The 121,896-nt window shown below is 42.2% G+C and overlaps 2 protein-coding genes across 2 annotated transcripts; both read left to right on the top strand.

Annotated features, from left to right (window-relative positions):
* Positions 1-303: 303 nt before the first annotated feature.
* LOC132818551 (calcium-activated chloride channel regulator 1-like) lies at positions 304-28,100 on the top strand. Its single transcript, XM_060829608.1, has 14 exons — positions 304-465; positions 4,296-4,436; positions 4,999-5,149; positions 6,025-6,130; positions 12,598-12,757; positions 14,768-14,989; positions 17,168-17,392; positions 17,478-17,655; positions 21,917-22,023; positions 22,121-22,342; positions 22,436-22,706; positions 22,836-23,003; positions 25,447-25,683; positions 27,670-28,100. The coding sequence occupies exons 1-14, from the start codon at positions 304-306 to the stop codon at positions 28,098-28,100; spliced, it is 2,781 nt and encodes a 926-aa protein (XP_060685591.1).
* A 23,531-nt stretch (positions 28,101-51,631) lies between these two features.
* Positions 51,632-83,263, top strand: LOC132818550 (calcium-activated chloride channel regulator 1-like). The gene is made up of 14 exons (XM_060829607.1): positions 51,632-51,793; positions 54,184-54,324; positions 54,888-55,038; positions 56,455-56,560; positions 63,232-63,391; positions 65,346-65,567; positions 68,633-68,857; positions 68,943-69,120; positions 71,866-71,972; positions 72,070-72,291; positions 72,385-72,655; positions 72,784-72,951; positions 80,364-80,600; positions 82,836-83,263. The coding sequence occupies exons 1-14, from the start codon at positions 51,632-51,634 to the stop codon at positions 83,261-83,263; spliced, it is 2,778 nt and encodes a 925-aa protein (XP_060685590.1).
* Positions 83,264-121,896: the final 38,633 nt, after the last annotated feature.

Below are 121,896 nucleotides of genomic sequence, written 5' to 3'. Positions count from 1 at the left end.
CCTTCTGTAATCTGTTTGGTCACCATCTGAGATTTGACCGACTATGGTGGTGTCATCAGTGAACTTGTAAATGGCATTAGTCTGGTATTTAGCAACGCAGTCATGGGTATACAGTGAGTCACGAGTATACAATATTATGCTATTAAAAAAACTGCTGAAGGTGATTTCCTTATTATACAGCATCAGATATCACTAATAGGTGCACAGCTGACCTCAAATGCTTTGATGCAGATCACTATAAATTGCAGTAACTTCATAGACGTGTCACTTGGGACTAAAGGGTGCTCTGGTTGGATTTCAAAAATGAAATCTGTGAAGATATTTCTCCTGTCCCTTGTGAGCTTGGTTTGTATCTGTGCTGTAAGATGTTCTGATGTGAAACTGGTGAATAATGGTTACGAAAATGTCGTCATTGCTATTAACCCTGGAATACCAGAGGATCTAATGCTCATTACAAAAATTCAGGTAGGACCAGTAGCTGAATACCTATTGCAATCACTGACTGTGTTTAGTAGTTTCATTTATCATTGATACTGGAGGTTGAGCAATTGCAAGAGAATTCTTTAACAGTCTGGCATTTGATGAGCGTTCTTTTGTGGCCATCCATGGGCTTGTGTGTTACAGAAATGTCCAACATTCAGCTGTTTCAATCCTGTCATCACACCCAGTTACTCTCTGGCTGGGTGTGTGGTTTAGTTTGATCTACTCACCTTGGAACTACTAATCTCCTCACTAAACAATAATCTATCAGTCTCTATTTTAACAGTTTCAATTGACCCTCTCCATCAATAGCTTTTTGAAGAGGTAGAGTTCCTCTGTGTAAAGAGGTGTTTCATGCTTCAAACATGAATATCTTTGCTCCAATCTTCTGGAAGGTTCTGACCTCTGGTTCTGGATTCTCCCACCAGAGAAGGTGATTTATCTGGATTTGCCCAGTCAAAACCATTAATCGTGTGTGACTTGGGAAAACCATAGTCTCCTGATGTTTTTCCAAGTAGCACAGGTGGACCTTCAGTGCAGCCCCTTTGGATTACACACTCCTCCCCCGGGTGTGAGAGAGCTTTTAAACTCACACAGTGTAGTCACGTTTTGGCAAAAATTTCTGAAATGCGCAGGGTTGTTCCTGCAAGTTCAGTTCCCATATTGGTTCAGGTTACATGAAGGTCCAACTTTCTCAATCTCTCCCCTCACCTCTGGCATGGTGACCCTCAGGTTAAACTCACCAGCAGTCATCTCTCTCTAACATGAGAGTAACCTTACGGTACCATGGGGCTAAGTTGATATTTCCTTTTCCATACCTGAATTTACTTTAATCATCTAAACCCCCAATCAGTCAGAAGAGCACTGCTGTGTTGCCATTGTTTGGTCAGACATGATCATCCCAGTGATTGAGAGAGCAGCTCACCATGAGCCAAGTAGAAAGAATCTCTCATTTCCCAGTGACAACCCTGTCCCTGTAACTAGCCACAATTAGATATGCTGCCTTGTTAATTAATTTGCTTTTACCAACGATAGTAATGCATTAATAAACAGGGTCTCTTCAATTAATGAAGGAAACATTCAAATCAGTAAGGTATTAAATGAAGATATTGGTGAAGCAGGTTTGAAGGAGTGCACTATCTCACAAGGCAGTGTAAGCTTATTAGCAAAGTCATCATCAATGATTCATCAATTAGATTGTGGTAGAAGGTAGTGTGTTAGAGAGAGAGAATGGTGCTTCACTTGTATTAATCTCACCATTGCCATTGAGCCATAGAGCTGTACGAGATGGAAACAGACCCTTTGGTCCAACTCATCCGTGCTGACCAGATATCCTAAATTAATCTAGTTTTTAATCCATTTACCAGTATTTGGCTCATATCCCTCTAAACCATTCACATTCATATGCCTACCCAAAATGCTTTTTATAAATTGGAATTGGACCAGCCTCCACCACCTCCTCTGGCAGCTCATTCCATACACACATCACTCTCTGCATGGAAAGTTGCCCCTTAGATCCCTTTTCAAACATTGCTCTCTCACCTTAATTCTTTGCCCTCAAGTCTTGGTCTCCCCCACCCCAAAGAAATTACCTTGTCTATTTACCCTAACTATGCCCCTCATGATTTTTTAATCCTCTATAAGGTTACCCCTCAACCTCAGACACTCCAGGGAAATTAGCCCCAGACTATTCAGCGTCTCTCTATAGCTCAAACCCTTAATTCTGCAACATTCTTGTGAATCTTTTTTGAATCCTTTCAATTTTCACAACAGCCTTCTGGGAGCAATGAGACCAGAATTGCATGCAGTATTCCAAAAGTGGCCTTACCAATGTTCTGCATGGCCGAAACATGACCTCCCAATTCTGATACTCAATGCACTGACCAATTAAGGAAAACATACCAAATGCCTTCTTATGTTGTTAAAAATCAAACAACACTAGGTTACAGTCCCACAGGTTTATTTCGAAGCACTAGCTTTCTGAGCGCTGCTCCTTCATCAGGTGGTTGTGGATCTTAGGTCATCAGACATAGAATTTATAGCAAAAGATTGCAGTGTGATGTAACTGAAATGATATATTGAGCAAACCTGGATTGTTTGTTAAGTCTTTCATCTTTTGGAATGGATTGCAGGTTTCAGTTCATTTATATTTAAGTCCCAGGACATCTTTTAAGTCACCTTCTCAAGATAGCTTAAGGTTTTATAACAAAATGTGACCTCTCAGCTCAGGCAATGCATGAAAGGTATGAGGTCAGAGTCTGTCTGTATCCCAATTGAGTTAGACTGGCTCTTTTTCCAAAGTGGAATTTACAAAATATTACATGAATTAACTGCCTGCAGATTGTCAATTTTTTGAGCAAATTACAATATATCTGCAAATATAATTCTGCAAGTACAAATTCACCCCATAGTCTTATAGGGTGTGTGCATGCATGAGAGAGAGAGTGGGTGTGTGCATGTGTGAGTGTGGGTTCACGTGAGAGAGCATGTGTTTGCGTGCGTGAAAGCTTGGTAAAGTATGCATGTGGGTGTGGTGGGGTATAGGCCCGTGAGACAGTATGTGTGCGGATATGACTATGAGGTTTGTAATTGTGTGTGGATATGAGAGACAGCGTGTGTATGACAGAGGATGTGTGTGTGTGCGTGCGTGTATATGAGAGAGAGAGAGCATGTCTATGAGAGAGGATCTGTGAATGTGTAAGAGTGTGTGTGTGAGAGAGTGTATAGTGCAGTGGGGTCAGCTGTAGTGTAACATGAACCCAAGGTCCCAGTTGAGGCCATCCCAGTGGTTATTGAACTTGGCTCTCAGCCTCTGCTTGGCCACTTTGCATTGTTGCATTATGAACAATCCAGGTTTGCTCAATATATCATTTCAGTTCCATCACACTGAAATGTTTTGCTATAAACTCTGTTTCTTATGATTTTATACTCCACAAACACCTGATGAAGGAGCAATGCTCCAAAAGCTAGTGCTTCCAAGCAACCTGTTGGACTATAACCTGGTGTTGGGTGCTTTTTAACTTTGTCCACCCCAGTCCAACACCAGCTCCTCCACATCATTCTTACATTGTGATTTACCACAATTTCCACACCGGGAAAAAGGTCAGTTGGGCAATCTTTACTGATGATAGTGGGTAGCAATGAGCTGGTCCCCCTTTACAATGGTGAAAGAAGACTGTTTTGTTCCCCTTCTAATTTCACCCAGAGCTGACGTATCAGATCTGAACTGTGAGTGTGAGTGCAGAACAAAAACAATTTTCATTTATATGTGATATGGAGGTGCCGGTGCTGGACTGAGGCAGACAAAGTCAGAAGTCACACAACACCAGGTTATAGTCCAACAGGTTTAGTTAAAATCACAAGCTTTTGAAGTACTGCTCCTTCATCAGATGAAGAGAATTCAACTAACGAAGGAACAGCGTCCTGAAAGCTTGTACTTCCAAAATAAACGAATTGGACTCTCACCTGGAGTTGTGTGATTGTTAACTTTCTCCACCCCAGTCCAACACTGGCTCCTCTGCATCTTAAATACACCTGCTGGACTATAACCTGAGATTATCTCTTAACATTCCATTATGTGGCCAAATTTTGTTTTACAATTCCTTGTTGAGTGTAAAGAGGCATTTTGCCATGTCAGATTGTACAGAAAAGTTGCAGTATAAGTTTATTAATGCCGACCATTCTTCCCCTACACAAAGTCAATTTTAAAGTCTATGAAATATATTGATAATGTTTTATATGCTGAAGAAGTTGTTGCCAATTTTGCGTGAGAGTACAATGATTAAAAATTTTCACAACACCTGTCTTTTGTTTAGGAAATGGTGAGGTCAGCTTCAAACTTCTTGTACAAAGCCACCAAACATCGAGCTTATTTCCGAGATGTGAAAATCCTATTGCCCATCACCTGGAGTTCACAGCCCCACTATCAGAGACCAAGCACCCAGTCTTATGAAAAGGTAAAAGCTGAAATAATGGTATTGTTGCATTACTTTTTTCCTATTTCATGGGGCAGTCTATCAGCCATGCTAACCTACTCTTAAATATATTTTAATACTTGACTTTGTGAAAAATTGGCAATTGCATCTCTAATGATCTATCCTTTATTTTATTTAACCAAATGATCCAAGACAGTGTTTAGAAAATACTTTCTGCTTTACCTTGGATGTTGCTGACTGGCCCAATACACATTGATTTATAGAACATAGAACATAGAACATTACAGCTCAGTACAGGCCCTTTGGCCCTCGATGTTGCGTTGACCTGTGAAATTAATCTGATGCACATCTAACCTACACCATTCTAATATGATCCATATGTATGTCCAATGTTTAGAAGGACAATTTAATAAAAATGTATTTTGTTTCCTTAGAATTTCAAACAAATATAGGCCTATTACTATTACTCATTTTTCTTTTCCGCTTTGCTGCCTCTGTACCATGTTTTTGCAGTTTATATTTAACAGTAGTTTGTTGATGATCTTATTCCGTAATGTTATTTCCTCAATTCATCTTTTTCTAGGCTAATGTGATCATTGCTAACCCACATACTCCGTATGGAGATGACCCATACACTCTGCAGTATGGCCAATGTGGTGACAAGGGCCGGTACATTCACTTTACCCAAAACTTCATGTTAGATGACGCCCTGATCCAAGTTTATGGTGAAAGAGGTAACAACTTTACAGGATATTCCTTCCATCTGTGTAGTTGACTATAATCCCTTCCTCTTTCACTGGAAACACACTCGCATTTGTTCTTAGCTTGGTGAAATTGATCAAAGCCATACTTTGTAGAATCATACTTGGAGTCACAGAGATGTGCAGATATTCTAAATTAATCTAGTTCCATTTGCCAGCATTTGGCTCATATCTCTCTAAATCCTTCCTATTCATACACATGTCCAGATGCAATTTCAATGTTAGAATTGAACCAACCTCTACCATTTCCTCTGGCAGCTCATTCCATACGCACATCACACTCTGTGTGAAAAAGTTGTCCCTTACGTTACATTTAAGCCTTTTCCCTCTCACCTTAAACCCATGCCCTCTAGTTTTGGACACCCCCTACCTAGGGGAAAAGACCTTGACTATTTACCCAACCTGCCCCTCATGATTGGAGGTGCCAGTGTTGGACTGAGGTGTACAAAGTTAAAAATCACACACCACATTATAGCTAAACAGGTTTATTTGGAAGCACTTGATCAGTGCTCCAAAAGCTAATGCTTCCAAATAAACCTGATGAACTGTAACCTGGTGTTGTGTGATTTTTAACTTTGTAAATGTGCCTAATGATTTAATAAACCTCTCTGAGTCCATCCCTCAGCCTCAAATGCTCCAGGAAAAACAGTCCCAACCTACTCAGCCTCTCCCGATAGCACAAACCCTCCAATGCTGGCAACATTCTTGTAAATCTTTGTTGAACCCTTTTAAGTTTCACAACACCTTTCATAGAGCAGGGAGGCAAGAATTGAACACAGTATTCCAAACGTACCATTTAGCTTTGAGTGAAATAGGTGTCGTTGTCATGAATGTTTGTATTTTTACAGGTAGCGTATTAGTCCATGAATGGGCTCACCTTCGGTGGGGAGTGTTTGATGAATACAATGACCTGGCGCCCTTTTATGCTGTTGGTGATACATATGAGGCAACCAGGTTGGCTATTCTTCAATTCTGATGGCAGAACTGTTTTGCAGTTGAAAAGTCCCACTGTTGTGCAATCTATAGTGGAGAACATTCTTACAAAAAATAACATTAACACATTAGTAGGCAAAGTTTTTGACTCCCTTACAGGGCACAGAGAGGCTATTTAGCCTGTCAACCTGGCATTGACCCTTTGAAGAGCACCCCCGCATCTCATCCCCTTAACCTTTTCATTCTCCATGGCTAATCCACTTAACTGACACATCCCTGAACACGATGGGCAATTTAGCATCACCAATCCGCCTAACCTGCACATCTTTGGACTGAGGGAGAAAGCCATGCCACCCACAGGAAGTCCACGGAGACAGGGGGGGCGAATGTGCAGACTTCATACAGACAGTCACCGAAGGCTGGAATTGAATCTGGGTCTCTGGTGTGCTGTGAGGAAACAGTGTAAATCACTCAGCCACCTCCAAATGTTCTTCCCTTTTGATTCATGTGGGCAAGAGCGAAAAGTTTGGAGAAATACATTTTGCACTTTCTCTTTAGGGTTTAAGTGGTGAGTTCTGAACCCCCCTAATGATGTACAACTGGCCTATTTCCATGCTTTTGCCCCTCAATATTAGCTAAACTGACCTAATTTTGATTCAAAATGAAAAGCGAAAGAATTGTAAATCAGAAACAAAAACAGAAGTTTCTGAAAAAGCTCAACAGGTCTGGCATCTTCTGTGAAGAGAAATCAAAGTTAACCTCTTGTGTCCGGTGACCCTTGCTCAGAACTGATGGGAGTTATGAAAATGTCAGTTAATATGCAGAAAATAGGGCGGAGGGAGAGGGTAAGGAATAAACGATAGGTGGGGATAGAGCCCAAAGAGCGAGAAAAACAGTAGAACAGACAAAGGAGTGGATAACAATCTGGCTGGGAGGGTGAATAACTGTTAATGGGGACAGTTAGTGACTATGGAGCTGCTTACACTCTGTCTCCTTCCACTTCTTCATCCTCACAAGGTGACATTGTCAAATCACCACTCTCACCGCAACATTCAGACTGATATTCTGAACTTCTAACTTCTTTATATTTCTAATTTATTTCTCTGACCTATAATGCTGGGCTATTTATATCTTCACTTTCCTATTTGTTTTGTTTGCAATGTATTTGATCTTAAGTATCTGTACTTAGGTACTTTTATGCCTGAGATGGCGCTGTTAATCCCTTTGAAATAGAATCATAGAGTCATAGAGATTACAGCATGGAAACAGATCCTTCCATCCAACTTATCCATGCTGACCAGATATCCTAAACTAATCTAGTCCCATTTGCCAACACTTGTCCCATATCCCTCTCAACCCTTCCTATTCATATATGCATCCAGATGCCTTTTAAATGTTGTGATTGTACCAGCCTCCACCACTTTCTCTGGTATCTCATTCCATACATGCATCATCCTCTGTGAAAATGTTGACCCTTAGGTCCCTTTCATATCTTTCCCCTCTCACCCTAAGTCTATGTCCTCTAGTTCTGGGGAAAAGACCTCTTTTATTTACACTGTCCATGCCCCTCATAATTTTATAAACCTCTGTAAGGTCATCCCGTCAGCCTCTGGTGCTCCAGGGTAAAGAGCCCCAGCCTATTCAGCCCTTCCCTATAGCTCAAACCCTCCTACCCTGGCAATATTTTTGTAAATCTTTTCTGAACTCTTTGAAGATCAAAACATCCTTCCAATATCAGGGAGACCAGAATTACATGCAATGTTCCAACAGTTGCCTAACCAATGTTCCATACAGCTGCAACATGACCTCCCAAATGTAATCTTTGATAACCCTCTTCACTGTCCTCCATATAACCAATTTTGCTGCCATCCATTAACCATGCCTCCTAAATTCTCAGACAAATTGATTATAAAAATGAGAAACAACACTGGACCCAGCACCAATCCTGGAGGAACACTGCGTATCACAGGCCTCCAGTCTGAACAGCAATCCTCCACCACCACCCTCTCTCTCCTCCCATTGAGCCAATTTTGTATCCAATTGGCAGGCTCTCCCTGAATCCCACGTGATCAAACTTTACTAACCAGTCTACAATACGGAACCTTTTCAAAGGTTTACTGAAAACCCTGAGACAATGTTCAACACTTTGCCCTCATCTATCTTTTTGGTCACATCCTCAAAAATCTCAATCAAGTTTGTGAGACACAGTTTCTCAGACACAAAGCCACACTGACTGTCCCTAATCAGTCCTTGGCTCTCCGAATATATGTAAATCATATCTCTTTGAAACCATTCCAGCAACTTAAACTCAGCATTCTTTTAGTGCCCAGGCTTCTCCTTACAGTCTTTCTTAAATAAAGGCACAAAATTAGCCACCCTCCAGTCCTCCGGCACCTCACCCATAGCTGTAGATGATAGGTGCCCCTCAAGTTTTTCCCCTTGCCTCCCACAATGTCTTGGGACACCCTTGATCGGGTCTTAGAGATTTATCCTTCTTTATGTTTATTTTAAGAATTGCAGCAGCCCTTCCTCTGTAATATGGACTGTTTTAAAGATATCGATATTTATTTCCACAAATTTTCTTGCCTCCATGTCTTTTTCCACAATAGTTACTGACGTGAAATATGCATTTAAGTACTCTCATATTTCCTGTGGTTCCACATGTAGATGATCTTGTTGACCTTTTAGGAATCTTATTCTCTCTCTAGTTGCTGTTTTCCTCTTCATGCATTTGTAGAATCTCTTTGAATTATCCTTCATATTATCTGCCAAGGCTATCTCATACCTCATTTTTGCCCTCTTAAGACTTACCTCTTAAGAATGCCCCATATACCCCTTATGCCCTTCAAGAGATTCACTTCATTCCAGTTGTCTATACCTAACATCTGCTTGCTTCTTATTCTTGACCAAAGCTTCAATATCTTTATTCATCCATTGTTCTCTGCTCCTACCAACCTTACCCTTCACTCAAGGGTACATACTGACTCTCAACTCTCATAAAAAAGAACAATGAACAAAGAAAATTTACAGTGCAGGAACAGGCCCTTCGTCCCTCCAAGCCTGAGCCAATCCTAATCTACTGTCTAAACCTGTCGGTCAATTCCTAAGCATTTGTATCCCTCTGCTCCCCACCTACTCATGCATCTGTCCAGACGCATCTTAAATGAATCGACCGTGCTTGCCATTACTACCTCTACTGGCAACACGTTCCAAAAGCCCACCACTCTCTGTGTGAAGTACTTGCCGCTTGTATCCCCCTTAATGTTTCCACCTGTCACCTTGAGAGCATGATCTCACATTATTGAATCCTTCACCCTGGGAAAAGCTTGACTCTATCTACCTTGTCTATACCCTTCATGATTTTGTAAACCCCAATCAGGTCTCCCCTCAATCTCCTTTTTTCTAATGAAAATAATCCTAACCTACCCAACTCTCTTCATAGCTAGCACCTTCCATACCAGGCAACATCCTCGTAAACCTTCTGTGCACCCTCTCCAAAACGTCCACATCCTTTTGGTAATGTGGTGACCAGAACTGTACACAGTATTCCAAATGCAGCCAAACCAATGTCCTGTACAATGTTAACATGACTTGCCAGCTCCTATACTCAATACCCCGTCCAATGAAGGCAAGCATACCATATGCCTTCTTGACCACTCTATCCACCTGTGCAACCTTCAGGATACAATGGACCTGCACTCCCAGATCTCTCTGCCCATCAACTTTTCCCAAGTCTCTTACATTCATTGTATAATTCGCTATATAATTAGACTTGCCTAAATGCATCACCTCACTTTTGTTTAAATTGAAAACCATCTGCCACTTTTTTGCAGTCTATCTATATCTACATCCTCCTGTATTCTCTGACCTTCCCCTATGCTTTCTGCTCCTCCACCAATCTTTGTGTCATCTGCAAACTTGCTGATCATACCAACAGTGCTCTCTTCTAGATCATTTATCTAGATCTCATAGTCTGACTTTAGAAAGCCTCCCACTTGCCAGTTATCCCTTTATCCATGAACAGTATATTCCAATCAACTTTTGAAGGTTCCTATCTCATTCTGTCAAAATTGGCCTGGTTCCAATTAAGTACTTTACATTTTATCCAGGCACTATCCTTTTCCATAATATTTTTAAAGTAACAGACTTATGATCACTGGTCCCAAAGTGCTCTCCCACTAACACGTCACTCACTTGCCCTGCCTTATTTCCCAAAAGAAGGTCAAGTTTTGCTCCTTCTCTAATAGGCACATCTGCATATTGATGAAGGAAACATCCTTGAACACATTCACCAAACTCCTCCCCATCCAAGCCTTTAACACTATGGCAGTCCCATCTATGTTTGAAAAGGTAAAACCCCCCGCTGTCCCAACCCTACAATTCTTGCACATAGCTGGGATCTCTCTACACAATTGCTCTTCAGTTTCCTGATGACTGCTGGGGTGGCTTTAGCACAATCCCATCAAGGTGATTATTCCCTTTTTAATCTCTAAGTTCTATGCGTATAGCTTCTTTGGACGATCCCCTCTAAGTTCTGTCATGATGTTTTCCCTCATGAAAAATGTCAGTCCTCTTCCTCTCTTGCCTCCATTTCTATTCTTCCAGCTGCCAGTACCGTCCATCCCTGAATCATGTTTCTCAAAATGCAGTGATGTCCCAGTTCCATGTTCCCATGCATGCCCTGAGTTCATACACCTTTCTGTCAGATCCTTTGCATTGAAAGAAATGCAGTTTAATTCTTCAGAATTACCTCATTCTCTGATTTTTTTTTTTGATTAGATTACTTACAGTGTGGAAACAGGTCCTTCGGCCCAACAAGTCCACACCGAGCCGCCGAAGCACAACCCACCCATACCCCTACATATACCCCTTACCTAACACTACGGGCAATTTAGTATGGCCAATTCACCTGATCCGCACATCTTTGGACTGTGGGAGGAAACCGGAGCACCCACGCAGACACGGGGAGAACGTGCAAACTCCACACAGTCAGTCGCCTGAGGCGGGAATTGAACCCAGGTCCCTGGCGCTGTGAGGCAGCAGTGCTAACCACTGTGCCACTGTGCCGCCCATGTCTTGCTTGCCTTGTCTAAATAACTTGCTCTCTCTAATTTCCGAACCATCCTCATTTCATTATTATTTAGGATCTACACAATTGCCCCAATACTAGTTAAAATTCTGACAAATCATGCAAGTAAATCTCCCCCCCCACCATGACATTGGTCCTCTTCCAGTTCAGGTGAAACCTGTCCCTTTTGAACAGGTCTCTTCTGGCTCTGATGTGATCCCAATGATCCGACACTCTGAATCCCTGCCCAGGGCACCACCTCCATATCCACTGATTTATCTGCCCTTTCTTCTTATCCTACTATCACTAGCACTTGGCACTGGGAGTAATCCAATGTTACTACCTTTAAAGTTCTTTTCTTTAGCCTCTTACCTAACTTCCTATATTTACTCTGCAAATGTTTCTCTCACTATGTTGTTCTTATCAATGTATACTGAAAAATGTGTTGCTGGAAAAGCGCAGCAGGTCAGGCAGCATCAAAGGAGCAGGAGAATCGACGTTTCGGGCATAAGCCTTTCTTCAGGATTCATGAAGAAGGGCTTATGCCCGAAACATTGATTCTCCTGCTCCTTTGATGCTGCCTGACCTGCTGCGCTTTTCCAGAAACACATTTTTCAGCTCTGATCTCCAGCATCTGCAGTCCTCACTTTCTCCTCCTTATCAATGTATAGTACAACCTCTGGCCTCTCACTCTCTCTTCCCTGCCAATATGCTGCAGCTACTTTGAGATGTCCATGATCTTGGCACCAGGAAATCAATGTCAATACTGGTACACAGCTACAGAGTTGCCTGTCTGTGTCCCTGACTGGAGAGTCCCCTCTGACAATTACTCGTTTGAACCTGGAAGCATCTGGAAGTTCTAAACGTAAATTGTCAAATTGTCAGTAATCTCACAAATCACATGATACTGCTCATGTATGAGTATCAGAAGAACGTGGAGGTTTGGATTTGTTTATTTAATGAGCAAAGTCACCACTGTCTCATTAGAGTGAAAGACACCCCTGGTGGGTGAGTTTAATCTGAAGGTCACCACTGCTCAGGCCAGAGGTGAGGTTCAGAAGGCAGGACCTAACATTTTGAGCTCAGCTACCGTGGGAATTGAACCCAGGCAACTGAGCTAACCAAGCCCTACCCTGTCTCCACCTTGGTGAATAAATCCTCGGGCAAAGGAATGTCAGCTGCTTGGGTTCCATTCCCTCACCAGCTGCAGTTATAATCAAGAATTCTCCTTCTCAACCTCTCCCCCCGCCCCACATTGAGATGTGGTGACTCTCAGGATAAATCAACACTAATCATCTCTCTCTCTCTTTCTCTCTCTCTCTCTCTATTGAGAGAGATAATGTATAAACTAGTATGGTTATGGCAACTTTATAAAATTTAGAATGATTAACTACACATTGTGCTTTATTTCCATATCTAGGTGCTCCAAGGAAATGAAAGGATTAAAAGTCTCTTGTACTGGGGGTACCTGTGGTGCCTGTGATCCCAGCACAGGGCTCCCAGACGCTGACTGTAACTTCTTTCCAGACCAGAACCAAGTGACATCATCTTCAATAATGTACACAACAGGATTACCAGGGGTAAGTGGGATTATTAAGAGGCATGTCCCTTGCAAATTATTAATACCTACTTCTGCAAATGTTTCATGTACAAAGTCTGTTGTTTGCAGAGGTAACGTTCATTGAAAATGTTGCAAATGCTGCCATCACAGAGAGTAATGAGAGTCAGTTGGATAGTTTCCAAATATCCAAAAGTACTGATATTTACAGTATCTAGTAGACAATAAAATACCATAAAACAATTGTATTATTGATGTTTTACAGGAGATACAATGTAGTAAAATGAGGGACATAAATTTCTCAAATAGGCCCCTTGTTGTAAGGCCTTTTGTAAATGTTGTAAATGTTACAATAGAGTGGATGTGTATTGTGGGAGCTGATACACATTCAGTGCAAACTTTACAGTCTTGGCAATCCTGTTTTCTATCATCATGCTGTCGGTCTGCAGACCATTTTAAGTTTTGAGCTTTGTTTCACCATATCTACTTCACTTCACTTCTATTGTTTTGCACCTATAAACTGCAGCTAAATGAAATGTGACCCGCACTGGGTGACATGGCGTACAAAATTGTATACAGTAATCTGACCTGCAGAGTGCAGTGGTTGCTCAGAATACTTTATGAGAGTCAGTGAATTTGCAAAGGCAAAGATGTGAATGGCAGGACTTCACTGTGTCCAATATTCACGATTCAAGTACAGCATGAAACAGATTTCGAGCTTGCTTCACTTGATCCCACAGTTTGAGCTGCCCATTTCTCATATTGCTATTTCTGGTAGGTTTGACATTAAGCATCGAAAAATAGGCTATAGTTTAATTAGAACTTTTTAACTGCATAAAACAAACTTTATTGGTGCATAGAACTGGGGAGGGGGTGGGGTGGGGGGGAGGGGGGGTTTACTCAAGTTGTATGAAACACTGGGTAGACTGCAGCTAGAGTCTTCATAGAATAGAATCCCTACGGTGTGGAAGCAGGCATTTGGCCCATTGAGTCCACACCAATCCTCAGAAGAGCATCCTACCCAGATCCAACCCTATCTCCTTATTCCCACATTTCCCCATGGCGAATCCACCTAACCTGGACATTTCCGGACACTATGGGCAATTTAGCATAGACAACCCACCCTAACTTGCACATATCTGGACTGTGGGAGGACACTGGAGCACCCAGAGGAAACTCAGGCAGACAGGGAGGAGAATGAGCAAACTCTGAACAGACAGTCGCCCAAGGGTGGAATCAAACCTAGGTCCCAGACACTGTGAGGTCACAGTGCTCACCACAGTGCTGTCTGAAATTATGAGGTGTCCAAATAGAGTGGTTAGGAAAGAGTTATTTATATTAGCAGATTAAAGAAAAAACAGGGAATACAGATTTTAAAGTAAATCCTAGAAGGAATAAGAGAGTTGTGGATAATTCTTTTCACAGTTAGGGTGGTGTGATCTTTAACTTACAGCATGAAAAAATACTCACAGGATTTCAAAGAACATGTGGGTGTGCACTTGAGGGTCATAACCTGGAGGACCACAGGCTAAGAGGTGAAAGGTAGGATTAGATGGGATTGCTCTTTCTTTTAGCCAGCATAGACATGATCAACTGAATGATCTCATTCTGTACCACAACAAATGCCTGCATTTCTCAAAGATTCACTGTGTAGAGTTGTGATTATGAATAAAAAGTAACACTTTATGTATTCATGGCCATAGTCTCCTCACAAATTGTGACTGTGTTTTTTTAAATTGATTTCTCAATCTTTAACAAACGCAGCATCAATCATCACCTCAGAGGGAAGCAAGGCTTTAAAAGGATTGGAGATTACAGAGTCAGGGTGAGGCAAGCCAAGCTCATAACTACCTCATACTGAAGGGAGCAAATACTGTCAACTGAGCTAAACTGACAGACAGAAATTGAAATTAGGATTTTCTGATAAAGACAAACCTTTCATTTTGACCCAGAAAGCATCTATGTCACACAGCTGGCTGTTGTTTTTAAAACTCTGACACTTGTTGCACCTGACCTTGTGCTCCCTTTGCAGGTGGTTGACTTCTGTGACAATAAGACACACAACCGTGAAGCTCCGAACATGCAAAACAAAATGTGCAGTGAGAGGAGCACTTGGGATGTGATCAGCAAATCGGACGATTTCAAGAACAACCATCCAACTAACATCGCTTCACTCGAGCCAAAGTTTACTTTCCTGCATGCCAAAGACCGAGTGTTATGTTTAGTTCTTGATACTTCGGGAAGCATGGCATCGGTATGACAATATGATGTTCGTTCACGCTGACCTTATTGAAAGGACCATCACTTGTATAGTCCTTTGCTGACCATTGTTCATCACATAGGAGACAAGAAGTCTTTATATTCATGCAAGACCTGCACTTTATATTATTCTTATAATGGTAGTATCCTTTAGGTTGGGGGGGCCTGGTCAAGTCCCACCTGTTTCAGAGGTGTATCATGACATCTCTAACAGGTCGCTTCAGAAGGTCATCATGGGCTTTCTCATTTCCTGCACCAAATATAACAAACTACAATTCTGAAATAAAAATGAAACAAAAATGCTGAAATAGCTGGTTTGGCAGAATCTGAGCAGAGAACTGAGCTAATCTTTCAGGTTAAGATGACCAAGAAACAGAGCATTTCTGAAACTTTACCCCATATGCTCAAGCCATCATTTCAATATGTACATGACCCTCTTTCTATGCAATGGAGGTGTGACAAATGGTGAAAGGGCTGTTCCACCAGGATTACTACTAGGACCATGATAGTTTATCAGTTAAAACCATTAATGACCCAGCCTCAGGAATCAAAAACACAATTTCAAAATGTACAGATAATATCTTACTTGGGATATGTGGCTAATACAGAGAAGGACTGAGATGAAACACAGGATGACATTAATTAATGTACAGAATGAACATGCAATTGGCAAATGGAATATATCTTCTTGATCTAAAACAAAAATTGCTGGAAAATCTCAGCAGGTCTGGCAGTGTCTATAGAGAGAAATTGTTTAACTTTCTGGGTTCAGTTTTGGAAACATCGTCTCTGATTTCTCTCGACATGCTGCTAGACCTGCTGAGCTCTTCCACCAAGTTCTGTTTTTATTTCTGATTTCGAGCAACCACAGTTCTTTTGTTTTTTTGTTTATCTTTTTGATGTCTATTACTATCCTCCCCACAGTTCACTATACTTCCAAGTTTTATGTCATTGAAAATTTTGAAATTGTATACACTAAGTATGTCAGTAGTATAGATCAACATACAGTATTCTTAGTAGTTAGGATACACGCTATATATAGCTTTCCCCAGAGCAAGAGGAACTGTTTGCAACTACTGTCCTCTTTTCCGTCACTCAGTCAATGTTGTATCCATGCTAATATTTACTTAATTAGTTACAACATTTGATGCAAACCGAATGATGAGACAGTTTGTTAAACACCTTTTGATTTTTACCATCGAGTATACTTTCCTGATCAGACCTCTACTGCCTTAAAAAAAACCTCTGCTCGTTTTGTTTAGCGCAATTTGCCTTGAACAAGTCCCAATAAAAATTAATGCCACACGGGAATATGACAGATGTTGGAACTCTAAAACAAAAGGAAATCCTGTGAATAGTCACCAGGCCAGGCAGTGCGAGAAGACAAATAGAGGTTAAGATCTCAACCTGAATGTTAACCTTCTTTTCACAAATGCTGCTTGACTTACCTTCAAAGTTACAGCACTTTTATTTTATCTAAGGTAATTTCATGGGCCGAAGGGTCTGCACTGCGCTGTAATGCTCTATTTATTTAATAAATCCTGCCGCTATTCCATAATTAATCCGCACGTGTCCAAGACACAATTTGAATGTCACATAGAAATCCAAACAATTTGAATGTCACATGTCTGTCATTGATGAAAACTGTTCCAGCTCATTTCCAAAAGCACTAGGATTAAACTGTCTAACCTGCAGTTGCTTAATATAATTTTTTTATCCGGAAATCCTCCAGTATTCCCTCAGTATTGCACTGGCATGTCAGCCGAGATAAGGTACTGAAGTCTGTTTGGGCTACAATTCATAAAACAAGCAATTGAGATTTCTAAATTTAATTTGAAAGGTTTATTCTCCTTATAAGCTTTTATACAGAGCTTACAAGATATGAAATGAAAACAGAAAACACAGGACAAACTCAGCAGATCTGGCAGCATGTGTATAGAGAAAAGCAATATTAACATTTTGAATTTGAATGACCCCTCTCAGAAAGATTAACCCTGTTTCTTTCCCCATAGATGCTGCCAATCCTGCTGAGTTTCTTTTGCATTTTCTGGTTCTATTTCAAAACCCCAGCATCCACAGTACTTTGGTTTTATCATCTTTTACAAAATATGAGAATGACAAATGGTTTGGGAGACTGAGTTTTGAATCTGAGTTGTGTTCTTTGTGTTTGCAGGGAAATCGAATTCAAAGGCTTCAACAAGCGGCTGGGATATTTTTACTCCAGATCATTGAAGATCAATCATATGTTGGCATTGTTGGTTTTCACAGTTATGCCACTGTGATTCACGAATTGACAGTAATTGAGAGTGAGGATGCACGAAAAAAGCTGAAAAATCTTCTACCCAAAATAGCTAGTGGTGGAACAAACATTTGTGCAGGGGTTCGAGCTGGTTTTCAGGTAAGTCAGAGACATTTGAGAATTCATTACAGTCCACATCATTATTATATTTTTCCCACATTGACAATGAACAATGGCTTTACAGGTACTTGGTGGTGATGACGGTGCTACAAATGGTGATGAAATTGTTTTGCTGACTGATGGGGAGGACAGTGGGATAAGCAGTTGTTTCTCGGAGGTGAAACAAAGTGGTGCAGTTATCCACACGATAGCATTGGGACCGAATGCAGCCGCAGGGCTGGAACAGTTGTCATCAATGACAGGCATGTGACATTTACATTGTTTTGCTGATCAAGAATTAAACTTCAGTAGCAAATAGAGTTATAGAGTCATAGAGATGTACAGCATAAAAACAGAACCTTCGGGCCAACCCATCCCATGCTGACCAGATATCCCAACCCAATCTAGTTCCACCTGCCAGCACCCAGCCCGTACCCCTCTTAACTCTTCCTATTCATATACCCATTCAGGTGCCTCTTAAATGTTGCAATTGTAATATACTGCACAACTTCATCTTGCAGCTTATGCCATTCACGTATCACCCTCTGTGTGAAAAAGTTGCATCTTAGGCCTCTTTTATATCTTTCCCCTCTCACTCCAAACCTATGCCCTCTAGTTCTGGATTCCCTGACCCCAGGGAAAGATTTTGTATATTTACTCTATCCATGCCCCTCATGATTTTATAAACCTCTTTAAGGTCACCCCTCAGCCTCTGGCGCTCCAGGGAAAACATTCCTAGCCTATTCAACCTCTCCCTATAGATCAAATCCTCCAACCCTGGAAACATCCTTGTAAATCTTTTCCGAACCATTTCAAGTTTCACAACAGCCTTCCAATAGGAAGGAGACCAGAATTGCACACAATATTCCAAAAGTGGCCAAACCAATGACCTGCACAGCCTCAACATGATCTCCCAACTTCTGTACTCAATGAAATACAGGGATTAGTTTAACAGGCAATATTAAGTATCTTTGAGTGCCTAGTTACTAAGATAAAAATATATTTCTGTGAGCTTCCTTGAAGATTCAGGGAAAAGCCCCTGACCTTACAAACCAGCAATGTCCCTGAAACAAACACAGAGAATACTGGAGAAACTCAACAAATCTGCTAAAATCTGTGGAGAGAGAAACAGTTAGTGTTTCAAGTCCAGTGTGAATTTTGTTCAGAATGTCTAAAGCTGGGCCTCAATAGGAAGATAATAAGTAACCCCATTTCTACAGAACTTTTCATAAATTCAAGGTGGACCAACATGCAGCCAAATAGATTTTATTTTCTTTAACTGAAGTCACTGTGCAATGTAGAAAATTGATTAATGCTAAGATAACATCAATTTTGGGAAATATTTGCTCCTCTGAACTAGTGGTTAATACAGTGGAGAATTTCCCCTATTAGTCCCTGTGCTTGTGACATCAGTACCTTTGTAATGAAGGATCCCAGACAGAAGGGTCAAGATGTGAAATCAGTTTGATAGATGCTGAAAAAACAATAAATTGCAGCAAACATTGGGAGGATTTATTTCCAGGTCACCAAACTGGAGTGGTAAAATTGGGCCTGATGCAAATCTGGAACTTAGAGATGTATGTAAAGAGGGAAGTGTAATAATAATGGGCTATTTCAGCTTACTCACAGACTGGCTTAATGAGGGAGAGATTGAATACACTGGGGCTATTTTCACTGGAGTGTCGGAGCTTGAGAGGCAACTTGACAGCAGTTTATAAAATAATAAAATTTGAGATAGAGTTAGTGGTAGTTGTCTTTTTCCGAGGATGGGGAATTTCAAGACTAGGGAGCATACTTTTAAGGTGAGAGGGGAAAGATTTTAAAAAAGACATGAGAGACAGATTTTTCACACAGAGGGTGGTTTGTGTGTGGAATGAACTTCCTTGGCAAGTGTTGGATGCAGGTGGAATTAGAAACATTTCAAAGACATTTGGATAGATACATGATTAGAAAATGTAGGTTTGGATTATGTTCAGTTAGGATTGGTGGGACCGAAGGGTCTGTTTCCGTGCCAAATGACTTTACAATTCAATTTCTATTAATGATTTGTATGTGAACATTGGTTGTACAGTTAGTAAGTTTGCAGATGACACCAACATTGGAGGTGCAGTGGAAAGGGAAGAAGGTTACCTCAAAAATGTACCAATGGACCAAGGAGTGGCAGGTGAAGTTTAATTTAGAAATATGTGAGTTACTGCATTTTGGAAAGAACTTACAGTTAATAGTAAGCTCCTGAGGAGTGTTGCACAACAAAAAGACCTTGGATGGCAGGTTCATAGTTCCTTGAAAGTGGAGTTGCAGGTAGAGAGGATGGTAAAGAAAACAGTTGGTATGTTTGCCTTTATTGGTCAGTGCATTGAGTACAAGAGTTGTGAGGTCATTGTTGCAGCTGTACAGAACATTGGTTAGGATATCTTTGGAATAATATATACAATTCTGGTCTCCCTGCTTGAGGAAAAACTGTTGTGAAAGATGAAGGGATGCAGAAAAGATTTACAAGGATGTTGCCAGGGTTGGAGGATATGAGCTATAGGGAGAAGTTGAACAGGCTGGGGCTGTTTTCCCTGGAGTGTTAGAGGCTGAGGGGTGACCTTATAGAACATAGATCATAGAAAAATACTGTGCAGTACAGGCCCTTCGGCCCTCGATGTTGAACCGATCCAAGCCCACCTAACCTACACTAGCCCACTTTCCTCCATATGCCTATCCAATGCCCGTTTAAATGCCCTTAAAGAGGGAGAGTCCACCACTGCTACTGGCAGGGCATTCCATGAACTCACGACTCGCTGAGTAAAGAATCTACCCCTAACATCAGTCCTATACCTACCTCCCCTTAATTTAAAGCTCTGCCCCCTCATAATAGCTGACTCCATACGTGGAAAAAGGTTCTCATGGTCAACCCTATCTAAACACCTAATCATCTTGTACACCTCTATCAAGTCACCCCTAAACCTTCTTTTCTCCAATGAAAACAGCTCCAAGTGCCTCAGCCTTTCCTCATACGATCTTCCTACCATACCAGGCAACATCCTGGTAAACCTCCTCTGCACTCGTTCCAGTGTCTCCACATCCTTCCTATAGTATGGCGACCAAACCTGCACACAATACACCAGATGCGGCCGCACCAGAGTGTTATACAACAGCAACATGACCTCAGGACTCCGGAACTCAATTCCTCTACCAATAAAAGCCAGTGCACCATATGCCTTCTTCACAGCACTATTTACCTGGGTGGCAACTTTCAGAGATTTGTGTACATGGACACCAAGATTCCTCTGCTCATCCACATTACCAAGTATCCGACCATTAGCCCAGTATCCCATCTTCTTGTTATAGTGGTTTATAAAGTCATGAGGGGCATGGATAGGGTGACTATCCAAGGTCTTTTCTCCAAGGTAGGGAGGTCCAAAACTGGAGAGCATAGGTTTAAGATGAGAGGGGAAAGATTTAAAAAAGACCTAAGGGGCAACATTTTCATGCAGAGGGTTGTGCATGTATAGAATGAGCTGCCAGAGGAAGTGGTTGTGGCTGTTACAATTATCAATTCAAAAGACACCTGGATGGGTTTATGAGTAAGAAGTGTTTACACATATGGGCTAAATGCTGGCTAAGGGGCCTAGATTAATTTAGGATATCTAGTCATCATGGAGGAGTTGGTCCGAAAGATCTGTTTCCATGATGTATGTCTCTATGACTCTATGACTCCAACACAAAGAGGCTACAAGAGGGTTTGTACAGGCTATTAATCAAAGCAGCTGATATGATATATCAATAAATATGTAGCTACTCACTTCAGTAGAAAAAGCAGGAAGACAGAATATTTCTGAAACAGTGAGAAGCTGGGAAGTGTAGGTGTCAAAGGGATCTGTGTGTCCCTTTTCATGAATCATTTAAAGTTAGCACACAGGTGCAGCAAGTAATTCGGAGGGCAATGGTGTGTTGGCCTTCATGAGACGGGGATTTGAATACAGAAGTAAAGATGTTTTATTGAAGCTGTATAGAGTCTTGGCAAAGTTACTTATCTCCAAAGAGGGATATATTTGCTATCATGACAGTATAATTAATGGATGTTCACCAGATTAATCCTTGGGATGATGGCGTTGTATTACAAGGAGAAATGGAGGATACTAGCTATGATCTCAGTGAATGGTCAACTGAACCCATATCTTCTGAGTTATAGAATCACAGAGCTGTACAGCACGGAAGCAGACCTTTCAGCCCAACTCATCCATGCCGACCAGATATCTGATATTAATCTCATCCCATTTGCCAGCATTTAGCCAACATTCCTCTAAACCTTTCCTATTCATTTACCCATCAAGCTACCTTGCCCATTCACATCGCCCAATAACCTGCAATTTAATATCACCCCAAATAATTTCGTCAGCAGATGCTTTTACTTTTAATTCTGATTATCATCAGTTTCATGATTAGGTTGTGTGGTTTAAATTTGCGCAAAGCTTTTTTTCCCAATTAGTTGTGAGCACAACATTGATCTTATTATTTCTCATGTTCAATCTTTAGGAGGCCTGCAGTATGCAGCTACTGATAAATTGGATGAAAATGGATTAGTTGATGCTTTCACTGGATTAGTATCAGGAAATGGGAACATGAGTCAACAGTCAATCCAGGTTTGACTATCCTTCAGAGAATGACTTTGATTTTTGTTGCTGCTTTCTGATAGTGGGTATGTTGGTGTTTTAAGGTGGCTGTTTTGATTTCTTGCAGCTGGAGAGTTCTGGAAAGAGCATTGCAAGTAATGACTGGTTCAATGGTACAGTTTTCATCGATAAATCAGTTGGGAAAAACACGTTCTTTGTAATAACATGGGAGGCTGGCACACCACAAATGTTTATCCGTGATCCCAATGGAAAGCTTTACAGAAATGGAAACTTTGAGATCGACACAATCCTGTTGACAGCTCGCCTTCCAATTCCTGGCCTGGCACATGTACGGTTCTGATTGGTCTGTGTGTTTAAATTTTCTTTTTGCTTTAACTTTGATCTCCTTCTTTTCAATTACAACGGGGTGTTTTTACATCAGTCAGGAGCCTGGATGTACAGCATACAAAATGGAGCTGGAATATCTCAGGTTGTAACGATAACAGTAACATCACGGGCAGCAGATGAGAACGTTCCGCCTGTCACAGTCAACGCGCACCTCAATCAAGACACAACATCTTTTCCAAACCCACTGATCATTTTTGCAGAGGTCAGCCAAGGGTTCCTGCCTGTTGTTGGAGCCAAAGTGACAGCCACAGTAGAGAGGGCTGGAGGTCAGCCTGTGAATCTTGAGCTGTTGGACAATGGGGGAGGTAAATACATCCGTCGCTGTAGAAGCCAATTAGCAAGTGGTTAATTTTCATTGTGACCAAAGTAAAATATTATCATTAGTTAACACTGGATTCTGCACTTCACAACTGATTTTGTCTTCTTATCTTTAGGTGCTGATGCTGTTAGAAATGATGGAGTGTATTCTCGGTATTTTACTAAATTTCTTGGTAATGGGAGATACACCATTAAAGTATCTGTACAAGGAAAAGATGGAATAGTAAGGTTAACAACCAGGAAGCAAAGCCATGCCATGTACATCCCAGGATATGTACAAAATGGTAAGGTATTGATGGACACATGTATCTACTTTTTACTGAATTATGTTATTACCTGAGTCAGCCTCGAAACCATTTGTACTTGGAAATGTCATCAGTCCCAAACCCAATGACAATTCCAGTACTACCTCAGACAACCTCCCATACACCCCATAACTCCAAAGGGTGGTGTGAGTGTGGAATGCACTGCTTAGGGGGATAGTTCAGGCAGGAAACCTCACAACCTTTAATAAATTACTCAGTTGAACATTCAAGGTTATGGGCCAAGTGGTGGAAAATGGACACGTGCAGATTTCAAGTAGTTTTTGTTGGTTCAGACTTGATGGGAAGAAGAGCAATGTCTGATTGTGTGAAATCAGTACTACCTTCTCAAGAGCATGTAGGGATGGGCAAAAAATACTGACCCAGGCAATGAAACCCACATCCTGTGAATGAATGAATAAAAGAAGTCTTGAACCTCAATTTACCCAAAAGCTGCATTCGTGTATGAATTAGAAATAGAATTAGGTTTTATTGTCATGTGTGCTCAAGGACAGGGGTACAGTAATACAGTAAAAAGTGTACATTGCCACCATTTTCCTAATTTCTGTGCAGAACTATAATGTAGAATGTTTAGCTTTTTTCCTTATTTCTCTATTTTTATACCAAACCTATTTTAGTTTCTAAGATTTGTCCCCAGGTAATTTGTATACCTAATTCTAAAGGTATGTGAGTATAAGAACTTAGGTAGAGTAGAAAAATAAAGACATAAAGTTATAAAGTTAAAAATGACAGCCCTGCTTAAGTACAAAGCCATGAAGTCATATTCACTCATTATCCCCAACCCTGCTAATTTTTATCAGCTTGGAGTCCCCCAGTGCATCAAATCCAACTCCATAATGCTGAGGAAATCTGGAGGCAGAAAAAACACCTTCAAATAGGCACATTGTTACTGATCCAACATCTCAACAGCCAGGCATCAGTCTCCTCTGCACCATGTGTGGAGTTTGGATTGGACAAATCCAGTGTGGGTACCTGGGGTACATATGGAAAGATGACTAATCTGTGCTGTCGAGGCAACATTTTCAAACATTTGATTCTTCCATTGCTAACCTCTTATTTATTCCTCTCTTCCATCACCCCCACTACTTCTCTTTGCTCTGCCATTGGTGAATGTACATTTAAACAGGAATGTATGAAGAGGAGAAGCCATTCGGCCTTTTGAACCTACCCCAATCAGTATGATCATGGCCAACTGAACATCTCAATGCCTTTTATTCACCCCATAGTCAAAACTCCTGTATATGAAATACCTACAGTTCAAATCCTGGAGTTCTCTCTTTAACAGTTTCCCTTCCGTAAGACCTTTGTTAACGCCCACCTATTGAGCAAACCTTTTGTCATCACATCCAACACCTTCTTCTTCATCTTGACACAAATGTATTGGCTATGTCTCTGTGAAGGTGTTTTTCTCTACTTTTATTGTTTAAACACATGACCTTGCACTAGTGATGGCTACGGCATTAGACAATAATCCAAAAGTAGAGGAAATACAGCTCGAATCATACAGTCCAACAGAGGCTCTTTGGCCCATCAGGTCTGGACTGCCAAACACATACTTCTACCTATATTTACCCACACAAGATCCAGAGCCTGAGTGCTATCATATTTCATGTCCTCATCCAAGTACTTTTACAAAATCCTGTCTGGATAAAAAGATAAACCATCTAATTAGTTTGTCATTTTTGAGTAATATGGCAGAAATAGCCACGACTGAACTTATTTTAAACAAACACAACTGCTTCATGAATGCCATCATGCAAATAACTGGTCAGGTCCACGCCCCCCTACAACCCATCCTCCCGTCCTGGCACCTTCCCCTGCCACCACAGGAATTGCAAAACCTGCACCCACACCTCCTCCCTCACCTCCATCCAAGGCCCTAAAGGAGCCTTCCACATCCATCAAATTTTTACCAGCACACCAGTGTCAATGTGCAATAGGTGTATTATTTAATCACATCCTGCAACCATATATAAGCAGTTGAATTCTTTGCATCTAAAACAATTATTTCCACAAGATAAGTTGAGCTGGGGATGATCCTTGGATTCATTTGATCTGACTCTTCAAGGATAAGAATCTGCTGCACCAGATTATTCTAAACTTGCAGACAGGCTGATTGGCTGAGAATTTGCTCTGGTACTGACACTGAAATTGTCAGTGTTCACATTAAAGGCTCATTGACATTGATACCAACCCCCTCCTTAACAGTTCTGTGGGTGTAACTACATTACATGGACTGGGCAGTTCTAAAAGGCAGCTGGCCATCCCTTTCTCTGGGGCAATTAGGAATGGGCAACAAGTAGTGGCTTTGCACCGACAATCACATCTGAAGGATAAATGTTAAAAATCAACTTCCAAATATTTTGCCCCTTTCTGAATATGTCTTTCTTCACTTTTCTCGCAGGTCAAATTCATCCCAACCCACCAAAGCCCCCAGTGGACCGTAACAATTCTCAGATACAATTGGAAAACTTCAATAGAGTGAAAACAGCAGGAGCATGTATTGTTACTCAGGTTCCTGCCGGAACTCCACCTGATGTGTTTCCCCCAAGTAAAATTAAGGATCTTCGGGCAGCAATTGTTGGAGACGCAATACAACTGAAATGGACAGCTCCAGGCGATGACTTAGATCAAGGAACTGGTAATTTAAATTATACTTCAATGCATACATTGGGAGAGATCCCATTGCTGAGTTTTCAGCCCATTTTAAGTCTCATTGCCTCCATCACATCATCAATCAGTTGGTCAGTCAGTTTCATTGTTTAACTGGGAATAGGGTGTGACTTTTACCATTTGTGTACTGTTGTTCTTAAAAAAATTGTACTCGTTTAGCATGACTAAACGTTATATCACAAGTGAATGAGTGTACTTTAACTGGAAATCTTTACCTTTCCTGACCTTTGTTTCAAAAAGAGTTAGCACAGAATCCTTGCAGTGCAGATCGAGGCCATTCAGATTGAGGATCAGTTTGCACTTACCCTCTGAACAACATCCTACCCCGTTACCTGACTAGTTATTTATTCTGGCTAATCCATGTACCCTGCACAGCCCCGGACACTACAGGATAATCCAGAATGGTCTCGTTCCCCTAACTTGTGGGAAGAAACCGCAGCACCCAGAAGATCCCACGCAGACACGGGGAAAATGTACAAACTCCAGACAGACAGATGCCCAAGACTGGAATGAACCCAAGTCCCTGCTACTGTGAGGGAGCAGCACTAACCACTAAACCACCGGGTTCCTCTCCCCACAAAGTTGTATTGACTTCAAGCAGCTCGAATGAAAGTCACTTCAATCTTCCCTTTTCAACTCATTCCTCCCTCGTTGTACTTTTGCAGAAGATATTGAATCATTGTTAAAGATACACTGAACAAATAGACAAGGTCTTTTCCCTGGGTTGAGGGTGTCCAGAACTAGAGGACAGATGTTTAGGGTGAGAGGGAAAAGATTTAAAGGGACCTAAGGGGCAACGCTTTCACGGAACTGATTGTGCATGTATGGAATGAGCTCTCAGAGGACAAGATGGAGGCTGGTACAATTACAACATTTAAAAGGCATCTGAATGAGTACATGAATAGGAAGGGTTTAGATGGGTATGGGCTAAGTGCTGGCAAACGAGTACATTAATTTGGGAAATCTGGTCAGCATGGATGTGTTGGAAGAAAGGGTCTTTTTCTGTGCTGTACATCTCTATGAGAGGGGTGCCCTCGCATCCTTACCCTTGTGACTGTCAAAGATGGGCAAGTCTTGACAATGAGTGTTGCCATGTGTGTGGTGGTCAGACATCCCAGCCAAGCTCCTTCCAATGACCACAGTTTCAGGGAACATTCTGGTGACCAGTATAAGCTTGTGGCTCAGCCTATAATCCATTCTTATCCAATGAACCAGTTCGCCACTGAGTGAAATTTTCTGAGTATGACATTGACTTGCAATTTCATGGGTGAATTTGTGTTACTCTCCTACGCCACCTGAGTGTACAATTAGATATTGGTCAGGGCATTTTCCTGAGCACGAAACACTCAGACCACTCACAGGAGTAACCGATACCATTGTATTTTCAGGAACAGGCAAGGCAGTTGAATTGTAATGGGGATGGGTGTAATTCAAATATTGAATGTACATTTCAATGGAGGACCATAATAAGACAAGAAGAAATAGGAACAGCAGCAGGCCATTCAGCTGCTGAAACCTGCTACACCATTAAATAAAATTATAGCTGATCCCGTGAGGGGAAACATTCAACCAGCGCTTGCCCTGCCAGGTTGTTTAAGTATCCAGAATGTTTCAATGACATTATAACACATTCTTCTAAGCACCCATGAGAAGAATTCCAAAGTACTCAACCTTCGCTCATAAGACAGTTCCCCTACATCAGGGATCATCTTGATGAACCTTCTCTGAGCTGCCTTAATGAAATAAAATCTTCCCTTCAATAAGAGAGAGTCTGAATGAGATATCAAGAATTGTTCGGCTGAATGGCCTTCTCTTGTTCCTGTATTTTTAAACTTCTCAGTTTAGCTCCTTATTACCATTTGCCTCACTTAACTATCTAACAAACCTGGCAGTGTGTTAGAGGATAACATCAAGAGCCTGAATAATACATTCACTTGCTTTTCTTTTCTTGCAGCTTCCTTTTATGAAATAAAGCTCAGCAAAAGCTTTGCACAGCTGAGGGATGACTTTCCAAATGCTCAAAGTGTAAACACCACAGACCTGAAGCCAAAGGTGGCGAGCTCAGAGGAATCGTTCACAGTATCTGAGAACATCGAATTGAAAAATGGGACAGTAATCTACTTTGCAATTCGGGCATTTGATAAAGGAAACCAGTCTTCGGCCTTATCGAATATAGCACAAGCTGCTTTAATTTTGGCGAGTTCACCTCCCACATCACAGCCAGTCCAAACCATCGAACCAACACAACCTCATAATACTGTAGTCATTAACATTTCAGAAATTCTTGTTATTGTTGGTATTGTTGTCATCGTTGTCTCCTTGATAATTTCAATCACTGTATGTGTTGTGACTAAAAAACGTCAGGGCAGAGTATCACCCAGTTAGGGAATGTACAGCTGAAGCCAGCGATAATCAGCAACGTCATCAAACTTCAATAACATTCAATTTATCATGGTGCAACTTAATTCATGTTCAAAATTTGTGGCCAAAAAATTGAATGTTCTGTGAATATTGAGCATTCCTCCTGATGTTGAGCTGAGATTGTGTCACACCAAACAGTAGTGGTGTTTAAATCCAACCTGTACAAATTAAATTTAAAAGTAAAGTGTCTTCCTGTAAAAGGACTGACAGAATCTAATAAAGTTTTGCTGTGCAATCTGAGATTTGAGCAGATTCTTTATCTTTTACTGATGTTTCATTTTCTTGCTTGTGGTTGGAACCTCATATTGTTTCCATTTGACCAAAGAAAATTTGCCACCAACTTCAATATGAATCCATTTTGGGGCCAGCAGGGACATCAGCCGATGGAAGGCCACAATTTAAAACTGGAAGCTCCTCATTCTGAGTCCCAACCTAAATCTTGATCCTTCAGGAACACTTTCATCAGGAAGGCATCCATTTCTGTCATTGAGAGATGGAGTCATACAGCATGGAGACAGACCCTACGGTCCAACCAGTCCAGGCCGAACAGAATCCCAAACTGAACTAGTCCCACCTGCCTACTCCGGACCCATATCTCTCTAAGCTTTTCCTATTCATGTAGTTATCCAAATGTCTTTTAAATGTCGGAATTGTCCGCAGAAAGTGTCTTTTAAATGTCACCAAGTCTGCAGAAAGTTACTTCCACATGCGAGCCACTCTCTGTGTAAAATAGTTGCCTCATGTCTTTTTAAATGTCTCCCCTCTAACTTTAAAAATGTGCCAATCATCTTGAAATCCATCATCCTAGGCAAAAGACAATTACAATCAACTCTATCTATACCCCTCATTATTTTATGAACTTCTATCAGATCACCTCTTAGCCTCCTCTGCTCTAGTCAAAAAAAGACCCAGCCTCTCCAGCCTCTGTTTATAATTCAAAGCTTCATACCTGAAAACATCCTGGTGAATCCCCCCTGAACCCTTTCCAGCTTGCTAGTTTCATTCCTCTACCTGGGTGATTAGAACTGGACACAATATGCCAGTAGAGGCCTTACCAATGTCATGTACAACCTCAACAGGACTTCCCAACTCCGATTTTCGAAGGACTGAGCAATGAAGGCAAGCAGAGTTTATATCTTGCTAATGGATTTTGTTTTTTGGAGGACTGTGACAAGGCCTTTTCAAGCCTCTTATTAGATGCAATTCAACAGAAGAAATAATTTGGATTCTCATTCTGTATTAGCCCCTTCTCCAAACTATTCCTAATTGCTTCTGATGCAAATGATCATTGAGAGGTGTAGTGTCTGCGAGGTGACAAGGCAGATCTCATCCAAAAACACAACAAAAACAGTGAGGACTTGTACTTAAATAATTATTGGCATGATCACAGGATGACCCAAAGGACTTTGTAGCAGTAGAATTCATTTTGAAGTATCATCGCTATTTGTAATGTGGTGAGCAAAACAGCCAATTTACACAGAGCAACATCCCATAGGTAACAGTGAGATAAATGACCAGGTAAGCTGGGTCACTATGTAGAGGGCAGATTATATCCTGCAATCTTGTGCACCTGTTGATGTACTTTCATTGCTGTAAAACAAGTCAGCAATGAGTACTTTAAATCTTGCTTTTCAATATTTTGCAGAATTATTTCTTTCACATATCCCATTGATGTTATTTATTTGTAATGAAGGTGTAGCTGCAATTTACTTATCATTGCTTTTCACAGAATCATACAGGACAAAAAAGGCCCTTCAGCCCATCACGTTTGTGGCACCGAAGTGACACTAAATCTATAGAATCCCGACACCTTGGCCAATCATCCCACTGAAACCACACGGACCCCCAAAGAGCCTTCTACCCAGACCCATCCTATCCCTGCATTTTTCCCATGGCAAATAGACTGCACACCCCTGGACACTATGGGCAATTGAGCATCGTCAATCCACCTAATCTGCACATCTTTGGACTGTGGGAGGAAACCAGAACACCCAGAGGAAACCCATGTGGACATGGGGAGTATGTGCAGACTCCACACAGACAAGTTGCCTAAGGCTGGAATCAAACCTAGTTCCCTGGTGTTGTGAGGCAGCAGCGCTGCCTATTGAGCTACCATGCCACCCTAAACTAGTCCCACTTTCTCGCACTCGGCTCATAACCTTGAATGTTATGATGGTGGATTGCACCCTTTAGGCACTCTAAAACAATAACCTTTGGTATGCTTTCCTTTATTGGTCAGAACATTGAGGATAGTAGTTTGGAGGTTGTGTTGCGGCTGTACAGGATGTGGGTTAAGCCTCTTTTGGAATATTGTGTGCAATTTGGGTCTCCTTCCTATGGGAAGGATGTTGTGAAACATGAAAGGGCTCCAAAAAGATTTACAAGGATGTTGCCAGGATTGGAGGAAACAGCTAAAGGGAAAGGCTGAATAGGCTATTTTGCCTGGAGTCTCGAAGGCTGAGGGGTGATCTCATAAAGGTTTACAAACTCATGAGGAGCATGGATAGGGTAAGTAGACAAAGTCTTTTCCCTGCAGTGGGGGAGTCCTAAACATAACCCAAATCCTATCCTGCCCAGAACTCTCTTAAAAGCTGTTTTAAAAGTCTCACTAATGTGAGAGGGCTGGGCAGCCAGATAACTAAATGGTTGCGTGCATTTCATGTTTTCCTCTTAGAGGAAAATGATGACTATTGGAGCTGATTATACTCCACTCCACGCACGTGCACACATACAATTTCAGATGTTTATTGATTTCAAATTCCACCAACTGTCATAACAGGATTTGAACCTTGTTTAAACCCCAGAATGTTACCTTGGCATTTGGATTAACAGTCCAGCAATAATACCACAGACCATCGCCTCTGCTGCCATATAATGAGTAATTAGAGACCCAGCTAATGTTCTTTGCGATAGCAACTGGTGTAATTTAAATTGTGTTAATAAATCTGGAAATAAAAGTAGTCTCAGAAATAGCCAGCAAGTCAATTATCATCGATCATTGTTAAATCAGTCTGGTTCACAGATGTCCTTTTAACAAAGGGTCTCTGGCATTCATACCCAGTCTGCTCTATATGTGACCCCAGCCCCACAGCAATGTGCTTGATTCTTAACCATCCTTTGAAATGGTGGGCAGTTAGGGATGGGGATGGCAACAAATGCAGAGCACACCATGAGCACACGATCATGTGATATTTAGAATTGCCACATGTAGTGACCCTTAAACATTATTTGTAATCTCTTGACTTTGATGCCTGAAGAAATTGAATTTAGAAACTTGCACTACTGGCATGCTCTCTCAGAATAATACGAGGAAGTAAAAGACAATTTCTATCCTATTCCATAGAAAGATTTGCATTTAATTTGTATTTTCGCGGATTACTTTATAACTAATGAAGAACAATGGATGTTTTGTTACTGTTGGAGTTAGACAAACAAGTAAGGTAAAAGTCAATTTAACTTAAGGGGAGGTGATAGCTTTGCGGTATTATCTGGGTCAGATATGTAGACGATACCTTTGTAATCATTAAAAACACAGAAATAGAGAACACACACTGGATCATCAACACCACACTCACAGGAATCCGATTCACTAGAGAGGAAGAAAAGGACAACCAACTCCCATTTCTAGACGTGATGGTACAGAGAACACCGAAAGGACAATTCACCACAAAGGAAAGCCACACACACAGACCAAGTCCTAAACTACGAAAGCAACCACCCCAACACACACAAAAGAAGTTGCATCAAGACACTGTTCAAAAGGGCCACAACACACTGCAGTACACCAGAACTGCAAAAAGAGGATGAAGAACAGCTCTACAATGTATTCGCCAAAAACAGATACCCCACAATTTCATCAACAGATGCCTAAGGGAAAGACAACGGAATGAGGGCAGGCCACAACCCAAAGGACTAGCCACACTGCCATACATTAAGAGCATTTCCAAACTGACAGCCAGACTACTGCGACCACTAGGACTCATAACAGCACACAAACCAACAGCCACTCTCAGACAACAACTCACTAGAATGAAGGACCCGATACCCAGCATGAGCAAAACCAATATAGTGTACAAAATCCCATGCAAGGACTGCACAAAACACTACATAGGACAAACAGGAAGACAGCTAACGATCTGCATCCATGAACACCAACTAGCCACGAAACGACATGACCAGCTATCCTTAGTAGCCACACACTCAGATGACAAACAACATGAGTTCGACTGGGACAACACTACTATTATAGGACAAGCCAAACAGAGAACAGCCAGGGAATTCCTAGAGGCATGGGTCTCATCCACAGATTCAATCAATAAGCACATTGATCTGGACCCAATATACCGGCCACTGCAGCGGACAGCTGGAACTGACAACTGGAAGCGGCAGATTCGAATCACGATAAATGCCAGAGGAAATATCACAGAAGCGCTTCACAGGAGGCTCCCAAGCACTGGGGATGTCACCTAGACAGGGGACAAAATGTCTGCAACACAAATTCCCAGCTCGGCGAACAGAACCACAACATTAGTGGTATTATCGCTGGATTGTTAATCCAGAGACCAACAAGCATTCTGGGGATTTGGGTGTGAATCCCACCACAGCAGATGGTGGAACTTGAAGTTTAATAAAAATACCTGGAATTAGGAATCTTGTGATGACCCTGAATCCATTATTGAATGTCAGGGGAAAAACCCATCTGGTTCAGTAATGTCCCTTAGGGAAGGAAACTGTCATCTAAGGTAATGAGAGGCATAGATAGAGTAGATAACCAGAGACTTTTCCCCCTGGGCAGAAATGACTGTCTTGAGGGGTCATAATTTTAAGGTGATTGGAGGAAGGTATAGGGGAGATGTCAGAGGTAGGTTCTTAAGCAGAGTCGCAAGTGCGGTGCTGGAAAAACACAATACGTGGGGCAGCGTCCAAGGAGCATCTTTATGCAGAGAGTGGTGGATGTATTGAATGCACTGCCAGCTGTTGTAATAGAGGCAGAGATGTTAGGGACATTTAAGTGACTGCTGGACAAACCCATGGGCAGCAGTAAAATGAGGTGTGTGTAGGTTATGTTGATCTTAGAGTAAGATAAATGTTTGGTACAAATTCATGAGCCGAAGGGCCTGTTCTGTGCAGGATTGTTCTATGCTCTATGTTCTTACCTGGTCTGGCCTACATGTGATTGCAGACCCACAGCAATGTGGTTGACCCTTAACTGCGGGAAGGGCAATAAATGCTGCCGAGCCAACGATGTTCTCATCCAATCAATGAACAAAAACAAAATCTTTTCACCTGTGATATGTTGTGTTCAATATAGGAGGCCACACAGTAATATAGCAGTGTTCTAACAACCAAAGGCTCCCTATAACAGGAATTCAGCAGTAACAACGTAGCTTGCAGTGTTTCTGATAAATGGAAATATTTGTTGCATGCTGGCAAAGTAACATTTTGTTCCTGTCTAGACCATGTTTCTCTAAGATTCGTTGGAAGGGATTGGCCTTTGGTGTGTGTGTTTAAACAAAAATTGAAGAATTCCTTTTAAAACTTGGAAACCTGTCATTTCAATTCACAATCAGTGCATTTTTTTTTATCATTTATGCTTTCACAGCACTGAGATTAAAGAACAGGACCTTGGTTTCAAGGATCTCCTGAATGTGAGAAATGACTTACAAAATTTAGAGGCACATTTTACAAAGTGCATAAATACTAGGAAAATTTTAACATCTTTGGGTGAATTATTTTCACGTAAGTCAGTGTTGCATGCATTCATACAAAATGCAGTCGGGTCAGTGAAACTGAACACACTGTAGTATCCAAATTACAAAAATACATAATTTTCCCAGATGAGAGGTAGTTTTTGCCCAGTGTGATTCTTTTACCTCACCATCAACACCAGGCCTAGAGGATTACCATCTTAAAGAAAAAACAGAGCAGATAAAACTGCCAAGTGTCTGCCAATGATCTCCATGTGTCATGTTCCATTGCGTTCAGACATTAGCATGGATAAAGTCACTTTGGTGTAACTGAAATAAATCAACTTGTCCAATATTAGAACTTTGAATACTGCATTTGGCTCATAGAGTCACAACAGTGCACAGCATGGAAACAGACCTTTCAGCCCAACTGGTCTATGCTGACCAGATGCTCTAAATTAATCTCATCCCATTGGCCAGCATATGGCCATATCCTTCTAAACCCTTCCTATTCATATACCCATCCAGATTCCTTTTAACTGTTGTATTTGCACCGGCCTCCACCACCACCTCTGATAATTCATTCCATATACACAGCACCCTCTGCATGAAAAGTTGTTCCTTGGGTACCTTGGCTCCAGAAAATATGCTTTATCTAATTTTTAGTCATTTATGTAAGTCTTATTTATGTAAAATAAATTGTTACTTGCCTGTTTTAACCTGTACTTTCCAGTTCTCATCTTCCTGACCTCCGTAATATCTAGTTTGTCAAATACCAATTGCTCAATTATTGCATTAATATTATTCAAGCAATTGTTTCAACGTTACTAAGATGATGAAGGGATTTGCCAGTAGTAAAATGACACCTACTCATTCGTAATTAAGATGCTCAGCTGAGGTTATACGAACATAGTCTGGCTACAGAATTTGATCCAAGCATTGGCATCAGAGCTGAGTAGCAGGAAAAAGCATAGAGAAACCAACTTTGTCATCAGCTGAGTATGACACTATGGAATCCTAGAAATATTGGTTCGTACACGTCAAAGTGAACGCCTTCCAACAGCCAGAACCATAGGGCTAGGCAAAAAGCAAAATGCTTGTGGTTGTTACAGGCCAGATATTGATTGTCCCTTGGACAATGATATTAGGCCAAACACTTTCAACGACTTAATTTTAATAATTGTCCCTCTGTTAGGATCTCTAGTTTGGGGTGTTCCACTGTTGTTTCTAGTGTTCAACTCTACTCGCAGCCCCTTGGTAACAGAACTTCCCAAGCCATCCTTCTGATAGGGCTGTTTTATTTAGAAAAGAGAATTGAGAGGGGATCTGATTCAGGTATTCCAAATTTTGAGGGTTCTGGTCAAGGTAGGGTCACTCCTTGTTTCAGTGTGATTTTAATTGATCTATGTTTTCATTTCCCACACCTTCTAGATCAGGCTGTTCAATTGGATATGAACAGTGCTCATCTCCAGCTGAAAATAAGCAGGAAGGGTCCAGCAGTTGAAGTTATTGAAGCAGAGCAAAGTAAGTGGTGTAACGCAGAACACTTCCGTAGTTCTCTCAATATACTTGCCACGGCAGGCTCCATCACCGGACCTCACTACTGGGAGGCTAATGTGAAAAACATTCCTTCCTGGGCTGTGGGGATAGCCTACCTGAGAATTCCACACATGCTTCCAGGAAGCAAACTGGGATCTGAGGAAACTTGTGGGCGTTTTCTTGCTCAGAAAGGGGCCTTTATTATGCCCAACATGACACTGAGGTGATGTATTTCCGCTATGAAAACCAACTGGAGAACATTGGAGTCTATTTGGACTGTGACAGTGACATTCTTGCTGTTTGTGATGCAGAATCAGTGCGGTGTTTGTACACATTCTATTGTACACCAAAGAAACCATGGGCAGCACAGTGGCACAGTGGTTAGCACTGCTGCCTCACAGTGCCAGAGACCTGGGGTCAATTCCCCACTCAGTCGACTGACTGTGTTGAGTTTGCACGCTCTCCCCGCGTCTGTGTGGGTTTTCTCCGGGAGCTCCGGTTTCCTCCCACAGTCACAAAGATGTGCAGGTCAGGTGAATTAGTGATGCTAAATTGCCCGTAGTGTTAGGTGTAGAGGAATGGGTGGGTTGTGCTTTGGCGGGTCGGTGTGGATTTGTTGGGCCACAGGGCCTGTTTCCACACTGTAAGTAATCTAAACTGGTGCTTCCTGCCTTTTGTCCAAAATTTGATGAGAGTGAAGAATTTTCACTGGTTCCCATGGTAATACACTGTGGTATTGTTGGATGAAATAGATCATATGATGTGGGCTGGTATATTTTAGAATGAGGGTCCGCTGTTAGAGTGCGCTGTTACAAACATAGGGACCTACAGATTGGTGGTGTCATCTCTGGAATCATGGGAGTTCTCAGATCTACTTCCTGCTTCCTTTGTGTGTGCTTCCTTTGTGTGTAATATTTAGAATTTTATTTCCTTTCTTTGATTTTAAAGCAACCTGTATTGTTATTTTTACTAAACATTACTTTGTCAAAGTCAAACTTTTAATCGATTATGTGATGAATATTAATATTAATAAGTGCAAACTTGTTTATTTCCACAAGGCCTATTTTATAGATGTTGTTCTGTCTGAACTAATGGTTTTGTTTTCAGATCTTGCTATATTTCCCAAATTAAAGTTGTTTTTGATCTGGTGATTCTTGAAATACAAGCAACGAATGCATGCGGGGTGGTCAACTAGAGTGTCGAGTCAGGAAGTGGAGTTTAATGAATGGGCGTTTAACTGATTGTTCGGAGCGAGATCACATCAAAGGGATGGGCTGAACGTCCCACTTTCTGCTCCTATGTCGTGTCATCTTATGGATTTATAAGGAGCTGAAGTTCTGTGGAGTCTACAGTATTTCTAGTGCCTGTGAGAGGAGTTTGACAGGAGACTTGTGATTGTCACTCTCTTATCTTGAGGAAGTCTGGATTAAGGCTGAATCCTGGGGCCCGAAATTTGACTGAACAGGGCACCACCTCCATCATTCATTACAGTATCCAGGCTTGGAGAATCCGAAGACTATGGAGGAATGGACATCGATAAAGTAATGAACCAGATGGGTCCCCTCTGTCTATGGCTATTCAGAAACTTGGTAATGTTAGTATCCAGGGCAACATTATCTCTTTCGCGGACGGTGTTGAACAGATCAATTTGGGCTTACTATTTGTGCTGCTATGAAGTTGCTTTTCTTCTTTTGAGTGTATGTTTTTATGCATGTATGTGCAATATATATAGAATGAGTTTGAAAATAATTTTATATTTCATTTGTTACTAGTTCTTTAATAAAAGTGTTGATTACACACATATTGACTATTGAGATACTTCTTCCTGTTACATCCAGAGTACAGCTCTGAATCTAAGTGAGACTCCGCAAGGGATTCTTGAACACGACAGCTTTCACCCGAACTGGACGTTCGAGTCCCTGGCAGAGAGTTGCAGTAAACAGGTGACTTTCTGTGACAGCCTATCTTCCCACATTTTAATGCTGCTTTATAATTCATGTTTTGAATTTGCTTTACACACCCATCCAGATTTTAAACGTGTGGCAAGCACAGCAAGTCAGGCAGTACCTGAGGAGCAGGAGAGTCAACGTTTCAGGCATAATGCCTTCATCAGGAATGTGTGGGATAATCTGAATGGCAAGGCAGAGCAAAGCACCAAGGATATTACCAGGTCCACCTGTTCCAGAGCGGCTGGCTAGTCTGGGTCACTATTTATTTGAGTGTTTATGGAGATGTCAGATGAGTTTAATGCTTTCTGACATGTTGTCATGACTCAGTTGGGCAGAATGCACTGATAACAAAGCCCCACCATTACACAAAGTGTGCATAAATATGTAATGAACTAATTGATCAAGATTATCACAGGCTGCTAATGTTCAGATTCATAGTTCCTTGAAAGTGGTGCCACAGGCAGATAGGATAGTGCAGACAGTTGTTGGTATGCTTGTCTTTATTGGTCAGAGTATTGAATATAGGAATCGGGTCATATTGTTGCTATACAGACACTGGTTAGGCCACTTTTGGAATATGGTGTTCAATTCTGGTTTTGCTGCTGTCAGAAAGATGTGTTAAAATTGGGTTCAAAAAGATGTACAAGGATGTGGCCAGGGTTGGAGTGTTTGAGCTATAGGGAGAGGCTTAATATACTGGGGCTGTTTTCCCTGGAGAGTCTGAGGCTGAGTGGAAACTTATAGAGGTTTATAAAATCATGAGGGATATAGATAGGGTGAATAGCCAAGGTTGCTCCTCCAGGATAAAGGAGTCCAAAACTAGAGGGCACAGGTTGAAGGTGAGAGGGGAGCAATTTAAAAGGGACCTAAGGGGCAACTTTTCCCACACAGAGGGTGTTGCGTGTATGGAATGAACTGCCAGAGTGTAATGGAGGTTGGTGCAATTACAACATTTAAAAGGCGTCTCGATGGGTATATGAACAGGAAGGGTTTAGAGGGATATGGGCCAAATGCTGGCAAATGGGACTAGAATAATTGAGGATATCTGGTTGGCATTGAAGAGTTGGACCAAAGGGTTTTTTCCTGTGCTGTACAGCTCTATGTCTGTATGACTGTGTAAGTGTAATTCACAGCAGGCTCTGTCATGAACAAGGAGATCACTGTTTATTGCAAACAAACATATTCTTTAACAAATGACAACAAAAACATACTAGTTTGCAGTATTTGTTACGAAAGTATATCCTCTCAAAGTATATGAAAGTATATCCTCTTAAATCCCAAACCTCCACACACTCATTCATCCATAAGACAAAGACACACAGCATAACAGAAATATTATAGGTGACAAAATACAGAGGGAAAATAAAAATCTATAGATCAATCCCTAAATTACAAGGGTAGGTATTTTCTAAACAACCTGTACAGAGATATTATTACACATTCTTTGGAGCAGGTGGGACTTGAACTTGGGTTTCCTGGTTCAGAGGTAGGGACACTGCATCACAAGAGTGCCAGACCAAACAAGTAGGATGAGTTGGTTCTCACACTTCCTTCGATTCTCAGTAATGATGACATGACATTGTGGCTGAGCAGTGGTCGATGTTTGATTGGGAACTGATCAAGTGGACCTCGGTCTATTTTTGTTTTGGAATTCCTTCTCAAGAGTCTGTGGGATTTATTTTGTCATTTGTTATTTACAGGCTTCTGGATGTGTCTCAATGCACTTTCTTGCAGGATTGTGAACCTTCATCTTAAGCTGGTGCAAAAGTCTATTATCATAGTTTGTCATACAGCATAGAAACAAGCCCTTCGGCCCACCTTGTCTGTGCTGACAAATAAACACCAAACTACACTAATCTCGTTTACCTGAACTTGATCCATAGCTTACTGTGCCCTCGCATTTTAATTGATCATCCAGATGCTTCATAAACATGGTGAGAGCATCTTCCTTCCCCAACCTGGATTAAGGCTGAACCCTGCTGCCCGAAATTTGAGAGAACAGGGCACCTCCTCCATCATTCATTACAGTATCCAGAGTGGGATAATCCAAAGACTGTGGAGGAATGGACATCGATAAAGTAATGATCCAGATGGGTCCACTCTGTCTATGGCTATTCAGAGACTTGGGAATGTTAGTATCCAGGGCAATGTTATCTCTTTCGCTGACTGTGTTGAACAGATCAATTTGGGGTTACCATTTGTGCTGCTATGAAGTTGCCTTTCTTTCTTTGAGTGTGCATTTATACGCATGTAAGTGCAATATACATAGAAAGAGTTTTAAAATGTTTTGATTGTTACTAATTCTTTAATAAAAGTGTTGATTGCATACATATTGACTATTGAGGCACTTCTTCCTGTTACATCCAGAGTACAGCTCTGAATCTAAGTGAGACTCCGCAAGGGATTCTTGAACTCGACCGCTTTCACCCGAACTGGACGTTTGAGTCCCTGGCAGAGAGTTGCAGTAAACAGAAGACTTTTTTGTGACAGGCCTATCTTCCCACATTTTAATGCTGCTTTATAATGCATGTTTTGAATTTGCTTTACACACCCACCCAGATTTGAAACGTGTGGTAAGCACAGCAGGTCTGGCAGCACCCGAGGAGCAGGAGAGTCAACGTTTCAGGCATAATGCCTTCATCAGGAATGTGTGGGATAAACTGAATGGCAAGGCAGAGCACAGCACCAAGGATATTACCAGGTCCACCTGTCCCAGAGTGACTGGCTAGTCTGGGTCAATATTTATTTGAGTGTTTAATGAGATGTCAGATGAGTTTAATGCTTTCTGACATGTTGTCATGACTCAGTTGGGCAGAATGCACTGATAACAAAGCCCCACCATTACACAAAGTGTCATAAATATGCAATGAACTAATTGATCAAGATTATCACAGGCTGCTAAAGTTCAGTTTCATAGTTCATTGAAAATGGTGTCACAGGTAGATAGGATAGTGCAGACAGTTGTTGGTATGCTTGTCTTTATTGGTCAGAGTACTGAGTATAGGAATTGGGAGGTCATATTGTTGCTATACAGACACTGGTTAGGCCACTTTTGGAATATGGTGTTCAATTCTGGTCTTGCTGCTGTCAGAAAGTTGTGTTAAACTTCTGTTCAAAAAAGATGTACAAGGATGTGGCCAGGGTTGGAGCGTTTGAGCTCTAGGGAGAGGCGGAATAGGCTGGGGCTGTTTTCCCTGGAGCGTCTGAGGCTGAGTGGTAACTTGTAGAGGTTTATAAAATCATGAGGGATATAGATAGGGTGAATAGCCAAGGTCACTCCGCCAGGATAAAGGAGTCCAAAACTAGAGGGCACAGGTTGAAGGTAAGAGGGGAACGATTTAAAAGGGACCTAAGGGGCAACTTTTTCCACACAGAGGGTGGTGCGTGTATGGAATGAGCTGCCAGATTGTAATGGAGGTTAGTGCAATTTCAACATTTCAAAGGCGTCTCGATGGGTATATGAACAGGAAGGGTTTAGAGGGATATGGGCTAAATGCTGGCAAATGGGACTAGAATAATTTAGGATATCTGGTTAGCATTGAAGAGTTGGACCAAATGGTCTTTTACTGTGCTGTACAGCTCTATGTCTGTATGACTGTGTAAGTGTAATTCACAGCAGGCTCTGTCATGAACAAGGAGATCACTGCTTATTGCAAACAAACATATTCTTTAACAAATGACAACAAAAACACACTAGTTTGCAGTATTTTTTATTAAAGTATATCCTCTTAAAGTATATGAAAGTATATCCTCTTAAATCCCAAACCTCCACATACTCATTCATCAATCAGACAAACAAAGACGCACAGCTTAACAGAAATATTATAGATGACAAAATACAGAGGGAAAATAAAAATCTATAGATCAATCCCTAAACCACACGAGTAGATATTTTCTAAACAATCTGTACAGAGATATTATTACACATCCTTTGGAGCAGGTGGGACTTGAACTTGGGTCTCCTGGTTCAGAGGTAGGGACACTGCATCACAAGAGTGCCAGACCAAACAAGTAGGATGAGTTGGTTCTCACACTTCCTTTGATTCTCAGTAATGATGACATGACATTGTGGCTGAGCAGTGGTCGATGTTTGATTGGGAAATGATCAAGTGGACCTCGGTCTTTTTTTGTTTTGGAATTCCTTCTCAAGAGTCTGTGGGATTTATTTTGTCATTTGTTATTTACAGGCTTCTGGATGTGTCTCAATGCACTTTCTTGCAGGATTGTGAACCTTCATCTTAAGCTGGTACAAAAGTCTATTATAATAGTTTGTCATACAGCATAGAAACAAGCCCTTCGGCCCACCTTGTCTGTGCTGACAAATAAACGCCAAACTACACTAATCTCGTTTACCTGAACTTGATCCATAGCTTACTGTGCCCTCGCATTTTAATTGATCATCCAGATGCTTCATAAACATGGTGAGAGCATCTTCCTTCCCCAACCTGGATTAAGGCTGAACCCTGCTGCCCGAAATTTGAGAGAACAGGGCACCTCCTCCATCATTCATTACAGTATCCAGAGTGGGATAAACCAAAGACTGTGGAGGAATGGGCATCGATAAAGTAATGATCCAGATGGGTCCACTCTGTCTATGGCTATTCAGAGACTTGGGAATGTTAGTATCCAGGGCAATGTTATCTCTTTCGCTGACTGTGTTGAACAGATCAATTTGGGGTTACCATTTGTGCTGCTATGAAGTTGCCTTTCTTTCTTTGAGTGTGCATTTATACGCATGTAAGTGCAATATACATAGAAAGAGTTTTAAAATGTTTTGATTGTTACTAATTCTTTAATAAAAGTGTTGATTGCATACATATTGACTATTGAGGCACTTCTTCCTGTTACATCCAGAGTACAGCTCTGAATCTAAGTGAGACTCCGCAAGGGATTCTTGAACTCGACAGCTTTCACCCGAACTGGACGTTTGAGTCCCTGGCAGAGAGTTGCAGTAAACAGAAGACTTTTTTGTGACAGGCCTATCTTCCCACATTTTAATGCTGCTTTATAATGCATGTTTTGAATTTGCTTTACACACCCACCCAGATTTGAAAAGTGTGGTAAGCACAGCAGGTCTGGCAGCACCCCAGGAGCAGGAGAGTCAACGTTTCAGGCATAAGGCCTTCATCAGGAATGTGTGGGATAATCTGAATGGCAAGGCAGAGCACAGCACCAAGGATATTACCAGGTCCACCTGTCCCAGAGTGACTGGCTAGTCTGGGTCAATATTTATTTGAGTGTTTAAGGAGATGTCAGATGAGTTTAATGCTTTCTGACATGTTGTCATGACTCAGTTGGGCAGAATGCACTGATAACAAAGCCCCACCATTACACAAAGTGTCATAAATATGTAATGAACTAATCAATCAAGATTATCACAGGCTGCTAAAGTTCAGTTTCATAGTTCATTGAAAGTGGTGTCACAGGTAGATAGGATAATGCAGACAGTTGTTGGTATGCTTGTCTTTATTGGTCAGAGTACTGAGTATAGGAATCAGGAGGTCATATTGTTGCTATACAGACACTGGTTAGGCCACTTTTGGAATATGGTGTTCAATTCTGGTCTTGCTGCTGTCAGAAAGTTGTGTTAAACTTCTGTTCAAAAAAGATGTACAAGGATGTGGCCAGGGTTGGAGTGTTTGAGCTCTAGGGAGAGGCCGAATAGGCTGGGGCTGTTTTCCCTGGAGAGTCTGAGGCTGAGTGGTAACTTATAGAGGTTTATAAAATCATGAGGGATATAGATAGGGTGAATAGCCAAGGTCACTCCGCCAGGATAAAGGAGTCCAAAACTAGAGGGCACAGGTTGAAGGTGAGAGGGGAACGATTTAAAAGGGACCTAAGGGGCAACTTTTTCCACACAGAGGGTGGTGCGTGTATGGAATGAGCTGCCAGAGTGTAATGGAGGTTAGTGCAATTTCAACATTTAAAAGGCGTCTCGATGGGTATATGAACAGGAAGGATTTAGAGGGATATGGGCCAAATGCTGGCAAATGGGACTAGAATAATTTAGGATATCTGGTTAGCATTGAAGAGTTGGACCAAAGGGTCTTTTCCGGTGCTGTACTTCTCTTTGTCTGTATAATTGGATAAGTGTAATTCACAGCAAGCTTTGTCATGAACAAGGAGATCACTGTTTATTGCAAACAAACATATTCTTTAACAAATGACAAAAAAAATACTAGTTTGCAGTATTTTTTACTAAAGTATATCCTCTTAAATCCCAATCCTCCACATACTCATTCATCAATAAGACAAACAAAGACAGACAGCTTAACAGAAATATTATAGGTGGCAAAATACAGAGGGAAAATAAAAATCTATAGATTAATCCCTAAACTACAAGGGTAGATATTTTCTAATCAACCTGTACAGAGATATTATTACGCATTCTTTGGAGCAGGTGTGACTTAAACTTGGGTCTCCTGGTTCAGAGGTTGGGACATTGCATCACAAGAGTGCCAGACCAAACAAGTAGGATGAGTTGGTTCTCACACTTCTTTTGATTCTCAGTAATGATGACATGACATTGTGGCCGAGCAGTGGTCGATGTTTGATTGGGAAATGATCAAGTGGACCTTGGTGTTTTTTGTTTTGGAATTCCTTCTCGAGAGTCTGTGGGATTTATTTAGTCATTTGTTATTTACAGGCTTCTGGATGTGTCTCAATGCACTTTCTTGCAGGATTATGAACCTTCATCTTAAGCTGGTGCAAAAGTCTATCACCATAGTTTGTCATACAGCGTAGAAACAAGCTCTTCGGCCCACCTGGTTGATGCTGACAAATAAACGCCAAACTACACTAATCTCATTGACCTGAACTTGACCCATAGCCTACTGTGCCCTCGCATTTTAATTGATCATCCAGATGCTTCGTAAATGTAATGAGAGCATCTTCCTTCACCAACCCCTCAAACAGGCCATGCTATATTTCTACCACTGTCTAGCTGAAAGCATTTTACATTTGATTGCCTCTCAGCCACTTACTCCTCCCCTTAAACTTATGCCCTCTGATCTGAGACATATCTGCCCTGGGGGAAAAGTTCTACTTGTGCCTTTCATAATTTTGTATCTATCAGTCTGTCCCCTCCAACCCTGCCTCCTCTGTCGAAGGAAAGCAAACCCAGCCGATCCAGTCCCCATCGTAACTGAGAAGTTTCAACCCCGGCAACGTCCTGGTGAATCTCCCCCGCAGCCTCTCCAGTACAATCACATCCTTCCCGTTGTGTGGCAACAAGAACTGCACACGCTATTCTGTCTGAAGCTTAACTCTTCTACACCGCAGCTATGTTATATTCAGAGATTCTTGGTGCTGCTATGTCTCCTAAAGCATCCAGCTCACTACACGAAAAAGAAACTAAATCTTGTTTAATTGAATTGTGTACCACAGAACCCCATTTGACCTTTGGGCTGTAAGAACTCTCTCGGTATTTTACCAACACAGCAGCGTGCAACTTCCATTTCCCAGTTTATAGTTCAAAGAAAAAGAAGAAATGTGGTTCCTCACAATGTGTTTTAATATGTTGCCTCACTCAATGCTGAGGAAAATAATTTCTTAAACTTGTTCCAGGGACCTAAATTATTTTAGCTGTTTTCTATAGAAGCCAGTTGATTTTCATTGCAATTGTAGGTGTGAATACGTTTTCCAAGCTTATTCTGGAAGTCATTGCATTTTTTTTATTGTTCCTTACAAATCATTACTCAAGGGATTTCATATTTCCTGATCAATGATTGGAAAAGGCGTGGAGGAAAACATGCATTACTTATCTGCAGCACATCCAGGTGCTTTGGGTCAGACATTGTACAGGAGAAGGTTCAGAGATGATTAACTGCTTATTATGTTCAAACAGCAACGTACTTTGCAATTTAGTCAGATCACCTTTACAAATAGTATTCACGCTATCTTGCCCTCCATCAACCGGAATATTCCACTAACGAAGTTGAAGAATTTTCCCCTTTGTATTTAGTAAAAGAAGAAGCCTCTGAGAGTTATAGCATACATCAAAGGAAGTTTATGATTGATTCCTTTGATTGCCACAAACTATAATGGGTTAGCTTTAGATTTGCTGACTGCATTTGACACCAGTACATGCCCAGATACTATCAGTTTTATTGTACTTCTCTGTGAATTTACATAAATTCAAGTTTAATGTCTCATTTCCACATGACTAAACGACTACCGTCTAAACAATAAATTGATCCCATTCCACATTACTGGATATGCCGAGTGTGCTAAACCCAACCTCTTTCAGCTGCTTCATCAGTGGTCTACCTTCTCTCGCAATGTTGGAAGGAGAATAATCCCGAATGATTTCACTGTGATCAGTATTATTTAGAAGTCCTGTGGTCGATATCTGGATAGAGCAGGAGCTAAACAGGGTTCAGGCTTGGTCTGAAATGTAGCAAAAGTGTTACTTGCTATGTAAGTTTCAAGCCATGATCACTTACCATTGATATTCAACAGCATTGCCATTGCTCAACCCCTGCCATCATCAATATCGGGAGGTCAGGGGTCAATACAATATTAATTTGAGGCCTAATCTTAGGTTTTCAGTGGCTCCTTGAAGACAAAGTAGATCGATGGGAAATCAGAATATTCTTAAACACCAAAGGTTTTGGACTAGGTGAGGAAACATGAATTGATTCCCTGCTTTTCACTTTTCAGATTGGGGGCAAAGGTTTAATTTCCTCCTTTACACACGGCAATATCTTGGCCCAAATAAAGGGATCCAAAGAAAGGGAATTCATGGAATGCTTACAGGATGGCTTTTTGGAACAGCTTGTCATGGAGCCCACAAGGGAGCAGGCTATTCTGGACCTAGTGCTATGTAATGAACCAGACTTTATAAAAGATCTTAAAGTATGGGAACACTTAGGAAGCAGCAATCATAATATAGTAGAGTTCAGTCTGCAGTTTGAAAGAGAGAAGGCAAAATTGGATGTAATGGTGTTACAGTTAAATAAAGGTAATTATGAGGGCATGAGAGAGGAACTGACAAAAATATACTGGAAGCAGAGCCTAGCAGGGAAGACAGTACAGCAAAAATGGCAGGAGTTTGTGGGTATAATTGAGGACACTGTACAGAGGTTCATCCCCAAGAAAAGAAAGATTATCTGGGGAGGGATTAGATAGCCATGGCTGACAAAGGAAGTCAGGAAATGTATTAAAGAAAAAGAGAGATCCTATAAAGTGGCCAAGAGCAGTGGGAAATCAGAAGATTGGGAAGGCTACAAAAACAAACAGAGGATAACAAAGAGAGAAATAAGGAAGGAGAGGATCAAATATGAAGGTAGGCTAGCTAGTAATATTAGAAATGATAGTAAAAGTTTCTTTCAATACATAAGAAACAAACGACAGGCAAAAGTAGACATTGGGCCACTTCAAACTGATGATGGAAGGCTAGTGATGGGAGATAAGGAAATAGCAGGAGAACTTAACAAGTACTTTGCGTCAGTCTTCACAGTGGAAGACATGAGTAATATCCCAACAATTAAAGGGAGTCGGGGGCTGAGTTGAGTATGGTTGCCATTACAAAAGAGAAAGTGCTAGAAAAGCTAAAAGGTCTTAAGATTGATAAATGTCCTGGCCCCGATGGGATACATCCTAGAGTTTTGAGGGAGGTGGCTAAGGAAATAGCAGAAGCATTGGTTGAGATCTTTCAAAAGTCACTGGAGTCAGGGAGAGTCCCAGATGATTGGAAGATCGCTATTGTAACCCCCTTGTTCAAGAAAGGATCAAGACAAAAGATGGAAAATTATAGGCCAATTCGCCTAACCTCGGTTGTTGGTAAAATTCTAGAATCCATCATTAAGGATGAAGTTTCTAAATTCTTGGAAGAGCAGAGTCAGATTAGAACAAGTCAACATGGATTTAGTAAGGGAAGGTCATGCCTGACAAACCTGTTAGAATTCTTTGAAGAGGTGACAAGTAGGTTAGACCAGGGAAACTCAGTGGACTATCTAGACTTCCAAAAGGCCTTTGATAAGGTGCCACACGGGAGGCTGCTGAGCGAGGTGAGAGCCCATGGTGTTCAAGATGAGCTACTGGTATGGATTGAGGATTGGCTGTCTGACAGAAGGCAGAGAGTTGGTATAAAAGGTTCTTTTTCAGAATGGCAGCCGGTGACAAGCGGTGTCCCGCAGGGTTCAGTGTTGGGGCCGCAGCTGTTCACATTATATATTAATGATCTGCATGAAGGGACTGGGGGCATTCTAGTGAACTTTGCCGATGATACGAAGTTAGGTGGACAGGCAGGTAGTACTGAGGAAGTGGAGAGGCTGCAGAAGGATCTAGACAGTTTGGGAGTGTGGTCCAGGAAATGGCTGATGGAATTCAATGTGAGCAAATGCGAGGTCTTGCACTTTGAAAAAAAGAATACAAGCATGGGCTACTTTCTAAACGGTAAGAAAATTCATAAAGCCAAAGTACAAAGGGATCTGTGAGTGCTCGTCGAGGATTCTCTAAAGGTAAACATGCAGGTTGAGTCCGTGATTACGAAAGCGAATGCAATGTTGTCATTTATCTCAAGAGGGTTGGAATATAAAAGCACCGTTGTGCTACTGAGACTTTATAAAGCTTTGGTTAGGCCCCATTTGGAGTACTGTGTCCAGTTTTGGTCCCCACACCTCAGGAAGGACATGCTGGCACTGGAGCGTGTCCAGCGGAGATTCACACGAATGATCCCTGGAATGGTTGGTCTAACATACGAGGAATGGCTGAGGATCCTGGAATTGTATTCATTGGAGTTTAGAAGATTAAGGGGAGATCTAATAGAAACTTACAACATAATACATGGATTGGAAAGGGAGGATGAGAGGAAATTGTTTCCGTTAGTGAGGAGACTAGGACCCGTGGACACAGCCTTAGAATTAGAGGGCATAAATTCAGAACAGAAATGCGGAGACCTTTCTTCAGCCAGAGAGTGATGGGCCTGTGAAATTCATTGCCGCAGAGTGCAGTGGAGGCCGGGACGCTAAATGTCTTCAAGGCAGAGATTGATAAATTCTTGATGTCACAAGGAATTAAGGGCTACGGGGAGAATGCGGGTAAGTGGAGTTGAAATGCCCATCTGCCATGATTGAATGGCGGAGTGGACTCGATGGGCTGAATGGCCTTACTTCCACTTCTATGTCTTATGGTCTTATGATTAAATGAAATATAGCAATTTTATTGTAGCAGTAAGCTGCCAATTGCAAGGATTTCTTGTGTTAAAGGAATAACAAGTTTTATTACCTGCACCATCTGTGAAAAAAAAGACATTGAGCATGTGATTTTTCTGCAGTTTTTTGGGCTCTCTCAGTCTCTCTCTCTCACACACATGCACACAAACACACACGTACAAAATCATAATGTATCCAGTACAAAAGGCAGAGAAAAGAATGCACAGTTTACAGAACTGTTACAGAACAGTGTTCAGCAATAAGGGTTTAGCCTGAGACCATGTTTGGATTTTTCACTTTTTGGGACCATCAGCAGTAAAATTATTAATGTTAATTTTCAAGTTCTTGCTTTCTTGTTGTTCCTTTCCAATTATGTTGCCACTGGTACTTCTTCTTAAGAGAAAAGGAATGTCTTCGCTAGTCTGTCTCAGTTTGCTGTCAGAAATCCACCTCCTCTGCTTGTATGTTAGAGCCTCTTAACATTGCAGTTTTTTTCTTATTCTGTCTGAAGATGGTGTTTCATCTCCAACTTGTGATGATTCTCATGAAGGTACAAAGCAGAAGGTATCAAAGTTCCCAAACTGGGTTTTCTGGCTAATTTCATGTTGCTTGGGAAATTGTTAACTTCAGACATTAAACTTAGATATTAGAACTTAAAATATTAACTGTTTAATTCATGAAGCCTGACTAGTCAGTGGGTTCAGCAGCCTAATTCAATATTGTTGGCTCCTTTGTGAAATCCGTTTCAGTCCATGAGAGCTCCAGGTATTAACTCAGACGATGGAATTCAATATCAGGTTAAAATTATATTGAATTAGTTCATATTTTAAATCATTTTTCCAAAGGAAATTCAAGACTCAGTGCTGCATGAGCAGCTAAAATTGCAACAATTAGCATATTGTTTTCCTTCAGTCACATTCCCTGCCCCCAACCTACTTCATCCTCCTCTGTGTAATGTATTGTAGTTGACTTTGTTGCGTTAACGCTTAACCTTCAACAGGAATCATCTTAAACTTGCTTTATTTTCAGTGAATATCAACCATTTAATGTTACTATTTTTACAAAATAGTGAGTAGCTCGTTAACTCAATTTGTATTTAGTGTTTCACTTAGCACCTCAGGTTTAGGTAATGTTTCACTTAGATGTTTTGCAATGAATAGTTTCTTCTTCAATAATAGATCACCAATTTCCTTTCAATCTTGCTGACGATTGCATGTGACTTTATGGGAAGAGAGAGGGAGGAGGCAGTTTGTCATCCTCATCACTGTCTAAATTCCAGAGTTCCAAATTCCTCTCTTCCACTGCTCTTCCCCAGAAGCGATGGCTTCCTTTATTCTCCCATCTAATAAAACCTTAAAACCATCTGAAATAGGAAGATGAGCAGGCCATTTATCAGGGGCGTTGCTGGCTGGCCAGCATTTATTGCCTATCCCAAGCTGCTCTTGCAAATATGGTGATAAACTAGGATAAGGTGCATTATCAGAGATTCAACAGTGTGTTTTATTGCCATTTATCTGCAATCTACTGTAGGTGTCATGTAAATCTGAGTGTCAGAATCTGAAGGCTCCATGGGCACGTCCTCAATGATCTGCACTGACACTCGAGACCCTCAGTTGAAATGTGTGGCGCTGGAAAAGTACAGCGGGTCAGATAGCATCCGAGGAGCAGAAGAGTCAATATTTTGGGCATAAGCCCTTCATCATTCATTCCTGATGAAAGGCTTATACCCGAAATATTGACTCTCCTGCTCCTCGGGTTCTGCCTGACCTGCTGTGCTTTCCCAGCACCACACTCTCCACTCTGATCCCCAGCATCTGCAGTCCTCACTTTCTTTCATTTAAGATCCTCAACCGACTCATCACATTTAATGAGCCAAACCACTTCTTGTTTATATATATAAAACAGCTGCATCATTTGTGGTCTTCAATGGGATCTTGGTTATATTGACAACATGCACCACTTTTGGGAAATTAGTTACTTTCTAGAATGTGACAAACCATTCCCTTTGCTAGATTGTGGCAAAGCTGATGAATTCAGAAGTCTCATTATATATGCACTTCTGCTTGAGAACTCAGGCGTTCATTTGAGTACAGACACAACTGAGTCCCAGGGAAATCATTGTTTGATTGATAGCTCTAGTTCACTGATCTCTTCTGTCAATTACACAATGTTTCTGTATGCAAGTTGAAGAGGTTTTGAGTGCTTATAGTTTCTACTATTGATATTTCAATAGATCTGGATGACTGACAGTTTGTTTCGTGAGAAGTACTGACTGAAGTTATTTTTGAGAGCTTTTTGTGCACATCCTTTTGTCACAATAGGTTTAACTGCTTCTACAGAATGTGGTTGAATGAGCTAAAAGTGCTGCATTACTTACAGTGTAGAAACAGGCCCTTCGGCCCAACAAGTCTACACCAACCCACCGAAGCGCAACCCACCCATACCCCTACATTTACCCCTTACCTAACACTACGGGCAATTTAGCATGGCCAATTCACCTGACCGCACATCTTTGGACTGTGGGAGGAAACCGGAGCACACCCACACAGACATGGGGAGAACATGCAAACTCCACACAGTCAGTCGCCTGAGGCGGGAATTGAACCTGGGTCTCTGGTGCTGTGAGGCCTTATTCCCAGCTGGCTTTGGAGATCACACCTTCACAGCCATTTTCTCCAAAGTCAGGTATACAAATCCGAGTATACCGCAAAATCCCACGAACCAGCCCATGAATGCAGATCTTGACTATTGTACCTGAATCCTCTGGACCATTGTCTCCTCCACACTGCGATATTATCTTTAATCAGTACTTTCTCTTCATTTTTTTCATATACGCAAAATATTTAGAAACTAGGCCTGTCCTGGTTTTAGCCAAATCTCCATTAAAACCATGGTATCATACTCATTTAAGGCATATGTGCCTGTACCTGAACCTTGACCAAATAAAAGATCCCATCCAGAGCTCTGATGTGACTCATCTGTGGAAATGCAGTATGTTAAGCTGTTGAAGAATTTCTGAAGATGATTTCCTTATTATACAGGATCAGACATTAGTAATAAATGTACAGCTGATCTAAAATGCTTTGATGCAGATCAATATAAATTGCAGTAACTTCATAGCCGTGTCACTTGGAACTGAAAGATGCTCTGGTTGGATTTCAAAAATGAAATCTGTGAAGATATTTCTCCTGTCCCTCATGAGCTTGGTTTGTATCTGTGCTGTAAGCTGTTCTGATGTGAAGCTTATGAATAATGGTTACGAAAATGTCGTCATTGCTATTAACCCTGGAATACCAGAGGATCCAATGCTGATTCCAAAAATTCAGGTAGGACCAGTAGCTGAATCCCTATTGCAATCACTGACTGTGTTTAGTAGTTTCATTTATCATTGATACTGGAGGTTAAGCAATTGAAAATAAATTCTTTAACAATCTGGTATTTGATGAGCGTTCTTTTGTGACCATCCATGGGTTTGTGTGTTACAGAAACGTCCAACATTCAGCTGTCTCAATCCTGTCATCAAACTCAATTACTCTCTGGCTGGGTCTTTGATCTACCCTCCTTGTAACCAGTAATCTCCTCACTAAATAATAATCTATCAGTCTCTGCTTTAACAGTTTCAATTGACCCTTGCCATCAATAGCTTTTTGAAGAGGGAAAGTTCCTCTGTGTAAAGAGATTTTTCATGCATCAGCCATGAATATCTTAGCTCCAATCTTCTGGAAGGTTCTGACCTCTGGTTCTGGATTCTCCCACCAGAGAAGGTATCTGGATTAGCCCGGTCAAAACCATTAATCGTGTGTGACTTGGGAAGACCATAGTCTCCTGATGGTTTACCAAGTACCACAGGTGGACCTTCAGTGCAGCCCCTTTTGGATTACACACGCCTCCCCCGAGACTGAGAGAGCTTTTAAACTCACACAGTGTAGTCACATTTTGGCAAAAATTTCTTAAAAGCACAGGGTTGTTCCTGCAAGGTCAATTCCCATATTGGCTCAGGTTACCATGAAGGTCCAACTTTCTCAATCTCTCCCCTCACCTCTGGCACGGTGACCCTCAGGTTACACTCACCAGCAGTCATCTCTCTCTAACATGAGAGTAACCTTACAGTCCCATGGGGCTAAGTTGACTTTTCCTTTTAGTTTAACTCCTGGCATGTAATCATCTAAACCCCCAATCAGTCAGAAGACCACTGCTGTGTTGCCATTGTTTGGTCAGACATGATCATCCCATAGATTGAGAGAGCAGCTCACCATGAGCCAAGTAGAAAGAATCCTCATTTTCCAGTGACAACCCTGTCCCTGTAACTAGCCACAATTAGATATGCTGCCTTGTTAATTAATTTGTTTTTACAAAGATAATAATGCATTAATTAACAGGGGCTCTTCAATCAGCTCAGAAGGGATCACATTCAAGTCAGTAAGGTGTTAAATGAAGATATTGGTGAAGCAGATTTGAAGGAGTGCACTATCTCACAAGGCAGTGTTAGCTTATTAGGAAAGTCTTCATCAATGATTCATCAATTAGGTTGTGGTGGAAGGTAGTGTGTTCAAAAAAGGGAATGGTGTTTTTTTTACTCACTGGAATGATCAAAAACAGTTCAATGCACATCACTTGTATTAATCTCACTATTCTCATTAAGTCATAGAGGTGTACTGCATGGAAACAGACCCTTTGGTCCAACTCATCTATGCTGACCAGATATCCGAAATTAACCTCGTCACATTTGGCAACATTTGGCCCATATCCCTCTAAACCTTTCACATTCATATACCTATCCAGATGCTTTTTAAATGTTTCTTACATCTGCCTTACATTGTGATTTACCAAATTTCCACACCGGGAATAAGGGTCAGTTGGGTAATCTTTACTGATGATACTGGGTAGCAATGAGCTGGTCCCCCTTTACAAGGGTGAAAGGAGACTGTTCGGTTTCCCTTCCAATTTCACCCAGAGGTGGCGTATCAGATCTGAACTGTGAGTATGAGGCAGAACAAAACTAATTTTCATTTACATATGATATTGAGATGCCGGTGCAGGACTGGGGCGGGCAAAGTCAGAAGTCACATAACACCAGGTTATAGTCCAACAGGTTGATTTAAAATCACAAGCTTTTGGGGCACTGCTTCTTCATCAGGTGAAGAGAATTCAACTAATGAAGGAGCAGTGTCCTGAAAGCTTGTACTTCCAAATAAATGAATTGGATTCTCACCTGGAGTTGTGTGATTTTAAACTTTGTCCACCCCAGTCCAACACTGGCACCTCCACATCTTAAATAAATCTGTTGGACTATAACCTGGAGCAGGTGTCATATAACTTCTGACTTCATTTATGTAGCCCCTTTAAACAACTGAAGTACAGGAGCAATAATCAACCATAATCAGAATTTTATTATTGCCCTCAACTGACTAGATGCTAATTTTGGGATTCCCTCTGTACACCTTTCCACTTTCAGTTCTTCTTCAAGACGCATGTTAAAATCAACTTTTCCAACCTGAGATTATCTCTTAACGTTCCATTATGTGGCCAAATTTTGTTTTACAATTCCTTGTTGTGTGCAAAGAGGCATTTTGCCATGTCAGAGGTGTGATCTGAACACACCTCTTTGTTGATTGTAAAGACAAGTTGCAGTATACGATAATAAATGCCTACCATTCTTCCCGATGCAAAGTCAATTTTAAAGTTCATAAAATATATTGATAATATTTTCTTGTAGGAAATGGTGAGGTCAGCTTCAAACTTCTTGTACAAAGCCACCAAACATCGAGCTTATTTCCAAGATGTGAAAATCCTATTGCCCATCACCTGGAGTTCACAGTCCTACTATCAGAGACCAAGCACCCAGTCTTATGAAAAGGTAAAAGCTGAAATAATGACATTGTAAAATTACTTTTTTTCGCCATTTCATGGGTCATTTTATCATCCACGTTAATCTACTCTTAAATATATTTTTACATTTAACTTTGTGACAAAGTGCCAATTGCATCACTAGTGATCTATCCTTTATTTTATTTAGCCAATGATCCAAGGCAGTGTTTAGAAAATACTTTCTGCTTTACCTTGGATGTTGCTGGCTGGCCCAATGCACATTGGTTTATAGAACATAGAACATTGCAGCTCAGTACAGGCCCTTTGGCCCTCGATGTTGCGCTGACCTGTGAAACTAATCTGATGCCCATCTAACCTACACCGTTCTAATATGATCCGTATGTATGTCCAATGTTTAGAAGGACAAATTAATAAAAATGTATTTTGTTTCCTTAGAATTTCAAATAAATAGAAACCGTCCAGCTTTCGCGTACTTACATTTTTTAATTCACTTTACTGTCTTTGTATCCATGCTTTTGCAGTTTATATTTAACAGTAGTTTGTGGATGATCTTATTCCCTGATGTTATTTCCTCTATTTATCTTTTTCTAGGCTAATGTGATCATTGCTAACCCACATACTCAGTATGGAGATGACCCATACACTCTGCAGTATGGCCAATGTGGTGACAAGGGCCGATACATTCACTTTACCCAAAACTTCATGCTAGATGATGCCCTGATCCAAGTTTATGGTGACAGAGGTAACAACTTTACAGAATATTCCTTCCATCTGTGTAGTTGACTATAATCCCTTCCTCTTTCACTGGAAACACACTCGCATTTGTTCTTAGCTTGGTGAAATTGATCAAAGTCTTACTTTGTCGAGTCATATTTAGAGTCATAGAGATGTGCAGATATTCTAAATTAATCTAGAACCATTTGCCAGCATTTGGCTCATATCCCTCTAAACCCTTCCTATTCATATACATGTCCAGATGCAATTTCAATGTAATAATTGTACCAGCCTTCACCACTTCCTCTGGCAGCTCGTTCCATCCGCGCACCAACCTCTGCATGAAAAAGTTGTCCCTTATGTTACATTTGAGCCTTTTTCCTCTCATGTGAAACCTATGCCCTCTAATTTTGGACTCCCCCACCCCAGGGAAAAGACCTTGAATATTTCTTCTATTCTGCCTCTCATGATTTGGAAATGTTGGACTGGGGTGTACAAAGTTAAAAATCACACAGCACCACATTATAGTTCATCAGGTTTATTTGAAAGCACTAGCTGTTAGAGAACTGCTCCTTCATCAGCGTTCCAAAAGCTTGTGCTTTTAAATAAATCTGTTGGAGTATAACATGGTGCTATGTGATTTTTAACTTTGTACATGCACCTAATGATTTTATAAACCTCTATAAGGTCACCCATCAACCTCCGATGCTCCAGGGAAAACAGCCTCAGCCTACTCAGCCTCTCCCGATAGCTCAAATCCTCCAACACTGCCAACATTGTTGTAACTTTTTGCTGAACCCATTTAAGTTTCACAGCACCATTCAGAAAGCAGGAAGGCAAGAATGGAATGCAGTATTCTAATAGTGCCTAACCAAAGTCCTGTACAGCGGCAACATGACCTCCCAACTCCTATACTCAATGCACTGACCAATAAAGACAAGCATATTACATGCCTTCTACACTGCCCTGCCTATCTGCAACTCTGCTTTCAAGAAACTATGATAATGATGATGATGATGATCTGTGAAAGCCCAGAGTCTATTATAACAAACCAGTATCAAAATGTCTCATATAAAATGCACCCAGGATTAAGTCAAATATTCATTGGTCTTGTTGCTGTGTTGTGGTATTAGACTCAACACAATCCTTCAATTTTTATTTGAAAACCATTTGATGTACACCAAAATAGATGGAAGTACAGAAGTTTTCGTACGAGGGGCTAACATTTGTATTAATTTGTTCTTCCCTTCCTTTTATTCCTCCTCCCTTTACTTTTTCTGCTTCTCACTCCACTTCCCTCTCCTCCATTTTACCCGCCCTGACCTGCTTCATATTAAAGATTATGCTTGGCCTTCATTTCACATTTGCAGCACCAATATACGCCAAACGTACCATTGAGCGTTGAGTGAAATAGGTGTTGTCATGAATATTTCTATTTTTACAGGTAGTGTATTAGTCCATGAATGGGCCCACCTTCGGTGGGGAGTGTTTGATGAATACAATGATCTGGCACCCTTTTATGCTGTTGGCAATACGTTTGAAGCAACCAGGTAGGCCATTCTTCAATTCTGATGGCAGAACTGTTTTGCAGTATAAAGGTCTCACTGTTGTGGAGAACATTCTTACAAAAGATAACATTAGCACATTAGTGGGCAGAATTCTCGAATCCCTACAGGGCACATAGAGGATATTTAGCCCATCAAACCTGCATCGACTCTCTGAAGAGCACCCCACCCCCTTCCCTTGCATTCCCCATGGCCAATCCACCTAACCTGCACATCTTTGGACTGAGGGAGAAAATCATACCACCTGGAGGAAGTCCATGGAGACAGGGGGCGAACGTACAGACTTAATACAGTCACCGAATTGAATCTGGGTCCCTGGGGTGCTGTGAGGAAACAGTGTGAATCACTCAGCCACCTCCAAATGTTTTGCTCCTTGGATTCATGTAGGCAAGGATGAAAAGGTTGGGGAAATACATTTTGCATTTTCCTTTTAGGGTTTAAGTGGTGAGTTCTGAACCCCCCTAATGATGTACAACTGGCCTATTTCCATGCTTTTGCCCCTCAATATTAGCTAAGCTGACCTAATTTTGATGCAAAATAAACATCGAAAGAATTGCAGATGCTGTAAATCAGAAACAACAACAGAAGTTGCTGGAAAAGCTCAGCAGGTCTGGCATCTTCTGTGAAGAGAAATCAACGTTAACCTTTTGTGTCCGGTGACCCTTCCTCAGAACTGATGGGAGTTAGGAAAAAGTCGGTTTATATGCAGAAGATAGGGTGGAGGGAGGGCATAAGGAATAAACGATAGGTGGAGATAGAGCCCAAAGAGAGGGAAGAGCAGTTGGACAGACAAAGGAGTGGATAACAATCTGGCTGAGAAGGTGAATAGCTGTTAATGGGGACAGTTAGTGACTATGGAGCTGCTTACACACTGTCTCCTTCCACTTCTTCATCCTCACAAGGTGACATTGACAAATCACCACTCTCACCACAACATTCAGACTGATATTCTGAACTTCTAACTTCTTTATGTTTCTATTTTATCTCTCTGACCTATAATGCTGGGCTATTTATATCTTCACTTTCCTATTGTTTTGTTTGCAATGTATTTGATCTTAAGTATCTGTACTTAGGTACCGTTATGCCTGAGATGGTGCTGTAATGCAGCAATGGTAAATATTTCACTGTACTCATTTGTGTACATGGCAATAAAACTAATTCAATCCAATTCAATTTCTTCTTCGTCACCCTGTCTGTCTGTGTCGCAGCTTTCAAAGAACAATGTATTTGAACACCTAGCTCTCTGCTCAACAATGTGACCCAGGACCCTATCATTAACTGTATACGTTTTGTCATTGTGTTGCTGGTCAAAGCACAGCAGGCCAGGCAGCATCTCAGGAATAGAGAATTCGACGTTTCGAGCATAAGCCCTTCATCAGGAATAAGAGAGAGAGAGAGCCAAGCAGGCTAAGATAAAGGGTAGGGAGGAGGGACTAGGGGGAGGGGCGATGGAGGTGGGATAGGTGGAAGGAGGTCAAGGTGAGGGTGATAGGCCGGAGTGGGGTGGGGGCGGAGAGGTCAGGAAGAGGATTGCAGGTTAGGAGGGCGGTGCTGAGTTGAGGGAACCGACTGAGACAAGGTGGGGGGAGGGGAAATGAGGAAACTGGAGAAATCTGAATTCATACCTTGTGGTTGAAGGGTTCCCAGGCGGAAGATGAGGCGCTCCTCCTCCAGCCGTCGTGTTGTTGTGTTCTGCCGGTGGAGGAGTCCAAGGACCTGCATGTCCTCGGTGGAGTGGGAGGGAGAGTTAAAGTGTTGAGCCACGGGGTGATTGGGTTGGTTGGTTCGGGCGGCCCGGAGGTGTTCTCTGAAGCGTTCCGCAAGTAAGCGGCCTGTCTCACCAATATAGAGGAGGCCACATCGGGTGCAGCGGATGCAATAGATGATGTGTGTGGAGGTACAGGTGAACTTGTGGCGGATATGGAAGGATCCCTTGGGGCCTTGGAGGGAAGTGAGTGTGGAGGTGTGGGCGCAAGTTTTACATTTCCTGCGGTTGCAGGGGAAGGTGCCGGGGGTGGAGGTTGGGTTGGTGGGGGGTGTGGATCTGACGAGGGAGTCACGAAGGGAGTGGTCCTTGCGGAACGCTGATAGGGGAGGGGAGGGAAATATATCCTTGGTGGTGGGGTCCGTTTGGAGGTGGCGGAAATGGCGGCGGATGATACGTTGTATGCGGAGGTTGGTGGGGTGGTAGGTGAGAACCAGTGGGGTTCTGTCTTGGTGGCGGTTGGAGGAGCGGGGCTCAAGGGCGGAGGAGCGGGAAGTGGAGGAGATGCGGTGGAGGGCATCGTCGATCACGTCTGGGGGGAATCTGCGGTCCTTGAAGAAGGAGGCCATCTGGTGCGGTCCTTGAAGAAGGAGGCCATCTGCTCCCAGGGGGACCAATTCCAACACCGCAACGCCATCCCATACTCCCAAATCCTTCGTCTCCGCCGCATCTGCTCCCAGGGGGACCAATTCCAACACCGCAACGCCATCCCATACTCCCAATTCCTTCGTCTCCGCCGCATCTGCTCCCAGGGGGACCAATTCCAACACCGCAACGCCATCCCATACTCCCAATTCCTTCGTCTCCACCGCATCTGCTCCCAGGGGGACCAATTCCAACACCGCAACCCTCTTACCCACTCCAACCTCTCACCCTCAGAACGTGCAGCCCTCCACTCCCTCCGCTCCAATCCCAACCTCACCATCAAACCCGCAGACAAGGGAGGCGCGGTGGTTGTATGGCGCACTGACCTGTATACCGCTGAAGCCAAACGCCAGCTCGCGGACGCCTCCTCTTATCGCCCCCTTGACCACGACCCCACCTCCCACCACCAAACCATCATCTCCCAGACCATCCAGGACCTCATCACCTCAGGGGATCTCCCATCCACCGCCTCCAACCTCATAGTCCCACAACCCCGCACCGCCCGTTTCTACCTCCTGCCCAAAATCCACAAACCTGCCTGCCCCGGCCGACCCATTGTCTCAGCCTGCTCCTGCCCCACCGAACTCATCTCCCAATACCTCGACACGGTCCTGTCCCCTTTAGTCCAAGAACTCCCCACCTACGTTCGGGACACCACCCACGCCCTCCACCTCCTCCAGGATTTTCGCTTCCCGGTCCCCAACGCCTTATTTTCACTATGGACATCCAGTCCCTGTACACCTCCATCCCCCATCACGAAGGACTCAAAGCCCTCCGCTTCTTCCTTTCCCGCCGCACCAACCAGTACCCTTCCACTGACACCCTCCTTCGACTGACTGAACTGGTCCTCACCCTGAATAACTTCTCTTTTCAATCCTCCTCAATGAGCCAATTTTGTATCCAATTAGCAGGCTCGCCCTGAATCCCACGTGATCAAACTTTACTAACCAGGCTACGATACAGAACCTTTTCAAAGGTGTACTGAAGACCATTACACAATGTTCAGCACTCTGCCCTCATCTATCTTTTTGGTCATATCCTCAAGAATCTCAATCAAGTTTGTGAGACCCAATTTCCCATTTACAAAGCCACACTGACTGTCCCTAATCAGTCCTTGGCTCACCAAATGCATGTAAGTCATATCTCTCAGAATCATCTCCATCAACTTACCCATCACTGATGTTAGACTCACCATTCTATAGTGCCCGGGCTTCTCCTTACTGTCTTTCTTAAATAAAGGCACAACATTAGCCACCCTCCAGTCCTCCATCACCTCAGCCATGGCTGTAGATGATACAAATATCTCTGCTGGGTGCCCGCAATTTTTTCCCTCACTTCCCACAATGTCTTGGGATATCCTTGATCAGGTCTTGGAGATTTATCCATCTTTCTGTTTTTTTTAATAATTCCAGCAGCGCTTCTTCTGTAATATGGACTGTTTTAAAGATTTCAATACTTATTTCCCCAAATTCCCTAGCCTTCATGTCTTTTTGCACAATTCTGGTGGCTAGTTTTGGACAAACAGGCAGAAAACTGTCCACCAGGATACATGAACACTAATTAGCCACAAAATGACATGATCGTCTCTCACTAGTATCCTTACATACAGATAAGAAAGGACACCATTTCGACTGGGACAACACATCCATCTTAGGACAAGCCAAACAGAGACATGCACAAGAACTCCGAGAAGCATGGCATTCCAACTGGAACTCTATCAACAAACACATCGAGTTAGACCCCATCTACCACCCCCTGATAAAAAGAACAGGAAATTATATCACCACAGGAAATGACATCACCAACCCAAAGAAACACAAACATATACATAGAAAGCAGGAATCATGTACACTGCTTCGCCTGAGGCCCATTGAAGATTTTACATCTGGAAATGAACCTTCCCACTCAGTGAGCAAACCTACATCCAGTCCTCTGCAATTTCCTGTGGTTCAACATATAGATGACCTTTTTGAACTCTAAGGAATCTTATTCTCTCTCTAGTTGTTGCTTTACTGTTCATGTACTTGTAGAATCTCTTTGGATTATCCTTCACCTTATCTGTCAAGCCTATCTCATACCTCTTTTTGACCTCCTGATTTACCGCTTAAGAATGTCCCATACACCCTTTATGCTCTTCAAGAGATTCACTTCATCCCAATAGTCTATACCTAACATATGCTTCCTTCTTATTCTTGATCAGAGCTTCAATATCTTTATTCATCCATTGTTCTCTACTCCTACCAGCCTTACCCTTCACTCAAAGGTACATACTGACTCTCAACTCTCATTGACTTTAGAAAGCCTTCCATTTGCCTGTCATCCCTTTACCCGTGAACAGTACATCCCAATCAACGTTTTAAGGTTCCTATCTCATACTTTCAAAATTGACCTTGCTCCAATTAAATACTTTACATTTTATCCAGGGCCTATTCTTTTCCATAACTATTTTAAAACTAACAGAATTATGATCACTGGTCCCAAAGTGCTTTCCCATTTAGGCGGCACGGTGGCACAGTGGTTAGCACTGCTGCCTCACAGCGCCAGGGACCTGGGTTCAATTCCTGCCTCAGGCGACTGACTGTGTGGAGTTTGCACGTTCTCCCCGTGTCTGTGTGGGTTTCCTCCGGGTGCTCCAGTTTCCTCCCACAGTCCAAAGATGTGTGGGTCAGGTAAATTGGCCATGCTAAATTGCCCGTAGTGTTAGGTAAGGGGTATATGTAGGGGTATGGGAGGGTTGCGCTTCGGCGGGTCGGTGTGGACTTGTTGGGCCGAAGAGCCTGTTTCCACACTGTAAGTAATCTAATCTAATCTAACACATCAGTCACTTGCCCTGCCTTATTTCCCAAAAGAATGTCAAGTTTTGTTTCTTCTCGAATAGGTACATCTGCATATTGATGAAGAAAATATTCTTGAACACATTCAACAAACTCCTCGTTCTCCTAGCCCTTAACACTATGGCAGTCCTGTATATGTTGGAAAAGTTAAAAACCTCGACTGTTATAACCCTACAATTCTCATACATAGCTGAGCTCTCTCGACACATTTGCTCTTCAGTTTCCCGATGACTTTTGGGGTGCCCTTAGCACAATCCCATCAAGGTGATTTTCCCCTTTTTATCTCTAAGTTCTATGCATATAGTTTCACTGGACTATCCTCTCTAAGTACTGCCATGATGGTTTCCCTAATGAAAAATGCCAGTCCTCTTCCTCTCTTGCCTCAAAATCTATCTTTGTGTGGAGTTGCAGGAGATCAGATAGATACTAAATGAGTATTTTGCATCAGTATTTACTGTGAAAAAGAACATGGAAGGTATAAAATGTAGGGAAATAGATGGTGACACCTTGAAAAATGTCCATTTTACAGAGGAGGAAATGCTGGATGTCTTGAAATGCATAAATGTAGAGAAATCCCCAGGACCTGATAAGGTGTACCCTAGAACTCTGTGGGAAGCTAGAAAAGTGATTGCTGGGCCTGCTGCTAAGATATTTGTATCATCTATAGTCACAAGTGAGATGCCAGGAAGACTGGAGATTGGCAAACGTAGTGCCACTGTTTCAGAAAGGTGATAAGGACAAGCCAGGGAATTATTGACCAGTGAGCCTGACTTCGGTGGTGGGCACGTTGTTGGAGGGAATCCTGAGTTACAGGGTGTACATGTATTAAAGGCAAGGACTGATTAGGGATAGCCAACATGGCTTTTTGCATGGGAAATCATGTCTCACAAACTTGATTGAATTTTTTGAAAAAGTAACAAAGAGGTTTGATGAGGGCAGAGTGGTAGATGTAATCTATATGGACTTCAGTAAGGCATTCGACAAGATTCCCCATGGGAGACTGGTGAGCAAGTTTAGATCTCATGGAATACAGCGAGAAGACGCCATTTGGATATAGAACTGGCTGAAAGGTAGAAGGATAAGGTTCAGAAGGCAGGACCTATCATGGTGAGCTCAGATGCCCTGGCAACTGAGCTAACCAAGCACTACCCTGTCTCCACCTTGGTGAATAACTCGTGGGGCAAAGGGATGCCAACTGCTTGGGTTTCATTCCCTCACCAGCTGTAGCTACGATAAAGGTTTCTTCTTCTCAACCTTTCCCCCACCCCACCTTGAGGTGTGGTGACTCTCAGGATAAATCACCACCAGTCATCTCTCTATTGAGAGAGACTATGTATAAACTAGGAAGACTATGGTGACTTTATGAAAATCAGAATGATTAATTACATATCGTGCTTTATTTCCATATCTAGGTGCTCAAAGGAAATTAAAGGATTAAAAGCCTCTTGTACTGGGGGTACCTGTGGTGCCTGTGATCCCAGCACAGGGCTCCCAGACGCTGACTGTAACTTCTTTCCAGACCAGAACCAAGTGACATCATCTTCAATAATGTACACAACAGGATTACCAGGGGTAAGTGGGATTATTAAGAGGCATTTCCCTTGCAAATTATTAATACCTACTTCTGCAAATGTTTAATATATGAAGTCTTGCTGTTTGCAGAGGTTACGTTCCTTGAAAATGTTGCAAGTGCTGACGTCAGAGAGGGTAATGAGAGTCAATTGGATAGTTTCCAAATATTCAAAAATATTGACACATACAGTATCTAGTAGACAATAAAATACAATAAAGCAATTGTATTATTGATGTTATACAGGAGAAATAGTATAATAAAATGAGAGACATAGCAACTTTCTCCCCTTGCTGTAGGCCTCCTGCATTAGAAATGATACAATAGTGTGTATGTATAATGTAGGAGCTGATACACATGCAGTGCAAACTTTACAGTCTAGGTAATCCTGTTTTCTATCATCATTATGTCAGACTGCAGACCAGTTTAAGTTTGAGTTATTTTTTAATGTATCCACTTCACTTTTCTTCTACTTCTTGCACCTGAAGACTGCAAGTAAATAAAATGTGACCCACACTGGGTGAAATGGTGTACAGAATTGTGTACAGTAATCTGACCTGCACTAAGTGCATGGTTGCTCAGAATTCTCAGGTTGAGAATCAGTGAATTTGCAAAAGTGAAGATGTGAATGGCAGGACTTCTCTTTGTCCAATAGTCATGACCCAAGTACAGCATGAAACAGATTTCAAGCTTGCTTCACTTGATCCCACATTTTGGGCTGTCCATCTCTCATATTGCCTTTTCTGGAAGGTTTGACATTAAAACATCGAAAAATAGGCTATAATTTAATTAGAAATTTAACTGCATAAAACAAACTTTATTGGTGCATAGAACCGGGGGGTTTTACTCAAGTTGTATGAAACACTGGATAGACTGCAGCTAGAGTCTTCATAGAATAAAATCCCTACAGTGTGGAACCAGGCATTTGGCCCATTGATTCTATACCAATTCTCCTAAGAGCATCCTACCCAGACCCAACTCTATCTCCTTCACCCCAAATTCCCCACGGCTAATCCATCTAACCTGGACATTCCCGGACAATATGGGCAATTTAGCATGGAAATCCACCCTAACCTGCACATCTCTGGACTGTGGGTGGAAACTGGAGCATCGAGAGGAAACCCATGCAGACGAGGAGAATGAGCAAACTCTGAACAGACAGTCGCCCAAGGGTGAAATCAAACCTAAGTCCCAGTCACTGTGAGGTAGCAGTGCTAACCACAGTGCTGTCTGAAATTATGAAGTGCCTAAATAGATAGATAGGAAAGAGCTATTTTTGCTAGCAGATAAAGAAAAGACAGGGAACATAGATTTAAAGTAAATCCTAGCAGAAAAAAGAGAATTGTGGAGTAATTTTTTTCACATTGGTACGATCTTTAACGTACTGCCTGAAAATTGGTAAAGTCAAAATACGCACAGGATTTTAACGAACATGTGGTGTGCACTTGAGGATCATAACCTGGAGGACCACAGGCTAAGAGGTGAAAGGTAGGATTAGATGGAATTGCTCTTTCTTTTAACCAGCATGGACATGATTGACTGAATAGTCTCATTCTGCGCCACAACAAATGCCTGCATTTCTCAAAGATTCACTGTGCAGAGCTTGTGATTATAATAAAAAGGACATTGTACATGTTCATGTCATAGTCTCCTCACAAATTGTTGTGACTGTGTTTATTTAATTGATTTCTCAATCTTGAACAAATGCAGCATCAGTCATCATCTCATGGGGAAGCAAGGCTTTAAAAGGACTGGAGATTACAGAGACAGGACAAGGCAAGCCAAGCTCATAACTACCTCATACTGAAGGAAGCAAATACAGTCAACTGAGCTAAGTTGATAGACAGAAATCAAAACTGGATTTTCCGATAAAGACAAATCTATCATTTTGACCCAGAAAGCATCTCGTTCTCTTAGCTAGCTGTTATTGCATCTGACCTTGTGTTCCCTTTGCAGGTGGTTGACTTCTGTGACAATAAGACACACAACCGTGAAGCTCCGAACATGCAAAACAAAATGTGCAATGAGAGGAGCACTTGGGATGTGATCAGCAAATCAGATGATTTCAAGAACAACCATCCAACTAACATCGCTTCACTTGAGCCAAAGTTTACTTTCCTGCATGCCAAAGACCGAGTGTTATGTTTAGTTCTTGATACTTCGGGAAGCATGAGTTGGGTATGACAATATGATGTTCATTCACGCTGACCTTATTGAAAGGACCATCACTTGGAATCCTTTGCTGGCCATTGTTCATCACATAGGAGACAAGAAGTCTTTATGTTCATGCAAGACCTGCACTTTATATTGTTCTTATAATGGTAGTATCCTTTAGATAGGGGGGGGCCTGGATTCAAGTCCCACCTGTTCCAGAGGTGTATGATGACACCTCTAACAGGTCACTTCAGAAGGTCATCATGGGCTTTCTCATTTCCTATGCCAAATATAACAAACTACAATTCTGAAGTTAAAAAAAAACAAAAATGCTAAAATACTCAGCAGGTTTGGCAGAATCTGAACAGAGAACTGAGCTAATCTTTCAGGTTAAGATGACCAAGAAACAGAGCATTTCTGAAACTTTACCCCATATGCTCAAGCCATCATTTCAGTATGTATATGACCCTCTTTCTATGCAATGGAGTTGTGACAAATGGTGAAAGGGCTGTTCCACCAGGATTAGTACTGGGACCATGATAATTTATCACTTAAACCCATCAATGAACCAGCCTCAGGAATCAAAAACACAATTTCAAAATGTACAGATAATATCATACTTGGGATATATGGCTAATACAGAGGAGGACTGAGATGAAATACAGGATGACATTGATTAATGTACAGAATGAACCTACATTTGGCAAATGGAATATGTCTTCTTGATCTAAAGCAGAAATTGCTTGAAAATTTCAGCAGGTCTGGCAGTGTCTATAGAGAGAAATCGGTTAACTTTTTGGGTTCAGTTCTGGAAATGTCATCTATGATTTCTCTTGACAGATGCTGTTGGACCTGCTGAGTTTTTCCACCAATTTCTATTTTTGATTTCCAGCAACCGCTGTTCTTTTGGCTTTTTTGTTTATCTTCTTGATGTCTATTAGTATCCACCCCACAGTTCACTATACTTTCAAGTTTTATGTCATTGAAAATTTTCAAATTGTAAAACTAAGTATAAGTCAGTAGTATAGGTCAACATACAGTATTCTTAGTGGATAAGATACACACTATATATAGCTTTCCCCAGAGCAAGAGGAACTGTTTGCAACTATTGCCCCTTTTGTGTCACTCAGTCAATGTTGTATCCATGCTAATATTTACTTAATTAGTTACAACGTTTAATGCAAACTTAATGATGAGACACTTTGTTAAACACCTTTTGATTTTTACCATCAAGCATATTTTCCTCATCAGACCCCTGTTGCCTTAACAAAACCTCTGCTAGTTTTGTTGAGCACAATTTGCCTTGAACAAGTCCCAATAAAAATTAATGCCACAGCAGATTACTACAGATGCTAGAACTCTGAAACAAAGGGAATCCTGATGAAGGGCTTATGCTCGAAACGTCGAATTCTCTATTCCTGAGATGCTGCCTGGCCTGCTGTGCTTTGACCAGCAACACATTTTCAGCTGTGATCTCCAGCATCTGCAGACCTCACTTTTTTACTCGGAATCCTGGGAGTATTCAGCAGGCCAGGCAGTGCGAGAAGACAAACAGAGTTAAAGATCATAACTTGAATGTTAAACGTCTTTTCACAAATGTTGTTTGACTGACCTTCGAATTTACAGGCAATTTCATAAGCTGAAGGATCTGTGCTGTGCTGTAATGTTCTAATTTCAAGTATTTTTGATTTTATTTAATAAATCCTGCCAATATTCCATAATTAATCTGCACTTGTCCAAGTCACAATTGCTGGTATCCTGGTCTATCATTTCCAAAAGCTTTCCCAGCACTAAGATTAAACTGTCTGACCTGCAGTTGCAATATAATGTTTTATCCGGTAGCCTGCAGCATTCCTTCAGTATTGCACTGGCATGTCAGCCAAGATAATGTAGGTGAAAGTGAGGACTGCAGATGCTGGAGAATAGAGTCAAGATTAGAGTGGTGCTGGAAAAGCACAGCAGGTCAGGCAGCATCCAAGGAGCAAGAAAATTGACATTTCGGGCAAGAGTCCTTCGTCATGAATCCTAATGAAGTGCTCTTGCCCAAAACATTGATGTTCCCGTTCCTCGGATGCTGCCTGATCTGTTTTTCATTTCCAGCACCACTGTAATCCTGAGCCGAGATAATGTACTCATGTTGCAGTTGTACAAGACTCTGGTGCGGCCTCATCTGGAGTATTGTGTGCAGTTTTGGTTGCCATACTATAGGAAGGATGTGGAGGCATTGGAACGAGTGCAGAGAAGGTTTACCAGGATGTTGCCTGGCATGGTAGGAAGATCGTATGAGGAAAGGCTGAGGCACTTGGGACTGTTCTCATTGGAGAAAAGAAGGTTTAGGGGAGATTTGATAGAGGTGTACAAGATGATTAGGGGTTTAGATAGGGTTGACAGTGAGAACGTTTTTCCGCTAATGGAGTCAGCTGTTACTAGGGGACACAGCTTTAAATTAAGGGGTGGTAGGTATAGGACAGATGTTAGGGGTAGATTCTTTACTCAGCGGGTTGTGAGTTCATGGAATGCCCTGCCAGTAGCAGTGGTGGACTCTCCCTCTTTATGGTCATTTAAGCGGGCATTGGATAAGCATATGGAGGTTATTGGGCTAGTGTAGGTTAGGTAGGCTTTGGTCGGCGCAACATCGAGGGCCGAAGGGCCTGTACTGCGCTGTATTTTTCTATGTTCTATGTTCTATGTTCTAAGTCTGTTTGGACTACAATTCACAAAACAAGTGATTGAGATTCGTTAAACTTAATTTGAAAGATTTATTCTACTTATACCCATTTATACAGAGCATACAAGATATAAAATGAAAACAGAAGATGCAGGAGAAACTCAGCAGATCTGGCAGTATCTGTATAGAGAAAAGTAGTGTTAACATTTTGAATTTGAATGACTCCTCTCAGAAAGATTAACCCTGTTTCTTTTCCCACAGATGCTGCCAATTCTGCTAAGTTTCTTTCGCATTTTCTGGTTCTATTTTAAACCCCAGCATCCACAGTACTTTGGTTTTATTTACTTTTACAAAATATGAGAATGACAAATGGTTTGGGAGATTGAGTTTTGAATTTGAGTTGTGCTCTTTGTGTTTGCAGGAAAATCGAATTCAAAGGCTTCAACAAGCGGCTGGGATATTTTTACTCCAGATCATTGAAGATCAATCATATGTTGGCATTGTTGGTTTTCATGGTTCTGCCACTGTGATTCATGAATTGACAGTAATTGAGAGTGAGGACGCACGAAAAAAGCTGAAAAATCTTCTACCTAAAACAGCTAGTGGTGGAACAAACATTTGTGCAGGGGTTCGAGCTGGTTTTCAGGTAAGTCAGAGACATTTGACAATTCATTACAGTTCACATCATTATTATATTTTTCCCACATTGACAATGAACAATGGCTTTACAGGTACTTGGTGGTGATGACGGTGCTACAAATGGTGATGAAATCGTTTTGCTGACTGATGGGGAGGACAGTGGGATAAGCAGTTGTTTCTCGGAGGTGGAACAGAGTGGTGCAGTTATCCACACGATAGCATTAGGACCGAATGCAGCCAAAGAGCTGGAACAGTTGTCATCAATGACAGGCATGTGACATTTAAATTATTTTGCTGATTAAGAATTAAACTTCAGTAGCAAATAGAGTTATAAAGTCATGGAGATGTACAGCATGTAAACAGACCCTTCGGTTAAAGTCTGGTTGAAGATTTGGAGCTCGGGTGTCCGTTGTTGTGGTTCTGTTCGCCGAGCTGGAAGTTTTTGCTGCAAACGTTTCGTTCCCTGGCTAGGGAACATCATCAGTGCTATTGGAGCCTCCAGTGAAGCGCTGCTTTGATGTTTCTTCCGGTATTTATAGTGGTTTGTTCTTGCCGCTTCCGGGTGTCAGTTTCAGCTGTAGTAGTTTGTATGTGGGGTCCAGGTCGATGTGTCTGTTGATGGATCTTCTTGCCGCTTCCGGGTGTCAGTTTCAGCTGTAGTGGTTTGTATATGGGGTCCAGGTCTATGTGTCTGTTAATGGAGTTTGTGGATGAATGCCATGCCTCTAGGAATTCCCTGGCTGTTCTCTGTCTGGCTTGTCCTATGATGGTAGTGTTTTCCCAGTCAAATTCATGTTCCTGGTTGTCTGAGTGTATGGCTACTAGGGATAGCTGGTCGTGTCGTTTTGTGGCTAGCTGATGTTCATGGATGCGGATTGTTAGCTGTCTTCCTGTTTGTCCTATATAGTGTTTTGTGCAGTCCTTGCATGGTATTTTGTAAACTACGTTAGTTTGGCTCGTGCTGGCTATTGGGTCCTTTGTTCTAGTGAGTTGTTGTCTGAGTGTGGAAGTTGGCTTGTGTGCTGTTATGAGTCCTAGGGGTCGCAGTAGTCTGGCTGTCAGTTCTGAGACGCTCCTGACGTATGGTAGTGTGGCTAGTCCTTTTGGTTGTGGCATGTCCTCGTTCCGTGGTCTATCTGTTAGGCATCTGGTGATAAAGTTGCGTGGGTATCCGTTTTTGGCGAATACCTTGTATAGGTGTTCCTCTTCCTCTTTTCGCAGTTCTGGTGTACTGCAGTGTGTTGTGGCTCTTTTGAATAGTGTCCTGATGCAGCTTCGTTTGTGTGTGTTGGGGTGGTTACTTTCATAGTTTAGGACTTGGTCTGTGTGTGTTGGTTTCCTGTGTACCCTTGTGGTGAATTCTCCGTTCGGTGTTCTTTCTACTAACACGTCTTCGCCAAAAACGGATACCCACGCAACTTTATCACCAGATGCCTAAGAGATAGACCACAGAACGAGGACATGCCACAACCAAAAGGACTAGCCACACTACCATACATCAGGAGTGTCTCAGAACTGACAGCCAGACTACTGCGACCCCTAGGACTCATAACAGCACACAAGCCAACTTCCACACTCAGACAACAACTCACTAGAACAAAGGACCCAATAGCCAGCACGAGCCAAACTAACGTAGTTTACAAAATACCACGCAAGGACTGCACAAAACACTATATAGGACAAACAGGAAGACAGCTAACAATCCGCATCCATGAACATCAGCTAGCCACAAAACGACACGACCAGCTATCCCTAGTAGCCATACACTCAGACAACCAGGAACATGAATTTGACTGGGAAAACACTACCATCATAGGACAAGCCAGACAGAGAACAGCCAGGGAATTCCTAGAGGCATGGCATTCATCCACAAACTCCATTAACAGATACATGGACCTGGACCCCATATACAAACCACTACAGCTGAAACTGACACCCGGAAGCGGCAAGAAGATCCATCAACAGACACATCGACCTGGACCCCACATACAAACTACTACAGCTGAAACTGACACCCGGAAGCGGCAAGAACAAACCACTATAAATACCGGAAGAAACATCAAAGCAGCGCTTCACAGGAGGCTCCAATAGCACTGATGATGTTCCCTAGCCAGGGAACGAAACGTTTGCAGCAAAAACTTCCAGCTCGGCGAACAGAACCACAACAGACCCTTCGGTCCAACACATCCATGCTGACCAGATATCCCAACCCAATCCAGTCTCACCTGCCAGCAACCGGTCCATATCCCTTAAACCCATCATATTCATGTACCCATCCAGATGTCTTTTAAACATTGCAATTGTACCAACCTCCATCACTTCCTCTGGCAGCTCATTCCATACACGTACCACCCTCTGTGTAAAACATTTCCCCCAGCTTCTTTTATGTCTTTGTCCTCTCACCCTAAACCTAAGCTCTCTAGTTCTGAACTCCCCCACCCCAGGGAAAAGACCTTGTCTATTTATCCTACCCATGCCCCTCATGGTTTTATAAACCTATATAAGGTCATCCCTTACCCTCTGAGTCTCCAGGGAAAACAGCCCCAGCCAATTCAACCTCTCCCGATAGCTCAAATCCCCCAACCCAGGAAACATCCTTATAAATCTTTTCCAAACCATTTCAAGTTTCGCAACATCCTTCTGATAGGAAGGAGACCAGAATTGTGTGCAATATTCAAAAAGTGGCTAACCAATGTCCTGTACAGCCATAACATGACCTCCCAACTACCTATGTCTCTCATTATTTTCTACACCTTGATCAGATCTCCTCTCTTCCTCCTTCTCTCCAGAGAGAAAAGTCCGAGCCTATTCAACCTTTCTTCATAAGGCAAGCCCTCCAGTCCAGGCAGCATCCTGGTAAACCTTCTTTGCACCCACTCCAAAGCCTCTGTATCTTTCCTATAGTAGGAATCAGTTTCATGATTAAGTTTTGTGGCTTAAATTTGTGTAAAGCTTTTTTCCCAACCAGTTGTGAGCACAACATTGATCTTATTATTACTCATGTTCAATCTTTAGGAGGCCTGCAGTATGCAGCTACTGATAAATTGGATGAAAATGGATTAGTTGATGCTTTCACTGGATTAGTATCAGGAAATGGAAACATGAGTCAACAGTCAATCCAGGTTTGACTATCCTTCAGAGAATGACTTTGATTTTTGTTGCTGCTTTCTGATAACAGGTATGTTGGTGTTTTAAGATGACTGTTTTGATTTCTTGCAGCTGGAAAGTTCTGGAAAGAGCATTGCAAGTAATGACTGGTTCAATGGTACAGTTTTCATCGATAAATCGGTTGGGAAAAACACGTTCTTTGTAATAACATGGGAGACTGACACACCACAAATGTTTATCCGTGCTCCCAATGGAAAGCTTTACAGAAATGGAAACTTTGAGATGGACACAGTCCTGTTGACAGCTCGCCTTCCAATTCCCGGCCTGGCACACGTACGGTTCTGATTGGACTGTGTGTTTAAATTTTCTTTTTGCTTTAATTTTGATCTCCTTCTTTTCAATTACAATGGGATGTTTTTCTATCAGTCAGGAGCCTGGATGTACAGCATACAAAATGGAGCTGGAAAGCCTCAGGTTATAACGATAACAGTAACATCACGGGCAGCAGATGAGAACATTCCACCTGTCACAGTCAACGCACACCTCAATCAAGACACAACATCTTTTCCAAACCCACTGATCATTTTTGCAGAAGTCAGCCAAGGCTTCCTGCCTGTTGTTGGAGCCAAAGTGACAGCCACAGTAGAGAGGGCTGTTGGTCAGCCTGTGAATCTTGAGCTGTTGGACAATGGGGGAGGTAAATACATCCATCGCTGTAGAAGCCAATTAGCAAATGGTTATATTTCATTGTGACCAAAGTAAAACATTATCATTAGTTAACACTGGATTCGGCTCTTCACAAATGATTTGTCTTCTTATCCTTAGGTGCTGATGCTGTTAGAAATGATGGAGTTTACTCTCGGTATTTTACTGAATTTCTTGGTAATGGGAGATACACCATTAAAGTATCTGTACAAGGAAAAGATGGAATAGTAAGGTTAACAACCAGGAAGCAAAGCCATGCCATGTACATCCCAGGATATGTACAAAACGGTAAGGTATTGATGGACACATGTACCTACTTGTTATTGAATTGTGATATTGATTGAGTCAGCCCCTAAACCTCCCATGTGTCCTTTGAAATGTCATCAATCCCAAATCCAATGACAATTTCAATGCTATCTCGGACAACCTCCGAGATACCCTATAGCTCGGGAGGGTGGTGGGGGGTGTGAAATACCTGATTAGATTAGATTAGACTTACAGTGTGGAAACAGGCCCTTCAGCCCAACAAGTCCACACCGACCCGCCGAAGCGCAACCCACCCATACCCCCACATTTACCCCTTACCTAACACTACGGGCAATTTAGCTTGGCCAATTCACCTGACCCGCACATCTTTGTGACTGTGGGAGGAAACCGGAGCACCCGGAGGAAACCCACGCAGACACGGGGAGAATGTGCAAACTCCACACAGTCAGTCGCCTGAGTCGGGAATTGAACCCGAGTCTACAGGCGCTGTGAGGCAGCAGTGCTAACCACTGTGCCACCGTGCCGCCCACGATCTAGAAGGGTTGTTCAGGCAGGAAATCTCACAGCCTTTAACAAATTAATCTGATGAGTACTTGAAATGTCATAACATTTCAAGGTTATGGGCCAAGTGCTGGAAAGTGGACTAGCCGCCCTTCAGGCTCTCTGCCTGTATTCCTGGTGAAAGGCTTTTGCCTGAAACGTCGATTTTCCTGCTCCTCGGATGCTGCCTGAACTGCTGTGCTTTTCCAGCACCACTCTAATGCAGAATATGGTTTCCAGCATCTGCAGTCATTGTTCTTACCTTGTAGATTTAGAGTAGCTTTTGTTGGAGTCAGATGTGGTGGAACTCTTCTGTAATGTGTGATTGTATGAAATGGCAGATTACTACCATCTTGAAAAGGTATGACCTTCCCAAGAGCATTTAGGGATAGTCAAAACATACTGACCGAGACAATGAAACCCACATCCTGTGAAGGAATGAATGAATGAATGAATAAAAGAAATCTCAAACCCCAATTTACCTAAAAACTGAATTAGAGTTAGAATTATGTTTTGTCACATGTGCTCAAGGACAGAGGTACAGTATTACAGTGAAAAGTGTACAACGTCACCATTTTCCAAATTTCTATGAAGAACTGTAATGTCAAATGTTTAGCTTTTTTCCTTACTTCCTACTTTTATACATAATCTGTTTTAGGACCTAAGATTTGTACCTAGGTAATTTATATTTAAGGTGACACCACTTTTCACTGTACTCCTGTAATTTTATACTTGAATACATGTGACAGTAAAACATAATTTTAATTCTAATTCTGAAAGTATGGCAGCATAAAAACTTAAATAAAGAGTAGAAAAATGAAAAAATAACATTAAAAAGTTAAAAATGACAACCCTGCTTAAGTACAAAGCCATGAAGTCATGTTCACTCATTATCCATAACCCCACAGATTTTTATCAGCTTGCAGTCCCTCAATGCATCAAATCCCAGCTCCCTGATACTGATGAAACCTGGAGGCAGAAAGCATGCCTTCAAATAAGCACATTGTTACTTACCCAACATCTCAATCAGTCCCCTCCGACAAATCCAATGTGGGTACCTGAGGTACATGTGGAAACATGACTTATCTGAGCCATCCAGAGAACACTTTCAAACTTTTGATTCTTCCATCGCTGACCTCTTATGTCTTGCTCTCCTCCATCCCCACCACCATCTCCCGTTGCCCTACCATTGGTGACCATGCATTCAAATAGGAATGTATGAATAGGAGAGACAATTCAGCCTGTTGAGCCTACCCCACCAATCAATATGATCATGGCCAACTGAACACCTCAATGCCTTTGATTCACCCCATAGTCAAAACTCCTGTATGTTAAATACCTGCAGCCCAAGACCTAGACTTCACTGTTTAACCATTTCTCTTCCATAAGGCCTTTGCTAAAGCCCATCTATTGAGCAAACCTTTGGTCATCACATCCAACACCTTCTTCTTTGGCTTGACATGAATTTAATGACTATGTCTCTGTGAAGCTGTTTTTTTCTCTATTTTTATTATTTAAACACATGACTTTGTAATAGTAATGGCTACAGCATTAGACAATAATCCAAAAGTGGAGGCAATGCACCCAGAATTATACAGTACAATAGAGGCCCTTTGGCCCATCAAGTTGTACTGCCAAAAATATACTACTACCGATATTTGCCCATACAAGACCCATGTGTTGCTGCAAAAGCGCAGCAAGTCAGGCAGCATCAAAGGAGCAGGAGAATCGACGTTTCGGGCATACGCCCTTCTTCAGCAACACATTTTTTAGCTCTGATCTCCAGCATCTGCAGTCCTCACTTTCTCATACAAGACCCATAGCCTGAGTAGCCTCATCCAAGTACTGTCAGAATAAAAAGATAAACCATCTAATTAATTTGTCATTTCTGATCAATATGTTAAAAATGTAATTGACTGAACTCTTATTTTAAGCAAAGCATAACTGCTTCATGAATGCCATTATCCAAATAGCCAATGCCCTGTGAAGTAATCTGGTAAACCACTTGGGTTATAAAACAATGAAAGTTAGTAGAGTCAGAGAGTCATAGAACATAGAAAAGTACAGCACAGCCCTTTGGCCCATGATATTGTGTGGAGGATTATTCCTAATCTAAAATAAAATAACCTAACTATGCATCCCTCAATTCATTGCTGTCCACGTGCATGTCCAGCAGTCGCTTAAAGGTCCCGAATGATTCTGCTTCCACCACCAAGTAAAGAACATAAAGAACCTACCTTGACATCTCCTCTACACCTTCCTCCTAATATCTTAAAACTATGACCCCTCATGCCAAGCAATCCTGCTCTGGGGAAAAGTTTCTGGCCATTGATTCAATCCATTCCTCTTGTTACCTTGTATACCTCAAACAGGTCACCTCTCTTCCTCCTCTCCAGAGAGAAAGGTCTGAGCTTAGTTAATCACTCTTTCTAAGATAAGCCCTCCAGTCCAGGCAGGATCCTGGTAAACCTTCTTTGCATCCTCTCCAAAGCCTCTGTATCTTTCTGATAATAATGTGACCAGAGCTGGACACAATAGCTCAAGTTGGTCTCACCAAGGACTTGTAGAAATGTAGCAAAAGTTTGTGCTCTTAAACTTGATCCCACTGTTAATGAAAGCCAATACACCATGTGCTTTCTTTACAACCCTTTCCACTTGGGTAGAAACTTTGAGGTATCCATGCAGTTGAACACCAAGATGCCTCTGTTGCTCCACACTGCCAACAATTCTATCTTTAATCCGATATTCAGCATTCAAATTCAACCTTCCAAAATGTACCATTTCACCTTTCTCCCGGTTGAACTCCACCTGCCATTTCTCAGCCTCGGTCTGCATCCTGTCTATGCTGTGCTGCAGTCTGCAATAGCCTTCCATACTATCAACGATACCTCCAATCTTTGTGTCAGCAAATTTACTAACCCACCCCTCAACTCCACAACCAAGTCATTTATAAAAACTACAAAGAGTAGAGGCCCAAGAACAGAGCCCTGCGGGACACCACTCACCACTGACTTCCAGGCAGAATACTTTATATCTACAATCTCTCTGCCTTCTGTCAGCCAACCAATTCTGAATCCAGCTGCAAATGTGTTGCTGGTCAAAGCACAGCAGGCCAGGCAGCATCTCAGGAATAGAGAATTCGACGTTTCGAGCATAAGCCGTTATTCCTGATGAAGGGCTTATGCTCAAAACGTCGAATTCTCTATTCCTGAGATGCTGCCTGGCCTGCTGTGCTTTGACCAGCAACACATTTGCAGCTGTGATCTCCAGCATCTGCAGACCTCATTTTTTACTCAATTCTGAATCCAGACAGCCAAGTTTCCCTGTATCACATATCTCCTAACCTGATGAATGAGCCAACCATGGGGAACCTTATCAAATACCTTGATGAAGTCCTTATACACTACATCCACTGCTCACCCTTTGTCAATCTGTCTTGTCACCTCCTGAAATAACTCAATAGGATTTGTGAGGCATGACCTGCCCCTCACAAAGCCATGCTGACTGTCTTTAATCACTCTATGCATTTCCAAATAATCATAAATCCTATTGCTCAGAAAACTTTTGGAAACCCTTAACACTATGGCAATTCCATTCTATGTTTGGAAAATTAAAATCCCCGACTATCCTTTTCCATCACTATTTTAAAACTAATAGAATTATGGTCACTTGCCCCAAAGTGCTCCCTCACTGACACCTCAGTCACTTGCCCTGCCTTATTTCACAAAAGTAGATCAAGTTTTGCACCTTCACTAGTAGGTACATCCACATACTGAATCAGAAAGTCTTCTTGTATGCACTTAACAAATTCTTCTCCATCTAAACCCTTAACGCTATAACAGTCCCAGTCTATATGTGGAAAGTTAAAATCCCCTACCATAACCACCCTGTTATTCTTACAGATAACTGAAATGTCTTTACAAATTTGTTTCTCAATTTTCCACTAACTATTAGGGGGTCAATAATATAATCCCAATCAGGTAATCATCCTTTCCTTCTTTCTCAGTTCCACCCAAATAACTTTCCTGGATGTATTTCTGGGAATACAGCTGTAATGCTATCCCTTGTGAAAAACATCACTCCCCTTCCTCTCTTGTTTCCTTTCTATCCTTCCTATAGCATTTGTATCTTGGAATATTAAGCTGCCAGTCCTACCCATCCCTGAGCCATGTTTCTGTAATTGCTATGATATTCAGTCCCATGTTCCTAACCATGCCCTGAGTTCATCTGCCTTCCCTGTTCGGCCTCTTGCATTGAAATAAATGCAATTTAATTTATCAGTCCTATCTTGTTCTCTGCTTTGTTCCTGCCTGCCCTGTCTGTTTGACTTGCTCCTTTTTCCAACACTACCAGTCTCAGATTGATCTCCTTTCTATCTCTCTCAGCAACCCCCCCCGCACGCACCCCCCCACCCCCGACCCCACAACCTTACCAATTTAAAACCTCCGAAGCAGCTCCAGTACATCTCCCTGCCAGTATATTAGTCCCCTTCCAATTCAGGTTCAATCCATCCTTCCTGTACAGGTCACTTTTACCCCAGAAGAGATTCCAATGATCCAAAAATGCAAATCCTTCTCCCCTGCACCAGCTCCTTAGCCACCCACTCATCTGATGTATCCACATATTCCTACCCTCACTATCTCGTAACACCAGTAGTTATCTAGATGTTACTAATCTCAAGGACCTCCTTTTAAAATTCCTGCCTAACTTTCTATATTCTCCCTTCAGAATCTCAGCCTTTTCCCTTCCTATGTCACTGGTTCCAATGTGTGCAATGACCTCCTGCTGATCCCTCTCCCCTTTGAGAGCATTCTGCTCTTTATGAGACATCCATGATGCTGGCATCAGCGAAACAACTCGCCATTCTGATTTTTCTCTGCTGGCCACAGAAATGTTTGCCTGTACCTCTGATGAGAGAGTCCCCTAACACAATCAATCGCTTGGAACCCAATGTACCCCTCATTTCATTACAGCCTTTCTCGATATCAGAAACTTGGCTGTTCATGGTACATTCCCCGGAGAGTGCATCAACCTTTACATTTTCCAAAACAGCATACTTGTTTGAGATGAGGATAGCCGTGGAAGACTCCTGCACTACCTGCTTACCCCTCCTACCTTTCCTGGAGTTAACCCATCCACCCGAATGTATCAACTGCTTTTCTCCCTTCCTATAACTGCCATTCATCACACCACCTTAGCTCTTGTAAACTCCTCATTGCCTCTAACTGGCACTCCAACAAATCCATTCAATCTGATAGGATTCGCAACCAAAGACATTTCCTGCAGACATAATCGTCAGTAATATGGAAACTCACCCTAAACTCTCACATCCAAAAGGAAGACCATATCACTCTATGAAAGGCCATCTTTGGTCCTTCACAATCTACAGATCCAAAAAAAAGTATGGTCTTATTGCTCTAAAAAAAACTGCTGAAAATGTGTTGCTGGTTAAAGCACAGCAGGTTAGGCAGCATCTCAGGAATAGGGAATTCGACGTTTCGAGCATAAGCCCTTCATCAGGAATGAGAGAGAGTAGCCAAGCAGGCTAAGATAAAAGGTAGGGAGGAGGGACTTGGGGGAGGGGGGATGGAGGTGGGATAGGTGGAAGGAGGTCAAGGTGAGGGTGATAGGCCGGAGTGGGGTGGGGGCGGAGAGGTAAGGAGATTGCAGGTTAGGAGGGCGGTGCTGAGTTGAGGGAACCGACTGAGACAAGGTGGGGGGAGGGGAAATGAGGAAACTGGAGAAATCTGAATTCATACCTTGTGGTTGGAGGATTCCCAGGCGGAAGATGAGGCGTTCCTCCTCCAGCCGTCGTGTTGTTATGTTCTGCCGGTGGAGGAGTCCAAGGACCTGCATGTCCTCGGTGGAGTGGGAGGGAGAGTTAAAGTGTTGAGCCACGGGGTGGTTGGGTTGGTTGGTCCGGGCGGCCTATCACCCTCACCTTGACCTCCTTCCACCTATCCCACCTCCATCCCCCCTCCCGCAAGTCCCTCCTCCCTACCTTTTATCTTAGCCTGCTTGGCTACTCTCTCTCATTCCTGATGAAGGGCTTATGCTCGAAACGTCGAATTCCCTATTCCTGAGGTGCTGCCTAACCTGCTGTGCTTTAACCAGCAACACATTTTCAGCTGTGATCTCCAGCATCTGCAGACCTCATTTTTTACTAAAAAAAACTGCTCCAGGCTAACTTAATACTTATGGCTTACATTTTTAAAATTTAATCTGGAGACAGATCTCAACAAAACATTTAATCAACAAAAAAACCACTCTACTGATTAATGTAGATGTACAGTAAGGCTACACTTAAAAGCTATGCACTTATCTGCCCCTGTACCGTGAGCTCTCCCACACAGGTTCCTCCAAGATCAGTTGTGAATTTTGCTGTTTGTTAAGTTTTCCTAGACTCACTCTGATGTCAATGTGCAATAAATGCACTATTAAATCACATCCTGCAATCACATAAAGCAATTTAATTCTTTGCATCCAAAACATTTATTTACACAAGATAAGTTGAGCTGGGGATGATCCTCGGATTCATTTGATCTGACTCTTCAAGGATAAGAATCTGCTGCACCAGATTATTCTAAACTTGCAGACAGGCTGATTGGCTGAGAATTTGCTCTGGTACTGACACTGAAATTGTCAGTGTTCACATCAAAGGCCCATTGACATTGATACCAACCCCCTCCTTAACAGTTCTGTGGGTGTAACTACATTACATGGATTGGGCAGTTCTAAAAGGCAGCTGGCCATCCCTTTCTCTGGGACAATTAGGAATGGGCAACAAGTAGTGGCCTTGTGGTGACAATCACATCTGAAGGATAAATGTTAAAAATCAACTTCCAAATATTTTGCCCCTTTCTGAAATGTGTCTTTCTTCACTTTTCTCACAGGTCAAATTCACCCCAACCCACCAAAACCTCCAGTGGACCGTAACAATTCTCAGATACAATTGGGAAGCTTCAATAGAGTGAAAACAGCGGGAGCATGTATTGTTACTCAGGTTCCTGCCGGAACTCCACCTGATGTGTTTCCCCCAAGTAAAATTAAGGATCTTCGGGCAGCAATTGTTGGAGATGCAATACAACTGAAATGGACAGCTCCAGGCGATGACTTAGATCAAGGAACTGGTAATTTAAATGATATTTCAATCCATAAGTTGGGAGCAATTCCATTGCTGAGTTTTCAGCCCATTTTAAGTCTTGTTGCCTCCATCACATCATCAATCAGTTGGTCAGTCGGTTTCATTGTTTAACTGGGAATAGGGTGTGACTTTTACCATTTGTGTATTTTTGTTGTTGAAAAGCATTATACTCATTTAGCATTCACTAAATATTATATTACAAGTAAATGACTGTACTTTAATCTGAAATCTTTAAGTTTCCTTATCTTTGTTTCAAAAGGAGTTATTATAGAATCCTTGCAGTGCAGCTAGGGGCCAGTCAGACCATTGTGTCTGCACTGACCGTCTGAAGAACATCCCACCCAGCCCCTGCACCCTACCCTGACTAGTCATTTACTATGGCTAATCCACCTACCCTGCACATTTCTGCACACTACAGGTTAATCCAGAATGGCCTATCCCCATAGCCCGCACATCTTTGGAATGTGGGAGGAAACCGGAGCACCCGGAAGAAACCCACACAGACACGGGGAGAATGTACAAACTCCACACAGACAGATGCCCAAAGTTGGAATTAACCCAGGTTCCAGCTACTGTGAGGCAGCAGCGCTAACCAGTAAACCACTGGGTTCCTCCGCCCACAAAATTGTATTGACTTTAAGCAGCTCAAGTGAATGTCACTTCAATCTTTCCTTTTCAGTGAATCCCTCCCCTCGTTGTACTTTTGCAGAAGATATTGAATCATCGTTAAAGATGTACTGAACAAATAGACAAGGTCCTTTCCCTGGATTCAGGGAGTCCAGAACTAGAGGACAGAAGTTTCAGATGAGAGGGGAAAACATTAAAAGGGACCTAAGAGGCAATCTTTTCATACAGAGAGTGGTACGTGCATGGAATGAGCTGCCAAAGGAAGTGGTGGAGGCTAGTACAATTACAACATTTAAAAGGCATCTTTATGGGTATATGAATAAGAAGGCTTTCAAGGGATATGAGTCCAAGTGCTGGCAAATGGAACTAGATTAATTTGGGTTATCTGGTCGGTATGGATGAGCTGGACCTAAGGGTCTGTTTCCGTGCTGTACATCTCTATGACTCTATGAGTGGGGTGCTCTTACATCCTTACCCTTGTACTGTCAAAGATGGTCAAGTCTTGACAACGAGCGCTGTCATGTGTATGATGGTCAGGTATCTCAGACAAGCTCCTTCCAATGTCCACACTTTCAGGGAACATTCTGGTGACCTGCGTAAGCTTGTGGCATTAGCCTATAATCCATTCTTACCCAATGTAACAATTCCCCACTGAGTGAAAATTGAGACCATGACATTGACTTGCAATTTCTTGGGTGTTTTTTTTGTCACTCCCCAGGCCACCCGACTGTACAATTAGATATTGGGAAAGGCATGTTCCTGAGCATGAAACACTCAGACCACTCACAGGAGTAACCAACACCATTGTATTTTTGGGAATACTCAAGGCAGTCGAATTGTAATGGGAATGGGTATAATTCAAATATTGAATGTACATTTCAGTGGAAGACCATAATAAGACCATAAGAAATAAGAACAGCAGCACACCATTCTGCCCCTGAGATCAGAATTATGGCTGATCCGACATTCCTCGCCTCCACTTTCCTGCAATTTTTCCATAATTTTTTTCCATAATTTTTCCTGGATTCCCCTACCGATCAAACCTTAAACAGACACCAGAACTCTGACCGCAGAGCTCTCTGTGACATGGAGATCCAAAGACACACAACACTCAAAGAGGAAAAAAAATCTTCTTTATCTCAGTCTTAAATTGGCATGCTTTTCTTCTGAGACAATAACCTCTGGTTTCTAGACTCTTCTGTGAGGGGAAACATTCAACCAGCACTTAGCCTGTCTGGTCGCTTAAGAATCCTAAATGTTTCAATGACATTATATCTCATTCTTCTAAGCACCTGTGAGTAGAATTCCAAAGTATTCAACCTTTGCTCATAAGAGAGTTCCCCTAAATCAGGGATCATCTAGGTGAACCTTCTCTGAGCTGCCTCAATGAAATAAAATCTTCCCTTCAATAAGGGAGAGTCTGAATGAGATATCAAGAATTGTTAGGCTGAATGGTCTTCTTTTGTTCCTGTATTTTTAAACCTCTCAGGTTAGCTCTTTATTGCTATTTGCCTAGTCAGCAAACCTGGCAGTGTGTAAGAGGATAACATCAAGAGCCTGAATAATACATTCAGTTGCTTTTCTGTTCTTGCAGCTTCCTTTTACGAAATAAAGTTCAGCAAAAACTTCACACAGCTGAGGGATGACTTTCCAAATGCTCAAAGTGTAAACACCACAGACCTGAAGCCAAAGGTGGCTAACTCAGAGGAATCGTTCACAGTATCTGAGAACATCGAGTTGAAAAATGGGACAGTAATCTACTTTGCAATTCAGGCATTTGATGGAAACCTGTCTTCGGCCTTATCGAATATAGCACAAGCTGCTTTAATTTTGGCGAGTCCACCTCCCACATCACAGCCAGTCCAAACCATCGAACCAACTCAACCTCATAATACTGTAGTCATTAACATTTCAGAAATTCTTGTTATTGTTGGTATTGTTGTCATCGTTGTCTCCTTGATAATTTCAATCACTGTATGTGTTGTGACTAAAAAACGTCAGGGCAGAGTATCACCCAGTTAGGAAATGTACAGCTGAAGCCAGAGATAATCAGCAACGTCATCAAACTTCAACAACATGCAATTTATAATGGTGCAACTTAATTCATGTTGAAAATTTGTGGCCAAAAAAATTGAACTTTACGTGAATATTGAGCATTCCTCCTGATGTTGAGCTGAGATTGTGTCACATCAAACAGTAATGGTGTTTAAATCCAACCTGTACAAATTAAATGTACAAGTAAAGTATCTTCCTGTAAAAGGACTGACAGAATCTAATAAAGTTTTGTTGTGCAATCTGAGATTTGAGCAGATTCTTTATCCTTTACTGATGCTTCATTTTCTTGCTTGTGGTTGGAACCTCATATTGTTTCCATTTGACCAAAGAAAATTTGCCACCAATATCAATATGAATCCATTTTAGGGCCAGCAGGGACATCAGCCAATGGAAGGCCACAATTTAAAACTGGAAGCTCCTCATTCTGAGTCCCAACCTAAATCTTGGTTCTTCAGGAACACCTTTCATCAGGAAGACATCCATTTCTGTCATTGAGAGATAGAGTCATACAGCATGGAGACAGACCCTACGGTCCAACCAGGCCAGGCCAAACAGAATCCCAAACTAAACTAGTCCCACCTGCCTACTCCGGGCCCATATCCCTCCAAACCTTTCCTATTCATGTAGTTATCCAAATGTCTTTTAAACATCGTAATTGTACCCGCATCCAACACTTCCATTCCAGATGAAGGGCTTTTGCCCGAAATGTTGATTTTCCTGCTCCTCGGATGCTGCCTGACCTGCTGTACTTTTCCAGCACCACTCTAATCTTGATTCTATACAAGCCCAAAGGAGAAAGTGAGGACTGCAGATGCTGGAGATCAGAGCTGAAAATGTGTTGCTGGAAAGGCCCAGCAGGTCAGGCAGCATCCAAGGAGCAGGAGAATCGACGATTCCTGGAGAAGGGCTCATGCCTGAAACGTCGATTCTCCTGCTCCTTGGATGCTGCCTGACCTGCTGCGCTTTTCCAGCAACACATTTTCAGCTCTATACAAGCCCAGTCGCTCCAATCTTTCAACATATGATAGTCCGGCCATTCCAGGAATTGACCTCATGAAACTATGCTGCACTTCCTCAATAGCCAGAAGAAACATCAAAGAAGCGCTTCGCAGGAGGCTCCAGAGCACTGATGATGTCTCCTAGCCAGGGGACGAAACGTTTGCAACAAAAACTTCCAGCTCGGCGAACAGAACCACTACAACAAGCACCCGAGATACAAATCTTCGCACAAACTTTGTTCTTCCTCAAATTTGGAGACCAAACTGCACACAATATTGCAGGTGCGGTCTCACCAGGGCCCTGTATAGCTGCAGAGGGACCTCTTTGCTCCTATACTCAATTCCTCTCGTTATGAAGACCAGCATGCCATTAGCTTTCTTTACTGCCTGCTGTACCTACACACTTGCTTTCATTGACTGATGTGCAAGAACACCTATATCTCATTGTACTTCCCCTTTACCTCATTTGACGCCATTTACAGAGTAATCTGCCTTCCTGCTACCAAAGTGGATAACCATACATTTATCCACTTTAAACTGCATCTGCCATGCATCCTTCCACTCACCTAGCCTGTCCAAGCCACCCTGTATTCTCCTAACATCCTCCTCACATTTCACCCTGCCACCCAGCTTTGTGTCATCAACAATTTTGCTAGTACTACTTTTAATGCCTTCATCTATATCGTTGATGTATATTGTAAACAGCTGCAGTCCCAGCATCAAATCTTGTGGTACCCCACTGGTCACTGCTTGCCATTCATAAACACCCGTTTATCACTATTCTTTGCTTCAAGTCAGTAAGCCAATTTTCAATCCAAGTCAGTACCATGTGCCAATGTCCTGTACAACCTCAACAGAACTTTTGAGGATGTAACTCTGAAGATGGACAAGGAAGATCCAGTGGATGTAGTGTACCTGGACTTTCAGAAAGCCTTTGATATAGTCCCACATAGGAGGTTAGTGAGCAAAATTAGGGCGCATGGTATTGGGGGCAAAATACTGACTTGAATTGAAAATTGGTTGGCTGACAGGAAACAAAAGGTAGTGATAAATGGCTCCTTTTCGGAATGGTAGGCGGTGACCAGTGGGGTACCGCAGGGATCAGTGCTGGGACCGCAGATGTTTACAATATATATTAATGATATAGAAGTTGGTATTAATAGTAACATTAGCAAATTTGCTGATGATACAAAGCTGGGTGGCAGGGTGAAATATGAGGAGGATATTGGGAGACTACAGGGTGACCTGGACAGGTTAGGTGAGTGGACAGGTGCATGGCAGATGCAGTTTAATGTGGATAAATGTCTGGTTATCCACTTTGGTGGCAAGAACAGGAAGGCAGATTACTACCTAAATGAAGTCAAGTTAGGTAAAGGGGCAGTACAAAGAGATCTGGGTGTTCTTGTACACCAGTCAATGAAGGCAAGCATGCAGGTACAGCAGGTAGTGAAGAAAGCTAAGAGCATGCTGGCCTTCATAACAAGAGGGATTGAGTATAGAAGCAAAGAGCTCTTCTGCAGCTGTACAGGGCCCTGGTGAGACCGCACCTGGAATATTGTGTGCAGTTCTGGTCTCCAAATATGAGGAAAGACATTCTGGCTATTGAGGGAGTGCAGCGCAGGTTCATGTGGTCAATTCCTGGAATGGCAGGACTATCTTTTGTTGAAAGATTGGAGCAACTTGGCTTGTATACTCGAGTTTAGAAGACTGAGAGGGGATCTGATTGAGATGTATAAGATTATTAAAGGATTGGACACTCTGGAGGCAGGAAACATGTTTCCACTGATGGATGAGTCCCGAACCAGAGGATACAGCTTAAAAATAAGGGGTAGGCCATTTAAGACAGAGATGAGGAGAAACTTCTTCACCCAGAGAGTGGTGGGTGTGTGGAATGCTCTGCCCCAGTAGGCAGTGGAGGCCCAGTCTCTAGATTCATTTAAGAAAGAGTTGGATAGAGCTCTCAAGGGTAGTGGAATCAAAGGTTATGGAGATAAGGCAGGAACAGGATACTGATTGAGGATGATCAGTCATGATCATAATGAATGGTGGTGCAGGCTCGAAGGGCAGAATGGCCTACTCCTGCACCTATTGCCTATTGTCTATTGACCTCCCAATTCCGATACTCAAAGGACTGAGCAATGAAGGCAAGCAGAGTTTATATCTCGCTAATGGATTTTGTTTTTTGGAGGACTGTGACAGGACCTTTTCAAGCCTCTGATTCGATGCAATTCAACTGAAGAAATGATTTGGATTCTCATACTGCATTACCCCCTCCTCCAAACTATTCCCAATTGCCTCTGATGCAAATGACGATTGAGATGTCTAGTGTCTGAGAGGTGACAAGGCAAATCTCATCCAAAAACACAACAAAAGAGGAGAGGACTTGTATTTAAATAGTTATTGTCATGATCACAGAATGTCCCAAAGGATTTTGCAGCTAAAGAAGTCATTTTGAAGCATCATCTCTATTTGTAATGTGGTGAGCACAACAGCCAATTTACACAGAGCAACATCCCATGGGTAACAATGAGATATTGACCAGATAATCTGGGTCACTATATAGAGGGCAGATTATATCCTGCAATCTTGTGCACTTGTTGATGTACAAATCAGCAATGAATACTTTAAATCTTGCTTTTCGATACTTTTGCAGAATTATTTCATTCATGTATCCCATTGGTGATATTTATTTGTAATGAAGATGCAGCTGCAATTTACTTATCATTGCTTTTCGCAGAATCATACAAGAGAAAAAAGGCCATTCATCACATCAGGTTTGTGCCACCAAAGTGAGACTAAAGCAACAGAATCCCTACAGTCTGGATGCAAGCCATTCGGTCCATTGAATCCAAATGGAGAACCTTCCACCCAGACCTAGCTTAACCCTGCATTTTTCCCATGGCTCATTCACATAGACTGCACACCCCTTGTCACTATGGGCAATTGATCATGGTTAATCTACCTAAGCTGCACATCTTTGGACTGTAGGAGGAAACCAGAGCACCCAGAGGAAATCCATGCAGACTCGGGGAGAATGTGCAGACTCCACATAGACAAGTTGCCAAAGACCGGAATCGAGCCAGGTCCCTGGTGCTGTGAGGTAACACTGCTACCTACTGAGCTACCATGCCACCATATACTAGTCCCACTTTCCACCACTCGGCTCATAGGCTTGACTTTTATGATGATGGATTGCACCCTTTATACCCCTCTAAAACAATAACATTTGGTATGCTTTCCTTCATTGGTCAGAGCATTGAGTATAGGGGTTGGGAGATCATGTTTCAGCTGGCCAGGGCGTTGGTTAGGCCAGTTTTGGAATATTGTGTACAATTCTAGTCTCCTTCCTATCAAAAGGATGTTGTGAAACTTGAAAAGATTCAGAAAAGATTCACAAGGATGTTGCCAGGGTTGGAGGATTTGAGAGGCTGAATAGGTTGTTTTCCCTGGAGTGTCAAAGGTTGAGGGGTGGCCTTATACAGGTTGATAAAATCATGAGGGACATGGATGAGATAAATAGACAACGTCTTTTCCCTGGTGTGCTGGAGTCCTGAACTAGAGGGCATAGGTTTAGGGTGAGAGGGAAAAGATACGGAAAGGACCTAAGGGGAAACCTTTTCAGACAGAAGGTAGTGTGTGCATGGAATGAGCTGCAAGAGGAAGTGGTGGAGGCTGGTACAGTTGCAAGATTTAAAAGGCATCTGGATGAGTACAGGAATAGGAAGGGTTTAGAGGGATTTGGGCCAAGTGCTGGCAAATGATACTAGATTAGGTTGGGATACCTGGTCAGCATGGACATGTTGGACCGAAGGGTATGTTTCTGTGCTATACATCTTTATGACTCCATATTTGTTGCTAATGAACAGAAAATAGAAACCAAAGACATGTTTGTGATGCATGCTTTGTTAGCACTGATAAGTGTGGACATGATATAGGTTTATCTCATGGACCTTCACTGGACATCCAGCCAATTATTCCCAGGTCCACCAGACAAGCAGTTTGCAGAACTGAGTACAGAGAAATGATACTTTCCTTTCCCATGACAATGAACATTTGCAGAGGGCAAGCAGCCCTATCTGTCCACTTGGTCTATGCTAACACTTTACTCAAATATATTTTTCTCTCAAATATTCATTGGCTTCCTGCTCAGTTTCAGTGCTCCATGTACTTGAAATTAATGTAATATCATTTCAGCACAGTGTCCACTGTACCTCAAATATTATTTGAGGAAGAGAAATCCAACCTAAACCAATTCTGTTCCAACTGCATCAGAAATAAGCATTATTTCCACCAGTGTTTTACCACAAATACACAATCTGATTGCACAACCATTTCTTCTTAGAGACAAGGCTTATTGTCCTTTGAGATTTATACTTCTCTGCAGTTTGGGCACTTGCCAGTTTTCCAGAGGGATTGCAAATGGATGGATTCAACAATCTGACAAGATGCTCACTAAGTTAAACTTTTGGGTAAAAAATGAGGTCTGCAGATGCTGGAGATTACAGTTGAAAATGTGTTGCTGGTTAAAGCACAGCAGGTTAGGCAGCATCCAAGGAATAGGAAATTCGACGTTTCGTGCATAAGCCCTTCATCAGGAATGGTCAAGCAGAAATGTGCAAGATTCTGCAAACCCAATATTTTGCTACAAAGGAAATCCATCCGATTTCTCTCTGAGGACAGCGAGAAGACTTGAAATTCAATAGCAATGATCTGAAGGGCTTGGGCTCAGAATTCCACTATGCGAGGGCTACAGGAAGCTCATGGTACAATAGTAATGCAGTTTAGGGAAGGATAAAGGGGACAAAGTGAGAAGGATGGATCATTTAGGAGGGGTTGATTTCACAATGGAGAAAATGACAATGTTCTGGAGGAGAGAAACCACAGAGAGATTTGAACATAAAGACAAGAACTGCAATTTTGAGGCACAGGGAGTAAAGTCGAAGTGAGTGGAATAGCAGGACTTGATACAGAATAGGACAGAAATAACTAAGATTTGGAATGAGATGGGATTTATAGGAAATGGGAAATTAGCCAGAACAGCATTGAGAGTTCCAGATGGGGGCATGTCAAGGAGTGTGCTTTCCCTTTTGCCTTCCTTGTTTTGTTTTTAGAATGTGAGAATTGAACATGATCTATTCCCACTGAGTGGGCTTTGCCTCCTGCTGGGTATTTGTACCTGATAAGGCAATGCATATGTTAGATCCCATAACATAGGAGCTAAACATTGGATATTGGGTTTATACAACCTCAGCTACAGACATATGTTATGGACAAAGACACTTTATAGTGGACTAATATTAAACTATTTGGCTACAAAATGTTTCATCAGCATGTCATGTAGTCCCAGATCAGATGGAGTCGGTCACCTTAACACACTCACTTCACACACTATGGTAAAGTGATGACATATCACAAAAATGTCATTAGGTATTGAGATGTACACAGAAACAGACCCTTTGATCCAATTTACCCCTGCCAACCAGATATTCTAAAGTAATCTAGTCCTATTTGCTAGCATTTGGCCCATATCCCTCTAAACATGCCCTATTCATGTGCCCATCCAGATGCCGTTTAAATGTTGCAATTATACCATCCTCCATCACTTCCTCTGGAAGTTCATTCTATGCATGCACTACCATCTGCACAAAAACGTTGCCCTTTAGGTTCCTTTTAGACCTTTCCCCTCTCATCCTAAACCCATGCTCTCTAGTTTTTGACTCCCCTAACAAGAGGAAACAGTTTGACTATTGACCCTATCTAAGTCTCTCATGATTTTGTAAACTTCCATAAGATCACTCCTCAGCCTAAAGTAATTAGTCCCAGCCTATTCAGCCTTTAGGACAGCTCAAACCCTCTAACCTGGCAACACCTTTTGTATACACTTTCAAGTTTCACATCTTTCCGATCTTCGGGAAACTAGAACTGAATGCAATATTCCAAAAGGGGCCTAACCAATATCCTGTACAAATGCAACATGACCTCTCAACTCCTACACTCAATGAGCTGACTAATAAAGGCAAGCAGACCATGTGCCTTCTTCACCACCCTGTCTATCTGTGACTGCACTTGCAAGGAACTATAAACCTGCATCCCAAGGTCTCTTTGCTTGGCAACGTCCTGAGGATCTTACAATTAAGTGCATGACTATCTCTTAAAAGTACACTGTTCACTAACTGTGTGACGTGAAAGGACAAATGTACAGAGTTTGAAATACATATTTTAATGGGTTCAAAAGCAGCCAGGAAGGAAGCTGGGGTTAATGTTTTTGCAAGAGAACTGCTGACTGGCTAAAGGGTGCAAGGTCATCAGGATGTGGATGGCTTTGAGAATATGAAATATTTCAGAGGCAATACAAAGTTTAGGCTAAGGAGGAAGTAACAGTTACTCTGGCTCAAGGAAACACATAACCTAAAAACAAATTAATTCAGGTGTTGATTTGCCTAAGTGATATTATCTGTGGGTGAACCTAAGGTTACCTGATTGTGCAATTGAAAATGATTTGCAAAAACTGACTAAGTCAAAGTTAACTATTGAACATAATAGCTTCATTGCATGCAATATCAGATGTTAAAGCTTAATTGTGAGTCTCTTGCATTTATACTGATAAAAACAAAACTATAATTATTTACCATCTATGATTCACCTGCAATGAGAATAGACTCAGATTTTCCTATTACTGTGCATTCTGGAACAAATATAACAAGGGCACAGAGTCCCTACAGAGCAGAAAGAGGTGACTTGACTCTTCAAGTTCTGCAGCAATGCTCCAAAGCGCAGTTCATCAATCTATCCCTGTAATCCCATATCTACAAATCCCTGGACACATGAGGCAATTTAGCATGGCCAATCTACCAAACCCACATATCTTTGGACTGTGGGAGTAGACAAGAGCATCCAGAGGAAACCCACACAGACAAGGGAAGGACAATGAAAACTTCACACAGTTACCTATGGCTAGATTCGGACCTGGGTCCCTGACACTGTGAGGCTTCAGTGCTGGGAAATGAAATCATGGTCAGCCCACTGGCACTCAGTGCCACACTGGGGACTGTGAGCCAACAAGTAGCACATCATCCTTTCTCAGGCACGAAACTGCTTAAAAATATATCAATTCACCTGATCCAGAATTATATAGTACCTTTCACATCCTTAAGAAATCCCAAATCTCTTATGCCCCAATAGAATACTTTTTGGAACACAATCAGTTTGGAAATGTGGGAAACCTGAAAGCCAATCTGTGAACTCAGCTCACACAAATACCAGAACTGGCTGGAAAAGCTCAGCAGGTCCAGCAGCATCTGTGAAGAGAAATCAGAGTTAACATTTCGGGTTGAATGACCCTACGTCAGAACTATTGGACCCCAGAGTAAAACGTTAACTCCGATTTTTCTCCATGGATGCTGCCAGGCCTGCTGAACTTTTCCAGCCAGTTCTGATTTTATTTCGGATTCTTTTGTTTTTTATCACACAAATATCTGTGTGATAAGAGCCAGATGGGGTGTCCTACCTTTGGGCCATGTTGACTGAGGGATAAATATTGGTCTAGAAACTGAAGAAAACTCCGACATTCTTCTTTGAGAGAGTTTTATTAATATTGATCTGGACAGTATCTGGATCAGTGGTGCTGGAAGAGCACAGCAGTTCAGGCAGCATCCAACGGGCAGCAAAATCGACGTTTCGGGCAAAAGCCCTTCATCAGGAATAAAGGCAGTGAGCCTGAAGCGTGGAGAGATAAGCTAGGGGAGGGTGAGGGTGGGGAGAGAGTAGCATAGAGTACAATGGGTGAGTGGGGGAGGGGATGAAGGTGATAGGTCAGGGAGGAGAGGGTGGAGTGGATAGGTGGAAAAGGAGCTAGGCAGGTCGGACAAGTCCGGACAAGTCATGGGGACAGTGCTGAGCTGGAAGTTTGAAACTAGGATGAGGTGGGGAAGGGGAAATGAGGAAGCTGTTGAAGTCCATATTGATGCCCTGGGGTTGAAGTGTTCTGAGGTGGAAGATGAGGCGTTCTTCCTCCAGGCGTCTGGTGGTGAAGGAGCGGCGGTGAAGGAGGCCCAGAACCTCCATGTCCTCGGCAGAGTGGGAAGGGGAGTTGAAATGTTGGGCTACGGGGAGGTGTGGTTGATTGGTGCGGGTGTCGCAGAGATGTTCCCAAAGCGCTCTGCTAGGAGGCGCCCAGTCTCCCCAATGTAGAGGAGACCGCATCGGGAGCAATGGATACAATAAATGATATTAGTGGATGTGCAGATAAAACTTTGATGGATGTGGAAGACTCCTTTAGGGCCTTGGATAGAGGTGAGGGAGGAGGTGTGGCCACGGGTTTTGCAGTTCCTGCGGTGGCAGGGGAAAGTGCCAGGATGGGAGGGTGGGTCGTAGGGGGGCGTGGACCTGACCAGGTAGTCACGGAGGGAACGGTCTTTGCGGAAGGCGGAAAGGGGTGGGGAAGGAAATATATCCCTGGTGATAGGGTCTTTTTGGAGATGGCGGAAATGTCGGCGGATGATTTGGTTTATGCGAAGGTTTGTAGGGTGGAAGGTGAGCACCAGGGGCATTCTGTCCTTGTTACGGTTGGAGGAGTGGGGTCTGAGGGCGGAGGCGGGATGTGGACGAGATGCGTTGGAGGGCATCTTTAACCATGTGGGAAGGGAAATTGCGGTCTCTAAAGAAGGAGGCCATCTGGTGTGTTCTATGGTGGAACTGGTCCTCCTGGGAGCAGATATGGCGGAGGCGTTGGAATTGGGAATACGGGATGGCATTTTTGCAAGAGATAGGGTGGGAAGAGGTGTGAACCAGGTAGCTATGGGAGTCGGTGGATTTGTAAAAAAATGTCAGTGTCAAGTCGGTCGTCATTAATGGAGATGGAGAGGTCCAGGAAGGGGAGGGAGGTGTCAGAGATGGTCCAGGTAAATTTTAGGTCAGGGTGGAATGTGTTGATGAAGTTGATGAATTGCTCAACCTCCTTGCGGGAGCATGAGGTGGCGCCAATGCAGTCATCAATGTAACAGAGGAAGAGGTGGGGAGTGGTGCCGGTGTAATTACGGAAGATCAACTGTTCTACGTAGCCAACAAAGAGACAAGCATAGCTGGGGCCCATATGTGTGCCAATGGCTACCCCTTTGGTCTGGAGGAAGTGGGAGAATTCAAAGGAGAAATTGTTAAGGGTGAGGACCAGTTCGGCCAAACGAATGAGAGTGTTGGTGGAAGGATGGGCCTGGAATTTAATTATATTAATTAAAATGCAGTCCCACGGCATAAGACCATCCAAATGAATTAACAGCAAGAATAGACCCACTGGCTCAGTGAGTGTCTTCTGGAATCAATATCATCTTAGCTAGTCTTCAGTTTCAAGTTCATTTTGTCAGCTCCACATATTCCTTGATTTCTGCAGATGTTGAAGACGTGGGAACAGTCTTGAAGAAGTTGGAGAGAACAATCATCATATAATCCCTACAGTGTGGAAACAGGCCACTTAGTCCTACAAGTCCATGCCGACCCGCTGAAGAGTAACCTACCCAGACCCATTCTGCTACTACTCTCTATTTTTCCCTAACTAATGCCTCTAAGCCCTACATCCTGAACATTATGGGGCAATTTAGCACAGTCATTCCGCCTAACCTGCACATTTTTGAACTTTGGGAGGAAACTGGAGCACCCAAAGGAAAACCACACAGACACAGGGAGAATGCGCAGACAATCGCCCAAGGCCAGATTCAAATCCGGGTCCCTGGCGCTGGGAGCCACCTTGCCACCCTGGGGGAAAATTTGAGACAGATTTTCAAAATCATGAGCACCCTGGACAGTGATGCTGCTCCTGCTTGTAATGGAAAACAAAAGATTGAGAGGGCATAGATTTATAGTGACTTGAAAATGAAACAGGGATGATGCAAGATAAAACTCGTTCACACAGCAAATAGGTAAAGTGTGGAATGCACTGATGGAAACATGGTGGAGGGAGATTCAAGTGGAAAATGTGTTGCTGGTTAAAGCACAGCAGGTCAGGCAACCAGCAACACATTTTCAGCTGTGACCTCCAGCATCTGCAGACCTCATTTTTTACCCGGAGATTCAAGTGGGGCATTTTAAAGACTATTGGAAGATTACTTGGATAGAAATGCATGCAGGGATTTGAAGTTTCTTAAAAGGTTTGACAATCTAAATGCTGAAAGGATGTTTCCCTCATGGGAAAGCCTAGAACCAGAGACCACAATAAAGAGGCACTAATTTAAGACTGACATGAGGAGGAATTTCTTCTCTCACAGTGTTTGTTTTATTGGTTTTCCTTGCCACAGAGAGTTCTGGGGGCACAGACCTTATGTACATTTAACTCTGAGGCGGATAGATTCTTGACGGGAAGGGGAATCCAGGGCAAAAGGCAAGAAAGCAGATCTGAGGAATATCAGGTCATCCAGGATTCTATTGGTTAATGGAGCAGGCTTGAAGGGGCTGAACAGTCGATTTCTGTTCCTGTTTCTTATGCGTATGGGCTTATGGAAAAGACAGGAGATTGAATCACGATAATAGAGCCAGTGCAGGTATGATGGACCGAGTGATCCATTTCTGCACCATATCAATTCTTTGCTTCTGTGAGACAAAAGAAATGTATCTGCTCCTGCTTAAACATTGCCAATGATGGAGTAGTGTCAACATTTTTAAACCAATCTGTCCAGATATGCTATAACCCACTTGAACTTGAACCAGGGCCTTCTACCTCAGAGGTAGGAACATTCCCACCAGAGCCTGAGGGAAGTTTTGAGTTGTTTATTCTGTTACAAGTTTAGACATTTTCTAATCAATCTCTCTGATTACAGGCCTCTGGAGGAGGTGGGACTTAAACCTGAGTGTCCTGGCTTGGAGATAGGGACATTACCAATATGACACAAGAACCCTCCCCCCGCCCCCTCACCTCACACCTTCCCCCCCCCCCACCGACGATGTTATAGGTATTTTCGAATCAACTTGCTGAGATGTATTGTTCTACATCATCAAAGCGAATAGAACCTGAAAGCAGACCTCCTGGCTCAGAGACAGGGTCGCTACCAGTGCAGCATAAGTTGCAACCTGAAGGTGTGTTAGATATTTCCTGAACAACTTTTTCAGATATGCTATTGCACACCACCAGAGCAAGTAGGACTTGAACCCAAGTCTCTGGCTTAGAGGTAGGGACACTACCACGTGCCCCCTGAAGATGTGACACAGCAAAGACACAACAGAGGCCACAGAGAGGAGGTGCAAAAGATTGAGCACCCTTTTATATCGAAAATTCAGTTGAGCCGTTGCATTGGAAGTCAGCATGTTCACCGCACTTACGGTATTGTTTCATGCAACATTCCAGGAAAACCACAGTCAAAGGTTTTTATCAAATGTAAAATAAGCAGATTGGGATTGCTTACTTCAGTACACTTTTCACAATGGAGCAATTGCTTGGTAAAGTTTGCATCGGTCATGACTCACATTGAACAATTTTATTACCTTCTAAAAATTATGCAGGACGGCAGCTCGGCATGAAAATGAGATTTTAGTACACTGTTATCAACATTATTCAACTAATGGAACAGATTGTACTAGCAGTTACACCCTCAAACTGGGAAGTGAGGGGCTGTAGCTCCCATCCTCTAGTGTTATGTGTCCAGTCACCACTATGGCAGATAGTAAAATTGCAGAGACTGCCAGTTGGTAATGTGACCCAGGTCACACTGGCAGAAATGTTAACACTAACATCATGTGCACGAGACGCAGCATTTGAGATTCAGGTTACCTGCTTTGCTGGTGAGAGCTTCTCACAGAGTGTTGGCTCCCAGGTAATGTAGCTGAAATACTGATCCTGGAAACCAGGCTAATGTCTGGGTTTCAATCGTACCTGGAGAGATGGTGAAATTTAAATTCAATAAATTCATTAAATTCAATAAAGAACTTAGAATGAAAAGATAATTTAAAGGTGACATAATCAATTATTGTAAAAACCCATTGGATTAATCACATCTTTTAGAGAATGATATTTGCCATCCCTCCCTGGTCTGAGCTACATCTGACTTCAAACTTACAGGTAGCCATTGAACTCAATTAGGAACGGGTGCAAAATGTTGGCCTGGCTAACAATGCTCACATGCCATGAATGAGCAGTAAAAAACATTTTTCATATTGAACTACCGCAATGCCTCCCTCACCACACTGATAGTGCTCAGTACGAAGTGATGTAAATGAGCTTTGAGGTCATCTCACCAGCAGTATTGTTTAATGGGTGTTTAAGGATCATTTGAAAGGGTTGATTGTGTTCAATTGCTCTAAAAAATGCACTTTTCCTGCACCAAGGGGTTTTTTTTTGTATTTACCCGTTGCTCTTTGAGGGATGGCATGGTGGTTAGCGCTGCTTCCTCACAGCACCAGGGTTCAATTTCAGATTGAGGTGACTGTCTGTGTGGAGTTTGCATATCTACACCTGTCTTCGTGGGATTCCTCCAGGTGGTCCTGTTTCCACCCACAGTCCAAAGATGTGGAGGTTAGATAGATTGGCAATACTAAATTGCCCCATAGTGTGCAGGCATGTATGGGCTAGGTGGACTAGCCATGGGAAATGTAGGCTTATGGGGATAAGGGAGGAATGTGGGCCTAAGTGGGATAATCTTTGGGGTGATAGAGTAAGGGGGCGAATGGCCCGCTTCAACTATGTAGGCATTCTACCATTGACTTAACTATTATCAGGACTGAAGATGCAGGTAGTCTAGCAGGGCTGTCTTTGGTGAAGTGGGGACCAGGACAAACAACATAGAGGACTGCACAGAACTCTAATCACCGAAATGCTTCATTCCAGTTCTGGCAACTTAAAAGCTTCGATACAAACTCTTTCTAATGGGTCACTCAAGCCTTTGCAATGAAATTCAGGATTGAACAGTTGCAAAGATTGAAATAACTCTCTTGAATTGAATTAGCTTTATTGTCTTAGGTCTCATTTCACATACTCCAGATTTTATTACCTGACCATCCTGAAACTTTCGCAACCGATTATAGTGTGCTGTGTGCTTCCTTTATAGGTGATGCCACTTACTCACCGATATCATTATCATCGAAGCTGTATAAAGGAAATTAAACAATTTCTATCAATTACTCTTTGACCCTGCTGTTATAAACCAACATTGTTTGAATTGTTGATAATAACTATGTAGCCATTTGACATGCATTAAACATTCTTGATCAGATTGAAACGTGTGTGCAATGATAACATTTCAAAAACATCTTTATCTTAGTGTTCAGCTGTCTCCTGTGGGAGTATATTATAAAGTGTTTGAGAGTAATGCTAAACAATAATAGATATGGAGACATAATTATTTCTGTTAACCCTGGAATTCAATATAGTGACAAGCTTATCAAAAATATTCAGGTGAGCTATTACAGTGCTGTCTGTAGTGAATTAGTTATTTTGTTTCACTGTATTCGTTAATGTTATATTTTATTGTTTACAATTCAGGATTTGCTGGGCGGAGAGGGAGTTAAAAGAATGTGTTATGTTCTCTCTCCTATCACCATCTGATGAATGAAGCCTTGATTTTAAACCTGGGTGTTTGCTTTACAGGAAATAATGACCGCAGCCCTCTCCTATCATCATGGAGCTACCAAAGTTTCTTTTGCAGATATGAATATCCTGCTGCCTCTAACAAGGCCAGTTGCTTCTCACTTAGTTCAGAGACTGACGACTGAATCTAACAAAACATAAGAATGAGCTGTAAAGCTTTCAATTACCTGCACCCTCCTCCTGCCTAGCTGCTGGGACTTGCCCTGAAAAACTTCTTCCAGCAGCAGGACAGGAACAGCTCAGAGCCAATTCCCAGCAGAATCTGACACTTTCTAGAAGCTTTTCCTCATTTTTGATTTGATCTGATTTGATTTATTGTTGTCACATATATCAAAGTACAGAGAGACGTTTCGTTTTGTGAGGATAATAAACAAGAACATACAGATCATAGGGTGTTTAGACAGAGCAAGGTGTACAATATTATTTTACAGACTTAGAATTGAGATTCAAAAGTGCAGAACAGTTGTAAGAAATGTGAGAATAAAATCTACTGCAGAGAGCCCAGTGTTGACACCATCTTGAAAAAATCTACGTCCTGTTTGGCAGTTCTCCCGCAGAGAGTTAAGAAGTTCTCCAACAATAAAAGAGGGTGTAGTACTTAATGTGGAGCAATTACATTATCAGGGTCTTGGCATCAGGTTCAATTAATTTCACCTTCACAACTTTCAGAAAAATCAAGACTGACTCTCCAAAACAGTGCAGAGGGAAGTCTGCACTCATGCTTTCGGTTGAGATGTTAAATTGGTGTCATCTGCCCCAATCACCTGGATATAAAATATATCAGGAGTTAGCCCCAGTGTCTTGGCCAATATTTATCCCATCAGCAAGATCACTGCAGTACATTATTCAGTCATTATCTCATCCAGCTGCCAGCTATAAGATGCAATGCAGCAACTCACCAAAGATCTTTTAACAGTATCATCGAAGTACAGTACTTCTATCACCCAGAAGCAAATGCATGGAAATACCAGCAGATACAGGAACCCTCCAAGTCACACACCATCCTGACTTGGAACTGTATCAACCAGTGTTGCTGGGTCAAGTTCCTTGAGCAGCTTCCCGAACTGCACTGTTAGTGACTGTACAACCTAAAGACCACAGTGGGTGAAGAAAGCAGCTCACTATCAACATCTCAAAAGGTCATTAGGAGATGGCAGCAAATATCGGTCCATTTAGCAAAGGCCACATCACATTAGTTGATTTCACAAAAGACCCTGAGACAACTCCAGTCATCTCTTTAAAAATGGAGGTCCATTTGGGATTTTCTTTTCAAAATGAAACATTTTATTTGGTGGAACAGACATTCACAAGTCCTGAATGAAATTAACTAGTAGGTCATCAGCCTGGATGTTCCAATACCTTACCTCATCAAGTGTCCCTTTATTAAAGATTTGTTTACAGGACATGGTCATCACTGGCAGGGTCAGCATTCATTAAGCATCCCTAATTACCCAGAGGGCTAGGGGATTTTCCTGACAATGGTCATCTTAAAAACTCTAATTCTAGATTTTTAAACATGATCATCTGCCATGGTGAGATTTGAATTTAGGTCCCCAGAACATTACCCAAGTCTCTGGATTAATAGTCTAATGATGCAAAGGTAAAAACAATGACTGCAGATGCTGGAAATCAGATTCTGGATTAGTGGTGCTGGAAGAGCACAGCAGTTCAGGCAGCATCCGAGGAGCAGGAAAATCGACGTTCCTGATGAAGGGCTTTTGGCGGAAACGTCAATTTTACTGCTCCTCAGATGCTGCCTGAACTGCTGTGCTCTTCCAGCACCACTAATCCAGAGTCTAACGATGCTGCCACTCCCAATGCAATGCTCAATCCCTTTCATATTGAAAATGTCTTATCTTAAAGAGGTTTTACTGCCATTTTGCCTTTTGAGGGGTGGATGGAAGTTTGTGAAACAGCTGGAGGCCCCCTGTTTCTGTGATGGTTCATCCAATCTCCCAGAGTGACAACTAGGATTGGAGGGATGAATAGAAATTTCAAAGTCAATGTATGTATTTTAAAACAACAACCTCACAAGTGTGGATGATTTAAATTACTTTCATACAAAATCCTTTGTTGTTGATGCAAAGTAGCAAATTCTGTAAATTCAATCCAATTCTGTTCAGCTTATATTTAATTGAAAGTATTATGTCCTAATTTGGATAGTTTCAGAAAACATCCCTACAATTCTTTCACTTTAGTTCCAACTAAATGATTTGGAAGAGACAACTTTTGTGTGTCCTTTAGTTATGAAACCAAACTCTGCCATTGAATACATTGTTTCCTGTAATCCCTCAAAACATCATTTAGCTTTGTGTAATATTTGCACAATTGCATTTCCATTTTAAAAGGTTGGTTTATTATAAACTATTTCTTGATGAATATGAACATTACTGAAAAGACAAACACACTGCTGAAACTTTTCATCTTTTTATGACACAGAGACTGACAGACAAACAAACAGAAATAGCCTTTCTATCTCTGTACTCACAACATAGTGAAATTAAACCATTGAAGAGCTCTAAATAGTCACTCCAAGAGTTACTGACAAGACTTTGGAATAACCAATCCTGAACTTAGTGAAGAATTCATTTCTAGTCACTGGTTTTGTATCTCCAATGAAAGGGGGGTGATGGCCTAGTGATATTATTGTTCAAGCATTAAGCCAGAAACTCAGGAAATTTTCCAGGGACTTGTGTTTGAGTCACACTCATGGCAGATAGTGAATTCAATAAAAAAAAAATCCTGAATTATAATCAACTGATGACCATGAAACAATTGCCAGAAAAAAAAACAATATTTGAATCATTCATGCCTTCCTTAAGGGAAGGGAATGTGCCATCTTCACCTGGTCTGACCTACATGTAACTCCAGACCCACAGCAAAGTAGCTGACTCTCAACTACCCTGAAAGTGGCCTAGCAAGTCACTAAGTTGTACCAGTCATTATAAAGTCTCAACAAAGAAATGAGATTGGATGGATCACCTAGCACTGCTTTGGGCACCTGAACAGACAATAACAGAAACAGCTCTGTGAAGCCTGCAAGTCCTCCTCACTAACTTCTGCGGGCTAGTGCCAAAATTGGGAGGGTTGACTGACGGACTAGTCAAGCAATGGCATGTTATGATCATGCTCATGTAATCTTACCTAACAATGTCCCAGACATCACCAGCGCCATCTCTAGATGTACTGTCCCACTGGCAGGACAGATCGAGCAGAGGTGGTGGCACAGTGGGTATACAATCAGGAGGGAGTTGCCCTGGGAGTCCTCAATATTGTATCTGGATCCCATGATGTCTCATGGCTTCAGGTTAAACAAGGGCAAGACAAACTCTTGCCAATTATCATGTACCATTCTCCCTTGGTTGATGAATCAGTACTTGTCTATATTGAACAACACTTTGGAAGAATCATTGAGGATGGCAGGGGCATAAGATGTATTTTGTGGGATGGGTGGGGGTTTCGATGTCTGTCACTGAAAGGGGCTCAGCAACAGCAGGACTGATTGAGCTGGTCAGGTTCTAAAGGACATTGCTGCTAAACTGGGTGTGTCTTAGAATTGTGTCTCTTAGAATCCTTTAATTAAGGGTCAGCCTGCAATTTGTGTCCAGGACCAGCCTCATAAATAGAACTTGCTTGGTCTGTTCATTCTTTTTTTAACTCACATTGTCCCAAAGCCCATTAGTCATTTTGATATGGGCCAGATTAGACCTGCTCAAAATATATTGAGAAGGTAGCCATGATCCTAATTTTTTAGCATTTCAAAGGTAAATGTGAGGTGCTGTGTTCCAGATACAATTTGACTGGTCAAACTACTTGGTGTTAAGCAAAACACAACTTATTCAAACACTGTAGTTATAATATAATGATAAAAAAGAACTTACAATAACTTAACTCTTCTGGAAAACTTAACAAAATAATAGGTACAGTAACTATGTCTAATTTATATATACTTAGATTAGATTACTTACAGTGTGGAAACAGGCCCTTCGTTGACCATCCAATTTTCTGGAAAAATATCCAGTAAGTCTTTCTGTCATCTCAACATCATTTTATAAGAATCCAGAACCGACACCCACATCACTCACATCAACTGCCATCTTGAATGGCTTTGTGTACTTAATTGTTGCTGGCACTGGGGCAGTGGTCAACACTTTGTCAAATGCCTTCTGACAGTCTCCTGTCCATTGAAATTTCTGCATTTCTTCACTGTGTCAGTCTATAAGTCAGTAACCATACTGCTAAAATGTGGTGCAAACGTCTGATAAAATCTATTCAATCCCAGGCACCGAAGTACTGCCCTCTTCATTAATAGTATGGGCAACTCCCCCATAAATTTTGTTTTCACATCCTGTGAGGTCAGCTGTCCATGTCCAACAACATGGACCAGGAATGTGACTTGGGCTTCTGCGATCTCAGTCTTCACCAGGTTTATCATCAAGCTTGCTTCCCGAAGTCAATCAAACAATTCTGCTAGATGTTGCAAATGTTCCTTTCATGTGTAACTATAAAATCACCAGATCATCGATGGATACCACACAATTAGGCAATCCTGAAAAGACTTGGCTGTTTAGTCTCTGAAATGTTGCTGTGCATTTACCAACCAAATGGCATGATGTTAAATTGATATAGTACATTCAGTGCCATGAAAGCTGAAAATTTCTTTGCTCTTGCAGATAAAAGTACTAGCTAGTATACTCTGACTGAGGCGAGGTTGGATGTGTAAGTTGCTTGACCCTTCTTCTTCATATAGTCTTCCAAATGTGGAATCGGATATGAGTCAGACTTTGTAACTGCATTAACCTTGTGATAGTCCACACATAATCATTGGGAACCATCTGGGAACCATTACTGTGGGTGAACTCCAGTTACTGTAGCATACTTTGATTATATTGTATTAAGCTAGTGCTCAAAACTTTTTTGAATTTGTACCAACCTTTGAGGATTAAGTCAATAAGGATGTTGCTTAATTGGAATATCATTTTCCATCTCCACATCATGCATATATAGATTAGTACTTCCCAACATTTTCCCACATACCTCCCCATGTAATTGTAATGACTCTTTCAAGTCATTTCAATTTTCCTCTCGAAGATCACTTAGCAATTTATCCAAATTTTTGAGAACTTCCTTTGTCCAACTTAATCTGAGAAATGTCCAATTCAGAAGCATCTGAACTTAGTTCTCACAATTCATGTTGCAAACAGTACCATATTCTCATTTTTGCTTTCCTTCCCAATCAAAATAACTTTTGAGCGTATTCACATGACACACTTTGTGAGATTTCTTTCTTTCTGGTATTTTTATTAAATAGGTCACTTCACTCAATCTCCTTTCAATTTGATAAGACCCATTAAATCTTGCTTTTAAAGGTTCACTTACCACTGGGAAGTAATACTAATATTTTATCTCTACGAGAATAATTTATTTTTTTAGATTACCTACAGTGTGGAAACAGGTCCTTTGGCCCAACAAGTCCACACCGATACTCTGATGAGTAACCCATCCAGTTCCACTTCCCTCTGACTAATGCACCTAACACCATGGGCAATTTAGCATGGCCAATTCACCTAACCTGCACATCTTTGGACTGTGGGAGGATACCAGAGCACCCGGAGGAAACCCATGCAGACACAGGGAGAACGTGCAAACTCCACACAGACAATTGCCCAAGGTTGGAATCGACCCTGGGACCCTGATGCTGTGAGGCAGCAGTACTAACCACTGAGTCACCGCCTGCATTTTTTGATTTCCCGAATTTTTGATTTCTCAACAGCTCCCAGTTTCATCACATATTGTGCTACTCTTAAATGTGATCTCGCCAACTCACCTGTTCTGTTTAATCTATCCTGAAAAGTTGACACATCATCCAAATGTATGGTTTCTGAACTCTGACTCACCAATTTTTCCTTAATTAACTTCAGTGATCCTCTCACTTCATGCTGTATAACTAATTCAAGATTCATTTGGTATATTCCGAATAGCAAAGAAAGTACAAATGGAATTCCAATATCCCAATCCTCTGGATAGTCTTGACTATAAGCCCTCAGCATGGTCTTTAAAGTTTGATGTGCCACCATTCGAATGCTCCCTGCAATTCTGGATTTGAATTGTTCTGTTCCCAACTATCCATAACTTCCTTGAATAATTTTGATGTAAAATTTGACTCTTGATCAGATTGCATCTCCGTAGGTGGTCCTTACCTTGTGGAAAATTTGAGCAACTCCTCTATAATCCTTTGAGCTGTGTTGCATAAACTTCACACAGACATTTGTCCAAAGCTTGAACTGAGCCCTGGTCCCTCGGTGTTGTGAGGTAGCAGTGCTCACCACCAATCCACTATCCTACCCACTCTGAGAAGGCAAGAGAAAACTTGTGAATGTAGCTTTCACTCCATGTGATCCTAAAAAGTTCTGCTTTACCCCAGTCAGAGCTGCAAGGCATCATCAGATTGTCTGGAACTTAATGAAGTATCAACATTCACCTTTATAGAACCATTCGCTTATTCACTGATTGTGTCCAAGTATTAGAAGACAACATGACAGTCTTCTTCCCTACACCATGCATAAGTGATGTCAGAGACAGGGCTGTGAACCTGAAGGTCTCAGTCAAAAATGCGCACACAAGCAATGGATGCTGAATTGCTTCTGAACCCTTGGAATTGGGCAGATGTTGCTCCTCAGAGACTATCTCTGAGCAGTAAGTGACTCACAGGGTGGAATTTAATGCATTCCCTTGTCAGTTGTGGACCAGGCCAGACCCCTTCAAAACATTTCAAGAAAGTAGCCTGGATCCTAACTTTGCTAGTTGTTATAAGTAGGTGTAAGTGTGAATATTCAAGGAGGGATGCAGCTGGCCCAACCACTGAGTTTTAAACAAAACAGAATTTATTTGCAATATAACCAAATTAAACACAAACGCAAGTGAAGAGAACATAGAATAACTTAACCTATCTGAAAACCCACCAGATTATCCCAACTTAATGATGGTGTTCCAAATTCCTGTAATAATCCCCATAAACACCCCTTGACACACAAGGTAAAATCAAGCACAGGGTCTTAAAAGACAGAGAGAGAGAGAGAGAGAGAGAGAGAGAGAGAGAAAGAGAGACAGAGAGAGAGATGGTAGCATGGAACACTTCCACGCGGCCTCAAACTGACTGCCTGCTTTCAATGAACAGCCAGACTGCTAAACAACGAAACCAACCCTGAGTAAAGCTGAGCTGGGAGAACTGGCCACTCCGCTTTCATTGTACAAGTGGGTTTTAAAACCTGAAAGCCTTTTGCCTGAGGCAGTGTCTGTTAGCTATAATCAAACTAGTTCTAAAAACCTTTGAACCTCAACTTTCCAGAATCGCTGCTTTTATGACCTCTCCAAAAAAAAGGCCAAGGGCAGCATCACCTTATTAAAGGAGCAGCATCATCACACATCTTTGGTGGTGGGAGTGGGGCCATTTAATCCAGTGGGAGAGTGACTGAGACCCACTGCCCACTTACCTCCATCTTAAAGTTGATGGTAGGAATGTCTGTGGATGGATGACATGCCTGTGGAGCCCCGACCTTATTAAAACCCCTTATCTTGGTGATTCGAGTGTGTTTCAGTGTCTCACGCTGCTGTCACTGGTATTAATCCCAGGGTGGAACTCACCACTCAGGGAGTGTGACAAGGAAACACTGTTGACTCAGCTGTCTTTATTTAACATTGATCATGTAGTGCAGAAGGCTGAATCAAAGATAATTTGGATAACAAGGGGATTGCTGTGTAAAGGCACCCAGTACACGATAAGGAGACCAGGCCTTAGGAAGAGAATGGAAGATATCGTCTTGCTCTTGCTGAAAAACTGCTCCACCGCCACAAATCCCCAACTGCAGAGACCTCATTGGATGCAGAGCAGCCTCGATGGGCTGAATGGCCACTTTTGTTCCTATGTCTTATGGTTTTACAGTCTAAATTAAATGCCACTATAAAGCAATTTGACGTAGAAAATATGTAACCATATCCCTATATCTTCATTTATGATATTTCACTTTCTACTTTTCCTTTTGCATTATTCCACTGATTATCATTATTGATCACCATCTATCTGCCCTTCAGTTTAATCTGGAAGTACCTCTTTCCCTGAATCCTGTTTTTCTGAACTCTTTGTCTTGACATTCTCTGTTACACCTGCAGTGTCCCAGTGTTCCCAGTAGGCAGCAATGTCACCCACATTTACTGCTTTTGCTCCTGAGTCAGTCTTTGTGGGCACTGTGCTGCTCCCAATTTGTCTTTTATGCCTCGAGGAGAAGAGCTGGACTGTTAATCCAGAGCCCCAGGTACTGTTCTGGGATCTGGGTTCAAATCCCACCATGCCAGAGGGTGGAATTTAAATTCAATAAAAACTTGGAATTAAGAATCTAGTGATGACCGTAAATTTTTGATTTGATTTATTGTTAACCTATGTACAGTGAAAAATATTGTTTTTTGAGCAGTACAGGCAGATCATAACAGACAAGGACACACAGATCATAGGGTGTTGAGACTGAGTGAAGCATGCACGGTTACAGTTGCACAGCAGGTGCGGAAAGCAAGATCCACATTAACAAGATCAACATGATTTGGAGTTAGCGAGGTCCATTTAGCAGGCTAATAACAACAGGGAAGAAGCTGTTCGTGAAACTGTTAGTGTGTGTGTGTGTGTGTGTGTGTGTGTGTGTGTTCAAGCTTCTGTATCTTCTGCCTGAAGGAAGCCATTGTCGATTGTCAAAAAAATCTGTGTGATTCACTAATATCCTTTCTGGAAGGAAAGTGCCATCCTCTGGTCTGGCCTACATGTGACTCCAGGCCCACAGCAATGTGGTTGACTCTTAACTGCCCTTTGGGCAATTAAGGAGCTGCAACAAATGCTGGCCGAGCCAGCAATACCCTCATCTTGAGGAATCATGCAGTGTAGAAAGAAGAGCATCTCATCCTGTCTCTGTAAGTACCCACCCACCAAATGTTTGGACTGTGAGAGGAAACCAGAGCACCTGACCCAAGCAGACATGGGAGAACATGTGCTGTATTTCTGCATATCAGTCATTCAGTTCACCCACATCAATTTGTCCTTTTGTATGATACACATCATTGGCCAGTCACAAGCCCTATCTAGATCTGACTGTTTTAGTTATGGATTGTCTACTGTCATCTCTCTTGCAGTTAACTTGGGATCATATGGAAACGTGCAGATCATTCCTGCACAATACACACATCTAAACACAATCGTTGATGTGTTTTTATTTCAGAAATGCAATTGATTTACAAGTGCAGGTGAAAGTAAAGTATTGAAATACCTAACTCTAACCTTGGGCATTTCTTATGGGTTGCTCTTTTAAATCTTCATTTCACAATTAAAATAATGTGAGGGCAAGAAGAAAGTTACAGAGTCTTAGAGATGTCCAGTATAGAAACAAGTCCAACTTGTCCATGCCGACCAGATATCCTACATTAAACTAGTCCCATTTGCCATCACTTGGCACATATCCCTCTAAACCCTTCCTATTCATATAGACATACAGATGCCTTTTGACTGCTGTAATTGCACCAACCTCCACCACTTCCTCAGGCAGCTCATTCCATACACATATCACCATCTGCATGAAAAGGTAGCCCTTAGGTCTCTTTTAAATCTTTCCCCTCTCACCCTAAACCTATGGTCTCTAGTTCTGGACTTCCACACCCCAGGGAGGAGACCTTGTCTGTTTACTTACTCCATGCCCCCATGATTTTATGAACTTCTGTTAGGTCACCTCTTAAAGCTCCAGGAAAAACAGCCCCAGCCTATTCAACCTCTTCCTGTAGCTCAAATCCTCCAACCCTAGCAACATCCTTATAAATCTTTCCTGAACACTTTCAAGTTTCACAACATCCTCCCGATAGGAAGGAGACTAGAACTGCACACAACATTCCAAAAGTGGCCTAACCAATGTCCTGTACAGCTGCAACATGACCTACCAATTCCTATACTCAATGGTCTGACCAATAAAGGAAAACATACCAAACGCCTTCTTCATTATCCTATCCATCTGCAACTCCACTTCCAAGAAACTATGAACCTGTACTCCAAGGTCTCTTTGTTCAGCACCACTCCCTGGGACCTTACCATTAAGTGTATATGTCCTGTCCTGACTTGCTTTTCCAAAACATTTATCTAAATTTAACTCCATCTGCCACTCCTTGCTCCGTTGGCCTATCTGATTAAGATCCCATTGTAATCTGAGGTAGTCTTCTTCGCTGTCTGCTATACTTCCAATTTTGGTGTCATCTGCAAACTTACTAATTGTACTTCCAATGTTCGCACCCAAATCATTTATATAAATGACAAAAAGTTGTGGACCCAGCACCGATCTTTGTGGCACCCCACTGGTCACAGGCCTCCATTCTGAAAAACAACCCTCCACCACCATCCTCTGTCTTCTACCTTCAGGCCAGTTTTGTATCCAAATGGCTAGTTCCCCTGTATTCCATGAGATCTAACCTTGCTAACCAATCTACCATTAGGAACCTAGTCAAAGGCCTTACTGAAGTCCATGTAGATAACATCTACCACTCTGCCCTCATCAAATCTTCTTCTTACCGCTTCAAAAAACTCAATCAAGTTTGTGAGACATGATTTCCCATGTACAAAGCCATGCTGACTATCCGTAATCAGACCTTGCCTTTCCAAATGCATGTAAAATCCTACCCCTCAGGATTTTCTCGAACTTGCCCACTACTGATGCCAGGCTCACTGGTCTATAGTTCCCTGGCTTGTCCTTACCACCTTTTTTAAATAGTGACACCACATTAGCCAATCTCCAGTCTTTTGGCACCTCACCTGTGATAGTCGATGATGCAAGTATCTCAGCAAGGGGCCCAGCAGTCACTTCCCCAGCTTCTCATGGAATTCTAGGGGACACCTGATCAGGTCCAGGGGCTTTATCTACCTTTATGCATTTCAAGACATCCAGCATCTCTTCCTCTGTAATATGGACATTTTTGAAGATGCTATCATTTATTTACCCATTTTCGACATCATCTATGTCCTTCTCCATAGTAAATACTGATGGAAAATACTCCTTTAGTATCTCTCCCATTTCCTGCCATTCCATTAATTGGCCGTCTTGCTGATGTTTGAGGAGTCCTCATGTCTCCCTAGTTACTCTGTTGCCTTTAATGTATTTATTAAATCCCTTGGATTCTCCTTATCCCTATTTGTCAAAGTTACCTCATGTTCCCTTTTTGCCTCCTGATTTCTCTGTTAGTTATACTCCTACTGCCTTTATACTCTTCTATGGATTCATCCAATCTCTCCTGTCAGAAACCTGATATCCTGGATAGTGAGGAAGGAAGTGGTAGGTTACAGCGGGATATAGATAAGTTGCAGAGCTGGGCGGAAATGTGGCAAATGGAATTCAATGTAGCTAAGTGCGAAGTCGTTCACTTTGGTAGGAATAACAAGATGATGGATTACTGGGCTAATGGTAGGCTACTTGGTAGTGTGGATGAGGGATCTTGGTGTCCATGTACACAGATCTCTGAAAGTTGCCACCCAGGTAAATAGTGCTGTGAGGAAGGCATATGGTGTACTGGGCTTTATTGGCAGAGGAATTGAGTTCCGGAGTCCTGAGGTCATGTTGCAGTTGTATAAGACTCTGGTGCGGCCTCATCTGGAGTATTGTGTGCAGTTTTGGTCGCCATACTATAGGAAGGATGTGGAAGCTTTAGAACGAGTGCAGAGGAGGTTTACCAGGATGTTGCCTGGTAGGAAAATCTTATGAGGAAAGGCTGAGGCACTTGGGGCTGTTCTCATTGGAGAAGAGAAGGTTTAGGGGAGATCTGATAGAAGTGTATAAGATGATTAGGGGTTTAGATAGGGTAGATACTAAGAACCTTTTACCGCTAATGGAGTCAGGTGTTACTAGGGGACATAGCTTTAAATTAAGGGGTGGTAGGTATAGGACAGATGTTAGGGGTAGATTCTTCACACAGCGGGTTGTGAGTTCATGGAATGCCCTGCCCGTATCAGTGGTGAACTCTCCTTCTTTATGGTCATTTAAGCGGGCATTGGATAGGCATTTGGAAGTTATTGGGCTAGTATAGGTTAGGTAGGATTCGGTCGGCGCAACATCGAGGGCCGAAGGGCCTGTACTGCGCTGTATCCTTCTATGTTCTATGTTCTATATGCTTCCTTCTTTTTCTTAACCAAAACCACAATTTCTTTCGACATCCAGCATTGCCTACACATACCAGCCTCCCTTTCACCCCAACAGGAATATACTGTCTCTGGACTCACGTTATCTCATTTTTGAAGGCTTTCCATTTTCGTTGTCCTGTGAACATCCACCCCAAATCAACTTTTGAAGATTCTTGCCTAATACCGTCAAATTTGACTTTCCTGCAATTTAGAACTTTAACTTTTAGATCCTGCCTGTCCTTTTCCATCACTATTTTAAAATGAATAGAATTATGGTTGCTGGCCCCAAAGTGCTCCCCACTGACAGCTCAGTCACCTGCCCTACCTTATTTCTCAAAAGTAGGTCAAGTGTTACACCTTGGCAAAAGTTAGGACTGCAGATGCTGGAGATTAGAGTCGAGAGTGTGGCACTAGACAAGCACAGTAGGTCAGGCTGCATCTGAGGAGCAGAAAGTCAATGATTCTGAATCGTTGACTCTCCTGCTCCTTGGATGCTGCCTGATCTGCTGCGCTTTTCCAGCACCACACTTTCGACAAGTATTGCACCTTCTCTAGTTGGTACATCCACATACTGAATCAGGAAATTTTCTTGTACACACTTCCTCTCCATTTAAATCCTTAACACTATGGCAATCCCTGTCTACGTTTGGCAAGTTAAAATTCCCTACTATAACCACCCTATTATTCGTACAGATAACTGAGATCTCCTTACAAGGTGATCTCCCGCCCTCATTTCAGGAACTCTGACCGCAATGCCATGTTTCTTCTCCTGGCTTACAGACAAAAGCTCAAGCAAGAGACCCCCTCATGGTTATGAGTCCAGTGCTGGTTGGAGGAAGCAAAGGATCAACTCCGGTGCTGTCCGGAATAGGCTAATTGGGCCATTTTCAAACAGTCCGCAGGTACCTTGGATGAGTACGCCACCACCGTCACAGACTTTATCAGCAAGTGTGTGGAGGACTGCATGCCAACGAAGTCAATCCGAGTGTTCCCCAACAGGAAACCCTGAATGAATCAGGACATACAGAACCAGATAAAAATCAGGCAAGAGACCTTCAGATCAGGAGACCTACTCAAATACAAGGAATCCAAGTATGACCGTCGCAGAGTCATTAAGGCAGCAAAGGACCAATACCGATCCAAACTAAAAACCCAGACAGACACTTGATGACTATGGCAAGGACTGAATGACATCACACATTCTAAAAAGAACAGTGCAAGATAGCAGATGATGACATACCCCTCCCAGATCAGGTCAATGCCTTCTATGCTCACTTGGGCTGAATTTCGGCGGAGAGGTAACACCTGTTCTGAGAAGTTCTGACGAACCTGCTCCAGCAGTCACTGCATCAGAGTTCAGATCAGTTTTCCTTTGTGTGAATGCAAGGAAAGTGATGGGACTAGACAGGGTACCAGGCCGTGCACTCAGAGCATGCGCAGATCAACTGGCAGAGGTCTTCTTGAACATCTTCACCCTCTCCCTGCAACAGGTCACTTTCCCTGCCTGTTTCAAGAGGACCAACATCCTCCCTGTGCCTAAGAAGGCTCATGCAGCATGTCTCAATGGCTACCGCCCAGTGGCCCAACATTAGTGGTTATGTAATGCTTTGAAAGGCTGGTCATGGCATTAATCAACTCCAGCCTCCCCACTACTCTTGGCCCACTCTAATTTGCCTAACGGATCAACAGATCCACTTCAGATGCCATATTAGTTGCCCTTCACTCCTCCCTAGAACATCTTGCACCAAGAACAGCGACATAAGAATCCTACTCATTCACTACAGTTCAGCCTTCAACACTATTATCCCCTCGAGACTGATTACTAAACTTAGTGATCTCAGACTAAGCCCTACTCTCTGCAACTGGATTCCTAGTTTCCTGATCCACAGGCCACAATCCGTGAAGATTGGGGACAATATTTCATCACTAACACTCAACACTGAAGCACCCCCCTACTCAGCCCCCTACTGTACTCACTGTATACCCATGACTGTGTCACCAAATACCAGACCAATGCCATTTACAAGTTCACAAGAAGGCTTATGTGAGGATGATGTTAGGGAGCTTGAGAGTTATAAATTGCTGATGACACCACCATAGTTGGTCGAATCTCAGATGGTGACAAAACAGACTACAGACGGGAGGTGGAAGACCTGAAAAAATGGTACACTGAGAACATCCTAGCTCTCAATACTGGCAAAACCAAGGAATTCATTAGTGACGTTTGGCGGGATGTTACTCATGCCCCTCCTATACATTAACAACACAGAGATGGAACGAGTGGAGAGTGTTCAGCTCCTGGGAGTGGGCATCCACAACAAGCTTTTTCGGACTCTTCACATGGACACACTGGTTACAAAGGCCCAACAACGCCTCTTCTTCCTCAGGCAGCTGAGGAAATTTGGCATGGCGGCGAATAACCTTGCCAACTTTTATAGGTGCACCATCGAGAGCATTCTGTCTGGACATATCACTACCTGGTATGACAAATGTACCATTCAAGATTGGAGACAATTAAACAGAGTGGTGAACTTGGCCTGGACAATCCCAAAGGCTAACCTCCCGTTTGTAGAATCCATCCACCAGGCCCGCTGTCAAGGAAAGGCCACCAGAATTCTCAAAGATCCATCCCACCCTGGCAATGTTTCTTTTCTCCAACCTCTGCCATCGAGGAGAAGGTACAGAAACCTGAACACATGCACCAGCCGGTTTCGCAACAGTTTCCACCCGACTGTTAGAATACTGAATAGACTCACCATCTCTTAACATTCGCCTGTACCTGTGTTTCTGTTTTTGCCACAGATTACCTAATATTTACAATCTATGCTACTTAACTCTATGATTTGCCTACATTGCTCGCAAGACAAAGGTTTTCACTGTGCCTTGGTGCACATGACAATAAATTCAATTCAACTCAATTCAGGATGAACAACATGTAATTTACATGCCTTTATTGACTGACTAGAATGGGATTCAGTTTGCATGAGAGATATCTTAAAATGTGGCAAAAATCTTTTACACTGCATAAATAGAGAACATATTTTTATAGCATGTCAAATTTGACAAAAAAAGCTTCCTAATGATGTGTCAATCTCATTTGAATGAAAATAGCATAATGATTTCATATTTTTACACACTGTACATAAGGATTAAATCGGATTGCAAAGAAAATGCAACACAGGAAGAGTATAACCAGTCCATGTGGTTGTTTGTCCCCCACTTGAACTCCTTCCATCTCTCACCATCTAACTTAATCACTTTGCTCCTCATGTGCTTACCTGCACCACCACCCCTCCTTAACCATTGATACAACTCACTGTAGTTACTGTCTGTGGTAAAGAGGTCCACATTCACACTATCTTTTGGATAAATTGCTTGTTGCCTATTTTAATCAACCTATTCAGGTATTTTGTACACTTCTTGTGGCCCTTGAATCTAAGGCTCATGGCTCAGAGGTGGGATGCTACCACCTCAATAGAAGAGCACCCCATTGGATTTCCTAGAGATTACCTTAGAATGATGGCCTTCGAGGGTTAAATGGCCTCAGAGGAAGGCTTATGTAGACAGGCTAATAACAAGGGACAATGCCATATTGGATTTGGTACTGGGGAATTTTTTTTTTAGATTAGACTTACAGTGTGGAAACAGGCCCTTCGGCCCAACAAGTCCACACCGACCCGCCGAAGCGCAACCCACCCATACCCCTACATTTACCTCTTACCTAACACTACGGGCAATTTTTAGCTTGGCCAATTCACCTGACCCGCACATCTTTGGACTGTGGGAGGAAACCGGAGCACCCGGAGGAAACCCACGCAGACACGGGGAGAATGTGCAAACTCCACACAGTCTGTGGAATGAACCCAGCCAGGTGTTAGATTTGGAGGTAGGTGAGCACTTTGGCAACAGTGACCATAATTTGGTTATGTTTACAATATTAATAGGCAGGGATAAGTATATACTGCAGGGAAACAGGTATAACTAGGGGAAAGGCAATTACGATGCGATTAGGCAAGATTTAGGATGCACAGGATGGGGAAGGAAACTATAGGGGATGGACACTCTTGAACTGTGGAGCTTATTCAAGGAACAGCTACTGCAGGTCCTTGATAAGTACATACCTATCAGGCAGGGAGGTAGTTGTTGAGCGCAGGAGCCGTGGTTTACTAAAGAAGTTGAAGCTCTTGTCAAGAGGAAGAAGATGACTTATGTGAGGGTGAGGCGTGAAGGCTCAGTTAAGGGGCTTGAGAATTACAAGTTAGCTAGAAAAGGTCTAAAGAGAGAGTTAAGAAGATCCAGGAGGGGACATGAGAAGGTATTGGTGGACGGGATCAAGGAAAACCCTACGGCCTTCGATTGGTATCTCAGGAATAAAAGAATGATGAGAGTAAAATTAGGGCCAATTAAAGATAGCAGTGGAAAGCTGTGTGTGCAATCTGAGGACATAGGGGAAGTGCTTAGTGAATTCTTCTCATCAGTATTCACATTGAAAAGGGCAATGTTAGTGAGACTAAGGAGACACAGGCTACAAGATTGGATGGGATTGAGGTTGACAAAGAGGAGTTTTTAGCAATTTTGGAAGATCTGAAAATAGATAAGAATCCTGGGTTGGATGGGAGTTATCCTCGGATTCTCTGGGAAGCCAGGGCAGGGATTTCAGATCCTTTGGCTTCGATCTTTATGTTATTATTGTCGACAGGAATACTGCCAGAAGACTGGAGGATAGCAAATGTTGTTCCCTTGTTTAAGAAGGTGAGTCAGGACAACCCTGGTAATTATAGGCCAGTGAGCCTTACTTTGGTTGTGGGTAAGGTATTGGAAAAGGTTATAAGTGATAGGATTAATAATTAGCTGGAAAGGAATAGTTTGATTAACGATAGTCAACATGGTTTTGTGAAGGGTAGGCCATGCTTCACTGAGTTCTTTGAGAAGGTGACAAAACAGATGGATGAAGCTAAGGCAGTTGATGTGGTGTATATGGACTTCAGTAAGGTTCCACATGTGGTAGGCTGTTGCACAAAATAAAGAATTTCGGGATTGAAGATGATTTAGCAGTCTGGATCAGAAATTTGCTAGCTGAAAGAAGACAGAGGGTGGTTGTTGATAGGAAATGCTCATCCTGGAGCTCAGTTACCAGTGGTGTGCTGCAAGGATCTATTTTGGGACCACTGCTGTTTGTCATTTTTATAAATGATTTGGAGGTAAGCAAAGAAGGATGGGTTAGTAAATTTGCAGATGAGACAAAGGTAGGCAGAGCCGTGGATAGTGCCGAAGGATGTCCTGGGTTACAGAGGGACATAAATAAGTTGCAGAACTGGGCTGAGAAGTGGCAAATGGAGTTTAATGAGGAAACATGTGAGGTAGCTCACTTCGGAAGAAGTAACAGGAATGCAGAGTACTGGGTTAATGGTAAAATACTTGGCAATATAGATGAACAGAGAGATCTTGGTATCCAGGTGCATAAATCCCTAAAAGTTGCCACCCAGGTTGATTGGGTTGTTCAGAAGGCATATGGTGCGTTGCCATTTATTGGTAGGGGGATTGAATTTCAGAGCCACTTGCTTCAGCTGTACAAGACACTGGTAAGGCCACACCTGGAATATTGCATGCAGTTCTGGTCACTGCATTATAGGAAGAATGTGGAAGCTTTGGAAAGTGTTCGGAGGAGATTTACTCGGATGTTGCCTGGTATGGAAGGAAAGTCTTATGAGGAAAGGCTCAGGGACTTTAGGCTGTTTTCGTTGGAGAGAAGAAGATTGAGAGGTGACTTAATCGAGATGTATTAGATAATCATAGGGTGGACAGTGAGAGCCTTTTTTCTTGGATGGTGATGGCTAGCACAAGGGGACATAGCTTTACATTGAGGGGTGATAAATTTAGGACAGATATTAAGGGTAGTTTCTTCACTCAAAGAGTAGTAGAGGTGTGGAACAGCCTACCTGCAACAGTAGTGGACTCGCCAACGTTAAGGGCATTTAAGCGGGCATTGGACATACAAGTGGATAATAATGGAATGGGGTAGGTTAGATGGGCATCAGATTAATTTTGCAAGTCGGCACAACATCGAGGGTTGAGGACCTGTACTGCGCTGTAAAGTTCTGTGTTCTATGTTCTAAATGCAGTTCACATGCAATATGAAACAATGGCCACTATTGAAACATGACTACTCACTGGCTATAACTGGGAATTAAATGTCCATTTAGGTCTTTTGGAAAGATAGGATGGCTGAAAAGCGGGAATGGTTGTTTTATTATTAGCAACCTCAATAAAACAGACTAATATTGGTAAGGAAAAGCAGTCAGAAATGATTGTCAATGTTTTTAATCAACCCGCTCATACATGTTATGCCACAAGGAGAAAACAGAAGGATTGTGAGGTATCGCAGACCTCTGAGATGCTGCAGAATCTGAATTTCCCAGTGCAATCATTACAGACGTTTCCAGGCAGATTAAAGCAAGTAATTTGGAAAGCTCATCAAATATAATGTTTCATTTCAACGGGAATTGAATGCAAATGTAGGGAGGCGTTACAGAGCATTGATGAGATTGCATCTGGAGTATTTAAGTGACAGGTAGTTCTGCTAGCTTTTAACTTTCTTAAAGGCACATTTCACTCACACCTTCATAACACTTAGCAGTTTACTCCAATGATACTGCACTTGGTGACTTCAGTGGGGTCAATTATATATTTGTGAGGGAAAACAGTTGCTAAAAGGACTGTCATTGATGTTTAGAGCCTTTCATGCCTTTGTCCATAATATTCCACATCTGACAGCTTATTGACTTGGAAACCCAAGCAGACATGGCGAGAATGTGCAAACTCCATACAGATAGTCACTTAAGGGTAGAATTGAATCTGGGTTCCTAATCCTGTGAGGCAGCAGTGCTAATCAGTGAACCAATGTGACACCCCCTTCTCTGAACTGCTTTCAACACACAAACACACTTCTATAAGTACAGTGACAAGTAATGCTCGCAATACTCCAGATGCAATCTCATCAATGCTCTGTAACGCCTCCCTACATTTGCACTCAATTCCCGTTGAAATGAAACATTATATTCGATGAGCTTTCCAAATTACTTACTTTAACCTGCCTGGAAACGTCTGTAATGATTGCCCAACAAGTCCACACCGAACCTTCGAAGAGTAACCCACCCAGACTCATTCCCCTATCCTATATTTACCCCTGACTAATGCACCTAACACCATGGGCAACTTAGTATGGCCAAGTCGCCTAATCTACACATCTTTGGATTGTGGGAGGAAACCAGAGCAACCAGAGGAAACCCACGCAGACATGGGAGAATGTGCAAACTCCACACAGGTAGTTGCCCGAGGAGGGAATCGAACCAGGTCCCTAGCACTGTGAGGCAGCAGTGCTAACCTCTGAGCCACCATGCCGCCCCAATATAAATTTTTCCTATATTAAATATTATTGCAACATTCTGTTCCTTTATTTATTTATTTCACTTTGCTTTATGTGTATTGACAGCTTACACACAAGAATAAATGTAATGCCAGGATAGTTAATTAGGCTGTAGAGACCAAGCTACCCATTGACTTTGCTCCTGAATCTGTCTTTAAACTTGCTGCACAATCAAATGGTCAAATTCAGTTTCTCAGGGGTGGGGACCAGGGGGTGGCAGGAGAGAGATTATGTATACAGTACAGACTTTTCTATAATCTCACGCATGAACTTGCAGCTGGGAGATTTGAGCATTTAATGATATGATTGGATAATATGATCATGTGTCTTTAATTTAGCAATTATATCACAGCTTACTGCAACTGGTGAAGAAGAAGTTAACTGCTTTTCTTCAGGTTTAAAAGTAATTTTGACTGAAGAGAACTGAGAGACAGCTCATGTGCTGGTTCAAATCAAAACCCATCTTTGTATCTTGTTCTCAGACCCAAGCTCATCATTACCTGACAACCAATCACATGACATCAGCAGGCAAAATGTCTGGTCAGCTTTCTCTTACATTCTTGAAAAATAAAACTGAAGCTTGAAAGTTTCTGAGTTCCTCAAAGAGTTGTGGTTAAGTTTCTATGGAGACAAATTTTTGCAGTTGTGGGCAAATTGAGCCCCTTCTCACTGTTTGGATTGACTGGTGATTTTTGGTGATATTCCTTCCTTCCTGGTGATATCTCATGTCTCTAGTTTATATTGAGGCTGCATTGTCCCCAGCTGGTTCTTCAAAAGATAGGAGGCATTATCTGGAATCAGTATTGCCCATGTAACCAAATGATCAACACGTCTATTTTTACATTACGGAGGATTGATAAATTAGAAACATTTCCCAAGCAAAAAGGCACCCTGTGTCTTTTCAAACTGTGGAAGCAGTTGGAAAAGAAATGCAAGGAAGCAATTTCAACAAAAAACCAATTCAATCGAAATTATGAACAAAGACGAGTGAACTATCTTCCCACTGTTCACATGCATTCTTGTGTGTGAATGAGTGTGTGTGCGCACACGCACGCGCATGCATGTGCATGTTATATGCAGTCAGTTCATAACTGTTCAAGTAGCTACAGTCTAATTACTTGTAGTAAATAGTAATTTTTGTTCAGTAAAGAAACCTGGTCCAAATTTTCTGTCAAAGCGCAGCAGGTCAGGCAGCATCCAAGGAATCCAAGGCCATTCCTGAATGGTCTTCCTGAAGGAGGGCTTATGCCCAAAACGTCGAATCTCCTGCTCCTTGGATGCTGCCTGACCTGCTGCGCTTTTCCAGCAACACATTTTCAGCTCTGATCTCCAGCATCTGCAGACCTCACTTTCTCCCCAAATTTTCTGTCAACCTGGATCTGTAAATCAGGTACATTGGGAAATTGTGCACAATTTAACTTTTGTGATATCTCTGGGAATAGTAGGATTCTATTTCCAAAGTGATAGCTATTGACTTGTAACAAAGTTTGGGCTCTCATGGGCCTGGGTCTAGATTTGAAATCGAAGCAATGAGGATTTAGAAATGGTATTAATGCAACAGAAGTGAACGAGAACACCAGGTTCTGCACTGCACGTAAGACATTGCACTGGGCATGACAAAGCATTTCCTGTAGGTGGTAAAGTTGGCCCAAACAGTCCTTAAGGGAAATTAAAAAACCCATGTTGATTGATTGGCAAGTAAACTGGAGGTGACATTGTCCAGAAGAACTAAAAAGGCAGACATAATTTAGATAATAACACACCACATGATACCCATAGCTGCAAATAGTGAAATTGACAGTGTGGGAATCACAGAAAGGTCACCTGAGTTTAAGCACCTCATGTACTTCATCTTTACTGCTTTGTCACAAAGAAATGCTTTCAATTCCAACTCCATGTTCACAATTGTGCATAAGACAAGGCTGAAGCTCTTGCAGCAATCTTCAGCCAGACGTGCTGAGTGGACGATCCATCTCAGCCTCCTCCAGTGGTCTCCAGGATCACAGATACCTGTCTTCAGTCAATTTGATTCACTCCACATGATAACAAGGAATGGTTGGAGACACTGGATACTGCAAAAGCTATGGTATCTGACTACATTCGGGAAATAGTACTGAAGACTTTGCTCCAGAACATGCTGCTCCCCTAGCCAAGCTGTTCCAGTACAGCTACAGCACCGGCATCTACCCAACAAAATGGAAAATTGCCCAGGTATGTTTTATACTAAAAAAAAAGCAGGACAAATCCATCCTAGCCAATTGCCTCTCCAACAATTTACTCTCAATCATCAGCAAAATAATGGAAGTATCATCAACAGTGTTATTGAGCAGCATCTACTCAGCAACAGCCTGCTCAGTGATGCCTAGTTTGGGTTCTGCTGGGGCCACTCAGCTCCTGACCTCCTCTCAGCCTTAGTTCAAACATTGACAAAAGAGCTGAATTCCAGAAGGGAGGGGACAGTGATAGTTCTTAACAACAAGGCTGTACATGACCGAGTGTGGTTTCAAGGAGCCCTAGCAAAACTGGAATCAGTGGGTATCAGGGGGCAAACTCTCTAGTGTTTGGAGTCATACCTGAAGATGGTTGTAGTTGTTGGAGGTCAGTCCTCTCAGCTCCTGGACATCTCTTCAGGAGTTCCTTGGTATAGTGTCCTCAATCCAACAATCTTCAGCTGCTTCATCAATGGTCTTGCTTCTATCATAAGGTCAGAAATGGAGATGTTTTCCCATGATTACACAATGTTCAGCACCATTCACGACTCCTCAGATACTGAAGCAGTCCATGTTCAAATGCAACAAGATCTGAACAATATCCAGGCTTAGGCTGACAAGTGTCAAGTAAGATCCGCTCCACACAAATGCCAGGCTATGACCAATAACAAACAATGTAACCATTGCCACTTGGCATTCAACGGTGCAACCATCACAGAATCCCTCACTATCATTGACCAGAAACACAACTGGACTCACCACATAAGCATAGTGGCTATAAGAGCAGGTCAGAAGCTAGGAATACTAGGAAGCTAGTAACTCACCTCCTGACTCCCCAGAGCCTCTTCACCATCTACTAGATACTAGTCAGGAGTGTGATGGTCACCCCCACTTGTCTCGATGAGTGCAGCTCCAACAATACTCAAGAAGCTTGACACCATCCAAGACAAAGCGTCCCACTTGATTTGCATCACTTCCATAAGCATCCACTACTCCCCACCGCTGATGTTCAGTAGCAGCAGTGTGTACTACCGTACAAAAAAGTACGTTGCAGAAATTCAACAAAGATCTTCAGACAGCATTTGACATACCATGACCACATCCATTTGGAAGGACAAGGGCAGTAGATACATAGGAACACCACCACCTTCAAGTTCCCCAGCAAACCACTCACCATCCTGACTTGAAAGTATATCATTGTTCTTTCACTGTCGCTGGGTCAAAATCCTGGAATTCCCTCTCTAAGAGCATAGTGGATCAACCCACAGCAGCAGTTCAAGAAGGCAGCTCACCACCACCTTCTTGAGGGCCAGTAGGGATGGGCAATTAATGCTGGCCAACCAGCAACACATACAAAAAAAATGAATAAAGAGAAAAAAATAAAAGCATCTTTACTGCAGCAGAGATAGCACATTCATGTGGAGAATGACATCTAGTGGTCCAAACCTCCACACACAGACACATAGACGCTCCCTTGCTTTCTGGATGTGGATGTAGCCAAAGAACAGTTTATTCAAAGAATCCTCTTCCCATCCCCTAACAATGATCTGGCTGCTTTTACTGTTTGTTTTCCTTATATTTCTGAAGTACTATCACACATGCTTCCTTTTTACTGCTTTCTCACAAGGGAATGCTTTCAATTCCAAAGTCATTAGATTAGATTAGATTAGATTAGATTTACAGTGTGGAAACAGGCCCTTCGGCCCAACAAGTCCACACCGACCCGCCGAAGTGAAACCCACCCATACCCATGTGAATATGGAATCACAAATAATTAGAATGGATGCCCTGGAAATATGCAGGGAAGAGGTTTTGGGAATATTGGAAAGGATGAATATAGATAAGTCTCCTGGGCCTGATGGCATTTACCCCAGGATCCTATGGGAAGCTAGGGAGGAGATAGCAGAGCCATTGGCCTGGATTTTTATGTCGTCGTTGTCAACAGGAATAGTACCAGAGGACTGGAGGATAGCGAATGTGGTCCCATTGTTCAAGAAAGGGAGTAGGGATAGCCCTAGCAACTATAGGCCAGTGAGTCTGACTTCAGTGGTGGGCAAAGTCTTAGAGAGAATGGTAAGGGATAAGATTTATGAACATCTGGGTAGGAATAACGTGATCAGGGATAGCCAGCATGGTTTTGTGAAGGGCAGGTCGTGCCTCACAAACCTTATTGAGTTCTTTGAGAAGGTGACCAAGGAAGTGGATGAGGGTA

The sequence above is a fragment of the Hemiscyllium ocellatum genome, chromosome 9, assembly GCF_020745735.1.
Source record: "Hemiscyllium ocellatum isolate sHemOce1 chromosome 9, sHemOce1.pat.X.cur, whole genome shotgun sequence".
NCBI lineage: Eukaryota > Metazoa > Chordata > Chondrichthyes > Orectolobiformes > Hemiscylliidae > Hemiscyllium > Hemiscyllium ocellatum.
This window is presented reverse-complemented; position numbering and strand designations above follow the sequence as displayed.

What these genes read in the sequence shown, in the direction of transcription:
- LOC132818550 (XM_060829607.1), top strand. Translation starts at nt 51,632, where the DNA reads ATGAAATCTGTGAAGATATTTCTCCTGTCCCTCATGAGCTTGGTTTGT. An exon ending in CCAAGTTTATGGTGACAGAG is followed by an intron (nt 55,039 to 56,454) that starts GTAACAACTTTA and finishes CTATTTTTACAG; the next exon opens with GTAGTGTATTAGTCCATGAA. An exon ending in ACACAACAGGATTACCAGGG is followed by an intron (nt 63,392 to 65,345) that starts GTAAGTGGGATT and finishes TTCCCTTTGCAG; the next exon opens with GTGGTTGACTTCTGTGACAA.
- LOC132818551 (XM_060829608.1), top strand. Translation starts at nt 304, where the DNA reads ATGAAATCTGTGAAGATATTTCTCCTGTCCCTTGTGAGCTTGGTTTGT. An exon ending in CCAAGTTTATGGTGAAAGAG is followed by an intron (nt 5,150 to 6,024) that starts GTAACAACTTTA and finishes GTATTTTTACAG; the next exon opens with GTAGCGTATTAGTCCATGAA. An exon ending in ACAGTTGTCATCAATGACAG is followed by an intron (nt 17,656 to 21,916) that starts GCATGTGACATT and finishes TTCAATCTTTAG; the next exon opens with GAGGCCTGCAGTATGCAGCT.